The 144,179-nt window shown below is 41.8% G+C and overlaps 2 protein-coding genes across 3 annotated transcripts; one reads left to right on the top strand and one right to left on the bottom strand.

Annotated features, from left to right (window-relative positions):
* The first annotated feature begins 42,298 nt into the window (after positions 1-42,298).
* On the top strand, positions 42,299-47,958 carry CCN3 (cellular communication network factor 3). The gene is made up of 5 exons (XM_067292599.1): positions 42,299-42,361; positions 42,473-42,701; positions 42,991-43,242; positions 45,106-45,314; positions 46,781-47,958. The coding sequence occupies exons 1-5, from the start codon at positions 42,299-42,301 to the stop codon at positions 47,075-47,077; spliced, it is 1,050 nt and encodes a 349-aa protein (XP_067148700.1). The 3' UTR covers positions 47,078-47,958.
* A 38,053-nt stretch (positions 47,959-86,011) lies between these two features.
* ENPP2 (ectonucleotide pyrophosphatase/phosphodiesterase 2) lies at positions 86,012-143,787 on the bottom strand. Of its 2 annotated transcripts, none has more exons than XM_067292273.1 (25): positions 143,658-143,787; positions 143,253-143,355; positions 137,239-137,394; positions 134,937-135,062; positions 132,864-132,924; positions 131,623-131,720; positions 130,877-130,956; positions 129,545-129,664; positions 120,108-120,163; positions 117,778-117,843; positions 117,028-117,100; positions 108,857-108,968; positions 107,347-107,472; positions 105,196-105,227; positions 104,273-104,400; positions 101,803-101,890; positions 101,577-101,664; positions 100,481-100,653; positions 100,144-100,195; positions 97,247-97,383; positions 96,632-96,767; positions 95,119-95,196; positions 92,413-92,545; positions 91,562-91,718; positions 86,012-86,623 (listed from the first exon to the last, which is right to left on the bottom strand). In XM_067292273.1, exons 1-25 carry the CDS (start codon positions 143,688-143,690, stop codon positions 86,453-86,455), a joined length of 2,583 nt encoding a protein of 860 aa, XP_067148374.1. In that variant the 5' UTR covers positions 143,691-143,787; the 3' UTR covers positions 86,012-86,452. The 2 variants fall into 2 exon arrangements, with proteins under 2 accessions (XP_067148374.1, XP_013812279.2); XM_013956825.2 differs by having other exon boundaries at positions 100,144-100,192.
* Between the last annotated feature and the right edge of the window lie 392 nt (positions 143,788-144,179).

Below are 144,179 nucleotides of genomic sequence, written 5' to 3'. Positions count from 1 at the left end.
AGATAAGAAGTCAAATCCAGCACTTGTAGAGTCTCACTATTCTGGGCAATGTGACTCATGAGTTCTGATTATTTTAGGGCTGGCAATGCTGGACAAGGTGTATGAGGTGCAAAGTCATGTCCACCTCCTGAGATCAAGATCTGCTGTGATATCACCATTTAGTGAAGTTACAGGGGTCTTTCAGAGAACTGAGTGCTTTTGCCTGGGCACATACCCAAACACTCACTCACTTTTGTCACCTTCAGTTCTGAGACTTTCTGAGCCCATACAGGCACCATGAAAATGTCATGCATGTGGATAACCTCCTCAGAGTCTTTTACTAGGAAGAGAAGTGGAGGGGAGAAAAAAAAAATTGTACAGAGAAAGAATATAAGCATAGTTCTGGCCCCAAGAACATTTCTTTGAATCATATGGATGTCAAGTGTCTTTCAGTGTATTGTACTTAGAGGGAAAGGATATTGGGGAAGGGATTATTGGTGAATTATCCTCCTTCCTGAATCCTGTAAATTTTCATTTAAAAAGACCTCCAAAAAGAACAAGTTACCATTTTTGTACCCGGTGACTCAAAGGTGGAGAATGGGCCAGTTAGTACCGGTAGATGGAGCTACAACCACAGAAAGCACTTCACTACTGGCAAAGTGTAGCTTTAGGGACATCCTTGGCCAGTTATACTTCAAGGCTTTTACATACCATGATTTCTAAATAAGCAAAGCTCCCAGGAGTGCGGTTAGGAACACTTATTATAACCAATGTGATTTCTTTGAAAGGATGGGGTCCATGTCTTCATCTTTTTGCTATGAACAGACATAGCAACAACTTGGTCTCATACACTGTTTCATGCTTGTTTCAGGATGTTTATGTTAAACATTTCATATTTATCATATCCCAGTACACTGATAGTTCCTGACAGCAAAGTTCCTGTTCTAAGGAGCTAAGAGGGAGCTGGAGACAATATTTCTCTCTTCTCCCTACAGGACTCAATTGGCTTCATTCTCCTCTTAGACCTCTGTAAATCGTACACCGTTGAAATCCATGGAGCTACACTAAGTTAGACAAATGGGAACTAGGCTTCACATGCTAAGGGATTTTTGGAGGGCTTTATTTTCCCTGGGGAGTTATGAATGTTGACCAAGTCAACTCCATTGCAATGGCAGCCAAACCAGCTCATACCACAGAGACACAGACATTCCCGAGTTTACAGGTGACACTAAGCTCTTTCAGACAGTCAAATTCTGTGCAAGGGGCAAGGATTTCACAAGAATGAGTTGGCATAGAGGTGGCAGATGAGCTTTAGTGTAGATAAATATAGGTCAGTGCATCTAGGAAAAATGATCTATACCATTCCTGCTGCCATCAAACTTGGAACTGACAGTTACAGCTCAGGAAAGAGGTCATGGAGCCATTGCTGATGGGTCTCTGAAATCATCAGCTCAATGTGCAATGGCAAGCAAAAAGTGAATAAAATGTTGGACATCATGCAAAAGAATTATTAAGACCAAGGCAGAGGCTGTAATGCTGTTGCTACTTATAAAACTGGTGCATTCGCATCTTGTAATAGAGTTAAAGGGCAGCAAAAATGGTCAAAGGTTTGAAACTGCTGTCTTACACAGAGAGACTGAAAATACTGGGGGTCCACTTTGAAGAGAAGGCAGATGAGGAGGGATATAGTGAAGATTTTGAAATGAGGAATGTGCTAGTTAAACTGAACATATAACTTTTGTTCATCAGATCCCGGTATGGGATTTAGCAGGTACTTGATGCAACTAACGAAAGATCAGTTTAAAATAGATAAAAGAAAGTACTTCCTTACACAGCCAGCAGTGAATTTCTGGACCTTGACACCACAGGAGTTCATGGATGCAGACAGTATGAACCTGTTCAAAAAGGGGTTAAACAAATTAATGGGTCCTTATGCTAAAAGGATGAGGCAGGAATGTGTCTCCTCTTGCCAGATGTCAGCTGGATGACCCATTGGTGGGGTCACCGGGCATTTCTTATGTCCAGCAAAGCACCTTGTGACTTCTTCCAAGTGGGAAAGTTCCCAGAGCCATCCCCCACGGGATACATCCTGACCTGCAGTGCTGACCTACCATACAGCCTGACCTACGTGTTCCATCACTACTTCACCAAGATGCTGCACGCACTCCGCAGACTGAGGCCTGAGGCCAACCAATAGTTTAAGATCCAGCCAGCCAAATTAGTATTTTTAGGGAAAGGTACAACTTATGTGTCACAGCATAAACACAGCTTCTTGATTTGGTACATATGAATAACAGTGTTGGCTCCTGGTCCTTCACATGGCAATAGAAGAACAAAAGGTAAAATCAGGTCACGTTCTTATACACAATTTTGGGAACACTAAATGAATACAATACCAGCTGCCCGAGTCAGCCGAGAAAGTTCTATCTTATCCTTTAACTACTTCTCTTCAGACTTTCCCAAATCAAGATTTTCAGTAGTGACAAACTCTAAGCTAAGTACAAATACAAGGCTATTGAAAAAGAAAATTCACAGACAGGAAGTTTTTTACCATCTGTGAATTTTCTTGTCCTCGCCAAAATACGTCCTGTCCTGTCTTTTCTCCCCCCATTTATTACCTTTTCTTCTACAATTATTTGAGGGCTTGGCTGCCTGTATACACATGCTCATACATGCAAATACACACACGTCCATGTCTGTTCATAATTTTCACTAAGTCCTGGTCTCCCCCAGGATCCTGGTTCAAGCCATCCAACCATTCCCTCTGCTGCACCTTTATTTTTTGTACAGTCCAGGTTCCTCTGTGTAGAGTGTTCAGTCCCAATATGCCTCACTGATGTTTCATCCCTGCTTCTCCCTCCTATTCCTCATCTCATTTGTGTTCTTCCCTCTTGTCAGCCCTGACCAACTCATCGCTTTTGTTACATACAAGACAGAGAACTTGTGTTTTCTGCTATGCTAGCTGTCCCATTTGCATTGAATAATTAATATTGCTTGGGTAGTGTGTGTGGATGGTGGTGGGACTTCACAACCCAGAGGTGAGGGTAATTGCGCTCTGATTTTTCAAGATCTCACACCAATTAAGTCTGACCTGTCGCTCCCTCAATCCTTCTTCAGTGGTCCTTGCCCTTCTTGTGCTTGCACTTGGGCATCTATGCAGTAAGCCAGCTTGGAGAGCCAAGGATTTCGTCCTGGGATAAGACGTGCTCCAGACTTGCTGAGATAAGCACCAGACCTACTCTGGGACTCTGCTCAGAGCTACAGGAGTTTGGCACCTAGCTGGGCACTGAGGCCAGCACTTTGCGCATGTGCCCAGGTGCAGACACGTCGTCTCAGTGACTTGACCATCGGCTATTGAAGGGCTGAATTCAGGCAACAAAAGAGTCACCCTGCTTCTGTGAATGCCTGTAGTGCTAGTGTTGAATTAGGAACCTAGGAGGCAGATAGGTCCCTTCCTTTCCCCTACAAACCACAGAGCTGCTCAGTAATAGAGTTGTAGGATTATTTTTTCACCTTTGGCAAAGAATTGCAGTTTTTCATAATTGCTCTTTTAAAAATGACTGAACCACTTTTGATTAAACCTTTCCCAGATAGTTCAGTCAAAAATAAGCATCCAACATGAGAAATTTCAGCCTAAATGGTTTAAAATCTGGCAGATTATAGGCAATTGAAAAAGTCTTTCAAAGGAAAGTGTTACGTTACCTTAATTAAAGACATCATTGTTTCCTGCTGCAGCTATCACCTGTTCACCCCCTCAGCCTAAACAAGTCCCCTTGACACCAAAGGAATACTGTCTTTTGGGGGCAAAATTTCAGCTTCATGATCATCACTGAAAAATGCTTGCATTGTTAAGACCAAAATTTCTCAATTATAGCCTACATGGCATTTTCCTGAAGTAAATGAGAGTGTGGTTTGGTGTTCAGACTGTCCAAGTGACAGAGGTATTTGCCACTGTTTTAAAATCCGCCCCCTCCCTGGAGACTGTGTGCCACTTGCTTTGAGGTCCAAAGCTGAGGACGTCTCTCCTGCTGACACAAGGCAGCCCTTGACCTCAGTAGTGCTATGCCAATCTACATCAGATTGGATCTTTCAATAAAGGCCTTTTTAAAGTTTATGCTTTCTTTTTCTTTATGCAGCAGCCAGCATGCGGGCAACATCTCTGATGCCGTCTGTTGGCTGGCAGCACTGGTTCTCCACGCCAGACGTGAGTGCCAGACCAGTGAAGGCAGGGGGACAACCACCGCAGCGGCACAGGGAGCAGCTCGGAGGCTGCTGGGGGCTCAGAGCCCTGCTCTGCCCAAAATCGTGTCACAGAATCACAGGATCACAGAGTGGTTGAGGTTGGAAGGGACCTCTCAAGATCATTTTGTCCAACCCCCCTGCTCAAGCAGGGTCACCTAGAGCACGGTTGCCCAGGACCCTGTCCAGTTGTGCCTGGCGGAAGGGCACCTCCAGTGCCAGGGTTTCAGAGGGGTTCACAACAACACAACTCCTCTGAGGACATCTTTTATTCAGGTATTCATTAAAGGGTAGCGAGTTGCCTTCAGATACAGTATAATGACTCAGTAAAGAGGCTGCCCAGCTTCCTGGATTGTCTCTAATAGGAGACACGGCTGGCTGGAAAGCTTGCCATTTTCCAGCCCGCTGGCTTTAGCAGTAATGTCATGTAAATCCAAAGGGAGATGAGTGACCTTCTAGCTCAAGCTCTTGTGCTGGTAACACACATAAACAAAGGCTGTAGCTAGAGGGTGAGGAATTTAACCCAAAAAAAAGGGTCTATGGAGAAGTCCTTTCCTTTTTACCTTTTCATAAGTCTTGTGATAAAGCTCTCACCCAAATGAGTGACTTGTGGTTTAGTCCTCCTTTCACCTAAGGGGATTAAACTCACCTCTCCCACTGTCGAAAGAGATCCTCAAACACCTCCTTTTCACCAGGGCTGCAAAGACTCACACTTGCACACCCACACAAAGACACACACACACACTCCACGCCAGCTGCTCCCACGTGGCAAGGACGCTGCGGCATGCCCCGACCCAGGCTGACGGCCCTGCGGAGGACGCGCTTCCTCGAGCAAGCTGGCAGCTCTCTCAGCAGACGCGGGCAGGCTGTGCTCAGCAGCACGCCCAGCAAAAAGGGCAAAAAATGAATTTCAAATATATCCTATCTTTAGCATTTGAAAAATATTGACTGTTCCAGTGCAATAGTGTGGCCCTTGTGGCTCGCGCCGCAGTTCAGTCCAGCTGTCCTCTGTGATGTTCTGCCCACAGTGCAACAAACTTCACCAAAGAAAAGAAAAACAGCTTGTCTCCTTGAGAGCAACAAACAAATGAACTGGAAACATGAATTGAAACTGTACTGTGGGGTTTTTTTGCGGCAGATTCTTTTATATTAAGTGGTCTAAAGTGATAGTGTAAAATTCAATGAAATAGAATAATGGTCAACCTTGTTGGAATGTGCCTTGATCTGCCCAGGTAGAAAAGTTGTATTTACCAGCAGTGTTGGTAATTAATAAATCTTGGTAAGTGCAGAATAGGGAAAAAGACTTTCCCAAAGCTATGTATCTGTGGGGGGGTGGGGTGTGTGTGTGTGTGTCTAGACTCAAGGTTTCAGCTAATTCAGTATCAAAGAAAACAAACTGAAATATGAAAAATGCAATTTCTGGGAAACAAGCAGTTGTGGAAAGAGCAGAACTCAGGTCTGAAGATTGTAATTGGAAAATAATAATTTTTCTAAGGCTCACTGAGATGTACAGCCAAATCCCCAGGCTCACTGAGATGTATAGCCAAACACCCAGTGTCCTTAAAGTTAAAAGAGGAATGTTTTGTCTAATCTATCTTGAACACTTCTCCTGGGACATTTTTCTCTCTCACGGTGTTCATTTCTGTTTGTGTCATTCCTGGAAAGGGAATTCCTTTTTAGATGTTTTCTAATTTTGTGGTGGGGATTGTGGATTTTGGCAAGTGCCAAAGTTTAAAGAATTTCAACATCGATAGTTTGTAAGAAAGAAATTATGTCAGATAGAGGTTCTTGCCTTATATGACACTTGATCTGAGATTTACTGTCATTTTTTCTAGGGTGCTGTAGAAAAGCCATATTACTACTAATAGCCCAGACTGTAGTTCATCCTCCAATTAGTCCTTCACGATTTTATCCACAGAGGAACAGAAAAATTGAACATCTAAGAAACTCTAGTGCATCAGCAGTAGCAGTTACCATTTCAGTTACCATGTCAGTTAATTCAGGGACATATTTTTAAAAGCATTTATGTGATGTAAAATGAATTTACCCCATTGCCTTTTAAGTCATGAAGGGTGAGCTCCTCAAAGGATAGATAAAACATTATTAGGGACAGAAAGCAGGCATGCAAATCCATTCATTCATTAATATGCTTTGACTTCTCCAAAGCATCTTCCAACCTAGGTTAATCAGAAGCTGTGAGAGGGAAAGAGAGTTAGAAAAGTGCATTTCCATAAATGCATACAAGTCAGAACAAAACAGAGTCCCAGTTCCACCAGTCTTCTGTTCCTGCGTGGCAATTGCTGAAATCACCTTGCATTTCATGGTCCCTTCCTATTGAGCACAGTGGTTACAGCTGACAAGACCTAAGATTTATAAAGACCATAAGCTAACACTCCAGAAGAGGTTATTTGATCTAAGCCATTCCTGCAGAGAAGTGGCGACTTTCCCCGACACATCACTAAGGCACAGGTGGTTCCTCCCTTGCTACACTTTTGGGCCATGTGGATCTGAGACCAGGACTGAAAGAGATAAGGCTCTCCCGTCTCCTGTGAAATGTGGGTTGGGCTTTGCTATTCTGTCAGCAACACTACTCCAGAGGGGCTGGGAGAAAGGTTTCAGGTAACTTGCTTCCCACCTGAATGGTGCGGTAGAGGACTTCCAAGCCATGGGACAGCAGGACACACTAGCCAGTAATTACCGATGAAGCCCTTGGAATTTGCTAGTGTCTTTAGAGGATACTGTGAAGAAAATCATCTGGTGAAGTACATTTATGGCAAGAGGCTATTGCAAACAGTTATATTTTTGGTAAGGTTTCTTCCTCCATCCTATTCATTTTCCTAAGCAATTTCACCCATTTTTTCTCCATTTGGCCTGAGTGCTTAGCCGATAGTTTGAGCTGTGAAGGGTCATTTCCCTTAGAATGAGAAACTATTAATGCGAGTCAAGGATACTCTCAGAAAAAGAAATGTCTGCATTTATAAAAATTAATAGGCAATGTTTATTTGCATCAAACTCACAACTGAAATAAACAGCAGCAGCTGGCTACCTCCCACCAAAATCTACCTTCCGGCAAGCTCTGGGCTCACAAGGTTGTGCTCCTGCTCCTCTGCCTCCCTTTACTTTCAGTGTCCCAGTGACTGTATTTCTGTCTTCGACATACAGGCTACATTTCTACTGGACTGAAAGTGCAACATCTTCAACAGTCCCTCTGACACCCCCAGGGCCTGCTCTCAATCCCATACCCTGCTGGTTTATCATCACAGGGGCCCTGGGGTCCAGCTTGGGCTTGCTCTGCCCTGCCATTTGGACTGTTACTGAGGGCAGTCCTGGCATCGTGGACGTATTCCTTTGATGGGGATGCTGCTCCCTCCATCGACCCTGAGCATACTGGGGGAAGCTAAAGGCTACTGGTCCCCTTGCAAGAGCGTCTGAAGACTTCTGTCAAGATCGCAGGACCCTGTGAAGTGTTATTTGATCTCTAGAGACACAGTTAACAGATGCATGTCTGAATTGTCCTGCCTCCAGGCTCACAGTTTTTGAAAACAGTCACAGCTTGGTAGGATTTTTAACAGCTTCTTTAACAACATGGATGATGGGACTGACTGCTCCCTCAGCAAGTTTGCAGATGATACAAAAACTAAGAAGAGCGCTTGATACACCAGAGGGGTGTGCTGCCATTCAGAGGGACCTTGACAGGCTGGAGAGGTGGGCCCACAGGAACCACGCGAAGTTAAGCAAAGGGAAAGTCCTGCCCCTGGGGAGCAAATAACAGCATGCATCAGTACAGGCTGGGGGCTGACTGGCTGGAAAGCAGCTCTGCGGAAAAGGCCCTGGGGATCTGGCAGACAAGCTGACCATGAACCAGCAATGTCCCCTTGTGGCAAAGAAGACCAACGGCCTCCTGGGCTGCTTTAGGCAGAGCATTGCCAGCAGGTCGAGGGAGGTGATCCTTCCCCTCTGCTCTGCACCGGAGAGACACATCTGGAGTACTGTGTCCAGTGCTGGCTCCCCAGTACAACAGAGACATGGAGCTACTGGAGTGAGTCCAGCAAAGAGCTACAAATATGATTTAGGGACTGGAGCATCTCTCATATGAAGAAAGGCTGAGAGAGCTGGGACTGTTCAGCCTGGAGAAGAAAAGGTGCAGGAGGATCTATCTTATCAATGTGTATAAATATCTGAAGGGAGGCTGTAAAGAAGACAGGGCCAGACTCTTTTCAGTGGTGCCCAGTGACAGGACAAGAGGCAACGGGCACAAACTGAAACACAGGAAGTTCCATCTGAATCTGAGGAAAAACTTCTTCACTGTGAGGGTGACTGAGCACTGGAACAGGTTGCCCAGAGAGGTTGTGGAATCTCCATCCTTGAAGATATTCAAAACCCAACAGGACACCACCCTGAGCAATCTGCTGTAGTTGACCCTGCTCTGACCAGGGGGGATGGACCAGAGACCTGCAGAGGTGCCTTCCCGCCTCAGTGATTCTGAGACTTTGGCAACACAGGCAAAGCAAACCTCATGAGTGGAAAAGCTTGAATGAAACTTGACCGACACCTAGAAGGATTGCATTCCCACAGCTAAGCAGCAGGAGCATGATACAAAATTGGTCACAGAGCACAGAGTTTGTCAGTGCAGGTGGTCTTCAGTAGATCATCTTCTTAACAGCAGGACCACGTAGCACTGTCTCAAAGGAGACCCAGTTGGAGGTAGCAGCCCTCCGCACTACAGTCCAGCAGTTTCAGACCCACTGAATAAGCCTTAAACCTCTTCTCTCTGCATGCATGAAGCCAGGCTGACATACGTGATGTACTGAATATGTACTGCCGGGGCAGTGAGACTTGTCTCAATCATTGCAGCAAGATCCTTCTGTGCAAGGCCCAGGAGTTGTTTGAGACAACTTTAGGTCTTTTCCTACTGTTGCACTCAGACTACTTTTCATTTCAACTGATTTGTCCTTGAGTATTTCTTTGGGTTATTTCTTTTTTGTTTTTTCAGTCTCTACTGTAGAAGGTTTTTCCCTCCTTTTTTTGTCAAGTTGGGTTTGGACTGCTGATAATATTATTTGCCTCCCCTTGTCTTTGATCAGATGGCTTTTCTTCAGGTGTAAGCGTTTAATCTCTTGCAGTAACTGCAAAATACTCGGAAGCTTTGTGTCAGGTGTCCAATAAAGAGATGACATTTAAACAATGAAAAACACTGGGCTACATTTTATACATTCTTGATATCCAATGAGTTAGAGCAACAGCAATTTTTAACCTACTTCTTTATTCATGTGGAGCCTCATGCATTCCCCCCTCTGAGGAACAGCATAGTCTTTCCACTGACTTTCATATGTCTGGATCACATATACAGGGTAGGCAGTGTATCTCCAGCACATAAATATCTCATGGAATGTTCTCCTGACCTTTAAAGAGTATACGGCAAATTTTACATATATATACATATATATACACATATATATACATACATACACACACACACACACACACACACACATAAAAGGAGCATGATTTTACCACCATGGCTAGGAATAAAAGTAATCAGAGGAAGTCTTACCTTGTACTTTGTGTCTACTCCAATACTGAAGTGTACATCAAAATCCAAAATCCGGAGGAATGAAGGGAGGTCATTATTACTTTTTCTAAGAAAATGTCATTTTTATTAAAAGCAGAAGGTGAGCTAAAGGCACCAATCCTCTTTAAAATAACTTGGGTTTAGCATCAATAATGGAAATTTATATACTGTGGCTGGGTTATGTCTAGCACCTCTCCCATCTTTTCTGACTGTCCATAAATAAGAAGTTTAAGGCCAATGAATATAATCAATGAATGATCTTAATGTTCTGCTCTCAGATTGTTTCCGTTTCACAGGAAGTTCAGGTTTCCTTCAATAAATGGTTTATACTTTCCCATGCATTCTCACATTCTGGTAAAATATATTTTATATGGATTAAGCCTTAGCATATTTATTGGGGAAGAATAGAAACTCCACAGAATAATCACAAATGTGATATTTTTAAGGTTAAGTTTCTTAAAAATAGCTAGCAACTCCTTTTCTTTCCCTGCCATTTTGAATAGGACTGCTTTCAGTTTCTTGAGTAGATTGGTGCTGGTCTCATAAACATCCCTGAGCAGTTTTAGACTGCCTGAAATGCTAGTCTGAGATCCAGATCAGAGCTGACAACAAACCTTGCAACCGCAGAGGGCCCCACTGCTTTGCAGGGAGCTCTGGATGGGTCTGGGAGTCTCTTTGCAAGGATCAGACCCGGGGACTGGGTCCTCGGCTGCTCCAGGCTATGAGTTTGGCTCCAGGCACAAAGAATGATCAGCCACTATCTCAAACACCGTAAGTCTGGCATGTTTTTTCCACTCTTTAATGGCATCAAGGCCTGGATTCTCCAGAACTGAAAAACATGGTGGGAAAGAGGACATGTCAGCAGCTCCTAGTGAATCCTATTTACTACGTGTAAAGAAAAACATCATCCATTTTTTTTAAAACCCAGATAGTTATTTTGCTGAGAACAAATTTTCTCAACAAATTAAACACTTTCTACTTTACAAGGAACACAAACCACTGTTGACTGTAAATGCTATATAACCTGCTGAAATACTGAGGGAGATAAAAACCTAAGCATTCCTGCAGGAGTGAACTCTAAAAATTAAAGAGCTGGAATTTTCCAAGTTCATTTTCTTAAAACTCCTCCAGTATCTATAATGAGCCCTTTATCACTAATTTCTTCAAACACCTGATGGCTTTTTGGTACTGGCTGTAGGAAAATCCTCCACTCATTCTTGCCATTTTCTTTCCAGTGGTCCAGAGGAAGGTTTCTTAACAGTCTTTCCTCACCTACCCTTTATTCATTCTCCGTGTATCACAAATATTTCATACTTTGTCCTGGTTTCTGCTTAAGTGCTCAGTACACAAATTCCAAGCAACAAGCCAGGTGCTTGACAGGGCTGGAAGAGGAACCAAACTGCTCTTGCGCATGGGTGCAGGGACGTTTCTCCCTCAGCAGGGATTTCAATCTGAGGTAGGACTGATTTTGTTCCGTGGTGGAGCCATTACCAAGCATCCCTGGGCTTCTGCCCTGGGACGACAGCTGTGATGGATGAGCAGAGCTGGCAAGGACCACTGGGAGAGGCAGCTATAGAAAAGCACTTAAATTCATTTCTCACACAGGTTCTCTGGCCATGGGCTTGCTGTGGAGGAGATGGAACTAGTTACAGGAAAGTCTTTAAAAAATGTAGCGGGTGGAAAGCTTATATATATGTATTAAAAAAACACTGCAGAAGCTTACTGCCAACATCTTAAACAAGGGAATTCCCAATAACAAGCCACCTGGTTTTACCCTGGGTGTCTGTTCAGCCTTCCACGTCATCCAAACATTGTCTCACTACTGCCCGCAAGCAGGGAGGTGGCCTTACCTGCTGAGTGCTTGCCTACACACCGCACATCACTGCATGTTTTGTTCCTGAAAAAGAAACCAAGGATATGACTGAAAAAAAACAATGCTTGGTTTGTTCACTCTGAACCTGGGGAAAACAGGCTTTGGGGCAAAAAGTGGAGTATTCTTGGCATCCATTTCTGGGAATTTTCTTTAAAATTCCTCCCATTTTTTGCAACCTCATGTAGGCCAAGAATAAGAAAGAAAAAAAATGTGCTGTTTGGGAGTATTACAGTAATACCTACAGATAAGTTGTCTCTGGAAGAGATTATTTTAGCAGGATCCAGAGAGGATTTAAAACCCAAATAGAGGCAGGAAATCAGCCCCACACTCTATTTCAACTGGTGGCAGAGGTAAGTCAAGCGTCTCAGCAGCATCCAAGAACTCTCTCCAAAGAGACATCGCTCTAATCTCAAATACCTCTAAGATGGCATTTTCACCAGGAATTATATTGTGGCTCCTCCTTTTGAGAGCCTGCATAGGCATAAAGGGGCATAAACCACATAGATACTTTCTTGTACTGCGCCTCCAAACCTCAGGAGCATGCAATGAAGGAGGAGAGAGCCAGGGAGGCATAACCAGCACTTTCCTTCCTCTCAGCTCCTTGTTTGCTGATCAAAAAATCTGTGGCATTAGATGCAGTCTCAGCTCTGCTTCTAGGGCTTTTTCTATAGAGATAAGTCAGCATCACAGCAGAAAAAGCTCACTACCTACTGATAAGAGCTTGAGAAAATGCCTCCTACTGTGGGACGCTCTGGGAATGTGAAGTTACAGACCATCTCCTAGCCTGATCTATGCCCAAAGACAGAATCTGACTTTGCAGAGTTTTATGTCTTCATCTTTTCAGCACCAGTCTCCTATTTTCATGTCAGGCCTGAGAGCACACTAGGTAATGCATTTTGTAATGCCATCACCTGTGCTGTGAAAAAAAGATTTAGGTGTGGTTGTACTGGTGCATTTCTGCAGGTACAATTTAATGAATTAATTAATTCATGCTGTCACTTCCGACATCTTGCTGCCAGCACTGGCAGAACCTCTCCCAGCTGTAGCTCATGTAACTGGAGACATGAAAAGCCGAGTGTCTAATTAAAAAGGCACTGAAAATGCAGGTCTGTAGATCATGTGCTTGTCATGCATATGCCAGACTCCTTTTACCAGCAGAATCATGTTGCTAATCTATTTCCAGGACTTGATTTATGAAGATTAATAAGACAGCCAAATTATGTCAACTTATGGCAAAACCCATGTATTTTTCTTTCAGTTCAGATTCCAAAAGGTTATTTTCTTTTTCATAAGGCTATTTTTAATGGCAGAACATATGTATACCCTACCCAGTCCTGCCTGGAATGCCAGGACAGCTCAAAGCACCATGATTATGTGATCCTCTAAAAGTTCAAACAAGAAATGGTACTCACCAATAGTTGGTATTTATTAGCCATTTCTATTCCTGGACACAGGAGGGTATCATGACGATTTCCTTCCAGTCTTAGTGCTCTGTGCAGAAATCCCTGGTTTCTATTCCATTTGTGTCTTCACATCCTTCTCAATGTCAGCTGGAAGATCCTGATGTCATCTGCTAGGAAGCCCAATTCTGTTAAACCTCTACAAATAAATATGTAAATAAATGGAAATCTGTGTATTAAACATCATGATTCTTGACAGTCTACATTCTCATTGTTTCTTCTATCATTTCCTTAAGCACAAACCACCTAAGGATGTGCGTAGCCACATTCCTATAAGCAATGTTGTTGTCTGCACCCCTATTGTTGTGCAGGAGCAGTCATAAGGCTGGGCTTTAGCCCACACTCAACACTCATCCATAGTATATGCCCTCAGGAGTATTTTGGAGTTATTTCCGAGATAATTCATTGGAAGCTTCTAAGTGGGACAGTCCCAGGCTGTTTGCTGTGCTTTCAAGTATGTTCAAGGTAACGGGCATCAGCCTTTGGTGCACCCTTCATTGATGCCTTTCCCCCTGTGGTGATATCACATGACCAGCAGCAGACAGAAGAGTCACCCCCTGAACAGTATAAGTGGAGTATAAGTCTTTCTTGGGAAATCCCCCTGGCACTGAACACTAAGATACGTACATTGCTGCAGCCTGTATATAGGTTTCCTATGTCCCATAAATCCAGATTAAATTAAAGACAATTAAAGACACATGTATCAGTTTTTCAGTCTTGGAAGCACACTGGCCTTTAGGCTTGTCTCAAGACTGGCCAGCTTAGGTGTAATGTTGATGTAGGGATGAGAGGAACTCTTCTAAAATATCCTTCATCTGACATTTTGGACCAAAAGAAATGTTACAGAAAATCCATTCATAAGAGGAGAGGGGAAGAGGAGGGATTCTAACCTCCTTCACATGTGTTACCCCAAAATCCCAAACAGCTCTCTAGAAGAGAGAAAAGAAACTAGACCTGCAATGGCATCTGTGTGTTTATTATTTTATCTGCATATGTACATTCCTTCTGCTCGTCAAACTAGTCATTTTTCTTCCCAAATCCAGGAGTTAATTAGTAACTAAACAGACCCTTTGATTTTCAGAGTTTAAGAATCACAGATTCTCCCAAACCGATGACGTCATTGTCTTAAGATGTCTTCTTATTTGAAAAGATGGACTTTATAGACCAAGATTTGAAATTTTTGGCTGCTCATATTAATCTTACTATCATGTAAACTTGTCTCTGAAAAGATTGAATAAATTCTTATAATAGTTCTCCATATTATAGTAGTTTTCCATATTCCTGCTTCCCCTCCTGCCAGCAGCATTGGCTTATAAACTATGTATACAGCAGTCTTCAGAAAAATACAGCAGCCAACTATAAACCCTCAAGAGTTGAACAATTTTAACATTCCAATTGTATTATTCCAATTTCAAAGAGATTCTCATTCCAATTTCTTCCTCACTTGGGACTTTCAATATCTGATACCACTGAAATGACTCAAAGACATCATATTGACATTTTTGACACATTGGCATGATAGAAGAAAGAGGAATGAAAACCTATTGTTTTATGGAGGAAGAAGTAAAAGCAGCGATTTAAATCAATCTTTTCTTTGTAGTAAATAGCTAAAGGGAGATAGACAATTCATCAGCACTTTATTTAAATTGCTGTATCTTCTTTTTTTATGTGAACCATTACATGCTTATTCCTGTAGGTGTGCAGACTATATATTTATCACCAAAAGCTTCAGAAATATGTGGGCGTAGTCAACATCTGGGTCTGCTTTGGCTGAATATTCTGGACTGTTGCAATCTTCTGATAATAGGGGCAAAGGGAAACATCTTTCACTATATATGTAAGGAAAGAAATGCTCAGTAATAATAAATGAACCTGGTGCTTGTCTCATCTTTTCCATTTTCAAAAACCTAAATAAACATTAATTATTTAGTTCTATCAATGCTTCTTTGAAGAAAGAAAGCAGATAACTTTATGTCCATTGCACAGATGGGAAGACTGAGGCAGAAATAAAACACATCACTCAACATACGTTTAATTCAGAAGTCAGAAATCTGTATCACTTAATCCTGAATATTCAGCAGTGTGATCAAAATGGACCAGTGTATGTTGGGAATGTCATAATGACTCTTCATAGAGATATAGCAGCATTTTTCATGCACAGTAAATACAGTGCAATAGAAGTATATTAGGGCTCATTACCACATACTGAATATTATGTACTACTTCTGAAGTTCATATCAACTCTGGCCTTGGCACGATTCAAGCATTTTGAAACCTGATGCTCCGATTAAATTTTCCTGCAATCCATTTTTATTTATGACTTGAAATTGAAATATTCTTTGCTCAGGACTCCATTTGTTAGCTAACTGTGGAGTACTATCTTCAGCTAATTTGATCTAGATGACACCTTATCCAAAAAGAACAAAACACCTGCAAATGGTGGATCCCAGTAAGATGTCATACTATGACACGGAGGGAGCATTTCTGACAGGGAAAGCCTTGACAACGCAAGTTAGGGTCAGCCTGGGGCTACTCCACATCATCTCACTTTTAGAACATTATTGACATTTATTCAGAATCAAGAGATTCGTTATTTCTCCCTTCTACACCTCCGCACAGATGTTGCTCAATATTCTTTGAGACTTGGACTTCTAAGGAAACAGGAGCTGGCTGCCCAAGCCAGAGGAGTCCGTTGAGTGCCTATCCATTGTGTGGCCAAGCTCTTCTGCAGTTCGTACATCTCTGCTGGTGCCCCTAATCAAGGCACTACTCTGAACTGGATACGCTGAATAATTTGCCAGTGAGGAGAGTGTTGTCTGTTCCAATTGCTGTACAATTAATTACAAGCAGATGGTACAAACAGGTGCTTAGCTACTAGCAACAAAGTTCTTCTAAGTACACAGAGGGATTTGTGGACTCATAAATTCATAAAGGCCAGAAGTGAGGGTTACCACCTACGTCTAGCCCAGCCTCATACATATTACAAGGACAGAGTTTCTCCAAACATTATTTACATCAAGCCATAACTGTCAGTAGAGCAAGAGAAGGTGAAGCTAACCCTTTTGCCCCCTGATATTCACTTGGCTGAGCCCCACCATGCTCAGAGAACTCAGGGAATAAACAACGGCAAGGGAAGTCCCCTGTTCCCGATGAATCCCTCTGCTCCACGCAGGAAAGGGCTCGAGCTGGGAGTCGCTCAGACACCAGAGCAGGCTGAACGCACCAGCCTCCACAGCCTGCCTCTCTCCATGGCCATGTTCGGACAACCACAGCCCCGCTGCCACACTGATGGCACAACAGAGCCCCTGAGTGACCGGTGGCCAAAATGTCACAGGCTGGCAGTCCCTCACTAACAGCACATCTTTAGTGGAGATAGATAGTGCACTCTCTTTGCCCTTCCCAAGCCTCCTCCACCTTGCCCTAATGCTCATCCTTTTCCTTAGCTGCTTCAGTCCAAAGGGAAAAACACTGAACTGTGTCAAGCAACTGGAGTCAGTGATCATTTGTTTCTTTTTATATATTTTTCCTTAGAAATGAAACTAATGTGCAGTGTGGGAGGTTCATCTCCTACCTGAACTCCTGGGTGAAGCTGGCTAAGTTTGAGTCAGATATGCTGAGACCCATCACATTTCCCCCGAAAGGAGAAAAAAACATCCAAAAGTTTGAAGTCTGATGCTACCAATATGACCAGAGTAAGATTTTGAAACTCTGTCAGCTTAATTTCAAGCAAGTAAGATCCAGTGTTATTGTGGTTTGAAGGTAAATTTCATAATGAACATCCTTAAATTAATTTGGATATGAATTTAGACATACAGTTACACACACCTATTTTTAAGGACAGGGATATTGATCTTGGCAAGGCAATAAATTCCAGTAATATCTCTCCACAGAATAAAGCCAAGACAATTCAAACCCGTTTATTTTTTGTCTTCACAACATTTTGCCAAAACCATCATTTTGTTGGCCACATAATTCTGATTTATATTCAACAAGAGTAGTAAAAAGCTTTTATAGAGGAGACAGCCAGAGTGACATTTTCTTATAAATCACCGTGATTTTTACTGCCACAGGATCCTGCGGCTCCACTTCAAATACAACTGTGCTGTGAAGTGCGTGGATGAAGCCACATTCTTTCTGAATGAGAACCATGTTTTCCTCTCTCCATGAGTGGCTCCACATTCCTATCAGTCTCTAGTGGATAATAACAATATCCAAACAGAAGACTTTTTCGGAGCTGGTAGAGCAGCCATGGGAAATCATGTTCAAAGTGGGTGCCACTCTACATCGTATTGTTCTTTACCTAAGTAGGTCAGGAGGCAAGGTGCACACTGGGCAGGAAGCTCTTTCTCTTGTGCTTCCACTGGTCACAGTTTTGGGGGATAGGTTGTCCTGCTGAAAGAGTATGCAAGAACGTAACTATAACCAGAATATTTAACTACTGCTCTGGAATCTAGTACTCCTGAGCTTTCTATATCATCCTCTTGGTTCTTTCAACAGGTAAAGGGAATTGGGAAATGCCTATATTCACTTCTTAACACTAAAAGGGAAAATCCATCAATGACTGTTGAAATTAAAATAATACTAACCTCTTATAGACTGTTAGGCACTTATTTCCCAAGAAGGGCTGACATTTCTGTTCCCTAGTCCTTTCATTTTACTGTTTGGGTACCTTCACCACTGAAGCCAGGTGTATGGAGCAGGGTCAAGGAGGCAGTGTTTTGACCCAACTCTAGACTAGATTTAGGCAAAGATCCAGCCACTAGGCTCAGGATATGCTCCTGCAGTGCCAAAGTCTCATAAAGGGCTGTGATGAGACTGCAGCCATATATGAAACAGATTCCGAAAATCATTTTGTTGCAGTCTGTTCTCTATTTCTTAATTCTACAGATGTGACCTGAACTCAGGTAAAATGGGTTTGTACTCCTAGACTGTCTGCCTCACTCGACTCAGGATTCACTCGCTGAGGCCATGCGTTCAGCCTGGCCACGACTTCACTCTGTGTCAGGACAAACCTGGGCATGCACAGCCATTCCCTCATACCTTGCTTCCAGGCTGGAAAACCAGAGTGCACAAGCTGGAAGAGAGCCAGCAGATCCATCCCCCTCCCCCTGGAAGTTCAGGGCCGCCGCACAAGTGGCAGCCTCACTCCCAGGGTGGTTTTTCATGAATGGACCATGATAATATTTAACTCTAGAGGACGGCAATCCTGAATCGTCTCCTCAATACACCACACACTTCATTCTAGCCTCTCTCTGGCATATGATATCAAATCAAAATGGAAATCTTAGTTGCTGTATGGGAATCCAAGTTTGGATCCAAGCTCCAAAAAACTCTGTAAATGTAAGAAAGTTCAGATTTAAATCCCTAGTTATAGCCAGTTTCCAGGGGATTTTTTTACACTTGTACCACTGTGCTAATAAAAGTGTAATGACTGAAAGCTGCTGGCATATTTAGAAAGCTGTTCTTCCAGAGCTTTTTAAGAATAAGAGCCACTTTTCCCACTCATGCAAAGATTATCATTGCTATACATAGAGATAGGAGGTGAAATCCTGGCCCCATCCAAGTCATTAGGATTTTGCAACTTACTTCATCAGGGCCAGAGTTTAGTTTGGGGTGAAGGGTTTAGCTGCAAGGCCCGGTGGAATACGAAGTATTTCAGACTTTCTTTAATGTGAATCTCAGTATGAAATAATATTCTCCTTCCTGTTTCAAAGAATTTCTGTTCCACTTCTATGACTATAAATACATCAAAGTCATGTCAGTTCTGCAGGTTAAACCACATACAGAGCAAAATGACTCTTATGGGGGCCAAGAAAAGAAATCTCTCTATTGTAGAGCTGCTGGCAGCACGACTAAGTGAAAAAAGTGCTGTTCACTCAGTCACCAGCCTCTTGAGCATACAGGGAGCTTTCCATGGGGTACTTCTATGTCTAGCTTGTATTCAAAAAATAGCAAGTAACAAAACATTAATTCTGGTAGCCATGGGGGAATATGAATAGGTTCAGGTTCCGCTTGTGTAGAACTGCAAAAGTGGTTGCTTATCACACTAGTGTTGCCTTCACACTAGTGTAGCACTATTTTCAGTCAGTTTTCTACCTCTGAAATAAACGTGTTTTGGAAGCACAGCACCTAAAATGTAGACAAATGTGGACAATACTTTTGTTTTGAGACGGTCATGAAAATGTTCCTTCTACTGTTGGGTTTTTTTCTTAAGAGCCTCAAGTACTTCTGACTGAATAACTCCTCAAACTAATTTTCTTTCCTCCTACCCTCCACTACCTGCAATGACAGTGAAAGCTGTCAAATCAGGCCAGCATTAGGATTCCGAACACTGAGTTCTCGCAACAGAATAAAGGTCCTATTCCCCCACATGTGTTCTGGAAGCAAAGCAATATTGCTTTGTTAATGCTGTATCTCTCTTTCTAAATGTTAGCTGTTGCAGAGCAAGACCAAAATTTGGATCAGAGACGTGGCTGAATGAAAAGTGAGGCCTGCAGTACTACTGGTAGACAGAAATCTGAACTGATTTTGATTTATCATATAGGTCTAAAAGGATCAGTGTGAGTGTAAGGACTGGAAAAGAAAAATCTGCATGGGGATAAGAGAAAATCATTACTCTAGACCAAGAGTTTACTACATTCAAAGTCTGTGGTACTCAGTCTTCAACCTTCAACCAATCTGAACTGTGTTATGAAAGTTCAGAAGGTGACTTCACGAGCTGCTCTTCTGCAGTCAGAAAGATGAAGATGGAAATCATTTTCTGAGACTGAAGTATATTATTGAAATATATTATTGACATCCAGTTTTGGAGTACAAGAACACATTGATAAACTGGAGCAGACAGAACACGTTTGCAGTACAAGAACACATTGATAAACTGAAGCAAGTTCAGCTGAGGACCACCAAGATGGTCTGGGCTGGAGCACTTGCCCTGTGAGGAGGGAATGGGGGAACTGGGCTGGCTCAGCCTGGAGAAGAAGCAGCTTCAGTGGGGACCTAAGAGCAGCCCCTGGTACATATGAGGAGGCTGCCATGATGGAGCCAGTGGTGGTGCCTGGTTGGAGGACAAGAAACAATGGACATAAGTTAAAGAGGAGAGGTTCAGACAGGATATAAGGAAAAACTTTTTTCCCCATGAAGACAGTCAGGCAATGGAACAGGTTGCCCAGGGAGGTTGCGCAGTCTCCATGCTGGGAGTGTTTCAAGCCCCACTGGATAAATCCCTGAGCAACCTGCTCTGATCTCCTGTTGACCCTGCTTTGAGCAGGAGACTGGGCTAGAGAGCTCCAGAGGCCCCTTCCAACCTAAATTTTCCTATGATCCTGTGATTTATTACATTTTCCCCTGAACTGTGTGTTTGAAAGAAGAGATAATACTTTTGCCTAGTCTTTTTAAACTCTATTTCCAAAACCAAATTTCACCTACTGTGTCCAGCAAATTCTTTCTTCTGACTGCTGAAAATTACTGATAAGTGTGTCATTTATTATGGTGATTTTTATGATTTGGCAGCACTTTCACAAAAATTGTTCAGGAGCCATTTCATATCAAAGTGGGTAATCATACACACAGTCATTCCAAATGGAAACCACAGGTCATGATGAGCTGGACTATTTTGTGATTTTTTGTGAATGAGAAACCAAAATTTAACCATTCACCACTATGCAGGCTCCACATCCAGTTAAACTGCCCTTTTGCTTTATTGACTATAATTTTCTTGACTATATTAAAGATTTTCTAAACTAACTTTTTAAAAAATGAGTGGACAATTCATCGCTACAAATATGGGCAAGCATACTGATGCCAAGAAATGCTCCCAGAATATTAAGCTGTTCTGAATAATATTTTAACACAGTTGAAGCTGCTGTTTTCATGCCCCTGAAACAACAAAACCAGAAATATTTGTGAGCTGTTCTTGAATATCCCATTAAGCAACAATAAAAGAGGTTGTCATAGCTGCTGTGTCATAATGGAATGAGTTTGTCTCTCTTCAAACTGGTGGTGTCATTTTGCTAGTCAGAACATCAGGAAGAAATGTTAAAACCAGAATCAGAAAAAAAAAGACTTACAAGACAGTATAATCATCTTTTGTTTTATCTTAGTTCAAGATTTATTCCCTTTTTCTTTCAATCTTTTAATCAATATCTTTGAAATAAAAACAGGGGAATGAAACCTAAGACAATACAGATTAGTCACAGAACTACAAAACAAGATTGTAGCTATTATATTTCTTTGTCTTGTACAGTTTGTCTAGAGAAAGTCAGTAGAGAAAAGTTTGCTTTCAACACTTTGCAACTGAATTTGCAACCTGTACATTACCTCCTTGTGGTTTTGGACCTCACCAAAAGCACCTCATGTGCATTGGCCACTATTACCTTACATTGCAAGCAACTTGTACCCCCCCCTTCTATTTATGGATTATGCATATCTAAAGACTAACTATTCAAACTAAAATACAAACTTATAGCGGGGACTAATTTTGATTCAATTCTTGAAGCAATGCTGTTTTACACTGGATTTCTCACGTACTAGAATTTGTTAAACAATAGATTATAATAAATAAAAAATTTATCCCAGAAAAAGGTCATGTCTAATATCATTAAATAGTTTAGCGGTATAGAATTAGATAAAATATGCATCCTTAGAATCTTTAATTACACGTGTCTTCATCATGAAGATTGCTATTTCACTATCATAAATTTTGGTATCAAAATTTTATAATCATTGTGGAATGCAATTGTTTTGGGGAAGTATCTGTACATTCAAAGTAATATTCTTCCACAAACAGGTGTCTCAGGAAAACAATATTTTCTACTAATAATATTCAAGCAATAATGTTAGAATCATATTATCAGCAACACATCTTTAAGCATAGTTTTTGCTAGAAAGATGTCTTTCCGACAGGATAGAAGAAGGCACAACTGATCTTTTGGGTATGTTAGGTTTTAGAACATTGCATGTAAAACAAATGAGAAAATTCTAGATTAGAAATCAAGTTGGAGGTACTAGGCTTTAAAAGTTATTGGTTATGCATGATATATAATGTATGCAAGCTCAGAGTTGTACAAACAGAAGAAATTGTCCCTGTCTTGCTCCTTCCAGCTTATGGGATGGAATGTAAGAAGCAGTGAGCAAAAACATCCTTTGAATTCAATTAGCATGTTGATGTGATCAGAATTCTCATAAACATGCCTTTAAGCAAGCATTGGCTGTGTCATCTATCACAATACACAGAACAGACAAGTCTAGCATGAAATTCTTCAAAAGAATATACTCTCTTTGCTTCCATCCAACACTGAATAAAATTTATGGCATTCAGCATGAAGTTATTCAACAGATGGCATTTTGGCCAAAACTGGGGAGAGAAGCAGAGACTGCAAGAGCTGAGAGCAGGGATCAGTGCTCTGAGCTGAAGAGACAGACTTAGGGACTGGAGGTGGGATAACTGGAGATAGAGTACTTGGAGGTGGGGTCACATCCCCTTGAGAAGATTCCCACACTTAATCTAACCCACTCATTTAAGAATTTATTGCAATGAATGAGAAATTCTTTCTTTGGTTATGACTTCAAAAATATGATCAGCTTGTAAGGAAGGCAGTGTCTGAGCACAAGGACAAAAGGGCTGAGGGAATAAATACCTATTTTGATTTGTTCTTAAAGACCACCTAAGGATTCTCTGACTTGTTTTTAGTTTGTTCTAGATTGAGGCCTTACTCATTTTTAAAGGTATTGAGTTAGTTACCAGATTATCTCTTTAGCTATGATAGATTCAGAAAACTTATTAAACACTTCAGTCTTCTTGGTGTCATCTTCTGATAGCTCTCCTTCTATGGTTATATGATGGTTTCATTGAGGAACTGCTGTATCTCCTTAACTCCCTTTCCTTTGGATTGTGTCTTCATGAGATCTTCTCTACAAATGCTTAGTTTACTGAGTCCTACTTTCAGGAAGCCTCTCCTTTTCCTAATAGCAGTGAGGTCACCAGCTCCTTGCCATGCTCGCATGTTTACAACCAGCTTCTTCCTTTTCTGATTGGGATCAAACTTGAAGAGCCTCTTCTATGAATGAGTAAGTTGCCTTCTGTGATGAAAACCCACTTTTTTTTTAAACAGTTGTAAACTGTTTAAACTTTTTTTAAACAGTTGACACTGTAATACTAAAGTCTGGTTCTTTTCTATAGAATTGTTAATGAGAATGTGTAGTCTAGTTAACTATCTATTCTGTGTATATGTATTAAAATGTCAGACAACAGACATAATAGTAAAATGTGACATTCTCATATAGCTGTAATTTTATAGTTATTGTGTTAATACTGTAATGTTTAGGGTTGACTCCTCGTTGAATTTTTTAAAAAACAGCTTTAAAACAATAATGTCTGACTTATGACATGTCTTATCTGGCTATCGTGATTTATCTAATCAAAGCTTGACTTTCATCAAGCTTTGATATCTCCTTTGAAAGTCTTTTAAGGGATCAATTTTAACAAAGTAGAATCACCTTTCATTTCTTTTAATCTTTTGCCAAAGGTGCGCCTTCCACTGTTTTTACACCAAGTTAATTCATACAGACAAAAACTAGCACAAAGAAACAGATTTGATAGGAATATTTCTACCATTCATATAAAAAAGAACCTCTAAATAGGCCAGCATAAGTAAATTGCTTAAGCATATGCTGGACTTTTACAACAACATCCCAGAAGTGAAGTCTTCATCTTCACCCTTACCTAACTGCAATCATCCTCATCTTCAGTGACTTCCAGTCTCTTATTTCCATCAGATTCAATATCCTCTTCATCCCCCTTCATTATTATGTGTTTGTTGGCGATGGAGTCAGAAAGAGACTAGAGAGGCAGAAGAGGGTAGAATAAAAGTAAAGTCAACATTAACCTCATAGCCTACATCTCAGTTGCAGGTCAGGTGAGTTCTGCAGGTTAGACCTGGTCTCCTGACCATTTCAGCCATTGAATGGTCATTGAGGGGAGAAAGGTCTCATTCCAACATGTAGCCAAGGCATGGCTGAGATGTGCACACAAGCCAAAGGACATCCACTTTCTGGTCCCACAGCTTAGGTCTGGCAATAAGGGGAGCAATAAGGTCACTCTCTCCCTCTTCCTATCAGTATGCTGGCTTATTTATGCTCTTACCCTCCTTATCAAATAGGCCTCTGCAGAGGTGTTCCACCTAAAGCTGGCCCTAAATGGAGACCAGCATTATCCTACCTTAACTATCTTCTATCCACATAATACAGACAGACCAGAAGATCCTTGAATTAGATCGACAAAAGAACTGAGGAAGGGTCTTCTAAAACTTAGGCTTTTGCATTAACACAGAAGTAGATGAAACTAGTACAGTTTCAGCCATCAGAAAGTCTTTTCAACTGACAGAAGCAATGTAAAGGAAAATTAGATAAATGCTATAGGCAGGTGCCAAAATAGCTTTAAATACAACTTACAATGGACTTCCTGAAAGGAATTCTTTAGCAGAAAAAGAGGCAGGATTTCATCCCTGCCTTTTTTATGGTTCTATTCTAAAGGTTTCCATAAAAATACTATAATCTAGTTCTTCAGCCCTGAGAAAGGGCTTTATATCTGCACTGTCTGACTTTTAGAAGCCTTTTAAATATTTTTGGCAATTGGAGCCATCATTACAGAGTGGAAGTCTGTTGAAAAGATACCTTAGAGAGTTTTGGCTTTACTTTGCATTCTTACAGAAAGAAACTATTCTGAAGAAAAAAGAAAATAAAAAGAACTTTACTGTCCTGCTGAGAGTCACTTTACCTATTTTTCCCCTGACCAGACATGCTATTGGAAAAGCATTGCAATGGATACCTTGATTCCTCCAATGACATCTTTTGAGCAGCAAATGGATTTTGGCATTTTCTCCTGAAGGTCCTACTTGCTTTATTTCCTTTGCCACCTTCTGATAATGTCATTACAAAATAGTCCCTTACTCTGGACAGCTGGCCACCCAAAGGTCCGTGAGGGGCTTTCTTGTCATACTGAGTTCATTTGCCTGCTGAGGAAAACACTGCGATGGTACTAGGATGACATGGAAGGTCCCAGCAGATTGAAAATTGAATTAATCCAGGGATCGACTCCTTCCAGCTCCTGGAGGTAGCTCAGGGAGCTCTGCACAGCTCTGAAACCTAAAGTGTGATACACCTCTGTACCACCATCACCTCCATAGAGAAAACAGTACCTCCTTGATTTCTTAAACAATGTTGCTGCATACCTTGCCTCTAAACCACTAACAGCCCTTTTCTGTCTTCATGTTCTGCCTAATTTGCTGCCTGATAATATCCTGAGACATTTGTCACCATTACTCCTCATTCCCTTCCCCTCACAGATTTCAAGCTGCTTTCCCCTAAAGACTCTTAAAGTTTTGGAGGGACACTAAAGTTTTTGTTGCAGGACTTCAGCTAAGTGCTGTGTAATGATGCTAACCTGAAATGCAATACAGGACAACAATATATAAAAAGCTTTCTATGGTGCACATAAAAGTTGAGAAACTAAGAGTTTCCTATTCTAGTCCATACTCTGGGACTACCCTGGGGAGGAATAATATTGCCCACAAGTTATATAACTCTTCTTATTTGTATGACCCTAATTGCTCTATATTGGTGAGTACCATCATTAGTATGAGAGATGGAGAAGATCAAGGTGCCAAGAATTTAGGTGATTTTCAGAGCAAGTCTGGAAAAGGCAAGATTGTACCCTTGGTTTAATAGTTCTGCTCTTCACAAGTGCTTCCTACCTGCTGTTATTTACCCTAGAAAGCATGTCTGCCCACAAACTGCTGAATTTGATGAAATTTCTTTTTCTATTAGCATCAATAGCCAATGGAAAAAGTACAGTTGTGGGAGTGGAGGCAGGACAGTTACGAAGCAGAAAAAGCAGAAAGTCAAAGAGTTCAGAAAAGCAGTATTTTTGAATAAAATCTCATGAAATGACTGAGATCTCAGTTAGGAAAGAGATGTGAAAATGTGAAGAGAGATCATAAAGTTAATCAGAGAATTAGAAAATGGATGAATCCTGAGAAGGAAAGAAATGACAAAAAGATTAATAAACTTAATCAATAAATTAATTAACAAAGATGTGCTTGCAGAGCATGAACTGTGCTCTCTGCTGTTGGTGGGGAGAGAGGCTGATTTCCCCCAGATGAGCAAATAGCCCTGAGTAGCCATGTCTCAGATAAGAAGCAGCCTCTAAGACCAATCCAGTCATTATTTGTAAATGTTTGGGGATATTTTTGTTTTAATTCTATGACCTTCGTTTGGAAATTGGATTGAATTTTAAAAAATATGTAAACCTCTATTTTGCTGACTTTTATATGGAAAACTCAGACAGCTGCATCCCAATATTTGGCATCTCCATCTCTTTCCCTTATCTACGCTTCAGTGGTTTGGCTCACGCTGAAGCAAGTCAGCCAGCCCAGGGACATGCTGGAGCCCTGCGCTGGAGTTAGTTTTCCAGCTGACTCCAGGAAAGGACTTCCCAGCTGCGTCCAATATTTGCACATAAGCAAAACAATTAATGAACTAGGCTAATTCTCCTCACAGCCATTATTTTTGTCCTCCCCTATTTTTACCTCCCTTTTCCTTACTTTCCTCCTCCATCTTCCTCTAGGCTTAAGTATCTCAGCCTTTTGCTTTCACAAGAGTCTGTCTCTCCCTTTCCTGTGGATTTCTCCTTGTGGTGGGTGACCAAGGTGTTACAATCCACAGGCTGGGCTATCTCTGGATGTGCTGGCTGAAGCCCTCACACTGAAACTGGTAGCAGAACCAGTACTGACTTCATCGGAAGCAGCATTAAATCCACAGGACAGCTAAGAGGATTTTCATTTCTACAATTTTCCAGCAGCTTTCTAACTTAGAGTGAGATTTGGATAATCAAAACATTCACAGTAAGATGTAATAACACTTTAACCATTCTTCCTGCATGATGGTGCTTGAATGAAAGCACTCTGGGACAGATAATCTATTTGGATAAAGTTAAAATCTGAAAAGTAGAAATCAAAAAATAGGCTGTGAAAAATTATGGTTAATTTTCCCTATTTTGTGAGGGCCTTAAAACCAATGGTCTTTAAACCAGACAATTCTGGATTTTGGAAATCATATAGGAAAAAGTAGAAATTAATATCATTAAAGAGAAAAATATTTCCCTCAATAACTGCATACTACAGAAGCAGTCTCAAATATGGTGTGTTTGCATTTTTGCTGTTGGGACTATTGAAAACAGGCAGTTGTTACAAGCAGGCTACTTTAAAATAAAGATAGTTCAATTTTATGCCAATACAGTTTCATCAAGTTTATCCTACTTGAAAAGCAGGTTCTTTGATTTCACAGGAAGATTTTCTGTTGTGATGAAATCAAACAGTGCCATTTTAAAAAGCTGTCAAAACGCTCAAGTTATCACATTCTTTGTGGGGGAAACAGCATATTTTTACCAGGAACAAAAAAAAACAGTATTTGTTGGGCTCTGCTCAATGCAGAATTGGAAACTGGGCTTACAGAATGGAACTGAGACACTGGTTCTGTAATTACTCAATATTATCACACAAAAACTGAATGAAAAGTAATACGAATAAAACAAATCTTTGTGGGGAATCCTGTCTCATATTCCTGTAGTTCTTAGACAGCCCAGGCACTACCAAGTCTGGGACTCAGGAGAATCTCTTTTTTGATCATTGCCTGTGTTTAAACAAAGCCACATTGACGTGAATGTCCTAACCCACTCTGCTAGGCACAGGGAGATGGAGACAGGTTACCAGGGTTTCTGCCCTAACACCTAGCCCTTATTTACCACACCAGACCTTGTTCTTCACCATATTGTAACAAAAGCAAGCATAAAGAAATGCCTTTTCTTGTTGATGGCATTAAAAGCAGCAGAAAAATCACCTAAATTACAAAAGATATAAGAGCACGCTTGGAAGTAGATTTGTGATACCTACCACAATCTGAACAGAGCTTTCGTTCAACAAATAATACAAATTTTACAGACAAACCTTGCCTTGCTTTGGGATGTAAATGTTAGGACTAGAATACTATACAATCTAATATCTTCTCTTTGTCTCCAAGTTTAAGTTCATCTTGTATTGGTGATGAAACAAGATGCCTTTACTAAACAAAAGGCAACTTCCTAGTATTATAACCAGTTGAAATCTAGACTGGGGTCTTCAGGTTTTGCCTGCACTGTTTTCTTCCTTGTCTTATTCTTCTTCTCTAATTTATATTTAACGTACCCAAAGCTTGCTTTCTAGGTATTAAAGACAAAAGAAACCACTAAGGACTATATTCAGCAAAATCTAATAGTCTCTTGAATGAGATCTGGTGGTGTTATAGAAGGTCAATACTTCAGTTGGTGGGTTGTTCAGATTAAGCTATGCACCATACTTTCAATATCTTTGAGGCCTAATGAACATTATGAACTTTCCACTCATATCACAATTACAGAAACATCTGAGTGAAATAGTATTAAGCTTACTCACTATGAACACACACAGATGAACACCCAAATACCTCCTTTCTCATGTTTTTGGCTGAAAGTTGAGCTGAAGTGTAAAAACAATTAAGAAAGCCACTGGCTTGAACCACTCTGAGGAGTTATTTTTTACTCCTTCTGCAAGGCTAACTCCTTATTGGTTGGTGATAAGGTGCTTCTCCATCCATACTTAACTTGTTCTAAAGGGGAAAATACCTTTTATTAAAAAAAAACCACCAAGAATACAAAGGGGATGCATCAGAGAAGCTTCTCCCCTTTCTTTTTTATAAGTGAAAGTCACCATTTGAATGTTCCTGAATAAGCACCATATGGAAGAGAGCACAGGCTTTTTGATGTGACTCAGCCAATATACTTGAGGTCCTTCAGAGCTCTGCTGCCTTCTGCTCCTTTGACCCTCGGTCTCTGTCCTGATGCTTCTGGTCACAATAGTATTTATTATAATTGCTTCTGTGATGTGGTTACTTGTCTCATCGGTGCTGAACTGGAGCAACAAAAAATACAAAACTACAAAAATACTGCAAACTACAAGCTACAAAGGTACCCAGAACTACAGAATATTATATTGCTTCATAATAATTATAATCAGCTAAGCAGGACAAATCACTCATCAGACATGACCAAAAGTTTGTGTTCCGAATTGTATCCGGTAAACATAATTAAAATAGTCTATGCATATATTTTTCTGTTAAACATTAACCACATAAAAATTACACATTTTTCTTCTAAATTGCTGTTCCATTAAGCTTTTTTACAAGGAATTTGTTTTATTGCCAGTAGAATTCTGATTTACTAAAGATGACATTTTGGTTATTGTTTGGACTGATAATACAGAAGAAAATGTAAAAGTCAAATAAGCTAGGCTACTGATTTTTATGCATCCTGGCAATACCTTTTCATTTATTTGCTAGAACTAGAGCTATCTCGTCAGCAAATGTTTTAGAACTTTGTTTAACTATTTCTGACAAACATGGTTTTCAGAAAAAGTATAGTCTTCCTAAAACGCTGCCAGCTTCTTTTTGTTCACAGAAAATTTCAGAGTTTTCATTTAGACTTTACATTAAAAACTATCACTCTTACATGTATTTCAAATGCCCCAAATTGCATTAACGTGAGTCATAATCAAATTACTCAAATGAAAATATTTTGAGTCACAAAAATTGAATCAGAGTGAAACTGAACAAAAATTGAGTGGAATTGAACGAGAGAAATTATGTTACATGAGGAAGAGGGCACGTATTTTTTCAAAAATAGGAAAGCAAGTAGATTGTCTATATGACAAAGAGACCTCACACTTGTTCAACACACCGGCTGATATGGATGAGAGGCAATATTTTGACAAACTCTCATGGTGCAGTACACAAATTTTTTTTAATGTTATGAAAGCTGGGCTGACAAATACAATAGTTTACGAAGGTATTGCGGAAAATACTTAGCAAGCTCATAGACAATATATCTTCTGCTTTCAGCTTCCATTAATGTCCATGCCTCCTTATGAGGCAATAGGCTTGTTAATTCTACTTAGGTTCAAAGCTGTTAGGATCATGGATCTACATGGTCTTTTCTTCCGTATCTGTATAGTGCCTACCGCACAGGATTATGGGAAGCTACAATAATATCTATAAAAATGATTGTTATAAATGATTATTAAATAATAATTACCATAAATATCATATCAGTGAATTACTTCTTATTACTTACTTTTTTATTCAATATATGTTTCTTTTTCTGCCTGTATTTCTTTGTCTCCTCTTTTCCTTTCTCCTGGTTTGTCCCTGACATCCTTTTATTTCTGTTTCCAGTTTATACAAATTTTCCTCTCTTGGCAAAAGAGGCAGACTTGTGGCCTAGAGACTTTAAAACATACTTCTGTAGCCATGGATTTCGCATACCTAGCCTGCTGTCTGCGCTGTATTTAAGCTGAAAGGCTATACTGAAGCAAATGTTTCTGGAAATTTTTATGAACTAGAAGACCTTTACAGCTATTTATAATTGCCTGGCATTGGTACTGAAGGACAGGCAGGTGTCAGCGAGCATGACACACCGACTGCAGTTGCCAGTCTTGTTAACACCTACGTGAGCTGCTGCCGAGATTAAAGAGCAGAGCAACCAAACGAAAGGAAGCGGATCAGAGCCCAGACCTGTTTTCCTTTGCTGTTCCCCCTCCCTCCCTCCTCCTTTTCTTTTCTTCCACTGCCTTACAGGAAAATCAAGCTGTGTGCAGCTGGTAAGCAGTCTGAAGGAAGGTGGCTTTTCCTTTCCTTAAATAAAAAAGCAAATAGCTACATGTTTACTAAACATTTCAGTCTTCTTTACTAAGTAGAAGTTGCTTAGCTCCTATGTTTACAGCATGTCCATGCTATAATACAGTTACGGTGCACCTACGCTCCTCCATACACAGACTTCATATATCGAAGCCTGAGTATCAGCCCTGAGTGTATCATGCGCTCTGCTGCATCCACCTACGATTTCCTCCCCTCACCAGCTCCCACTTCTTACTGTTGCAGCTGTTGCAGTATTTTGGCTTTCATTTAGATTTCTGTTTGTTCAAGAACCATCATTCACCAACGCCAATAGATATTAGGGATAAACAGTACCATCCATCAGTGGAACTTAAGTTTCACACTTTTCTAAGAACAAAGATATCTACATTCAAATCACTGTAATGATGGCTACATCACGACCCATTTAGTTCTGAATTTCTGTTTCCTTGAAATTACTGCTGCAGTGGGAGGGCACAGCAAGCAGTCACTGACAATCCGGTTAGAAATACAGGAGATGATTTTCCATTCCTAGATCTTATGACGTCCTTTATACTTTACACACCCTAATCTCTTCCACCAAGACTGCCACAGGATGCCCAGTACGGCCCTTGTCACGTTTACTGCACTAGTTATGGGACCTTTAACCCAGTCTCACCTATTACAGATTACGTAACGTGGTCAAATTACTGTTTAGCTAACGTTTATTCAAACAAATCTTTTTTTTTTTTTTTTGCTTGTAAATTAGCCAAAGTCTGGTTACACTGTTACATTTCTTGTTATTTGTAATTATTCCAATAGACCAAATGACAGCATCTAGCTTTATTCATAAGCCGGGCGTTAAACAGCCAATCACTGAAATACACAATGGGACTCCTTTTCTGCAATTTTATATCTAAGTGATGTTTGCACATCACCATAAAAGTTCTAGCTGTTTTGTATATTGCATAACTAATCAAGAGACCTTTTCAATGTGGCAGAAAGATATGTTTATAGTACAAATGCTCATAAATACAAATATATATGAATACTAATGCAGGGTGCTCAAGGTTTCTATAAATTTCCTTGTCAATCATTCACATGAATGTTCAAAAATCATGAAAGAGAAGGCAATGTGAACATCATCAATGGAAATCAATCCACTTTATTTTCTACAATATCCACAATACAGATAACAGCTGGTGACACTTTTAGGACATTACTGAATTTTCCTCTGTATGCAGTAGTAATCTAGAAAACCTTACACTCATATTTGCATATTTGATCAGGTAACAAACTCATTAAATCAATGGGATCATGTTCTATTTCTAACAGGATTTTGGCTCCAGATTGGGCAAAGTGGCTTAGAAGAATTCATGTATGACGAGGCAGAGTTAAATCTCACTCCAGATGCCTCTGCAAAAATTTTGAAGTCATGGTGTTCCAAAACCAGATGTTTCTGTGCAGCTAGCATTTAGTCTGTTGGGATACCAATTTTCTTCAAGGCTAGATGAAGTCACTAAATTCTCTCAAGACTCAGAGTATGTGCCGGACCAAGTGCCTACCACCCATACAATCCTTTCCCCTTGGTAAATTCACTCCAGCACTCTCAGCAGCTTTGGCAGAAGCAGAAATCTGAAGTTAGAAACTGTGCCCTAGAGCTTCTTGTCACACTAGCTCTAGAGTTGGACTATACAATAACCAAGTGGGCTGGAATTTTTCCTAACTACACTATACTCTTTACAGCCACTGCCCAACGGCACAGGCCTTAATAGTGTATGCTATAACTCCGTGTGCTAGAAGCAGCTGTCAGGAAAAGCAATCAAGATAGACCCTGTCACAACTTTATTCATTTATTTCTTTATTATGAAAGGCTATATAAAATCTTTGGTTTTCCTGTATTACCAGCCAACTGATTTGTACAAGGAGTTACAAATATCAGCTGAAACAAATAACACTTACCCTATCACTGAAGGCAAAACTCTTGATGAACTGGAAACAAAATACAAATCATGCATCACAGGATCGCTTACAAACTGCAGGAAACTGATGACAAAATAACAATTATAATGTGTGTAGCGAGGAACCACGTCAGCCCACAAGCATCTTGGAGAGGCATTTAATTCTCAAAAGAATGGATGTTCTCTCAAGCTTTGCTGTCTCCCTACTATGTCCAAGAGAAGATGTTTAAGACAGTCTGTAGAAGCTTCCCAGGGAAGTTCTGAAGGACTTAGGCCATTGGGAAGGAGATGGGATCACAGGACTATGGCATACGGCTAAACCCTACTCAGGAAGGGAGCTCCCCTTTTCTCCGATAAGGCAGGACTATTTCTCTTCCAGGATCTCCTGCCTTCCTCCCAAATCTTTTCTTCAGACAGAAGACTAAAAATTAATCCCAAATATTATCCACAGATTTCTGGATCTTCTGTCCACTCCTGGAATTTGGGAATGTTAACAGAAGAAGCCAATGTTCATGTTAATCTTGTTGAAAATTTGCACTGAGTTTATTTTGAATTTAGAAGCATATGCATCAGCAAACACATGTGTCCCAAGGAAAAAGAACATGGAAAAGAAGTTATCTGAATTTATATCCAGCTCCCATTTCCACAAAAGGGAAAACAGAGGGAGTCTGTCCTGGAAGCTTTTAGAGGGACCAAAGAAGAGAAAACGTGTAAAGGGCATGAACTGTGTTACAGCATTCTCTTTAAACTAGCCCAAGTTTGATTTAGAAAAAAATGACATACTAGTCTGAATAGACGTTTCTGCCATATGAATTTTGGTAGAGAAACCTGGAAGGAATTTAGAGAAACACAGAAAAAACTAAAGGGATCATTTACAAGGAATATTGAAAGTATTAAATTATTTGAGTTTGGCTAAACAATGACACTTTCAGTCCACAAGTATTTTTAAACTTTATTTTTAAATGCTGTTTTTACAATGAAGCAGCTTATAAGCAAAGTGAATATGGGGACCACTCCTTTTAATACAATATCTCCCTGGCAACAATACCAGCAAAAACAGAAAAAGAGATTAGATGACCAATAGTTTTTTCCATCTCTCAAGGCTTTGATTTCTTTGTTGGATGGCTGATAAAGTGCTCGGACTCTGTGATTCCTTTGGGTGGGTGAAGCTCAACTCAGTGTTTCCTTTGGCAAAAATCAGTACATGCAGCTAGATGGTATGCTATGCTGATATCATATGGCTGTCTAAAGGAGAAAAAAATCTCTTGGGAGTGCCAGCAGAAAAGACTTGGCTATCACAACAAGCCCAAAATTTCAGTATTTCCTTATGAGTATTTTTAAGCCCTAGCTTATGGGAACAGCAAGGAGATTTTGGGAAGATCAGACAGCTGGTCCAGGAAAGATGGCTGGGAATGGTTCCCTGGAAGGGCACTCAGTTTGCCAGCCCAGGCGTGTTACTCATGGACAACACAGGCAACTCCGACAAACGATGGAGAAAATGCAGAAGTATTACAGACTGAGATAAAGGATAAATGCTCAAAATCATATGTGTGAACTGAAATGTAGAGTTATTCCAGCTAGGAGAGAGGAACACCTTGTGCCAGGTACGCCCCTGATAGAACCCTCTCTATCTACAATTCACTGTCGCTGCCTTTCTGCCTCAGAGATAGGCTTGCCGTAACTCACTCTTAAGACCACTAAAAAAGTGCAGTGCTACACAGTGGGTCCATCTGCTTGTTAAGAGGTATTCCTCTGTAGGGAACATGTTTTTCTTGTACTCGTCTGTCTTCACTGGCTAGTAATTTGCTCTATAAGCAAAAGTTAGTTTTAACCTTAAAGGCTGGTAACCTTAAAGGTTGGTAACCTTAAAGGATGGTAAGACTTACTTCTGCCTCTTTACCTGTGTCACCCAGCAGCAACAGAGATCATAGAAAGTGCTCATGTTAAGGGGGTCCACCTTAATTGTACTTCTTTTTTTTTTATTGCCTTGCATTCTCAGTAAAAGGTGTACAGTTCCTAATCCCAATCCCTCCCAGTTCAAAACCTCTGAAGCTGTCCATTCCCAGGACACACTGCAACGTTTGTGTGTTCTACCAAGTTTTTTCAGTTAAGGCCACAAGAGCATATGACAGAAGCATATTGGGAAATAAAATGAAAGCTGTAAAAATATAGTTTCACTGCTCACAGCCAGATTATTCAGCACTTGGCATAGACCAATAAGGATACAGGAAGCAGGCATAAAGGACAGCCCTAAATCATGCCCTTCGGCAACCACTCTTCTTGGAAGTGATGAGACCTATCAGTGTGCTGAATCCAGCATCTCACTTAGTCATATCCCGTTCTCGCAGACATGCCCCAGAGAATGGGAATTCATTAGACAGAAAAGAAAGATGGCAAAACCCTACTTGGCTGAACTAACTTTCTGATTTCAGAACACCAATTTTGCCACCATTAGGTTCTTCAAAATGTCAGCCTGTTCTGGCAGCCCTTACTCATGCATGTATTCTCACTCTCAAAAACAATCTGAGAGGCAACCCTGTAGTAGCTGTTTGCTTCAGAAAGAGCCAAAAAAAAAGCGTATGTTCAACATGACCCATTCATGTACCTCTTACTGGAGCTCTAGAAATGAAGTGATATGTTCTTCAAGGATCTTGTTGGCCCTCTGCAGAGGAATGAATTTCACTCAGTGAATAAAAAAAGGTAATTTTTCCAAAATAATTTTATTCATTATCATCTCATACAGTAAAATAGTCCCAGTCTAGATGCTCTGGTAGATTGGTCTGTTTATTTCAGCTACAAAGCATAATTACACTTCTAGGATTGATAAACTTTAAAGTCAACTTAAATAAACAAATGTAGATTATCTCATTTATTTTGGGAGCAATTTTTAACGACCCTTTTCTGGCACAAGTCTTATCCCTTTTGTTCCTGACGGAGTAGAAATCAGCACTACAGAGTGCAGGTATGCTCCACTGATTAGACACACATATTGCCATCTTGGAGAAGGAGCAAGCAGGAAGATTGTGTCTATTTTACTGAATACAGAAGGGTAAGGAAGAGCATTAAAGCCCCACAGCGCTGATCATCCGCCCACTGAACGAGTTCACTCCCTGCCTGTGTCAGACAACTCACCCTGCTCTCTCCAAGACTAAGCCCGAGCGCAGGGCAGGGGACAGTCCGCTCCAGGGACCCCTCTCAGCAGGGAGGACAGGTAGGACTGCCGGAGGTTTGGCTCCTGCCCACCTCCACCTCCTCCAACACAATGCCAACAGCCTTGACACATGCCAACACCTCCGCAGGCCTGCACCCCATGGCATGCAAAACCTACCCTCCGGTGCCTTCCACAAAAACATCGTTTTGGTGGACTGCAGCGCAGCCTTCATGTTATTTCAGGCGCTTTGCTCAGTAACACCCCCCTCACACACACACTTAAAATAATAGTCATGTTTTTTGGCTGTAAGGGTGTACAGAATCCAAGGGGATGAAGGATTAAATGCCAGTTAGTGTGGACAAAGACTGTCTGCACTAAAGAAAGATAGCCCTAAGCAGTGCGAACATGAGCCATTCCTACCCTTCTAATATTTAAAAGTAAAGATACAGTGTCTGTGCTTCTTGGTTATCTTCTTCTCCAGAAATGTCAGCCCACACAAAACCACAGAAAACTCTCTACCTGCACTCTTCTCACTACAAACGGCAAATTTTCTTGCTGTTCACCACAGCTTTTCTGACACTAGAACCTGTGATAAACGAGAAAATAGTAATACAAGCTTTCTTAAAAAAAACAAATTCCCCTTATGTTCCCAAAATAACAAAACCCTATGTAGCAACTTTGCCTGGTGACTTGTGCTATAAGTTTTCCCACTAGGTTCTATAGCTGAAATAGGTCTGAAGGAAAAAAACTGGTAGAACTCTTTCCCATGGAACATACAGATTGGAGTAAACTGAAACATCTTGTGAATTTGTTTTGAAAACACAGAATCGTCTGAGTCAAAAACAGTAAAGCAACTCCCCATCCCCAGATAATTCATTTTGACATTTTCTAAATGAAAGTTTCAATTTCAAATTATGTCATGCCAAAGTGTTCCTCAATTGTATGTAAAAATATGAAAACTTAAAAATAAATCTCTAAAGTAAAGATTTGTTTCCAACACACTTTTTTCCAAATTTCTAGTTTGCCAAAGCTATCCTTTTTGGATGATACAGGATACCCCAAAAAAATAAAAACCAAATCACTGTCACTTGCACAATTCTTCAGTGCTGCAAAACTGACAGGATGGTATGGAACACGAAAGCACCACACACGAAACTCTGTACAAAACAGAAAATAGAAGAATCTTTTACACCCAAAAGTATAATTCATTTTTAATTTCAACCTAAAACCACAACCATGCTTAATTCTTAGGGGCTGATTCTGATATTATTGTCATTAGAAAAATAACCACATATTAACTCTACCTAAAAGAATGATAAAGCAAACAGTGTTAATCATTGAACCAACGAACTGCTTTTCTGGAGTCTCCATTTTTCAGCTGAAACAGAATGCCTTTTTAAGAAATATGATTGGGTTCAGTGCCTGAATTAGTGGGGAAAATTCATTGGCCTGTTTTACTTGGTAAGAGCACACATAATCATATTGGTCTCTGATGGCCTGCAGTATCTTCATCATCCTTATTTTCATACACCCAACAGGATTATCAGTAGCTGTTCCTGCCTCAGCCTGAACAGTTCTTTTCAGAAACACATCATCTTGCTCAGGAAGAACTACTGTTGCTCCTCAGATAAGTACAAGCTGGCTAATCTTTAAGTACTTGTTTGGTTCAGCATCATTTTCCTTCTGAAAAAAAATCTTTCCAACAAAGTACTCAGCATATCTTCTGGATATTGGATGCTACCCACTAGATCCTGCTGACAAGGATACATACATTAAAATAGCAGATCTCTTCTGTGAACACAGTTCTGTTGCCTGATGAGAGCAGGCATCCTTCTGTGAGGAGGAAACACTGAGCCTTGGTCCAAAGCTGCAGGGAGTGTTTATGGCTTTGAGTAGATCTTTGTAGGAAACAATCTTCTCATCCTTTCATCATAGCTCTATGAGAAATAAAATAGTTCATTAGCACTGACATCAGGAGTAATGTCACCAGCATCTGAGCCTTATATTTGTAGTTCAGGTTAACGTTTTCAAGATCAATCACACCATTCATCAATGTTAAAGCTCCAGATGTTGAGGGTGAACTCAAAAGCCCAGATAAATGTTCAGTTCTGGATTAGCTCTTCTTGTAGCACGTATAGAAGTCAAAAAAGTATCAGGAAAAAAAAAAAGAGGTCAAACAACAAATCCGAAACTCCACACGACTTATAGACTAGCCATATAAGCAGAGACAGACCTGAAGAAGAAGAGTCAGCTCGATTCTCAGACGGATTTCTTCTCAAGCACAATGGCTGTGGTACATCCTTCAAAGCACGTTGTAGTCAGAGGCGGTTGATTTGAATGGCTTCTGCTAGGTGAGAATGACCACCAGGCTGACCCTAAATATTAGTTTAGGTACCCACTCCTTCAGGTGACCACCACCACTCACACCTCACAGACCTCCTTCCAGCACCTCTCCCAGCGCACTACTAAAGCAGAGGCTGCGTTAGTCACAGCCACTTCATTTGTGGCAGAAGAACCTCGTCTGCTGCTAACAGATGCAGGGGGAAGAATCAATGCAGTTTGTTACCAAGCCTGCTGCCTTGCTATTAATACACTGCATGTAATGTATATGGAAAGCTGATAATATGACTGATATTATAAAATTACTGGAGTGTTTATATAATTTTTGTTTCTTCCCTATTTAGGGCATGTGCAATATCAACAGCCCCAAAGGTGTTAGGAATTTGCAGCTGTCATCTAGACTAAGAAGGGCTAGCCATAAATCTATGATTACAGTATCTTCCAGAAAAATATTGTGTGCGTGTGAGGTAGAAGAGTAAAGGAAGGGACATAAATTTACAGCAGAATGCAGGGCAAGGGATGAATCATCCACGTTACACTTGCATTCATAAGAAATGGTAGGTCAGAAGAGAAAAGACAGAGAAAGATATTTATGACAATTTATTCACTAAAAATTACCTCATTTGCCATACATGGAAAATCGGAGAGAATTCTGTGGGGCTGCTTGTTGTGAAGCAGTGGGCTTGGATGTCTCCTTAGACAGGTGTCTGGCTTTAAACAGTGGGATGTTGCTGTGAATCCTTTAATGTTTCTAATGCTGGATATATATCTAGACACCTCTAGATGGGAAGAGGATCAGCAGCTAGAAACTATCTAAGAATTAGGCCAGTTTTATTTGCAACCTCTGATCCCAGCCTTTTAGACAGAGCTTCCTTAGAAGGTTCAATGGTGAAACATGCATAATCCATCTGATCTTGTGGAAAGGATGGGTAAGAGTAACACTTTTAGGGCTATTAACTCAATGGAGGTTATGATCTGAATGAAACAACACGTTCAGGCCCCCCTGCCACAGATTTAGCCCAAGGAAGGTTTATAGAAATGCAGAGTGAGACGTCTTTGCCTGGGAAGGTTGCTACAGGCCATTGCAGGGGCTCGTGGCAGCTGTTGTTGAGTATGTTGAGGTATGTCCTCTGCCATAAGCCCAAAACTGCATCTCTCCCAGACAGAAAAGACAGCTGAAAGCACTTTGTGCCTTGCCAATGCTTAAGGGAAACGTGAGACACAACATTACCTGGCTTCCTTAAAGCTTTCACAGCAATTAGAAGCTTAATTTTAAAACTAAGATTACAGAACGCTTCAGCATTTGTTCTTCTCATGATCCTCAGTTAGCCTTTTACATACCTGTGCAGGTTATGTCCCAAACATTTAGATATTATAGATTACTGACTTGGTTCTTCTTACTGGGTACCACGCAAGACTTTCCTTGCACTTGAATTTAAGTACACCAGTACATATTCTTCTCATTTTTTTGATTCTGTCTGCAGTTTTATATGCCTTTAAAGCCTTTTTAATAGACAGGAAAATATTTAAGAGTGGTGTGAAGTAATCTCATTTGAAAGGGAGGTAACTTTCAGTGGCTGCAAATGACCGTTGGCATTGAAAACCTCATCAGATTCACTCACAGAGGGACAGACAAAAATGGATTTTTGTCTTCTGGCTTAGAGCCCTGCTTCTGGAAAAACTACAGGAAGAGCCTTGTTTCTTTTCAGCAAATCTTAGTGCTTGGCCAACAGTATTGGTCATTCTGCTCACAAGCAAGGATCGCTACTGTAAAAAGTGGGTTTGCAGTATCTAAATCAGCGGTATGAGGAAAAGAAGCAAGGAAAAAAGAGAAATAAGGAAGGTGAAATGCAGTGGATGACTGAAATAACCTCAAACCTACACCCAAGCTGTTAATAAGGCTTGAACAATCCGATATTCCCTTGGCTGCTCCTGTTGCTTATGAATGAGAAAATTAAGGGTTAATGTATGACTGAAGGTTACTTGTTTCTCTGCTGGTGTAGGCTGCTTTGCCCCGAATGACAGGTCTCTCCAGAAGCCCAGCTGCTGCCACGTAACTTCAAGAAAGGAATAGTGACTTTTGTCCAAAAAAAACCCTGTATATGACGATTACTGTTTTTGTGCTGAGCGCTGCTTTGGCTTACAGCTACAGCAGCCTTGTAAATTCATGAGTACCACTTGTGTCATGTCTTAAGCTTAAAAGGCATCCTGTTTTCACTAGTCTGTCTTCAACTTTTGTTTATTTTTCAAATATTTTTTATTTAACAAGCCACAACAGAATCCAGTGCACACTATCTGCTTCAGTCAACTGGGGATATGGAATATCTGTATCCTAGAAAGACCCAACAAGGCCTTGGGCAGAAAACAATTCCTGACAAGTAAAACACGTTAATAGATTTAGTCTCCTTTATGCTTGGCCTGGATTAGTCCTGTGCGCTCTAAAATAACTTCATGGCACAGAGCACTGGAGTTACGTCTCCAAAACATTCCTAAGGCTTGACATGTTGGGCTCTGCATATTTCACGGTCACACACACAAACTAAGCACCGATGCGTCTGGTATCTCTTCAGCTCATCCCAGGAGGTTCGTGTTGCAGAGTGCGAAGGGCTCCCCATGCAATTCCTGTTTCCAACACGCCGATACGCCTGGACCTCTCTGCTGATGAACAGCACCTACAACCTGGCAAGTGAAGAGTTTATGAAGCGAGTGTGTCGCCCCTACAGCGCCTTATGTTAATGAGGTCCTTTCATGCCCTCTGTAACACTGAGAGACAGTTCAAAAAGTTCAAGAAGGGTCGAAACACAAAGTTTGAAAGCTGCTCAGGCTCTTGAGAGGTGCTTACACTCAGGGGTGGCCAGTCGCCACAGACTGGACTAGGATGTAGTCTAGTCCCTCGCCAGGTAGCTACAACAGAGAGGCGGCGTTTGCTTCAGCAGGATTTATAAATCGTGGTATAAGGTCCAGCGCCTGCGTGGGAGCCGGCTTGTAGGCAAACCCTGAATCGCTTACCGCAGCCCAAGTGAGCAGCGACCAGCCATGCGTGGCAACAGCGGGGGGCCGCAGGCTGCCCCAGGTGGGGACTGCAGCCTGACCCAGGGGGGACTGCGGACTGCCCCGAGGGGGACCGCAGGTTGCCCTGGGGGGGGGCCGCAGGCTGGCCCAGGGGGGGACCGTGGGCTGCCCCGAGGGGGACCATGGGCTGCCCCGGGTGGGGACCACAGGCTGTCCCGGGTGGGGACTGCAGACTGACCCAGGGGGGACTGCGGACTGCCCCGAGGGGGACCGCAGGTTGCCCTGGGGGGGGGCCGCAGGCTGGCCCAGGGGGGGACCGCGGGCTGCCCCAGGTGGGGACCGCGGGCTGCCCTGAGGGGGACCATGGGCTGCCCCGGGTGGGGACCGCAGGCTGTCCCGGGTGGGGACTGCAGACTGACCCAGGGGGGACTGCGGACTGCCCCGAGGGGGACCGCAGGTTGCCCTGGGGGGGGGCCGCAGGCTGGCCCGGGGGGGGACCGCAAGCTGGCCCAGGGGGGGACCGCGGGCTGTCCCGGGTGGGGACCACAGGCTGCCCCGGGGGGGACGGCGAGCTGCTCCGGGGGGGACGGCGAGCTGCTCCGGGGGGGGACCGCAGGATGCCCCGGGTGGGACTGTGGGCTGACCTGTGTGGGGGACTGCAGGTTGACCCGGGTGAGGACCTCGGGCTGCCCCGGGGGGGGCCCCGGGCGGCGCCGCCGGCGCTGGCGCTGGCGCTGGCTCTGGCGCTGGCGCGGCCGCGGCGGGCCGGGCTCGGCGCTCGGCGCTCGGCGCTCGGCGCTGCGCTGCGCGGGGCAGGTGGCGGGGGCGGCGGGGCGGCGGGGCGGCGGGGCGCGGGCCCGGCTCCAGCTCCCCGCCCCCGGCCGCGCTGCCCTCCCCGTCGGGCTCTATATAAGCGGCCGCAATGGCCCTGGCGGCAGAGGCGAGCGGCGCCGCGGGGAGCCGGGCCGGGCCGGGACCATGCTGCCGGGCGGCGGGCAGCGCCTGCCCCTGCTGCCGCTGCCGCTGCTGCTGCTGTGCCAGGCAAGTGCGGGGCGCCCCGGGGGAGCGGGCGGCTGCCGGGCCGCGGGCCGGGGGCAGCCGGGGGCCGGGCCGGCCCCCTGACCGGGCCCTGGGGGCCGCTTTGTCCCGCAGGTGAGCGGCCGGGAGCCGGCCTGCCCGCGGCCGTGCGGCGCGCCGTGCCCGGCGGAGCCGCCGCGCTGCGCCCCGGGGGTGCCCGCCGTCCTGGACGGCTGCTCCTGCTGCCTGGTGTGCGCCCGGCAGCGCGGCGAGAGCTGCTCCCCGCTGCTGCCCTGCGACGAGAGCAGCGGCCTCTACTGCGACCGCGGCCCCGAGGACGGCGGCGCCACCGGCATCTGCATGGGTAGGTGGCGGCGGCGGCCCGGCCCCACGCGCGGCCTCCCGGCCCCGGAGCGGGGGGTGAAACTGTCCCACCTTTCCCCCGCGCCCGGCCGCTGCCGGCCCCGCAGGAGGCGAGTCCGCCCCCGCAGTGCCCTGCCCGCCCGCTGCCCCGGCGGCGCCTCGGCTCGGGCCCCTGCGGGCGGGCAGCGGCGGGCAGCGTGAGCGCCAGCCCCTGCTCCGGGGGCAAAACACGCCGGGACGGAGAGGGTCCCGACTGTCCTCCGAGTGACCCCCGCCGCCTTCCCCGGCAGTGCTGGAGGGGGACACGTGCGTGTTCGACGGGGCGATCTACCGGAACGGGGAGACCTTCCAGCCCAGCTGCAAGTACCAGTGCACCTGCCGCGACGGGCAGATCGGCTGCCTGCCCCGCTGCAACCTGGACCTGCTGCTCCCCGGCCCCGACTGCCCCTTCCCAAGGAAAGTCGAGGTGCCCGGAGAGTGCTGCGAGAAGTGGGTCTGCGACCCCAAAGACCAAGTGATTTTGGGAGGCTTTGCTATGGCCGGTGAGGAACTTCAATTGACACGGTCGTTGTGAGGGGAGGGTGACATCGTACTGGGAACGTCCATGGGGTTATCACATCCTGCTTTGTGCTGTGGGTTTTTTCTGATTTTTTTTTTCTTTTTCTCATCTAGAGCGACTAGTGAGTATACCAGTGGTTATGAGTAAAAGCAGAATTTTATAAGCCAAAGAAAAGATATTCATAGGATGAATGTGCGTAGCAGTTTTAAAAAGTAATTAACTTAAGCTAGGGCCCAGTTCTGGAAATGCTATTTATCTGATTCCAGTATGAGTGGAATAAAAAATGGACAAGCTCATAATCCTCTAAACATTATCTTCTTCCAAAAGGCAAAGCTGCAGCCTTGCTAGTTGCTCTGCAAGAATACGTTACATCATAAATACCATTCAAACAGCCTGGTTTACAAGAGACTTTCTTTTTCCTGAAATTCCCCAGCTATTACTAGTGGTCAGCATGCTAGCTAAAATGCCAACAAATTCCTGTCTGTCTGTGCTAGAGCTCTCATCATTATTGCTGGCATTAAAAGCATTACAAAGTACTTGGAGAAACAGTGCTTGTAGGCACAGTTAGTGGATCTGAAAAAAATCATCCCATTCCAAAACACAGAACTCGTAAAGTACTATTTATTTTCTCCAATCTCTTACTGATTTATGTCTCCCTTCCCTTTAAATTAAACTGTCAGGTTAACATGACTTTTCAAAAGCTGCTTTTGCTGGGAGTTAAGGCCACTGCATTCTCTCCCGGTCACTGCTCTGTGTCGTCTTAAGCAGTTAGTTATGCTGCAATGCAGCAAATCCATTTGAAAGAAACAGGCAAGAAGGATCCAGGATGATAAACTCTAATAACTTTGCAGAATGCTATGAAATGTCAGATGTGAGGCATGTAAGACATAAATGAACATGTTGTCACTTTATAGTGTCTCCTGTGTTTTTTGACAGTGACAGGCTAATCCATAACATGCCTATAGGTGGATTACCTGCATTCTTTTTGGCCGTGTTCATCCCTCCTGGATGTCCTCCTTTTTGGAGCTTTACCTTGCAAGAAGGCAAAAGTGCAGCTGTGAAGAAGCTTATCAGCAAGAGCTGTAGGGGTGACCCAGCTCGCTGCACTTGACTGGCTCCGTCATGTTGGCTCACTCTGTTTACTCCTATGATAACTGCTGTACCAAACTATAAAGTTGGCGATATTTGCATAATACAACTTAAACACTACCGGGAGGGCAGAACAATGATCAGCGTTGGTGATTGCTTTGAGTAGCTGTGATAACTCCTGAAATTACTTTACTTCCCTCTTGCCTCATACCACCCTGACTGTAATCTGTCAATAATTGATCAGGTTGGGTGACTATGACTGTGGGAACAGAGCACTGTATCTATTAGTTTATATAAATCATACAGTCACTCTCAAATCATATTTAATGTCAATATTTTTGTGACTTAGAACAGATTTGTGATGTATTTTTGTTAAAAACAATAAGGAATAAAGAGCTTTTAAAGAGGATTTCTAAACTCCGTTAACAAATTGACAGTAGTACTTCCCATTTTGGACTTGACTGGACAGAAACTCACTTCTCTCTCTAATTCAGGTTATGGCAGAAAGGCAGAAATTTATTCTGCTGATTACACTGACATGCACCTATCTGCAGTCTTTAGATGTAGAAAGTTGCTGCCCAGGGCTCCTAAAAAGGCAACTTTTAAAATGACTAAGACCTGTCAAAATCATCGATTTGGGATTTTTTTTTTCTCTCATCTCACTTGTTTCCTCCCAAATGTAGAAGAGCTCAGATATACTGGATTCTCACATTAAGTCGTTCTTGTAATAGAGTTTCCTGTGGGGTTTTGTCTCCAGCATACAGACAGGAGGCCACACTGGGGATCGATGTGTCCGATTCAAGTGCCAATTGCATTGAGCAGACAACAGAATGGAGTGCTTGTTCCAAAAGCTGTGGCATGGGCTTTTCCAGTCGGGTTACCAACAGAAATCAACAGTGCGAGATGGTGAAGCAGACACGGCTTTGCATGATGAGACCTTGTGAAAATGAAGAGCCATCTGATAAGGTATGATGCCAGCAGGAACAGGGGAGCAGGGCCTTTTCCAGCAGAGTTCCAGGGTTGCATATTTCTGTCTAGAGTGCCCCAGATACAAGCGGATGTAAATACACCCTCTAGCACATGTGCAGCAAGCCCAGTGTTTCTGGAAAGCATTAGACTTGCCTGTGTGTTCAGGAGCATTGCACTGCATATGCATATCATTTGCGCCATCCCAGCTAGATCAGATGTATTGCATGTGCCGACTGTCTTGGCAGCTCATGCAGTCTAACATCTCCCACAAGCGCTGTTGTACTCCTTGTGTGTGTACTTCAGAGCTTCTCCGGTCATGGGGAAAGGATGCGTCATATTTCTAGTCTATTGGGCATCCTGGAACTGCAGACAAATGTGCAACACCTTGCAAAAAGTGTTCAGGTAAATTGAGCTTTATCTTAATCCTCATGGAGCTTTTTCCAAAAGCAAATCCAGCACTGACACTTCAGGTGCTATAAGTGTGTATCTAAGTGAGCTGCCTTTTTTGCTGTTTCTACACGTTACACATTCTCACTGTCAGTGAGGATAACATGTAGCTACATAAGCGGGCCATCAGTGTATGCAGTGTCCTGGGTGATGGAAAGCATGCTGAGGCCTTTGCAGAATACTCTGTGCAGTTTTAAACACTGTGTTGAAAAGGATGTGAAACATTTGGAAAGAGTTGAGGAGAATAACAAGAATGATCAGAGGTCTAGAAAACATGTTCTGCTGGGAAAAAATTGATTGATTGATTGAACTGATACTAAAAGCAAGAGAATGGAGATGAGTTCTCATAACCATGTTCAGATATTGCAGCCTGTTCTGAGTTCATGGTGGATGTGACAGGAAGTGAGGAGCTTAGACTGCATAAAAACAACGACATGAGCAAAAACTTTCTGAGCAGTAAGAGCAGGGAACCATTAGGGTTGTCTGGAGCAGTTGTGGAGTCTGTCACTGGCGACTTCCAAGAACAAGTTAGACAAACATATACTAATAATGACGTGGGTAAGGCTGATCCTGCCTTGAGTCACAAGAATGGGCAATGACTTTTGGCCCTCTTTTATTCCTGAACCTAGTCCTGTGTCTTACTTATTTGGCTTCCTAATTCTCTGGTGGAACCACACTAGCCTGAGAAGTTTTCTGGTGGAGTATAGTTTGATGATGAATGTTGGCTTGTCTTAGCATGTAGTCAGATGACAGCAATGAGTTTTAACAGTGTAATCTATTATTTATCATTTATTACTGGCATATGTAATATGTAAACTAAGATGTCAAAGGCACACCTCATAGGAGTGAGAACTGATAAGTAGCTTTTGAAGTAGCTGCAAAGTCTTATTGGTGTAAAGCTAGCAAAGACAATGAATACAAGTTTTCAGAGTGGATCTACATCCTTGCATGTCATTTTTTAACTGCATTCTGTCTTATGCTGTGATATATTTAATGTCTCTTCATATTTCTCTTAGAAAGGGAAAAAATGTATCCGAACAAAGAAGTCCCTGAAAGCTGTTCGCTTTGAGTACAAGAACTGCACAAGTGTGCAGGCATACAAACCTCGTTACTGTGGCCTCTGCAATGACGGGCGATGCTGCACCCCACATAACACCAAAACAATCCAGGTCGAGTTCCGCTGTCCTTATGGCAAGGTCTTAAAAAAGCCAATGATGTTGATCAACACCTGTGTTTGTCATAGTAACTGTCCTCAGAGCAACAATGCTTTCTTCCAGCCATTAGATCTAACATCTAGTGAAGCAAAAATATGAAATGCTTTAATTAGGTGGCTCAAAAGGTATAAATATTTTATGTAAAACTTGACCCACAATCAGGTGAATGTAAGTGCATATTTAAAATATCTAGGACTCTTTCTAAACAGTCTAGACACTTTTTTTTCCTATAGTTTATTAAATACCTCATTTTACATTTCCCCCCTCCAAATATCTTTTATTCACTTGAAGGAAATTTTGTACCTTGGACAGAGCCTTCTTTTTTTGTTGACAGTGGTGTAAAGCTAGTTAAATGAGCAGCTAGTCTCTCCGTGAATTACAGGAATTATGCCACTAACTTCAGTGGCCATATGACTGGGCTCTTTAGTAGCAAATGGATTCCTTGGGGAATGCATCATACTGTATCGCATAAGCTTCCAGATTCTTAACTTTAATTTGCATAATATATATAAATACTTATGCAGCATTCGTTTTCCATTCTAATGAAATTCTATTTCTGATGATAGTAAAAATCTTACTGATGAGAGTGTTGAATTCTTGTGGCTTATAAAATATTTTCTGTCTGTACATCTGACTTTCTCCGAGGATTCAGTTCGCACAGAGCCCCTGATGTGACAAAACTAAGATCTCTTATCCTGAAGTATAGGAGGCTGATAGCTGATAGCAGTTAAATTTCGCTTTGGCAGCTTCTCCAGCAGCCTATCCCAAACCCACTGAAGTCAATGACTTAGGGGGACTTGGTTCTAACCAATGTGTGTCTGTAGATACAAGTGTTAGGATGCAAAAATAAGAATTATGTAAATTCCTCTAAAACACTAACTGTATCATATGGTGCTTCATATAACAGAAAGGTGTATATGTAAATAGAAACTGTATATATTGTAATGTAACTTTTCTGTACTAAATAAATAAACTTTATATGATCCAAAATATTTTTCCTGAAATTGTTCTTTAAACTACCAACTTTTAACAGCTAAAAGCAGCGGTAAGAGAAAATGGTCTGCAGATTCCAGAAGCAGCAGTTAAAATCAAAAGGCTCAATTTTGTGATATGCTTAGTGCACCTCATCCTAATCTCTGACCTGTCTAACAGAGATGCAATGTTTTAGTGCCAGGAGAAGAGGAATAATTTGTGAGGAGTAGGCTAGAAGAGAGAATTTTTAGGGTAAGTTTGCCTGGGAGACTGGCTGGTGTAAAAAAAGTTAGGTTTGGATGAAGTGTGCCCTGAAAGGTAATGGTGGAGGAGGAGTGTGATCTAGAGTTTTGGCTTGGGAGCATAGAGAGGGTTGTTTGGTTTTTTTAACTGTTTTTTCTCCCTTACCTGTTTCCCACAGTGGTTTTTGCAGAGCTCTAATGAAGGTGGTATAGTTGTCTTCCTACAGTGATAGCTGAGAAAAAATTCATGTGCTAAAGTGTTTTGTGTAGTAACAACCAATAAGTACTTACCTGTTGCGCTCTGAAGTGATAAGGAAGTATTTAGTTGCATCTTGCAGCATTTCTGCCTCACAAGCGCGGCCGATGACCCTGCGTGTGCTAGCTGCTGTACAGCAGTATCCCCCAGGAGGACAGAGGCTGAGCACGGCTGTTTTGTATATCTTAGCTCGTGTATGTTTGAATTGTGGATTGTGCAGTCAGGTCATAAGCACGCTTGTGCAGACATGCAGCTGCCTAGACTGTGGAACCAAGCCCAACATGGTCCCTGTCTCTCTGTTGGAGATGCCAGAGTAGTGTCTATGCCACAGCCATGGTCTTGATCACTTATGTGTGGTAAAAAGCAGCTTCTATCTCTTGCAAAAAAAGGCAGAAAAGACCAAATGGGTGTGTAGTTCTTTGAAGGAGTTGATAACATCCATTTGGAAATTCCTCGGATATGCAAAGGTGCAATTCAGCTCCGTGTTAAGACTCCTATATCCAGTGTCTGTGTGTAGGTTTCTAAATGCCCATTTTAGCCAATGGAGCCCAAAGTAAACTGTGAGCAAGGATCAGCAGCAGAAGTTTCTTAGTAACTTTTAAGACATCCTGAGGCCTTGGCACTAAAACCCATACTGGTTCAGTTAAATTTAGATGGATCTTTGGTCCTCACCTGGACGCTTGCATGAGAAGCCTCAGGAATTGTACCAGCGACAAACTCCTTTGTAATCCTTGCTGTTGTTATCCAAACAGTCCTGACTGCTTTATGCTGTTCAAAGGGCTGGAGCAAGACTTGTCTTGCCCTCATCAGGAGCATGCTCTTGCACACTCACTGGCCTTCCCCTGGTTAATTTCTAATGTAGAAAATTTGTAAAGTCCTTCCTCCTTTTCCTCCCCAGCAGCCTCATGCGCTAGGAAATCCAGAGTATGGGATAGGACAATCCCAGGACTCCTCTAAATGGCTAAGGAAGAGCTAAGGAACAGGTAAGAGTCTGGGAGAGAAGAAAAAAGGATAACTCAGGCTACTTTCATCTCCATCTCCATCAGGCCCTCTGAGGTTCAGGCTGGATTGTACAATGCTTTTCTAACTTCAGGCAAGCTATCAAATATTCCTCTGAATCATCTTGCAAATCAAGTGTGTCTTAAGTTGAAAGAGACACATCAACTACCAAGCAACACAGCATTTGGTTATCTGGCCAAATCTGAACCATCTTTGGATTAATTAAACCTAGCTGACCCCAAGCCAGTAGTAATTAGAGAGGAAGGTGGTCAGCTACCGACTTTCTAAGAAGCAAAAGTTGCATTCAATCACTTTATTTTGACAGCTCCTCTATTCCTTTCACACTCAAATAAAATATTTTTCATTTATACTTGTGCACCAGCTTATCCTAGTTGTGTTGCTTCTCCTTTATCCCTCTGCTTTACCTTCATGTTATCTTGATTTCCACATAATTCCTTATTCTTTCCTTGGACTGGAGCTTACAAGTGGAGCACAGACACCAGAGAGAAGCCGTTCAGTAGGTAGCTTCCTCCTTTCAGGCAAATTGAAGGTCTCATCTGCAGTATGAACCCATGACCCTTTATACATCAACCAAGACCATCCACTATTCTAGGTTTGTGTTTTCTTCCCCACCAAGGAAAGGCATTTAAAGTCCTATATCTTAGATGAGACATAAGCCCAACTGCCTGTTGAGGTCCTTCTTGCAGATCGTCCATCACTTCCTCTGAAGGGACTACGAGCACTGTGGTATATGAGCTAAATTTTAACTTGAGTAATCCCATTTGCCTGTTTAACTATGGTCTTCACTTCAGTGCATTCAGTGCCAAAATGCCTCCTATATCTCACCCTAGTGCTGCTCTATGTAATCTCTATACGTCTTTGATCCACTTTATGAGAAGACAGCTGCACTGTTACGAGCCTTCACAATCTCCACAACCTTCACAAAAGAAATTTTCAAATACTTATTGCTTATCTTTATTCACACCAGAATTATTATGATCTCAGTGTCTTCTTACAACTATGCAGCACATCAGCAGGTAAAATGTCTTTTAGAAAGGAATACAAATGTTTTCTCTGGAAAAAAGGAACCAATGATCTGCCCTAGTTCTTCAGTCTTTCAGACTATTTACAATACACCAATTTAGTGGCTATTTTTAACCTCACCTTAGCTGATACAGCTTTTCATTTGGTAACAGTTTTGTTTTACATTCATTTAAACTTGTTTTACTTTAATATGGACAGTTACTAGCTTAGGCTTCGAGCCAATTTCAGTGTGTTCCTGCAAGAGGCCATGGCACTAATTTAATTAAAACACAAGACAATGAATTAAGCCTGTGACATTTTTATATACAAACTCTAATGGTGAAATCCTCAACTTTTCTGTTTTAGAGCTATGATTTTCCCAAACAAGCAAAATTAAGTTACCTAGATTGAGCAAAATTAAATTAAGCAAATTATTCAAATGTCAGTTATTCATTTTAGTGTCTCCCAGGATTCCCATCAGAGCATCGCTGGGAACATCGCTGAACGTTCAGTTCCCTGCTTGATAATGAAGCCATACGGCTTCATTAAAGCAACAAGCTTCTCAAATTTAAGCTACTTTAAATTTGTTTAATGCAGCAGTCAGATTTCCAAAGATACTCTGAATAGAGACACCATTAAACTTGCTTTCACCTAGTATAAGAGTGACTGAAGACTGTGACTAAGCCATCACAACTGCTCTTTCTTCAGTAGTGGGAGTTTATCCACCTCTCTGCTCAGTCCTATTCTCAGCAGGCATTTCAAGCAAAAATCAAGCAAAATGAGCTTGAGGTGGGAGTATATATTCTGTCTGATTTGCAAAGGACACTTCAAAGCATTTATTTCCTGGCTGGTCTTGGGAAGGTAATTAACTGTTTCATTTTAGCACCATAGTAGGAGTTTTTGCTAATTGCAAATCTAAAGAAGAGCAAATATACTTTTTTATTATTATTTTTAACTGCTTTTTGAGTTCTGTCAATGAAACAGAGGCACTTTTTCATTCTCTTCTAAATCACTTACTTCTGTTTTGGGTATATTTAGCTACACCTATGAAAGCCACTATTCAGAGTTCAGGTCATTCTTTCTCTGTGCTTGTACAAACCTGAAAGAATTGGGGAAAAAAAACAAATATAAATATTGCAAATTTGAATCTTTTTTTCTTCACTGATTGTATGAGGGGGCCATCTGTCAGCCTCCTCAGCTAGATGCCTGACATTAGAGAGAAAAATCTCACAGGGAGTAAAATTTTACCACCAATTTCAGTAAGATCATGGTTTCACCCTTTGTGTTTTCCAGTATAGTTTCAGGAGTAATACAGTAAAAAATGCAGGAAAAATAGAGTATCCCTATTTTTTTTCTTTCTAGTCCAAGCTATAATTTACCTTCACTCTGTTTTTATTTATTTATTTATATGTGTGTTGGGGGGGGAGATGAAAGGGAAGGGAATTTAGTTACTGTTTCTAGACCTAATCTTTAGATCTCATAACAAATCTGAACTTCATGAAATATGATCATATATCTCTCATCTGACAAGTTACTGCATGGGAATTTGTATTCTCAATTTTTTGAAGTCATTGTGTGTGTGTGTGTATGTATATATGTATATATGTATATACACATACCTATATACACTTTTTTTTACCAAAGCCTTCTGCATTATTTTTTGTTTCATAAAGCCACTCTAGTTATGTCTACCATAGTATATTTTCTAATATGAGATCTCCAGTACAGGCACAAACTTTAGTGTGACCTGCAGGAAAATTCTGCTCTGATTTTCCCATTGCCAATCCCAGTTAATGTATTATAGAGGTATGAAGAACTGTTCTCTGACCATAAGATATTCAACTGGCATCAGTTGAAGAGACCTACCATGCAGGTGTGAGAGGAACCGTATATTTGCAAATATTTAGTAATTGAGCTTTACGTTGGCTTAAATGGCTGCAGTTATGACCATTAGTCCTATAAATATGCATTTTGAGCTAAAAGCCTGTATATTCATGATAAAGCACATTTTTAAAATCTAGTGTTCTCTCTATGGGCTGTGGAGGGAGTGCAGATGCTTGCCTGCCTGCCAGTCAGCTCGCTAAGGTGGCATGAAACAGCCTCATGCAAAGCCTCCCCCCTCAGCCGCAAAGTAGGGACTAGTCATCGCCATCAATTGATTTATAGATTAGCAAACAGAAAAAGAATACTTATTTACATCCCTGCAAGCAGATTTACCCATCCTGGACAGGTAAGAAGTCATATTAAAATAGTGAAGAAAATGCCCCACTGACCTAAAATGCTTCAGTGTTCATATGGTTGCTATTATTCTCAGCAGAAGAATGAAATATTGCACAAAAAATATTGCATTTCAGTTCGTACAGATAGACCTGTATCTCTCCTCCTCTCTCAGCCTCTCAGCCTTTCCATGCTGTGCCGAGTTTGCTTCTCTCCTTGTTTTGTATCCGTGTCCATGCTTTCCTCCACAAAGTGCTCTTTTTCTCCCAGCTCTCAAAGCCTCGTCCTCAGTATTCATTTCTCCTGCAGTGCCCTCAAGTGGAAAATTCAACGTCCCTCTCCCACTGCCAGAGGCCTTCCCCGGGCATCCTGCCCATCCCATGAGTCTTGGGGCCCTCCGGGTCTGTGGGATGTCCATCAGGGCCGTGAAAACCTTGCTGCTCGGAGCTAATCAATCAGAGCTTTCCTCAAAATAATCAAAATGTAATCTCGCCAAAAGGGAACCATTTTCAAGGGAGTTCTAATGAGGGGAAAATGTGTGGAGGGTTGAGGTCAAACCTCTCCAACACCACCTTGTTGGGCACATTAGAGACCTGGACTCAGCACCCTGTCTTGCCTGGTTCAGTGTAATCCATGCATCAGGCTGGACAGAGCCCTGATCCTACAAATATCCTAGGACTGTACTCTAACAGTCAGCACAGAAAAGTATGCACATGTTAAACCCTGTGGGAGGACTGCTAGTTTGTTTTGAGGTTTTTTCCCCCCGCCGCTCTGTTTTTAATTAAAGAATTGCACTTCAATACAATGATGGTTTTCTGTGCAGAAAGAAACAAATCCCAGAAATCCTTGCATGGGTTGAGGCAGAATTAAGTCCTCTGAATTGCTTTAGTAAACAAACAACTACAGTCACTGAAACGCTCAGAAATTTGTACCCTGGCCAATTTGTAAAAATCGTGTCTTCAGATTGCTACCTTTGGGGCTGATTCTGGAACAAAATGCAGCTCTGGGGAAAAGAATCAGAATCTCAACTTTTTTATACGCCTTTGACATCCTACAACTAATGCAGCTTGTGACTCTGATTTTGTGGGGCACGCATGTGTGACTGCATTAAAAGGCCACAGCTCTGGCACAGGGCGCACGTCTAGGGCCACGCAGCTCCGGCAGCAGGGCGGCGATTGCTGCCGCGGCCCCGCTGCACCGCTCGACGGAGCAGGGCAGAGGGGCCCCCGGCAGAGCTGCCGGCCACGCTGGTCTCCCTACGATATGGATCTCAGCCAAACGGCCCGGTTCTGCTGCAAACCCTGGAGAAGGGGGACACCTGCTGGTTACAGGTCACGTTGTATCGCGAATGACGATATACTTTATTTGGTTCTGCTCCTAAAAGAAGCAATAGGAGCATCTAGAAGGATTAGGCCAACTGGTATTACTTATGACAATTTAGTTACCATCGATTACGTGGACATTAATACTGAGGTAGGGCAGAAGTTACCTTAATTGCTGTCCCACTTTTAAATGTATTCAAATTATATTTATTAGCATTATGGTAGGCCATAGCCACCCTGGAGACCTCATTTGGGTTGGTGTAGAGCTACAACACAAAGAGACATTTCCGATCCCAGAAACTTTACAGTTAAGTGAGAAAGACACAAAGGATGAGGGAAAGGAGAGGCCCTTTCCCCTGGTTAGCACACAAGGCAGTAAAAGCTCAGAATATATGAGCAACTCCCCTCAGCACACACAATTTGTGGTAAAACCAGGAAATGAGCCCTTTTCTCTCAAGTCACAAACTACTGCCTTAACCACAAAGGCTATCCTCCTCCTCCTCCTCCTCTTTAGCCGTTCAAGTTGATCCTTCACTTCAGAGGACCATGCTGCAGTGGAAATGTAAATAGATGTATGCATAAATGTATGCATGTATATAGGTGTGTATATGTATTATATATGCATATATACACACACACACACACACACACACACACACACACACACTTTTGGTGAACCGGAGAGGTCTTGCGCACTACATAATGCTTTTGCAGACTAGTAAGACAGCAAGGTGTTTATTCATGGAAATCTAGGATCTCAAGGAATGTGACTACTTGCTGCTTTGGGTGTACAATACACGCTTACCTATGACAGTATTGAAAGCCATCATATTTTTGGGTAACAAGTTGCCTGCTGGAATTTTGCTTTGCATTTCTCTCCCAGCTCTAGGAGCCAGGCGCCAGCATGCGCTCCCAGGGCACCTGGCACACAAAAAGGGAAGGAGGAGAAAGTCCCTGCTCCAGCCTTCGGACCTGGAGCAGAGGGAAGGGGCAAGAGCTGAGCCTGAGAGATTTGGCAGGGCCTCAGTGTGGTCGCAGCTGCAGGCTGAGTTCTTTAAGATATCTTTGCTCTTTTATTTCAGCTTATTTGGGTTTTTGGTGCCTGAACAGAGACAATATTTTTCTCGTCTTACTTCACATTTGTTCAACATTTTGAAGACCCCCAAAGAAGACATGCAGTTGAAATTCAAACACTTAGCTTCACCCAAAGTTTTTCAGTGTTTCCAGGAAAAGATGTTTTCTGGATTTACCACGAGGGGGAGGCAGCTGAAAAATTATCAGATGCCCATTTTTGGAACTCTGGTTTTTTTTGTGTGAAAACAGCAGGATATCCACAAAAGGAGTATAAGCAATCTGACCCCAGGCTTAGAGAAAATATTAACCTTTTCGCAGCTGTTATTGACTCATATCCTTTAACGTAAGGAATTTTTTTAAGTCTCATAATTGCAGTTAGAATAAACTTAGCATTTTTCCAAGGGAAGGAAATCTGCTAATTGAAAAAAAAAAAAAGCTCTTGCTTCTGTGCATGTGCTGAAATAACAGAAAGAGTCTCTCCAGAATTTAAATCAACCAGCAAATGCATCTTGCATGTTTAGTATGAAGCAGATCAAAGAAAAGAGTCTTCCTAAATTTCATATGCTGCATATTGAATCCAAAAATATGCATTTGTACAGAAAAGTAGCTGCTTGTTATAATTAGATTATTCTCATCACTCCAAATCTCTTCCCTAACCCAACTAATCTTGCTGTGTGTCTACAACAGACTTTTTTAGGATGTAACTATCAAAACCTAAGGACATGAAAGGAGACAGAGCAATATCTAAGGCCACCGGAAACCTTTCACAGCCCCAAAACCCAGCTGATGAGGCAGACTAAAGGAAGACAAGGCAGAGGGAGGGCAGCTGCCTTGCCCACGGTCACCACCAGATCGGTGGCAGAGGCCAAAATAAGAGGCACTAGCAACGTATCTCTTGGCTGGTGGTTTTTTTTCTTCTTAAGTAAGTGATGAAAGTGAAAGGAGGGGTCTCTCTTAGGCTCTCCCCAGGGATTGTACCTCACCAGGCAGGCGAGCATTCGAAGGCCAAGGTCGAAGTGAACATGTAGCCATGAAAAGCAGCTAGGGGACCCTTTGGGAACACTAACTGTGAGCACATGAGAAACGGTCCTCTCCCCTCTCTAAGTAAAAGCCTCTATCAAAGATTGGCATTCAATAGCAAGCCTGCAGAATAGGCCACCTTTGAAAGCTATAATGAATAACCTCGAAAGAAACCCTTATAAAATCTTAAACATGTGCAAGATACTAGCCAAGGGCTTAATAAAATACACAAGCCCCACACGCAAAAAAACAGGCAAAACAAACAGAAACCTATGGCAACTCCAAACATAACAAGATGGATCTCATAAGGGGGAATTAACAGTAAATCTCTCAGTAACGTGCCCTTCGTGGCCAGAGGTCTGCTATCTCCCCAGGGTACGGAGCACAGAGAAACCAAATTAAACTGTGGTTATCTGCTGTCTCTGGTGAGATTCACTTAGCTGCACGTCAGAGCCCAGTGGGCAGTTAAAGCCCGGGCCCGGGAGTCGGAAAGTCTGCGCTGGGTTCCCAGCTCCGCCACAGCCTTGCTGCGCAGCGCTGGGCCGGTCACTCCGGCTTTGTTTGCCTCAGTTTGCCTTAAAAGGTGGGCATGGCGACAGTGCTGTAACGCCGAACGACACTGCAAAACTCTTTGTACGTCTGCCCGTACCACTACCAAATGGGCTGGTTTCGCGATACTCGCCATCACGTATTTTTGAGTTATTTGAAGAGCAGCCTGCCTTGCCACTAGGAAACAGGACCGTATCGTATGGCAACTATGAAGGGGAACAGCTATGCAAGCTTTGCAATATATCACTGCTGCAAAGGTACCTTCACCCCTGCAGTTACGTGACACCCTGTTCAATAGAGCCAAGACCAGACAATGCACGTTTTATGCCCTCCCCGTGAGCTGGGCAATTTACAGCTGGTTTCTCACAGCCTGGGGTAAGCTCAATTTCATAGAATAGAAATCCTGGAAGAAATTCTCAGCCCTTAGTGCAAATCTAGTAATGTCACTTGGCAAGTTCTCTGCCCATTAGGCACACTATTTTCCCATGTTTCCACAAAGTGAAAAATCCCTGAGCCAGCCCAATTTCGGATGCAGGCATATGTAACCACACACAAAGAAATTTGCAGGAAAGTTGGTTGTGAAGGAGGGCTACAGCCAATGGCAAAGGACATGAAGATGGGGTACAGGAACATGGGACAACAGTATGCTTAGAGAGCTAGGTCCTGGCAAGACAAGGGCGCTCATCCTGATTGATATTTACTTCAAAGCAGATGGAGGAAAGTCAATAGAGCCATCCCAACACACAGAAGAACAAGGAATCAGCCTACAAAAATGCTTGCCACAAAAGGAAGTATTTACATTAAACACTGCATCCATTTTAAAAGAGAACAATGAATATTGCAAATTCCAGCCCTCAAGATTTAGAAATGCCACAGATAAAGCTCCCTGTGTGAGGTGTGATCTAAACAGGCTCCAGCATCAGTCTCACCCCTTATCTGCTTTAAGAGTTGAATCTGGGTGTTGCAGACCCCATTGCAGGCAGAGGGTCTCCAGGAGCCCAAGTCGTCCCTGCGTCCTGTGTCTATTGTGAACCCCAAGAAGCCCTCTTTGAGGATAGCAGGTATCTTGGATAGGATCCAAAATAGCAGCTGGAGCTATTAAACTGCTATTAGCAATAGCAGTTTGTCTCCATGATGCCAAACCAAGATGATAGGGACCAAGGTAGTAGAAGCTGGTTTTCCCTTGCAGACAGACAGGGAAGTAAATTGAATGGGCCAAACAATCTATGTTATCTCTGTAAAAAAGGCCAAATCAGCCAGGATGAAGTTGAAATGACTGTAATGGAGATGTTCTTCTTGAGTACAAACCAAATATGGGTTCTCCCTTTTTTCCTCAACACTGGACCCGTACATGGACCTTACCTGACTTCTCAAGGCCTGTTAGTTCAAAGTGCCTCTAGTTTATACAGTTTGAGACATATGTTCCCTTATGGGAGTATAAGTAAATCTTGAATTTGTCACTTAGGAAAAATATTTTTAAATAATTTAAATTAATGAATTAAATAAAACAACTTCAGACAGCTTTATTGCATCTAAAAAGCCAAAATTACATGCCATGTGTGACAGACATTAAGATACACAGAGTGAGATCCAACAGCTTGTGTCATACGATGTTCTTCTCTTCGCTTCTAACTTCAGTCAAATCTTTGCTCCTATGTTGCCTCACAGGCTCTTTTTCTTGTCTTGCCTTTTTTAAGATGAGCTCCTTAAAGGGCCTGCCTAGGGGCACTGTAGTTTTTACACTGTCATTTTTAGATGTTGCTATATTTCAAATAAAGATGTCATTTACATTTCACTTCTAGGAATGGAAAAGAAGTAAAAGAAAAGAGGACAAAGTAGATCAAGAATAGGAGGCCAGGAAGCAAGAAGCAATGGAAATACATTAATAAGACATCTGGGTCATCACCCAATAGAAAGGATCCAAAGAACCAGAGAAATCTTCACAAACTGTCATGCACACATAGAGGAGCGTTGCATAGGGAACACTTTCTGTAAATGACTTCAGCAGCTGGGATATGAAAGGTGAGGACCAGTCCTCCAGCCTTCAGAGGCCTCTCTGTTGTGTGCCATTTGCAGGTCTGTTTTCCACTGTTTGATTTCATGTTTGAAGTTGTCTGATATTCGCATCCAGAAAATCACCACAAGAGAATTGAATCAGGATGTGTTCTAAGACGCTTTATTTTCCCAGGCACTCCTTCTACCCACCTCCCAAGTCTCAGAATCATACTGCATACGTAAATAAGAAACAGGGTTGTGAAATCACCCCCAGCATGATGGAGCCTGAGGCCCAGCCTCTGCAGACTGTGTTGTTCAGCCTGACCTACGTGAAAAAGTAAAAAGTGATGCAGGATCTGATTCCTGATGTGCACACAGTGCTGTTGGTAGTGAGCCAGCCTGTGCAGAACTCCTTGTCACTGTGTGTTATGGTCTTTCTCCAGAGCACTACTGTTTTGATCTGGTTTCAGTAGTTCTCTATAGTTCCGAGTAAAAGCCAATTGTACAGAAATTAATTTTTTCTTTAGGGAACAAGTCAGTATTTTTATGGCAGTAAAGACAACAGCATGAAAAAGATGAATATTCTCTGTTCTTGTGGCCCACATCTGTAAGACAGCCAAAATAAAGATCCACAGCATCTCACAGATTGCAGTGAAATTACCACAGAAATAAAATTGCCACATGCCCCAAACTTGACCATGCTCTAGACACTTCTAAACTTTGAACCAGTTTGACTCTAGAGTCTGTTCTAAGCTTTACTGTATTATTGGCCTTCTCTGTCAAGAAACAGTATCAGACAACACACACAAAGCAGGTGCTTACCTGAAACAAGATTTTAAGAGTCTTGGAAAGCACTTTCTGAATAAGAAACACATGAAAATCCCAGGATAAATTCTTCCAGCTGATATTTATATCACCACTTGGATACAAACCTAACTATCTCTACCTAGCATGATGGTGCTTGTGTTTATAGCTCTGGTAGGCTAGATTGCTATATTCTAGCAATACAGGTCATCATAAATTATGATAATAATAGATTAAATGTGGAATTTGTGGAAAATGTGGAATCCACACAAACACCTGGAACTCCTGTAATTTGGACAGCACTTGTGCCTAACCAACAGTAACTAAAATTGTCAGACCTCTGGGAGTCTGGACATTGTAAAACCAACCTAGATTCAATGAGAAAAACACTGCATTTTGGTCAACACGCCATCTTCTAAGCTAACCAAAGAGCATTCTGGTTTGGGCCGAACTAAAGCAGGCCATTGCTCTGCACAAAGCATTTCTCCGCGGATCCATATAAAGTGATTTCACTGCTGCCTTGCTCTGCAGTCCCAAACTACTAGAATTGTTAGGACATGTCACTCTTCTTGTCTCAGCAAGGTTTGACATCTGAACTGGTTAGTGCATCTGGTCCTGGCTCACACCAGCCCTGGGAACGTTCTTGTGGACCTGGCTGATGGCTCACAGTTCAGAGCCACAATCAACTAAAGGAAGAACAAAGCATTACAATGGGAGACATGGATGAACCTGAGAACTGGAGGGACAGAAACAGGATGAAACTTTATGGTATATGATGCAAAGTTGTGCATTTTGGGAACTATCAAAACTATTTAATATAAAACACAGGATCATGATTTGAGAACACCAGAGAGGATTGTTTGTTATATGTTTTCTTCTCAAACACCCATCGTCAGTAAAGGTGAACTTAAGCTAGAGTAGATGCAAAGAAAATGGGAACAGGAGGCCTACCTCACAAGAGACTACTAGAAGAATCTGGTTTAGCCTGGAGTAAACAGCAATGGAGAGGAACTGTGACTATAGCTACATGAAAGCAGATGAAAAAGAGCAAAAGAGCTAATAAAGCTAACTAGCAAACCTGGTCCAAGAACAAATGAGTGCAGAGTGGCAATGAAGAAATTTAGGCTGGAAATTAAAAAAAGGACTCCTGAGAAGTTCAACAGCATGTTCCAATAAGAAGAAGAAAAAGCACAAAAACAAATCACTTCTAGGACCGTGCTTATTAAATTTATTCCCACCATATGTTTTCCAGCAATAGGAAACAGCTCAAGTTTGAGGTTAGATTACTTTACAGACCAAGAGCTGGGACACTGAGCAGTCCTGGCTAGCATAATCTTACCAGTGAAAGCCGCTGAGAACCTCACTGACACCTGAACTTGACCGGGATGTAGAAATTAGTCTTTTACTCTTCCTAAATGTGTTCAGAGGCTCAATCTGAAGTGTTAGGTTTACTCTGGGAGTCAGTATCAGACACCTATACACATACAATTGCAGCTCTGCTTTCCCTGAGGTGGCAATGGCAGGGGTGCTGCCTCTCCTCTATGTAGTATCCAAGCATTTGTCCAGAGAGTGGGATACGTGGACTCAGTGGGAACTCGCACTGGTTCAGATTCAGCCAGTGAAAAAGGACACAAAACTCAGTGCGGCAGAGAAAGCAGGAGGGAATCATAAGTCTGTGGGCAGAAGGGAACCTTAGGTCCCGTCCCCGCTCCCAGGAGTCTTTCTTTAATTTTACCAGACATTGGATAAGATATGAAAACAGCTCTGGGAGCAGAGACCAGAAGTCAGGCCACTTCCCAGATAAATGCCCTGTTCCCTGAACTAAAAAGTCATGTTTGTGCTCTTCCTCTCCTCCGATGCATCCTGAATTATTTTCTGCAGTTTCCCCAAGAGCAATGCAGCATGCCCAGTCCAGAATAATCTAGAGCTGGTGATTAAGACACTGCTGTTTGATGGGAGTTCTTAAAAGACAGGGCAACTCTTCTAACCACAGAAAGCAAGCATGGATTTATTCCCCACCCTCCACCCCCCTCTCTTTATCAGCAAGAGAAATATGCTGGGGGACACATTAGGCAGGCTGGCCATGTGCTACAGCACCCCTGCAGTCACTCTGTGACCATCCCCGCCTGTGTGGAGTTGAACTCCACTCAGGTCTCAGAAAAAGTCTTCAGGAGACGTTCTGGGCTGTGGATCACAAATGAGATGGAAAATCTTCCCAAGAAAGACAGCTAGACCTCAGGGAGGAATGGGATTTCTGACATGCCCCTGTCCTCAGCACATCCTATGGATGTAGCTATGGATGATGCATCCTCATTTTATGTGACGTTGCTCTGTGATGCTGAAAGTTGGAGCATCCACCATCCCCCAGAGTACACAGGGAACCCAACATAAACTTCTGTTGCAACAGCATTCACAAGTCAAATGTGGTAGCACCAAGCACTGAGGCAGCCAGTCCTACCTAAATCCAGATTTTCTGGCTAAACATGGCCACAGGTGTCTTCTGTGTGACCCTCCAGTGGAGCTTCTACCATGCTTCCAGGTACAGACCGGGGGGACTGGGCTTTTCCAGGGGAACATCCTCGGGCTGCTCCTCCTTGCTAGTTGGCAAATTTGTACACAGCTTTCTTTAAATGTTGTAAGCCTCTATCCAGCTCTTATAAAGATCAAACAACTTTTATGAACAAACTCTTTCCCTTTTCTTACCTAAAGTATCCAACCTAAACTGAGGTACTTTCCCTGTTAGAGAATTTCCCATTTTTTACCTTAAGGAGGCAGTAAAAGGACCAGCAGAACTTCCCAAGCAAAATAGGGTTCATCATCTTTATTTTCTCATCCCAGCTTAATCTTCCCCAACATGGGCTGCAATGACTGCCTCTCTGAACTCTCTCTACTACTTAGTTCTGTCCCCACACCTGCCTGACTGCCACTTCAGCAAACGAAACATGAAAAATGCCCCTCCTTGTTCCCTCATGGTGCACTGCAAGCTTTCAGGCAACTACTCCTGCTACCTGACTACAGCAATACAAATGAAATGACAAGCTAAGTAAATCATAAACTGGAAAGACCAGATCAGTTTGTGCTATTTGTCATTACTTCATGATATTTTTACTTCTAAAATGCACGAGCAGAGCTGGCAATGCAGCTCCTAACACATGAAAGGAGATGGCATGCTGTAACATTTAGCTTTAAGCAACATAATGTAAATACACTGTAGGTCTGCATGATTGTCCAAGTCAGTGGTTCCCGAAATTTTAGGATAAAGGGACCACCATTAATGCTCAGACCCTCTTGTGGACCACCATGTATCCTCTATCATCAAGCTTTTAATTGAAAACACGACTGAAAGCTGTTCAGTTTGGCTCTGCAGACCATCTGTGGACCACTTACCATAACCTCATGGACCACCAGTGGTCTGTGGACCACAGTTTGGTAACTATTGGTCCAAGTGACTCAAGGCTAGAAATGTGCCAGAAAAAGCAATGGTGGGGTACAAATGTCATTACAAAGATATTACACATAACTAACCATATGGATACAGAGCTTTTTATACCACCCGCAGCTTTCAATGTGGGAACGCAATTCCAGCTCCTGATTGTCTTTTTGCTAATGCCTTCCATACAGTGTATATTTTGCAGCACATCCTGGGACTTGTTTATATGCATGAGCTTTGTGCCACAGCCAGTAGCTACAATTAAGGCATAATTATATGTGGTAGGGCAGGGAGGAAAACTTGGCTACCAGTAAATTTCACAACCCGTGGTTCTCCTGCATCTAATAAAATAGTTTAATTGGGCTCCTTCTTGTTTGCCTCATTCTTTAACTAGTTATGGGCCTGAGCTGCTTTTTCAAGGTCCTGGAGTCTTGTAGGTCTATATTTTAAGGCCCAGTTCTCCTCCTCACATAGAGGAGGTGGAGCAGTGAAAACCAGAGATCTTTAGCCACAAATAACTACTTCGAGTTTTGCCCAAAAACAGTTTTCTTATATGTTTTGGGCATTCTTGAATTCTTGGTTTATGTTTTTAGGTTCATCCAAATTCTAAATACACATTGATCTTTGAACAGCAGATACTTGTTTAATCTGCTGTAATGCGCATATACACACACAGAGGGTTTATCTGCAGGACACAGTGAGGTGCTGTGCAGAAATACCTTAAGTATCTCTAAATGATGTTGCTGAGTACTGTACAGCACTACACAAAGCCATGCTCAGAAACCCAGAGGACCTTAAAGGCAGGCCTTTTCGGTATTGGTGTCAATATGCATGCCACAAGGTAGAGAAGCCCAAGTTGTCTCTAAACAAGCTTCCTGACGTACTAGAAATAGTGAAGCCATGACCCTGTGGAGCAGTGTAGAGATATTGTAAGCAGCATATTCTTTACTACAGAGCGTACGGGCTACTGTGGCACTTTTGGAAAGAAAAAAAAATGCGTTCAGTCCTCACTCTGTCATGTAGAGGTAAATAAGCACAGTGGTGCTGCAAAGTCCCCAGGTACCAACAGGCTTGTTACAGTACGAGAAGTCCAAGGAAGCCTGAAGGGAGAACTTCAGGCTGCTAAAAGTGGATCTCTGCTTCTTGATCGTTCATAAACTGAACCCATGCAATGCATGTAAAGGCTGAGATGACATTGTACACAAAATTCATCTTAGGCACTTCCTGACTTGGACCTGGTAAAGTTCTTCTGATTGATAGTATTTATGGCTGTTTGGGAAGCAAATGCCACATTATTGTTTGAATACAGAAAGGTTGGGTCAATTGCTCTAAATCGCAGAGCAGCTCAGTGGCAGGGCCAGAAACTGAGCTGAGGAGTTGTGATTACATGCTCTCTTCTCTCCGCCCTAGGCCTGCAGCCCAGTACTGCAAAAGGCGTCTTGCACTTAGGCAGACAAAGAAGAGAGAGGAAGCAAGAAAAAAGCAAGATAAAAAATCTGGAAAAAACATTGCAGAGAGGAAGACATTGCATACCACCCCTAAAAAGCTGTTTGTCACATAGCAGCAGTTCTCCCAAGCCAAGCCTGTGGAGACAAATTTATCTCTTGTGCAACATAACCGAAGGAAAGAGACAAAGTTACTTCAGGATTGGACTTGACCCAGTAAAGCCTAGTCATTTTGTTTGGTTGTAATAAAAACTTGCTGTATTCTTGAAAAAGATCTGAAAGTAGAGCTGGGCAAATGAGAAAAAAAATGTCAGCAGCATATGGCTTTGTGAGATGGAGGAGCCATGGAGATTTGTTTTTTCGTACAAACAAGTTCCCCGCAGATGATGTAGATGGTACTCGATTTACACAAATGCCCTGAAAGGCAGAAGCTCTATCTGGGCTGACGCCAGTGCTTGCTGTTGCCCATGTCACCCCACTGCTACATTCCCTTCTGATGTGGCTCATTCTCCATGACTGAGAAACAAATGTGACACCTAAAGAAACAGCACAGCACAGGCTTGCATTTTTATATGGAAAGGTAATGGATTAAACTATCCATCTCCTGCAAAATCACGATAGTCAGCTCATGCTAAGTATTCTTATGGCTCCCTTTTTAAGTAGGAGATGCGGAAGAGAGACAGACTTTAAGCACAAGCTATTCACTGTTCCCACTGGTGCCATTGGGACCTGTGGGTATGTGGCACCTCGTAGGAGAGCTGCACCCTAAGAGTGTCCCATTAGGACAAAGTAGTGTTTTGGAGCATGTGTGACTTCCTTCTTGTAGGAGCTGGGGACCTGGATTTTACAGACCAGGTCTCCCAGGGCTTTGAGTGTCTAACTGAGCACCTAGGACTAGTGGAAGGCACCAATCCTATGTCCCACTGGAAAAAAATATTATTATCTATTATTTTGATTCCAGTGCAAGTGCATGCGAACCTATGGCGTTCCGAGGCATGCACAAGCCTTGCTTCCTGTGCTCCAAGCCAGCCTGCTGTAAGCTAGTCATGCAGAGGGGAGGCTTCATGAGCCCATGGAGCACCGTGCAGGAGCCAGTATGCCCCACAGTGAGCTCTGGCACAGCACTGGGTGAACGCGCCTCTGTGGGGGAGGAGTGGGAGTCAAGGCAGCTCAAAATTCGGGGGTGCAATTGCTACGCGTCTTTTTGCAGCTCTGCAGCTCTCCAGGAGGAGATAGCCACCTCTTTGCTTCCTGACAGGGGTACGCGTGTGAACTAACATTTATACATATATTTATTTTATGTTTTTCACAGACTCTCTTGGAATTTCTGGGAGCTTATGGGTCTGAAGTAATGGGAGGTCTGTTTTTCTCATGATACCTCAGATCCTGCATGGAGGAAGTACAGCAAGAAGACGAGACCTAATCTCATATTATTCCATCCTGGAGGCTCCTTGAGGAATTCAGAAAGATGGTGAAAAAAACACAAAAGAAAAACAGAGGGAAAAAAAGAGAAGAAACCCACAGACAAAGAAATCCAGCTTTATTTGGGTTTCCCCTAAACACGTTACTCAACTGCATAGCACTGCTCACTGAGACTATATTTCCTCAGATGTCTTGTGACTCATAGAGCTACATAAACTATGTTTGCCATTTGTTATGGCACTAAGTGGTGCATATTTAGTTCATCTCTCTCCCTTTGTATTCTTCTTATTTACTTTTCCCAGCAGCCTGACCAGTAACTCCTTCCATCACTGACTATGCCCATGGTGACCTTTCAGGATAAGCAGACTTACAAACTATTTTTCTGCTCCATGAATTTATCTCCTTGTTTCAGCGCAGTTTTTGGACACAACCATTTGCTATACTGTCCAGAAGAAAGTCAGTCTAATTTTCCATTGTTTAATATTTCAAATGACCAAAGTCAAGTAGAAGGTACTAACATTGATCTTGACAAGGGAAAGCAAATTATTCCACTGCTGTTTTTGTTCTTCTACTAAGCCTGTTATCACAACACACTCTCTAAGTAAAACTTTTTACATTCCAGTCCATTTAATGGGCTTATCTGAAACGTCAGTATTAATGCATTAGCATGTCATGTGTTGATAAAATAACAGTGGCATTGCCCAGTCGCAGCACACTTGGAGGTTCAAGTGCTGAAAAACAGATTTATAGGGGGAATCACACTAAGAAGTAGTCTGCAAATGCAGATATTTTCACAGGAAAATTAAAGAAGTTCTTCGCTCCCACCCGTGAGCAGTTTTATCTACCAGCTCTCATCATTCGAGATGCTGAAGTACATAGACAGCACAGTGTACAGCGGGGTTTCCCCCATGCTTGCGCTTCCACAGTATCTCCGAGGCCTGTCCCAAAACCAGCATAGTTTCCTCTTGAATAAGTTTTAACCCATAATAAATTCATTTTATTTCAGTCTCAGAACAAGAAAGGGGTTGAACGGGCTGGATGTAGCTGGTTTTCACTCCACTGGGGAGCTAACAAAGAACTGTTCTTTTAAAGCCCTTCTGCGGGACTTATCTGTAGATAAGGGGACTTCAGATACACCTCCTGCCCCTAGCGCTAGACCAATAGGAGAAGCAAGGAGATGCTCTCGTAGGGGAGAGCGTAGCATCCTGCGTCCCTGTCTCACCCTGTTCCCTGCGGCACAGCACACCTACGAGGAAGAGAAATGCCTCCCTCCACTCCACAGGGCAACTGAAAAGCAAAGGCTGTATATGAGAGCCAAAGTAATAGTTCGAGAAACTTCTGGTCCTTAGGTCCAAAATCACAATTTGAGCAACTGCCCAGGTCAGCAGCTTCCCCCTTTAGCAAGGAAGCTCCCAAGGCCCTGCCACTTGGCATCTGCCAAACCCGGGACTGTGCTTGCTCAAAACCTAGTCACCCGGCTCCTGCTTAAACCCCACTGGGATCCAAAAGTCAGCTTGGTGGGGCAGATCTTTCCAAGGCCCCTTCAGCAGGCACATTCTGGGCTCTGAAGCACACAAGCAGGATCAAGCCTTTCACAAAATGTAGCTGCAGCCTCTTTTATTGAAACAGCAGCTGGAGCATGGGGTGCAATTACAACCCACCCTCTCTGCCTAGAGGACAGGGCACATACCCAGGAAGCGAGAGGCTGAGGCTGGAGACCCTCCTCTACCTGAAGTGGATCAAACCCAGAGCTCACCCTCAGGAGCATTCACCCTGGCCACCAGCCTAAAAGCTAGGCGAGCTTCCTGAGGTGGCCTCTGTACACCATCGGTGTGCTAGATTTAAATGGACAGAAAGACTAACCCTGCAAGTTTAGGAGTGGGCTTCATCCAGCATCAGACCCAGCAGAGGGCTTTGGATTTCAGGGGCTGGTTCTAGGTCGACCCCCATACCACATATTTTTTGGACTGAGCACCTGAGATGACTTACTCTCTCCCTCCCCTGACAAGGGGGCTTGAACGCCCAGCCGGGTTTTCCCTGTCAGTCTCGGGCAAGTTGCTAAGCCTTGCCATGGCTGTTCGCAGCCTCAGCCGACTTGCTGAGGGTTGCGCAAGAAGTCTGTGGCAGAGCTGGATGCTGAGGCTGATGATGGAGCACCATGCGGTCATCTTGATCACTGAACTGCCCTGGTTCTCCCGAGGCACACCATAACGCCCTCGCACAAACAGTCCTGTGGAGTGCTATGGCACACAGAGACACACAAATGTCTGCTCAGAGGCAAGATCAGGACATATTATCACATTATGATATCTGGGCCAACTATGATATGATATTTAGGCCAGGCACCTGGCTCAAATATGTGAGGCATCATGGATCTTCATTTAATTTACTGGGAGCTGAGGGCATTCTGATCTTCGCAGGATCTGAACTACTGACCTAAAAGTGAAAGGCCCTTTTTCCCATGCTAAAACTACTATTTTTCCCATACATGAGTTTTCATATTGGCTTCTATTCAACTGCTGCTTCAAAAAACAACATTTTGTGTGAATATTTTGAGGTTTAGAGAGGAGGGTTTGGGCTAAATGTAATAAAAATTAAAAAACTAAAACAATTAGTGGCTGAGAAATAGCAATAAGCTTCAGCAGAGTTTTTATAATAAAAAAGGAAAAAATCCTGAAGGAGGTGGAATCAAAATAACACTGCCATCTTGCTATTTCCCTTATAAAAAGAGTTTGTAGCAAATATGAAAAAAACAACCTGATGTTACAACAACTAAAGAGAGTTGATACAATCTATAATGTACTGTCATATAAAGACAGAAGTATTCCAAGGAAAATTTTGACATCTGGGAATTTTGTTTTCCATACTACAAAAAAATTCAATATTTACATGAAAGAAAAATTTTAAAATGTCATTCTGGGTCCATGAAATATTTCTTTTCAACAAAATCACCTTGATTAATAATGACACACTGTATTTTAAAAATAGGGTATAAATGTTAAAGCAGTCTTTTTTATAAAAAAAGTGAAACATGCCCTTCCAAAGAGGTCAAGCAGCACGTTCCAAGCTTTATCAAAATGGCTTAATCTGTATTTCCCCAAAGCAAAACATTGTCAAAGTAAACACATTATTGGGGAACAGTTTGATTCTGACAAAACAACAGTTTCCGGTGGAAAAAATCTTCTACTGGCAAATTTGCAGCCCATTCTCCTGATTTGCATGAGGCGAACTGAGGCACAACAACCCAGCAAAACCACCAGGTGAACCTACTAGCGCAACTCACACCATATATACGTGGCCTTGCCCACACTTACCTCCTCCTGCGTATTAAATTGCACAAACGCACTTCAACCCCATGTCCAGGGGACATTTGGCCACCAGACCACTGCCACCTTGCTCCGTACGGGGAACAGACAGCCAAGGGCTGGGCAGGTGCATGCGTCCGAAGGAGAAGCCAGGACACGTGGGGCTGGCAGGTCCCTCCTGCCCCACGGCACTGGCGGGAGAGGGGGAAAAGCCGGGCGCCGTGTTCGGCGCCTGCTCACAGCCGGGGAGCTCCCTGGGCACCCCATGGACGGCACGGGCAGGGTCCATGTGCCTTGACCTACCCCTCCAGCAGCGGCTCCTGCACAGCCAGGCGGGTCAGCAGGGCTTGGCCCCGAGCTTCAGCCCCTGCAGCTGCTGTGGTTAAACCATCTTCTTAATTACGCAGGAAAATGTGCTGCAGACCACAATTTACATTGGTTCAGCTCACCCCTGCCTGCAACCAGAGTAAACTGCGCAAGAGGAAATCACAGCTAAGAGCAGCTTTTGCCTGTCCTCACCAAGTGTTATCAGGATGCAGGGACATCAGCATCTGGGAAATAAAGGCTTTGTCCGAAATGGAGGCACAGTCACAGCTGCGATGTTTCTTAAACCACACAGACTTTTTTTCAGAGTTACCTTTATCTTGGTTCATATTGGCTGTTGTTTATTTAAGCCACTCTCTTCAAAGCTACTGCCACTATATGTGTTTCCATTTGCTCTAATGACTATTTTTACTTGTCGTGAGTAGGTATACCCAGAAAGTCGGAATGAAGAACAGAACCAGCTTGCATCTAATTACAACAATTGCTCTTGCTGTGTAATGCTGTTTAAACTATACAAATTCGTCTTTGCAAATGTAGGCTAAATGGCTTCAGCAGCGTGCTTTTAGAGACGTTGCGGACGTCTTACTCCAAGCAAACTGAAAATTACTTTCATCATATGGTTTGGAAAAAATAGCCAAACCTCAGGGCTTACTAATGACGGGTAAATAAACCAAAGTTAGAATCCTGGGGAAGGAATAAACAGTAGCCGTGCTTGAGATTCGGTGCGGCGACCCAAGCAACGATACTGATCAATGCCTTCCCGGAGGAGGACAAATTAGAGAGCGTGGAATTAGAGACACCATTCAGTTTAACATGAATGGAGCCTTAAGGAAAACAGAAGGGAACAGCCTTGTGATGTTGTAAAAGGGCCTTTTTGTTCAGCCCGTACCATACCTCCTTTCATTGTGCAATGCTGTTATCATCTTTCATTAGCGGCCCTTTCAGCACAGAATTTTTCTCCCATGAAACAGGCAGATTTTTATGGAAGAAATTAGGACCATTAAATTAAAATCTTGGATGCTTGGCAACAAAATACAGTTGAGGAGAGAAGTTTAAAGGCACACAAGAAGCAATCAAATCACTTGGCAAACGGAATAAGCAAATAAATACTTTGTGGCTGGACAAATGTCGTGTTGTATTAGCTTTCAGGAACATCCTGGGAAATAAGCCCATGGCGGGTATAGGAGACCAAGTTTAAAATCTCTGCTAACTTTGAGGCAACAGTATGGATCTCTTGGTTAGGGTCTCCTCTTTTCTGTAACACTGGGTCAATTTATTTTACCTAAATATTCCTAGTGGCTGGAGCCCAGGCAGCCACAGCTGCTGAGCTGGGGAGCGCCCACGGCTTCCTCTGGCTGCAGGAGTTGTTCGGGATAACCTGCAAAGTGAGCCGGCATCAACGGGTGAGCAGAGGACGTGCCCCAGCGGCCTGCCCACCCCACGGGGCTGGCATAGCTGGAGAGGAAAGCAAATACAAGCCTCCACCAGCAGAAGCGTGAACTGAACGTGGGTGCCCTCATCCTTTGTGGATGTCCTCATCCCCAGTGGACGGGGATTGCCTGCGATAGTGACACTGCTCCTGCCTCTTGCACGGTGTGCAACTCCAGACCTTACTTTCCATAGTGTCTCTTTGGTTATAAATGCTCAAAAGTGTGTGTGTGGGGGGGGGGGGGCGGCAGAGAGTGAGAGAAGATTCACACACCCCTCCCTGATCACACAGAGTTAGTGGATTAAAAATATAAAAATTCACCCTGGTCGTTCTCAGAGCAGGCCCTGCTTTTCCTGCAGTGAAAGGCAGCGTGCAACTGGAGCTGTCATGCAAAAAGCAGAGTCAGACGTTCACAGTTCCTCTTCTGCCTTGTCCCCAGCAAGGCAAGGGGAAAACATTAATCTGGCCTTTATCTCAGGTCACCTACTTTCTGCTCAGCACTCCCTCCTGGCAAGGGGAAAAGGCAGGAGGAAGGGTGCTTCCTACTCACTTGATCGTTGCAGAGTGTATCAAGAAATGCCTTCAGCCTGAGAAGGAGAGAAGGGGGATCTGCAAGGGCTAGGAGGAAAATGTGGTGCGAAAGACCAGGGAACACACAGTTCTTGTAAGAATTGCCATGTATTAACACCTCCAAAACTCTTACACAAGAACTGCGGCGTCCAACTCAAGGTAATACTAGTGTTTGATTCATCTTGACAGCTCCGAAGGAACAGATCAGAGAGAGTGGTTTACATTAGTTGCATGCAAACAGAACAAAATCCAAGCCAGTAATTCTATACACTTAGTGTTTTCACGAAGTCCAATTATACAAAGCTGAAAACAATTATGAGCCAAATTATTTCAGAGAAAGAATTTAAACAGGAAAAATGTGAGTGATAATTGGGGACTATTTAAACACAATTTACTAAATGCCCCAAAAGGCACATTCTCACATTGCATAAAAGAGGTCAAGTGGAGTTAAAAACAAAAGCAAAACAAAACAAAAACACAAGCTGGCTTAGAGAGGAAATTATATCAGCTTCTATAAAAACCTCCACAAACAATCTCCCTCCACTATTCTCCCAGCAACAGAACATTAAACAAACCAAAAACACATATATCATAATGAATAAGGAAGGAACTGCTGATAAGAAATGCATATCAGAAGACAGCAAGGGTAGATCACTGAAATGAGAAGCAAAGAGACACCAAGAGAAGTATTTGGCCATCATAAGGACAATGAGAAGGGATCTTTCTCCCAAGTATAAATGTGGGGAAAGGCCCCCTAAGAGTAGTATTTATTTACTGTTAGATGGTAAAAGTGGTGGAACTGTGATTCATAACAGAAGATTTTAGGAATTTTTTCTTTTTTATATTTGGTGGAAAACAAAAAGGCTTAGTCCTATAGCATGTTGGCTGTGGTGCTGATGAAACACAGTAAGGAAAAAGGGTATGAAAAGTGGACCTAAATAAAATGACAAATGCGCATCATTTTCAATCAAGTGTCCCACCCAGGAGTTCTCTAAGTTTTTAAATACTGATTTTCAGTTGCTTACCATATTAAGAAGCTTACAGAGGAGTGTGAGAACATTCATGTGTTCAAAGGGAGTGAACAGCACGATCCATGGGGCAGAGCACGGCAGGGAAGGGGTGACCACGATGGACCTTCCCAGCTGCGTGTCCAGCCCTGGCCCGTCGCAGTGACAAAGTCAGGCTGACTCTGCCCCTGGGCCAGGAGGAGGCACAACAGGAGGAAAAGGCTGCACCACAGAGCTGTGCAAGTTGCTGGGATGTCCTGTAGGAGATCGCTCTCCCACAGACGAGCAGCTCCAGCTTTCGTGCAGAACTGGGATTTCACCCTGCAGATCTGTCCACCTTTATGCACCACACATGCAGCAGTGCAGACTGCACACTTGGTTATAAGCTGGTCTCTGAGCACTGCAGAAGCTCAAAAAGCAATTTAAGCAATTTAATGACCTACCCAAGGCTGGGCATGTTAAACCTGACGCTGGGCCCAGGTTTCTCAAATCTCCTGCCAATGCACTGCCCCTGGAGCAAGTCCCAGCAGCTTTGGCAGAGGCAGGCAGCATGCGGTGGGGCCAGCATGAAGAGTCCACAGCTCCCAGCTTTGGCGCCCATGGGTCCCCAGCTCAGCGGAACATGGGCCCCTACGCAGGGGTACGATCTCTTGGGTTTTGCCGGCTTTCTGCCAGTTCGTTTAGCCTCTACTAGCGTCTGACAGCCCACTCTTGAACGACCACTGATGTCAGTGCTGGTGCTCCCTGGAAGTGTGCTCGTCTGCCCTGGAAGGGACGGCCTTAAAGCGGCTGCAAATTCTGGTCTCCGGTGCTAACTTGATCCATGGCATTTATGACGTCTTCCAAGAAGTCAGGCCATGAGAACAGTGGTTTTAAATTGCTGCGACAGATGGTATCTGTTTTGCTCACAGCTGGTTGTGTGTTAATACACGACGTTCTTTTGAAAGGATTTGGCTGAGCAACAGAGAGAAATGCTACCAGCTTGCCTTGCCTTGGCTGCTGCGCTCCAGGTCAGGTGGTGCCGTGTGGAGGGAAGCAAGAGCCGAGCTTTCCTGAAAATACCAGGGATGGGAGAAAGCTTCCCCAGGGAGAGAGGGAAGGGCAAGGGGGAGTCGTCAGCAGGAGAAAGCGGGAGACGAGCAGGGAGCAGACACCCAACGAGGCCTAATGACAGCGAGAAGCACTTCAAATACCCAGGGGACTGGGAGGGCTCGCAGCAATTTGAGGAACCAGTAGGATGTTGCTGGACTAAGATAAAGCTCAAAGCGAAGGCCCTGTCTGTAAGGACACAATGAGCAGGAGCAAGATTTGTCTGTAGACCTTCTTATTTTCCTTCTGAGTTTCCTTGAAGCTCTCGTTTCCCTTCCAGGAAAGCCTGGCCATAGCGTTGACAAGCTCCCGTGGTGCCGGCTGTGCTGGACCTCCAGAAAGGACACCGCTCCTCTGGCGAGCTCCCCGTATCGCAGCTCTTCCTACAGTCCACATCACCCCAAGCCAGGGCACGAACCCAGGCAAGAAACCCAGGGCTTTTAGCCCATTGCCGCAGTTTCACTCTCACCAGATAAGCTTTTGCATTGAATATTGCTCAAAAGAGAAACAAAACCAAGAACCACAACAGCAAAAGCAAGTACGGCCTTGTTCCATGAGGCTTAACAGAAGCCTTGAAACAATATTTTCATTCTCCTCAGGAAAAAGGGGGAAAAGAAAGGATTAACAAGTAAATGAGTATTAAGATAGTTACTGGCTTAAAAAGGAAGAAATGCAACCACAGAAAACTTTCTGCAAAACAGGGTCTTGCTGCCTGTTTCTGCCACATTTAAGGGGCAGCCCAGAGAGGAAAGCAATACTGGGAAATGATACCACCGCACGCCAGGGCTGAGGCCAGCTGAAGGCCCTGCCTTGGCTGTGGGCTAGGGAAATGCCCCCAGGCAATCCCACCCGTGAGTGGTGGCTTTCACACAGGTCATACATCAGCTCCTGTTGTCTTCTCCATAGCAGACAGGATTCCCAAACCATGGGACAAATCCCACAAGAAATAAACCCCGACCACGCATGCAAACGGGGTTCAATGCACCTCCTGCCTTTGCCAGGGTTGTGCCTGCTGCTGCCACCACCGGTGGTGGCACCTGGGCCATCCCCGGTGGGACTGTGGCAGGAAGTTGGGCATCTGCTCGGAGGAGCCCTGTGGCTGCAGGGGCTGCACTGTGCACCCACTGGCAGCGTCCCAGCAAGCCCTGGGAACACCATGAAAAACAAGGCTGTTTTTGCTTATATCTATATATTCGCCGTTGATTGATTGCTTAGGAGTGAGTGGGACTGTCCTCAGCGTAAGCTGCTGCAGGACACGGCCGGGTGAAGCCTTCTGTGAGCTGGGCTCCCTCGTCTCTAACCCCCCGAGCTGGCGGCAGGAACATCTCCTGAGTACGGCAAAGAGACAAGGGAGCAAAGTGGTTGGGCATCACTCTGGAAACTCCTCAAACGCTACTATCCTCAAGTCATATTTAGGTATTACAGTTGTTGCTCAGTAGAGCAGGTATTTCATTGAGCATTGCTGAATGGAAATCTAATGTCTTAAATTATGCTTTATGTTGCTTAAGAAAACTTTCGATGGAGAGTTTGTTCTATTAAAAATCTGGAAAAGCTAAAGATTTTGGTGTTTTGGATTGTTTTTCAACATGGGAAAATTCTGGACTTGATTTGAGCCTTGTTGATAAGAAAAAAAAAAAGAGTTACTGCTTGACTTTTCATTTTTTGAGTTCATCTTGTCCTCTTCATACATTAGCTTTACTGATATGTTTGAACAGATTTAATACAACATGCCAAAAGTAGTCAGAGCAGTATATGTAATAAATGATATATAAATAATAAATTGTATACAAAGAGGTGATAGCTTGACATTTGTGTCTTTGATCTGGATGCTACTTAGCATTTTGCAAGTTTAATCTTTCTCTGTTCATCTGCCTGTTATGTATATGTGTTTTATCTTTCACATCGTTGTAAGTACAGATTTTGATTCAACATTTAAAGATCATTTAGGAACTATTTTTAATGTTACATAAGCGCTTACACATCTTACGTGCCTCAGCTTTTAAAATTTCATCCATACTCAGAAGAAAACCATTCGGATGGAATGTACCAGTTAAAAATACAGAGAAAAATCATAGATTTTGCAAGACATCTATAAATTAAGTATGTGTTTTTAGAAGAGTTAAATAGATCCTTTATTGTACTTTCAACTTGTGAGCTAGACAGGCACCAGCACAAACCCTAGACAGCAGGCAACAGTTCATAGCAGGATAGTAGTCAAAATGCCAAAAACTAATTTGGCTCTTCCCCCCCACCCCAAACTTTTCAGAAACATTTTTCTTAACTTTCTGGACAACCTCAGACCAAGGCAATTTATCTAATCAAAATAAAAGGGTATTTTTACATTGTTCTATAATTTAAAATACCAAACATCTCAACAGACAACAATTATTTTGTTTATTTGGTTTTCCTGGAAGCTCACTACTTGATAGGCCTTGAAATACTAAAGCTCATTGCAGACTAATCAGCCTTTTAATCACTGCTATTCTGCAAGCCCACTTAGAGATCCATAATTATTGTCTCATTTTCTTTTATACACTTCCTTTGCTTTATCAGTGAATACAAGAATTCACCACCACAGCTGAGAATACTTAAACAATAAAATAAACAAACAAAAAGCCCCCCGGAACCATGCATTTTGGAATGAAGTCAATCTAGCGGAGCGATCAATTACTTTTCCAGCATGCAGAAGTTATGCAGAAATGCAATGGACAAGTAAATATATACATATAATTTGTAGCTGACAGAAATAAGACTTATTTATAAAGATCAAGGTTGTTTTCAACCATATATTACCATTTCTGGAAAATCAATCTACATTATTTTTAGTACAGGTTAGGAACTGGGAGCAATGATTGAGTTATTTGCCAAGAACATGGTTAGACAGGCTTGGAAAACTGGAAACTGTGATTTCTTTCCAAAGGGAACATGTAACATAGTCACAGCTGGTATCACTACATAGAAGAGTTTGAGTTAATAATTCGTGGCGTAAGTGACAAAATACATTTTAATACAAAGCCTCATATTACCAAGCAACAGGAATTACCCTTGAGCAGAGTTTAGTCAAGTCCCTATGAAGCTGCACAGGGGCTGCAATAGTACTTGGCATTTTACATTTAGAAAGTGCAGTTTAACATTGTCTAATCCTCCCACCTCACTAGCAAAAGGACATGAGATTATCACTCTGTTTAGCAGAGGGGGAGGTAGACCCAGCAGACAAGTCAAAAGTCATGAAGGTATCTGGGGTTCATAAATACTTTTTTCCAACACCTCTATGTACTTCTCCCCAAAGTAAAACTCAACGTACAAAAAGATTTTGCATCTTTAAGCTCAAGCGCTCTCAAAATGAAAAGGATTTAAGTTACAAATGTGATTTAAGCACACGCATAAGTGTCCTGCTGAATTACAGACTGACACAGATTTGATACAATTGATCAAATCCACAGTCCAACAACAGGCGTATGTTTGCCACTTGCATGGTACAAAATCTCTGTCGCACCTGGGCACCGTACCCCAGCATTGCACCCAGGAACTGCTCTGTGAAGGGGCAGGTGCTTCTCCAGATGAGACAGAAAAGACCAGAGAAACTGAGAAGAGGAACCAGAAGGAGCCCAGCAAAATAAGTAGTAGCTTTCTCCTTCGCTGGCATGCAGCTTTACCTAGAGAAACAAGACTCTCTAACTGCACATTAATTGGAGCTACCCTGAAGCCATGTTTCCTGGTGCCTCTTCTCTTTTGGTTACAGAGGTAACTATAATTTAGCATGATTCAGTCTGTTTTGTTGTAGCAGTTAGTGTTCATCCATCCTAGCAATAAATGATGTTGTGCAGGATGAAATATTCGTTTTTCCTAGAAAGGAAAATTCCTTTCTAGGACAGCACAGCGAAATTCCTTTTGGTCAGAGAGGAACTTCTTGGAACAACTTTACATTTATAAAAATTGACTAATTTGTACAGATTGGGTAACCAGGAGAATCCCAAGTTTTACCACATATAGGACCCAATGTAAAATTAATCTCCTTGTTCCCTCAATAAATGTTGTTAGCAAATGGTTTGGCAATGTTTCACCTGGGCAGAGAGGGCAAAAAATAATTCACAGTGGAGACTCATGAGCTAAAGATAATTCAGTACAAGAGGGTGAAAGACAGGGAAAGATTAAGCTCCTTTCAGAGAGAAATACTGTTTTTTATGTTGCAGACAGAGGGTGTCAAAGACTGCACAGAGGAGTGAGATTATAATGGGAGCTGTTTCATTCGGCTGGTAAGCACATTTTGAAGGGCAATCCCGCATACACTAACACCTGCAGGGAACTGCTGAGCAAACTGTTAGCCCTGTTCTTCCAGCCCTGCAAAAGACCTCCTGAAAACTGAAAAAGTAAAAAATCAAACATAAAAAAACGCTTGCCTAAGAGGGGCTTGGGATGGTGGAGCGAGAGGCTCCACAGTCGGAAGCGAGGGGCGAAACAGCAAGGGAAACGTTGGGTGCACGGGAGGACAGCGTCCCCTCAAGGAGCCCTGCTGGGAGGCAGAGCAGCCGCCCGCTGGAAGGGGCCAAAACCCCAGCCCTTGGGTCTTTTAAAGCAAAGCAAGCACACACTGCAGGGAACATCTGCACAGGCAAGAGTAAGATGATCTAAAAAGGGATTTTTTCCATGAATAGTGTCTGGGGTGATGGAACAAGCTGAAACTGTATCAGCAGATCACCCCATCAGTAACTGCTGTCCTCTTTGATCTGCTAACCAGGCATACCCTGTGCTGCTTCCTATCCCATTTCAACCTAAATGAGCCACATAGTAGATCTCGAACATTTAAACTGTTCAGGGAAATCATCTGTTACTCCAGCTGATGTGGGTTAGTGGGGAGCAATTGTGCAGGCAACTGAGGAAGCAATAATCTTTGCAAGGAGGGGAGGCAATAATTTCTTCACCCCGCTCAGTGCAGCTGAAAGAGGCCATCTCCAGAGCCTAGCAACATCACACGATTTGCATCTGCAACTCCAGGAAATTCAACCTTCTGCTAGAGGTGGGGACTTCTTAAACCATTCCAGAAAGTCCCACAACAATATGCCCTTACGCAAAAACTGACCCTAAATTTTGTGGGTATGGACTAAGTGGCTGCTGAAGAATGATCATTTTTGTGCCAGCTTTATTTGTTGGTGCATATTTATTTATGAGAATGGAAAATACAATCCTCACTATGACATCCATATTGTAAAACCAGAATTAAGCAAAGGTACCCAGGGCATAAAATGTAGTGCTGTTTGCATGTGTTGTCATAAATCTAAACTCATAAAATAAATACAAAAATTAAATAGGCCTCTTTTCCAGGAATCCATTGCAACAGTTTCTTTTCTTATTCAGAAGGGTTGTGCTTGCAGCTCAAAAAAAAATACATTTTGGGAAAGAGTGGGTGGATTATTTAAATACCAGAGAGGAAGGAGAGCTTGTTAAGATAAGGATGATGTTGGCACAAGCAGGATAAAAAGATAGAATCTGACCATGAACACATTTAGGCTTGTCATTTTTTATCATCTTTATTCTGGATCTAGCTTCCAGTTAAAGCACTGAGGCCAACAACTTAACTCCACTTAAGCTAGAGCTTGTTGCAATTCTTATTTAGCAGTTTCCTAAACCAGTTGCCTTCAGTGTCCAGAGCTGGGATGCAGTGGCCTGAAAAATGCTACTTCTGAAGGTATTTGTGCATTCTTTTGGGTGACATTCAGAAGAGCAAACTCAAAAACTGTCTGTTTTTAGCTCCTTCTTTCTCTGTTAGGTAATGCATATGGTACAAGCAAAGCTCCAAAATCTGCTCTAACCGAGGCTAACCTTGCAAGACCTTGTCAATTCATGCTTGATGCTGAAATTTTGAGTGGGATTTTTTCATGCTCCTCTATACCTTCAAGTGTTGTAACAGTAGTACAGTCTAGAAATATTTACCTTGAAATTTTTACCATTGTGAATACCTATCTTCCTTTAAATATTCCAGGGGAGAGAGAGTACGAAGTAGGGCTGACATCTCTGCCAGTCACAGTGTTGTGAATCCAGCATTTCTGATGGACCATCCTGGGATTTGGGATGCAGACCACTAAACAGTCATGATGTCATGGATGTTAGATAGCACAACTGTGTGGCTGTTCTGCCTTTATAGCTGTATGGCAGGGAAGAAGATACAGCACCTGCACTGTTGAAGGCAAAAGCAAAAAGGGGCTATCATCCTTCTTTCCCTTTCCCATCTTTGCCTTGCCCTCTTCTACTCTCTCCTAAATCTGCTCCAGATGACTGCCAGCTTTGCTTCTCTTATGCAATGAAAAATTGCTAAAAAGCAAGCAACTGCCTTTGTAGGAGACAAGATTTTCCAGGGGACCTGGACAAACACCACAGAATGAACTCCCCAAGAAACCACAAAATCTTTTCTCCAACTTCAGAGCAACATGAAAATTAAGAACACCAACACTCTCTGAATCACATACTTCTCCAACTTGAAAGACAGTGAGACAACAAACATGAAATATGTGTCAATTACATTATTTAATGGACAACTGGAAGGTCCTCAGATAGATTGGTGATGAGAACCTGGCTAGATCAGAGGAGAACAGGGGAAGCCTTTGCAGGACAGAGCATAGGGAGGAGGAGTATGGAGGGAGGAAAGATGAAAAAGATTGTCAGGTAATCCCCCAACCTCAGAAAAGAGATGTGGACAGAGTCAGATAAAGGGCAAGTGGAGTGAGATGGAATGAGGTCACCCCCAAATACCCAGGAAACCATCCAAGCTTCTGTATTTCTCAACTGATTGAAACTTTTCTCAATGAATAATATAAGGATAATATTTTAAACTAGATTAAGGATTACATCCGATTTGGGGTAACGACAAGAAGAATAGCTCATGATTTTGACCACAGGAGGGCTCCCAGGTTTCATGAATGCATATGGAAACCTTTTGAGAAAGCCTAGAAATAGATCACAAAACATGGAAGATGAAAGCCATGGAGTTGGACTGGAATCTTTGTTAGGCCAGCTGGGCATGCTACGTGTAATGGCTTTCTTCTTCAACAAAACAGAGAGAAACAAAAGGAACTATTTTTCTGCCCTCCGCTTTTTCTCTCTTCCTATGAGAGAATCCTTATTATAATGTCAGATGTTAGGTCTCTGAGACAGCAACATTTCTTCTGGTATTACCAGTAAGGAGGACCCACCACCTCCCAAGCCAAAGGAGTTTTGGCTAGTGAATAATGTTTGGAGATTGCATTTTTTCTCGTGGGAAAGGACTATCAACATCTGACCAGTCTGCAGCCCACATGGATTAAGCACTGCCTGCCAGAAGATAACACACTGTCCGTGACCTGCTTTCTACTGTCTTTTTCTCAAGGACTCTCGGAGGTGGGCTGGGAGTAGACTTCAGACCATGAGCCAGGGGCTCTTGAACATGGGGGGACATTTGCAGTCATATGACAGTGGAGCATCTGACTAAGTTAGAGAGCTGGGGACAACTGTGCATGTGGTCATACAATGGAGGAGGAAGAGGAGGGTGAGTTGCTGTTGACTCTGAAGAGTCCCTCAGAACACCATGCTCCACACATCACAAAGCACGTCCCAATAGACAGCTAGAAACACAGAAAAGACTAAAAGTAAAAATGATAATATGCATCAAGAAGACAGCTGGTAAAATTACAATCATCATCAACATACTAAAGAATCTGTTAAACAAAAAGGGTCAGTTAAGCCTAGGAAAAGGTCTGCACAATTCCCACTGAATCAAAACTGAGACAGTTCTTGCCCTCTGATATAGCTGGATTGGCCCAAGCTTCACAGTCCCGGAGGAGGTGATGCTGACATTAGTAATGGAAATTGATATCTACTTAATTGTCAGTAATGGTCTAGTTGGTCAAGTTCTTTTCAGAAACTTTCTGGTTAATACCTCAGATCTTTGATGACCTAGACTCAATGACTTTAAAAGCCTCCATGTAAGGCCACATGTAGATAAAGGTCACCATGTTAAACACTCTAAAGAGAGTTTTCACTTACAAAAGCTGGTTCTGGGGGTTTAATTGTACTAGAGGAAAAACTGGGGATATATCAGGATTTTCCACATCCTTTCTTCTGTAGGAGGAGTGCGTAAGGCCTTGCAGAGCTAAGAGCTATCTAAGGAGGAAGAAAAAAGAGGAGAGCTGGCAACAGTGCCCACTGCAGAGATATACATGTGCACAGAAATAGCACTGGCCAGGCTACCACTGCAGCAATTTGGAGATGGCAAACAGCTAAGAATTGGAAGAAAACAGGGAGACCAGAAAAAAATATTAGTGACAAAGGGGGAAGGTAGGAAGGTTCCCACTTCAGGAGACAGAGAAGAGGCTGAACAGCTTGAAGGTCTGGGGGATGCTGGTAGAAAGGACCAGGGACTGGAGAAGATTTACTAAGAAGGTTTATGAAGCCCCTGTTCCCCGCACATCCAGCTTCTCATAGATCAGAGCCCTTCACTTATAGTAGTTTAAATGACTCCCTACTTTCTGCACACAACCAGGAAACAGAAACCTTCCCAGGAAAATATCCCCTGAAGATGATTTCCTCCTTTTCTGTTGAGGGTTTATGATCACAAATAGTCCAACATCTTTTCTAGTTAGTTCCAGTTGTAAAGTCAATCAGTTACAGCTGTGCTAATCCACTATTACCAACTTCTTTACCTGCTGATCTCTCCATGGTGAAACCTGCAGGTGAAACCAAGGTGACCTCCATCTGCCTTTCCCTATCATATTTAGAAAACATTGGGATGAGGTAAGACTTCAGAACAACTGTGCACATACTGTGGATGCTACAGCATGGGAAAGATTTTTCTTTGGAAAGGCATATGTTTGAATAGGTTGCATCCCAAACTTTTTGTCTTGTAAAGTCAAAGAAAATTGTGGTTTTGTTTACCACAGTTAACTGCAGCAATGCTGCTTTTTATGTCAACATACATTTTAGTAAATGTTAGCTTGTACTCTGTAGTGATGGGCTGTTTGCAGTAACCTTGGAAGTACTGCTCTTATCTTATATTTACACAACAAGTGCAAAGAAACAAGATTAGGTATTTTTCCACAATGTTTTAAAAGCCTTTTTCCTCCTGTCTTGAACAAAGGCTGAACTTTAAACATTTCAAACACTTGGAATATGTACAGTTAATTCAGAAATAATCATTTGCTGACAGGTCTATCCTGACCAGAGGATATTCTTATTAGCATAGATATGCTGGGTATCTCAGGTCAGGTGCGGTGATTGTACGGGGCTCCAGCAAGGGAGATGGAAATCAGATTCACAAAACTGATTTGGACTGGGACTACAGACCCAGAAATTTAGGATGGATGGACATAGAGCATGGCATTCCTCTGGAAACAGGGGAGGACTTTGATAAGAAAGCAGGCCCTATCACAAGCATTTTGTTGGATTGGACTGATAGAAAATTAGCATAATCTACTGTCCCCACAGGAATAGATTTTTGTTTCTATAGTCCTACATAAAATTTTATTTCAGCCTCATAATTCTCAGACTTTTGTGCTTTACAGAATTTTCCCTGTGCTCTTCCAGCAGTGGTAGCACTACCCAAAGTGATTTAAAAATGCCACATATCAATCCCAGTACAGGAGAGCTTGACCAGCTTGACTACTGGGCTTACTGCACACGTGTCCTTAAACGTATTCTACCTCTCCGTGCCTCAGTTGCATCCTTGTGAAACGGTGATAACAGCTGCTTCCCAGGGAGGCTATGGGATTTCATTTGTCTCTATATGTTAAAAGAGCAGGATAAAACCCCTGACCATAAGCGCAATATACATTTCAAGAGCCCTGTACCCAATCAGCGCTGGGCAAACACAGCAGGTCGGCAGCACCGACACTCTCCCCTGCCCTGGGAAAGCCTGACTTGCGTTCACCTCCCACACCAGGCTGAACAAGTGCATCAGCTTTGCTGGGGGTAGGCGGCATGCAGTTTTCAGAAAAAGAAAAGGATTTTTCTCATGCTGCTTAGCACCACGAACAATATCTCCCCCGTCTCTTGCAGAGAGCAGCCCAGCTGAGCTGCACAGCTCTGCAATATGAATTTACAGTTAATTAAAGATGTTTGGAGTGGAAGTGGGATTGAAGGGAACAATCATGCAAATGTAGCTCTACCTGCTATAAATCTGTGCCTTTCAGGTCAGGACCTGAACTCTCTCCTCACTGGAGAGACCGTGAGGCTTTTAGAGTTCATGCACTTTTGCTGCAACCAGTGACAACTTCAGAGGGGAACTGTCCTTCAAAAACTGCATGCTTTCATTTGCTGAAATCTTCATTACCTCTGGATGAGTTGACCAGCTGTTTGCACAAAAAGCACTGAGAGGTTGGAGAGTACAGCACGATTGTTTCGTAGCAGCCTCCAGGGTCACAGCAAGATTGGTCTATTAAATATGTGTATTCAGTTTTACTCATACAACATCCCTGCGAATACTAGAAAACCTTCACAAGACAACACAGTCTAAACAATTATATTTCTTTAGTCTTTCTCATTCATCTGGAGTTTGCTTAAAAATGTCTGTTGTTTCTGCAGAAGGCCTGGAGTTGCTCAGAGGCATTTACAAGGCTCTAGCTTCGCACTGGAGCTTTTCTGTGGATATGACAGCTTTCAACAGGAAAAAAGAACACCCAATTCACAGAAGCCACCACAAACTTTCCCCACACAGCAACTTCTGCTAGCACACTAAAATAAAACAACAATACCATACAACAGCTTGGGGCCAAGGAGTTAAGAGAAGTAAACAGAACAGAAGAAAATTACAGTAACCACTGACTTAAAAATCACATTTCGCTACACACTAATTTCTAGATGACGATTTTTTACTGAAACTGAGATAAAGTTAAACCATCTCTCCCAACAATCTTCAAAAACTGTGTTTCAAAAGCAGGAACTTGGCAAATGTCTCTGAATACATGAAGAGGAGTCTATCTTTCAGAGCTTAAGTGTTCCTTTGCTATATATATGTCACTTTCTTTGGGAAGAAAATAAAGGAATTACATCATTTGCTAGACTGCATTAGAGACAAACAGAAAAAAGCAACAGATGAATGTCAAAACAATTCATCAGTGGTGGTCTTTTCTTTAGTTTATGAACATCCACATTATATCATTGCTGAAGTCAGTGTCAGGGAAATTGGGTCTTAACTGAAGACTGTTTTAAATCCAGAGGAAATACCCTTTGTAGCACATGTAAGAATGTAAAGTTTATCATGGCAGGAAGCCCTGCTGAAAGCTTACAGAAAAATGAAATATTTCTGTGCTACCAGACACCACAAGAGACAAATTTTAAGTTGCAAGAATAGAATGTTTCCCAAAGCTTTGTGTAGCTAATAGAATTTCCATCCACACTTTTTTTTAGGATTTTAAAGTGCTCATGTTTTGTGCACTTTAATTTAAGCAGAATTTAGCATGTAGAATAATAAGACTTTGTCTATTGGTCAGAAGAACTGAATTATTCATTATCATCAGTGTTAACATGATTAATTTCAGTTTAGCAGTTTCTCTTAGATGTATTCTAAAGGGATGCGAGTTGCTAAAATTGTGCCAAGTTTAATTTTACTTAGGAGACCTGACAACTTGTATGTGTACATGGCTGAGATGATTGCCACCCCTTCTTGCTTCCCCCCTGCATGTGCAGCCCTCAAAGAGAAAATGGACACAAACCACTTTGGCAGACAGAAGGAAATCTGTAACCCCAAACAACTTTCTCATAGTGCCACCATTGGATTCAGACTTCAATATTTCTCCAAATTCCTCAACAAGTATTTAAGCAATAAGCTACCGTTTACCTGGTCTAACTACCAACTATGCTCACTGATGCTTAATGCGGGTCTTTACAATTCCAGCTGCATGCTCCACACCGTATGGCTTATATAAAAGCCATTGCCTAGACACCTGTATACAACACTGTCATATCCATCAGTCTAGGACTGTGCCATAGGTGTCCCCTGTGGGGCTTGTCAGGATTACAAAGTCACAGTCTGAGATGGTGACTCCACAGAAGTAGCCAACGGAGACTTGACCGGCTTGACTTGGTGACAGTCATAAATCACACATGCTATATGGGAATTACAGTACCAGAAGTTATATACGTGCTCTCAAGCCAGGGGGCTTCCTTTGAGAATGAGGGCAGGCATTAGGACAACAAATCAATCCCAAATCTAGGGGGAAACTCTGCAGATTCTGGTCAGGAGAATGAGAAGCAGAAAATCAGGCTAGGAGGGCCCTCTCCTTCTTCTCCCGGTGGTAACTGCTGCCCCACAGTGCCAACCAACCTCCTCTCCCAGCTCTGCCCCTATAGCAAAATCTAACCACTAATGACCACCACGAGTGTCCGTGTCATGGTCTCATTACAAAGCATTAGGGCAAGTCATCTGGGCTCTTGTCAGTAGTCTCATCCAGCAAATCCAGACTCATTAGAAGGGGAAGGTGGCTCTGCCCTGTGAGCAAGAAAGAGCCTGCAGCACTCAGCTGCCAGCAAGTCCCTCTCAGAGTCCCTGTGAAAGGAAATCAAAAGACATTAAAAAAACTGAATGTGTGGTTTATTATATTTAAGATTCTATTTGTCTATAGGGTTTAAATATGTCTGTCATATAGTTAACAGTAAATTAATGTATTCTTACATGTTCAGTATTTTGATACACAGTACAGGACTACAAATGTGGTAAAGGAGCATGGGAAATTACTATTTCCTTGATGCATGTATCAAATCCTGCAGCACCACTTAAAAGCTTGGACTAAGGACTCAAGCTGCAGTATTACAAGCGCTACTAAATAAACCAAAAAACATACCTACATTAAACATTAGAGAAACAAAACAAATGACAAAAGGTTTTAATATTTAAGATTTGATACAGGATTAAAATACTAATATTTTTAATGTCCTGGTTTCAAATTAATAAATATAAAAACAATATAAAAATATACACCAGTTGATAAAAGGATGCACTGAGTAAGGTTAGAAAGCTAAATTTCACTTTCAAACGTATGCAGGTATGTCTTTAGGGAGAGGATTTCTGTGTAGCTGCGACTGGTCTTTCGGAAGAAGTCCAAGCTTGTGAGCTGTTCGATGTCACGCACCCGCGCAGTGTGCATCTTAAGCAGATCTTCAACCCACTTTGATTCATCTTCCAAGCTCTGAAATGGGAAAAAAAACCATTATAACATGCCATGCCAAAAAGCAACTCTAAAAGCAAATGTAGCCTTTCTAAAAGTTAGGTCCATTTGAACAATCTCTGAGCACTACTCAGGAACAACTAAGGTAAGGTTCCCTAAGATGAAGGAAGCCTAAGGTAAAGGGGTTCACAGAAAACAGGTTTGAAGCTTCAGATGCAAGATCATCCCTACAGTTTTATTTTTGGACCCATTTTAGGATATAGGCTGAGACAGGGGCCAAAGTCATCTGTGGAAAGCTGACTCAACATTGCAGGTGTTTCAAAAAAGCACGCATACTGCTCTTAGAAGATCCATAGGTCATTATATAATTTTTATCTCGCAGAAAGAGCTCCATATTTATCAGTCATTCCGTATTATCAAAACCCACACTGAACTCTCCCCCATGCATTATTCTCGTCTGATCAGCACCTCCTCTAAACTTTACTCTTTGCCATTAGTAGATCATTATGATTAATTTCAATAATGAGGCTAAGGTTTCTGGTGGTACCTGTAAAACACTGTTATTATAACATACAAGTTATTCACTGATAGAACAAATACTTTGACTAAAAGTTTTCCCGTATGAAAGAATCAAGAAGGCAATTTTCCCAGGGTCATTTGCAGTCCAACTCGGGCTGCGTGGATGCAATATCTCTTAGAGGACTGGTCCAAGGGACACAGAGAACCAACACAACAGCTCCAAAAGGGGCAGGTCCTGCTCTGCTTCCTATCACTCCCCTCCTCCTGGCTGCTTGTGCCCGTTGCTTGCCTTGTGCCAGCTCTGTGCCTGTTAGAGACATCCACAAACTAATTTAACTCATTTTTTCATGAGAAAACCAGCCCTGCAAAACAGCGGAGTTTTTGGCTGTTTGAGTGAGTTAAATCAGCTCAGTGACGTGTCCCAGGAGCAGGACAACCAGCACCTGCGACTACAAGGCTGGGAGCAGACGTGGGAAAAGCACAGAGCAAACAGGACTTTCCCCCTTTCGGCCTCACAGGCTAGCACGTTAGCACCCCTGCCAGGAAGCCTCGCGTTAGGGAAAGGAGATTTGTGCTGAGGGCGTCCAAACACGGCATATGTGACCCAGAAATCTTACTGATAAAATTCTTTCATTTCTGTGCTTACTCCTGAATTAATCCCCTTTCAACTGCCTCAGCAAGGTCTTCCTGTGAAGGGGTCCTCTCACAGACAAAAACTAAGCTTCAGTAACCACAGAGACTACCCAAAGCAGTGGAAGTGCCACAGACCAGGCTGTGTGTCTCTCTGTAAAAGCCAGGAAGGTGAGTGTGATCATTTGCACAGAGAGGACAACTGGGGCACAGCCAGCTGCTCTAAAGCATATGTCCATGACCATTCAGCACCCATCTGTTTTGAAACAGGAAGCTTTTTAGCTCCAAAACTATTTTGCCTTTTCCTCTCCATGTCGATAGCAACCTGAGGCCCAAAACCACATCTGAAATATGAAATGAGAGATGCAAATTAAGATGGAAAAAAAGGGAACATGCTCTGCTCCTTCCGCTCAGCCTGCCCATGCTCCAGGAACACGGCTTGGCAGCACACACCTGCAGGAAATCCCTTGCTCAGCATTCAGTCTGGTGATCGAGTTGCTAGTCTGCAGATGGGCCTAAATGAGGTTACTACTGTAAATGTAATTACTGTGAGATTTTCTCGTCTTCAAGCCTTCCTTTTAAACAGGAAATCTGCATTTTACAGAGCTCAGATGGAAGTCCCCTTGCTACAAAGTTCAGCTTTTGAACTACAAGGATGACTCAAAAAAGTTTGCAAAAGAACTACTATATCAATAGATCACAGGACTGTGAGCTGCGTTTTAAACCAAATACAGCAAGAGAACTTTTGCATAACCCTAGAAAATCAGTCAGTTGATCTGTGTTTTAGTTTCTCCATTCCACAACTAACCTGTGAAATCTTAGATCCAGCAACAAGGTTTTTAAACACATTGATCAACTAACATGGTATTATATTACTGCAAAACAACTGATTAAGTGTATACATTTAAAATGATACTATTTTCTCCATCTGTGCCAATTAGTCTGACCTCAACAGCACTCAATAATAAGACTTTTAGTGAGTCTTGGAAGGAAAAAACAACTGAAGACATGGAGCTCAATAGAAACAGGCAATAAAATAGGAGAGTAATGTAAGATTTCTTTGAAAAGATACCAGATATTCTAGACCAAAGAATTGCAGTGATATCCATCTCTGTGATATCAACAAAGTATATGTGAGAAATTATTAGTTGGAAAGCTGAAGATGTGCAGAGTGTAAACAGGTGGATCAGGAAATGGCTTATTAAAAGAGGTATTTAAAGATTCTGCTGAAAGGGAAAACAGTGGCCTGGAGGAGTTTCTAGCAGAGTTCCTCCAGCTTTAGTCTTGGAACTGATTTTATTTAATATTTCCACAAGTGCTTTTTGTGCCAAGGTCATTAAGCGTGCTAGCAAAAAGCAGTTGGGAGCTCCTGTCAATGCAGAGGAAGACTGGAATGTCATACTGGAAGATCCGGACGCCTTGAGGGTTGGAACCATCAATATAGTATGAAATTGGGTTTTCATCTTTGATGCTGAGAACTTCTGGTAAGCTGTGTGGGAGCTCCTCAGGTGAGACAGCAGACAGAGGAGAAGAACCTGGGTGTGCTTATTTATCACAGGATAAATAAGTGAGCCACCATTATAATATGGCTGTGGAAAAAGCAAATACTAGAAAGTATCAGAAGAGGCAGGTCCAGTGAAAAGAATACTATTTTCATTTTGAGATCTCAGCTAGAATATTTTATCTCATTCATGTCCCAAAAGAAATTCAGGCTGGAACAAATGCATAGAAAGGCTACTAAAATGCTCATCCTCTCTTACAAGAGGAGTAAAAAAGAGCCTGAGTCTCCTGTGAATAGAGAGAGGTATATACCTAGAGTATAATCATAAATCATCAGGAGGGGTAAAACCCAAAGAAGCCCAGTGAAGTCATAGAAAGCCATAGAAAAATGTTGACACAAGAAGAAATGAGTATAACCTCACCATGAATAAACACAGTTTGGAAACGAGACAAATTCTAATGAGAAGAGTAGCGGTGTTCTCCAACGGCCATATAAAGAGAGAGAAAGTGTGTGCAACAAGAGCAGAGAGGGAAAGCTAATATTCCTGCAGATCTTAAAAGAAAGCTATGGAGAGGTTAAAGGAAAATTCTCATATTATCCCAAGCGTTTCATCCATGAAGCATTTGAGGTTTTACACAGTCACTTCTTTGAACAAGCCAGATGCAATACCATGTGCAAGAGTAAGACTGACAGCACACATGAGTGTCAAAATTTTGCCTAACTATATTTTGATTTAAAAGCTACATTTAAACATTTTTGTAGTGGCTCTTTGCTATGTCAATCACAGGGTAATATCTATTAATGACTGCGCAGTAGCGCTAACATTGCACACAGAACTGTAAATACATATACCATATGTAGCACAACTTACACAGAAAAGAAACCCAGGCTGGAATGTAAAAGATCAAAGAGGAAAAAGGCCATTATTCTGAGCATTTCATGAAAAAGATTTCAGCTGTTTAAGAGGACAATGACACCTACCAGTTAGAGCACAATGTAGGGGGAAAAAAAAAAAAAAGATTTTGTCACAAAATGTCACAAAATCACATATGAGAAGAGATATGAAGGCACAGGCACTAACAAATGCCAGATTAGTAACTTCCAGATCACCAACTGGACCTTGATTCAAAGGTCCAGCAGGAAAGCCATCCAGAGAAAAAACACAATGAAATATACGTAGGATCTTCTGAACGTTCAGATAGAAGACATCTTTCCCAAAGCAGTTAAGAGTCTAAATAGGAGGAAGCCAGACCTCTTCAAGAGAGAGGGGGACTGCTCCAAAAGTTTGTTTTTTAAAAAGAGAGACCTGAAAGCAATGTTTGATGAATGAGAAAGAGACACTGTTCCAGGTGAATTGTGTACAGAGACAGAATGACTATTTCTGCTTGTAGCTGGAAAAGGAGTTTTAACTTTTTGTGCCAATACAAAATTCGTAACATTAATGTGTTCAGTCAGGAAATAGACTCCTGGCAGCCTATAGTGACAAGTCTGTGTGCAGGAACCCGCACAGCCGTGCAATGGGAGAACAAGTTCAGGCGGAAGGACAAGGCGAAATACAGCTGCCCGTGATGACTGCTGCCCTAGCAGAGCGCAGTAACCCGTGGGGACTGTACCAGCTCTCCTGCTGCATGATCAGCTATAGAATATTCGTGTTACTTTCTAAAGCTCTGACCAAACCCAATCCTTTGTACTTCACCAAGATTCTTACGCTATAGGATTTTTCATCCTAAAGGAATACGAAAATGGAACCAGGAGGGTATCTGTTCATCTCTGTGATTGCTGGTAAAGAGAACCCAAAATTCCCTCTTGAATCAAGACATGTCCTGGAAACAGCAAGAGTTTGCACTCTACCCTCAGAAGACAGCAGAGGGACACTGTAACAACTATATTCTACCTGCATATGGAAATAGACTTCGATAAAAACCATTGGGCTTGCTGCCACCACGATACATCCTAGGCACAGAGCCTTTCCCCCCAGCCTGCTCTGAGGTTACACTGACAGAGTCTGGCAAAACATGCAAGCCAACAAGTTGCTTACTGTGCTGCCAACTTACTGCATGTCAGCTCTTCCAGGTAATTTTATTGTGCAGTAATAGTTCTACGTTTTCTCTGATAGCCGCATTTATCATGAAAGAGCACTTTTGTCTAATGAGTGGAACACGACACTTTACAACAGAGTCGCTGCCCTGTGGTTTCATTCGAGACTTCGGTGAGGCCTAGCACCTTTCAACTGTAACTGGGTTTCACATATCCCATGGTCATATTTATCATGGGGCTGCAATAAGGCAGCAGAACCTCGCTGAACTTACATTGCAGCTCTCGTCGTTGTCAGGCCGATGGGGGAGTATGTAGGAGAGAACCGAGAGTGGCCCATCGCACTTGTCAGCAGGCTGCGTGAAGTCTAAGCAGCTGGTTATGATGCTGTAGTAATGAGTTGGGACAGGGATGGCACTGCCTTCCACAAACCTGCGGTGGAAAGGGAGATCATCACAGATAAAGCAAACATTTACCCACAGAGTATTAACCTATCTGGAAGAAGGGGTTACACAAACAATATGATCTTCCCTCCCCTACATGAGGGTATGCATGTATTTTGTCGAGATGTGTCTGAATATTAAACTCAGTCTTAAAATGAGCATTCAGTTAGCTCATGTTTTGATACTGTGCCATGGAAATACCACATGCTGATTTCTAAAAGGCTTCTTCAGTTCAGGGGTATAGGCAGAAAGCCCTATTGAATTAACAAAAGGTTTGAGTATCTAACTCAATAGCACTATGATATGCTCTGATATCCAGCTGCTCACTCTTAAGCTCTAGAGAACATCAGAGAAAAGAGATTTTTTGAAACATAAATTAGCTTCATCTTAAGGGTGAATGAACACTTGATTTCAAAATCAAAGCGAAGAGTTATCTAGTGAATTGCCATTCCTGTATTTTTTCACTGTCCTACTTATAAGGGTCATGAAGAAAAATCTTTTTTGAAAGAGTCAGAAAATCCACATAGCTTATCTAGTGGTTTTATTGCTTTCAAAAATCACCAGCAATCATGGTTCAAGTTAGTATTCTATATCTCCTCCCCAAAATTAATGTGAAAATATTGAATTGTTTAAGATAAAGGCATCATTAAGTGAAGCAATAGCAAATCAGTTTAAACTCTTACTGTTTTATTTTGTCAGGTGTATCATGTAAACCGTCATAGTCATAGTCAAAGATTGGTCCACTTATAACATTGATTCCATTTCGTTCAGTGGCATATCTCTTCACCAAAACTCTTTGGAAATAATTCCATACCTCTGCAGGGAAAACAAAAAAAACAAACAAATAAATAATAATAATAAAAAAGCAAACACCATGATTTGGATGAGTCAAAACCTGCCTAATTTATAAATAATCTTTTTCTGCATGAAGATAAAAATTCAGTGGACATCATTCACCCTACAGTTGAAGAAATCAAAGAGTAAGCATTACAGATTTATTACAGTTTCATTCAGTTTTGGCCAATAAAGCCTATTCAGACTTCTTCTCTATTGATTTTTTTTTTCCAACCAGTGATAAAGGAAATGCACAGTACCATTCTAAGGCTGGCATTGTGATAGATACTACACAGAGAGCTTGCTGTTCCATCACTAGCAGTTGCAACAGCTATTCACACACATACACTTTTGATATCCTTATAAACACTTCCTTTGTCTTTCTTATCTAGTTTCAGGGACTGATGCTATTTTTTTTTCCTTCTAAACAGGAAATAATACCATGATTAAAAGCAAAAACCAACCATTTTAAAAGAAAGGCCAGTATGAAGGTCACATTCTTTCAGTTAAATTCTTCTTGGATACAAAATGTCTAACTTTTAAATTAGGTGCAGCCTGGTATGACCAAATTATGGTATGGCATTTCAGTAGATGTCTCGCCTAGAGAGGAATTTTAACCACAACTTTTAGAAAGAGCAAGACACAATCCCACCACACTCTCCTCAACCTTAACAAGTTCAGGGTACAGAAACGGGATCCCCAGTTACATAATTTTTTGCCTCCCCTTTTTTTTATATATATATATTAACAGAAGCTTGTCTAAACAAAGCATCTCAAACTTGTAAAAGTTTAACCTTCGGTTCGCCAGCTCAGATGTAATTCCATGGTACCCCAGCACTGATGGCAATGCCAGTTTAAGCAATTCCCCTCCCTTCCCCAGTGCACTTTTTCTTTTTTTCTTAAGACTATTCAGTGCCATATGAACTCATTGCTCAAGTTTGTGAAGAGGACCCCACAAGCAGTGGTCTAACAAGAACCGCAGCTGCGGTAACCAGCTGGCAGTTCCACTCCTCTGGCTGCTCACTCCACCAATGCATCAGCCTTAACAATAAAAATAACCCAACAAGAAAAGCATTTTTTCTGATTTTCCAACTGAAATGCAGTTTCCCATCTGCATTCCCAGCACAGGTGTATAGACAGCAATGTCGGTGCAACTGGGAGCCAGCACAGGGGCAAGATCTTGCAGTTCCTGGAAAGTATAAGTGCTTAAGCCAGACTCACTACTGAAAGGATGCATACAGAATTATTGCCTGAAGGGGGACAGCAAAATAAAATAAAATTAAATTAAAAAAGCAGGAGAGAGGGCTTGTGCAGCCAGCACTGCCACCAAAGCCAGTGTAGCATAAAACTGCCACCTTATATTCCCTCAGCTGTGAAAACTTCCATATAATGAATGGTCTCAGCTCTCTGCATTGCAACCTGCACACCTGTAGTAGTTCATAATTCCTCAGGAATTATATTAGTTCCAACATTTACTTTTAGGGAATCCTTCGCTCCCTGCTGATAAAGCGGAACACCACAGGACAAAATGAGCTGCTTATGGTTGGTTGCTCTCCAGTGATTAGCATCTCAGCTAGTTTGCTTAGATTAGTATTAGCATAAAAAGCATTTTTATAAATAGTGGTTTCAGAGTGGGAATTCCCCAATAATTTTGCACTCTGTAATCAGTTACATGCTTTTGCTCAAATTTCCAGCAAACATCACCACTTGTTCCTACTTAGAGGATTTTGGTTAAAAACACTTTTTTTGGTTAAAAAGAAAAAGCCTCCCATATGCTTTGATGTTTATCCAAACCTCCCTGGTCTAAAATCTGAACTGTAATTCTCACAAGAAGAGGCTATTGAGATTCTTCCAAGGTTTCCCAGGTCCTGCCAAGCCAAAAATGCCACCAGAATAGTCTGATGGGTTTCCTACCTCTTGGCAAAGCTAGAGAAAAAAAGGGATGTGCAGACAAAAGTAATGTTAATACACTATTCATAGAGCCCTGAAAGCTTCAGCTGGTTTTAGATCACTCTTCATTTTTCCATAAATTGGTTTCCTCTTCCTTTTTCTTTATAGGTAATAAACATGTTTGGTCCACCTCTAAGGATACAGTAGAAAATTAAAAATAATCGAGTCGCCACTTGACTCTGAACTACAACAACACAGGCTATGTGCACACTCCCAGGCTGCTCCAGTTGAAAAGTAAAACATGTTGCTTGAGCATATGCTGCACTAACTTGGGGGACAAACAAGAAAATTTGAATTGTCTTGTACAAACTGAATTACTATGGCACGAAGCACAGCTGCTGAGCTACAGTTACTCACCATGTCTGTGCTCCTATCTTAGTCCAGATCTGAGGAAAATATCGTTAGCTTAAACTCTCCTTGTGGCAGTTTGCCTGCCCATATCCAAATTTATACAGATTCCCACACACATTATCTGCTGGCTGCACCTAACTGAAATTTATGTTCTAAACTCCCATCAATTCATACCATAGTTTAACAGCCATAACATTAAAAAAAATTACAATAAGTTTGGGAAAGAGAAGAAACACCATGGAAATGTCACTTACTTTTGAAGGCAGGATACATTGGAATGACATTTGTTATTAGAAAGGCATCATATTTTGCTTCTGCAGAGGAACTTAATTCTGAAAACAATAAAACAGAAAAATATTACAAATTGAAGTATCAAAAATTCAAGGAACACAAAAATGTTTTCAAAAAACAACTTTCAGCAGCAATCAAAAGGAATAGTGTCTTCTAAACAGAGATCTGAAATCTTTATTCAGAAGTACACATTATATGCATAAAATTTATTCTTACTTTAATGTGACAGCTGGATGTGGAATGTAGGGATTTTACCTTTGCTTCAACTGTCAACCATTTCAAAATATTTTTATAGCTCATCTATTTTTATAGTCTCCAAAGTCAGAGAGTTGCTTTGCATGCTTTTGCAAAATAGGCACGCAGTTTCCAGGGCAAAGACTGCCAGATTATCCTCTCGTTCCAAGCAAGCCTCCTGCACCAGTAATTCCATATCTCAGATCTGTTCTTTGAAGTATTTCAGTCACTGAGCGAGGAAGGCAGAGCAAAGCAGCTCACAACTGCGAGACGCTCCAGTTGTGTCCTTTGAACACTTACTAATCCCAGAAGACCACAGCTACAGTTTGCCCCAAGACTGAACAAAGGTAACCGCACTAGGAGAATTTGGGACGCTCATTTACATAGGTTTGCTACTAGCATTGTTTTGATATGATGACAGAACTTTTTTACAGTATGCAACAGTCCAATATGGATTTATAAATTAGATGTACATTTATCTCTCTGCTGTTAGAACCCAAAATTAAAAACTTTGGCTAGATTCTCAGCTGGTATAAACTGGTATCCATGCACCAACTTCAAAGAAGAAATATCAAATACTAGTAGCCAAGGATTTCTCCCTTCATCCCTACTACTGCATACACACTCCTGATTACAGAGACCCCAGCTTTGTGTCCTTACTTGCAGATTTAGAGTCCAGAGGGGAGCACTGTGATAGCGATACAGTTTTGTGCATTACCACGGCCAGGGAATACCATGCTCCGTCACCTTGGTCTGTGCTACAGCACACGGACTTGATTTAAAGACTGACCATTGGAAGGTCGCTGGCTGGGTTACTGCCATTAGTGACAGCTATGGAAACGTTATAGTCTTCATCACTCTGTCTACCTTCAACTTTCAGCCTTCATCTATGGGATCAAAGGGCCAGGTTTTGATGACTCTCTTCTTGTTTAAATGTTCCTACTCCATGAAAATCCTCTTTTTATTGTTTTTTAGCTCAAAGGGGACACTGCAACCATTTCTGTGCAGGAAGCTAGACACTGGTTTGAAATCTCTCTCCAGTCCTGCGGAGGGGAGAGGCCACAGTTGTGCCACCTTCCTTTGCTCTCATCCCCTCCACCCACCCAGATGCAATGCCAGCTCATGGTATTAAGCCTTTGGTCCTGTGCAAGTGCAGTAAGAACCGTATATCCACCCCATCCCTATGTTTGACACTGCTGCAGAAATAACTTTAAATTCTGCAGACTTTCCACATAAACTTACGAGGAGGGAACAGGAACCCATAGGATAATTGTTTGTCGCCTCTGTAGGCTGCACAGCTCTGACTGTTTCCTGGAGAAATGCGCAGGTCAGGCCTCACGCAGCTGCTTAGGTGCTCAGGGACACCAGATACCTCAGCCTGCATTGAAAGACATGCATTGAAATCACAAGAAAGGCAGTTCCTGCATTTATATCTAAAAGGGAGTTATTTAAGCAAAACAATTTCATATAACCAACAGATTAGATGGAAGGCCTTGTACAGAATGAAGTAACCCACCACAGCTGTACAGCCGAGCCCTTACTTTAGGTAGCAGAAATCACCATTAGACACTATCCAAATGTAGAAGCTAATTCTCCTGGGAAAACAAATTCCCACTGAGAAAAACTTAGAAAGGAAATGAAAATAGGAAATGAAATGAAAACAGGTCCTCTGTCTTAAAAACTGTTATCTTCTGAAGGAAATAAAGAATTTGTTGTTATTTTCAATAGTATTCAGCATCATTTCTGGCAGAGAAGTCTATTTGGGGAAGAGGAATTTTTAAACCTCAGGAATAGAGCTATGAAACAGACTTTACCAGCATTTTTCAAGCAATTTCCAAGAGCAGAGAGAGCACTGACCTGTTTGGAAATAGTGTAGGATGTCCAGAGAGGCATCAGGAATGTTTCGCTGTAGCCACTTTCAAAGTCATGGTGATGCAAGATATTGTATTTTGTGCGATACAGTACTGCAGGGCGCCCATATAGAAGATGCCTCTCTACAAATCAGAAGAAATTACATTTAAACTTACCAATGAACACCTTAAACATGGAAAAAAAAAAAAAAAACCCACAGTTGGCCTTCAAACACATGCTGATTTTACAGCAATCCTCAATGGGATCCTGGCCCTTAACAACTGCTAAGGAAACCTTATAATAGAGAAAGCAGTAATTTTTACATATTTTTGGTGGGGAACCCCTTTCCAGGCTTACAACCCACTTTGAGATTACATGTCGCCTTCTGCATTTGAAAGCTTGTCGGGGTCATAAATGTTTACTTAGAAATGACTGAGAGCATGGAAATGGCTCAGAGCATGGAAAGAGGCAATTTCTCCAAACACAGGAGACTCCAGAACGGTCTTTGTATCCACATTTCAGCTGCACATAAAGTGAAAAATACTTTTTTTGTAGCTTTAAGCCAGACCCTATCTTATCACTCCCTGCTACTCCTCTCTAGACTTTCTCTCCTTCCTCTGTTTTCTGTACAGGAGAAGGTCCCCCACAAAAGGAAGGCAAAATTGCTCACTCACTGAAACAATTTTTTTTCCACTTGGCTGATGAAGATGATATTCTAAAGACTGATGTGTTATTTTCTGTCAGTAACATGAAAGAAAAACAACAAACAAACAAAAAAACCCTTTTCCTAGCTTTGGCTCCAAAAGGACATCTTCAACTCTGCAAAACTTGCTTTTCTTTTGTAGTGGAGGCATGATATGTTTAAATATCTCCAGCTATCTCAAATAAGTTTGTTTATAGAAGGACAAAAATATCATTAAAACCAAAAAGAAGAAAAATAAATTTCCTGGCAAATCTTCCCTTGTGCTGCATGATTCATCAGTTTTGATAATCATCTGGAAAACAGTCTTGGCTTGCTTTTGGAAATCAAACATAGAAACAAGGTAAGTAGCCTAACACTGTTTACTGATAGGAATTTAACCTGGAAGAAAAGGGCATGTTTATTAGTGTTTGACTCCAACTAGAGTATATTTTTATAGGACACAGGAAAGAAAAGTAGAGCACTCCTTGTCTAAGAAAAAAGGTCATATACTTCTTTTATTTAAGAGAAACTGAAGGAATATTCTTCTGCTTGTGAATAACAACATCAGCTAAAGATGCATGGTTCATGACAAAAAGAAGGGAATTACCAACTAAACACAGGAAGAAATGTTAATGTGCAAAAGTCTGTCATAAAATACAACGGACTAACTTGAACATATTAGAATTGTTTATTGTTTAAAAAAGAGGCACTTAATTCCAGTTCATGAACAACTTACAGATAAACAACTGAAATTGATTTAAATGTCATTTTTTAAACTCCAACAAAAATATTAATTTTATACTACTGAAGTGAAAAAGCATCAGAACCTAGGGCAAAATAAAAATGTTGAGACATTTAGGAGTACGTTGATTTTTTTCCCATTGCCAGAAATCGTCACAGCAGAGAATAACTCTTCACTAATTGAAAAAAATCTGTTTAACAAGATGAAAGCCTATGAAAGACCTCACTTTACACAATGCGTTGGATCATTTATAAAAAGTGGTGTTTGGGTTTTTTTTCTCTCTCATTTCAGTATGGACACAAGCTTAGTAAAAGTTATTGCAGCACAATACATGTAATAAAAATGTCAACAAATTTTACCTGGCTCATCTGGCACTTTATGTTTTGAGAGAAGCTGCAAAAAGGCAATTAACTTGCAGACAAAAAGGAATAGTTTCACCCATAGAAACTAAAGGATTGGCTGTATTGCTGGTTCACTGTAGTAAAATTGAAGTAGCAGCAGCTTCATGAGAATTTTTTTATTTTTAAATCTCCTTATCTATCTGATTTGAAGTATGTTAAGTCCATGTATAAACTCAAAGCTTGAGATTTTGCTAAATTGCAGGGGGGGAATGCTATAAATTATTATGCTGAACTGGATCACAACTGCAAGAAGAAAAGCTGTGCTTTGATGTACCTTTAAGACAGCATTGCTGCTCCCAAAAGCAGTTCCCATCCCCTCTTCTCTGGCCTCTCATCCTATTTCTAAGTTTTAACCTGGCCCGATACCCTGGGTGACAGTACAGCCACCCAAACTCTGATGCTGTCATGGAGCAGGGAGGGCACGGGAACTCGCCTCCAGGAGAGCAGGGGATGCTTTTTTCTGGAAGAAACATTGACCTGAACGCTGATGAGGGACCGAATCAGCCTTAGCATCTCTGAACCAGCAAAGTAATTGTGCATTTGTTTACTGAACAGGTTCAGCGAATAACCTGCATCCTAAAAACTAAGCGTTACAAAGCAAGTCAGAGTCAGATGGCCAAAAGAACTGCACGGTCCTTTTTACCAGTGACCAAGTGAAACCCAAGACTGAACATTACTGGTAAAACAGTGTGCAAACATGGTACATGTTCCTTTTTACCCCATTTATTGCTTGTGATTGAATGGCACGCTGTGCCGCGCTCCCTCTCCTCTCCTTTCTTCTTCTCCCTTTCCACAACAGAGATGAGACCTCTGAATGGTGATGGAAAGCAAAAGCTAAAACTTGTACCACACTGAGTGATACTTTGGCCATGGTTATCATAAAAGACAGCATGCATTTCCTTACTTGAGCAGCACTTAGTCTTATGCCTGTGTGCTATTTTGACAGTTATTTGAAAGGATAGTGTACTACACAACATTAATTAAGCTAAAATAGGTGTTTGTCTGGTATTAGCGATGCGGTCTAAGTTGCAAAAGAAAACAAAAATCGTTTTTATTAACTGAGTCGCCAGGTTCTTACCTTCTGTTCCTTTGACATGAAAGCGCTTATTGAGTTCATCCAACTTGTTCTTCTCAAGAATAGAAAAAAGGAACAAGATTAGGATCACTGGAGCATTCTGACATCTTATTTTACTAGGCATCTAGCAAAACAAAACTAGTGCTATAAAACACTGACAATTTCTTTGTTTCTTGTTTTACAAGAAGCATTAATTGTTTCATAAGGGCACAGAACACTTCATAGAAAGGATTTGGGGAATTCTTATAGCTCAAGCCTTCTAAAATATGATAACATGGCTATAACTTTCGTAGGCAATTACTGCTAGTAGTGGAAGTATCAGCAGATCCTAAACATCTACCTTGTCATCGCATGTACATCCTATATCATAATCTGATGCAGAAGGAAGAGCTACAGGATAGAGTGGTTTAGCAACTTCATCTGGCACGGTTGGTTTATAAACATTGGCTCTCAGCAGGTGATTTAAACTTCCATGAGTTCCATTATTGGGAGCAGGCTTTAATCCAAGCAGATCTGTGAAAACATCAAATGAATGATGATTAGATTGCAAACATATGTATTCAGTAACATCTCTACTGAGCTAAGCAATTTATTTGTAACAGTCTTTACATCTATTACATGCTAATAAATGCTTTTAATGTAACCAAAACGCTAACCTTTTGTCCACATCATAAAACTTCAAGTCCTGCCTGAATAGTGTGGTAGTCTTAATGACAAGAAGGTTAATTTGCATGAAGATTTTGGAAAACAGCTTTATTATAACTACATCTGTGGGTTCCAGTGTAAACCTGCAGGCAATCTGGTGATCTTCACACCAGCCATCTGGAACACAGAGTTACTAGTCACCAACTTTACAGACAAGGGATAGTTACCCTTTTGCTATTTCATGATTTTAAACAATTTAAATGAGTGAATTACACCTTCACATTGAAAGTTTTATCCTCTGGAAAATCGGTATTAAAGAAAAGATCATAACCAATATCTGCATACATCATCAGACTCTACTTCACTGCTACAGTAAGAGTACAACAAAACCATATTAGGAGATACTGTAGAAAACTAAGTGATGCCCCTGAGCTGTTGCATGAGACATGCAGGCGCAGAAGCAATCTTTGGATTCAAGTCACCTTCCTAGACTAACGAAGCATGGACACCACATACTGTAGCGGTGCATATTTGATCTCGGCCAAGCTGCAAGCAGCAAAATTATTTTAATGCCCTTTACTAGCCAGTTGCTAGAGTAGAACAAACCCCAGCCCCTGAGAAGCACGTTCTGCCCTCCCAGCCAAAGGATGAGTGCCCAGGAAGGAGGGAATAGGGACGGGATACAAGGAGGGAGTCAGGACATCAGCTCTCATCTGCCTACATGGATCCCTGAAAGCCCCATTAGCTAAAGCATCACGCTTCCTTCACAATTCATCCAACAGGTAGCTTACCACACATGACATTGTAAAGTTCAATATTTTCAAAAGGAGGTACTTTGGTCTTGTATTTAAATGTAGGGCCGTAACCTATAAAGACAGTCTTTAGAAAAAAAGAGAGAAAAATACAAAAGAAGAGAGTTAAACGGTAGATTTTTTCAGTGAATATATACATTTTAGAGACCTCTAATTTCTTCTGCCACCAATGACCCACCCATAAAGATTATTGCACTGCTCATACCTGCATGCTGTTTATCTTATTGTCATAGCCATGGTCTCCATGGAAGAAACATTTTCCCGTAGGTTTCTTGTAAACGTCCACAGCTTTCCTAAATTGAAAAAGCATTAGCGAGTTTCTCAGGGTTGTAGTTAGGGTTGCTGACCAAGCATTGTACTTTTGGGATAGGAGGGACAGGACTTCAAAGGCAGTAAGCTGCTCATCTTTCCTTCACAAGTAGAGGGGAGTGCAGGCTCATCTGACAACCCCCGTGTTAAACACGGGCACCGCAAAGCCACATCTCAGTTTTGCGGCAGCTTCGTTCTGAAGGATGCGGCCAGACTTCACAGCTCCAGCTCTCCCCCGGAGCAAGCGGAGTGTGACGCTCACCACCAACGAGGACAAGAAGCAAATGCATCACCCCAGCGAAACTCCGAGGGAGGTACTGCAGCTGGCTATGCAAGCGGATCGTCATTTTAGCCGTGGTCTCCCAGGAGGATATTCAGTTTCATTTTACTCTTCCCCAAAGACATGGTTTCTCCCCGTGCTCCCAGTACATGGGGGTGCAAACCTAAAAGTTAGCTCTTATCCACTGATAACAACTTTAATGTGTGTACTTATTTTAGCAGACTTTCTCATATCATATCATCTCCTGCAGCCTGGAGATATTTAGGATCATACTCTCCCAATCAGTATAAGGCCAATAGAGGCTTCTAAGAAAGCACTTTAGTGACATTACAATGCTGTAAATGTTGTACAAATGGCAACGCTTTAAAGTCCTTTCACCTGTTCGTCTTCCACACAATAATAATAAAAAAAGAGAACAGCAACAAAGCTGGAGGGAAAAGAAAAACTGGAGAGGGAAAAGAAGAGAAAGATTGTAATGAAGAAAAATATCTGGAAAAATAAGAACTGTGTCATAGGAATGATAATTAACAGCTTGTTCCAGAGTACTTTTTTATATACAGTTTTGAGAAGGACATGAAACGTATAGGCAATCCACACAGTGCACTGGATTATCCTACAGGTTACTTTGTAACCATCCTTATTAAATTGATGCTCAGCCAAAGTTTGATTTTGACCTTGTAAATTACTGGAGTTACAACAACAAACTCTAGAGCTACCCTCTTCCTGGCTACCAATACGCAGTGACTTACAGTTATATTAACAAATGGCTTATGGTGAGCCAGATTTCAGAAAATATTGTCAGTAAATAAGCCAAAGAAAGCTTGAGATGAATAATAAAGAAAATAGCTAATGTAAATCAGCTTGGGTACTCCACTTCCATCCAGTCAGTGCCAGTAAAATTCTTAAAACTAAAAATTTTATAGGCCTAAAACTCAGAGTCTAATTCTCTGAAATGTACGTGAACCCTAACCACAGAAACTGTACAAGGAAAATAGCCAAAATCTAGTGGAGTTATGCAAGAAAGCAATTGGGGTTTCTCGTTCTCTGCTTCAGCAGCGTGATCCTTGCATAATTCACAGGAAGATAAGCACAGATGTCAAAAGGTACTTACAACACACCGTGTGTTTGCCTGGCAGCAATGCAGGCAAAGAAAACTGCCGTAATTTAAAGCCCATAACAGAATATTATGAGCCAAATCTGTGCCATCCTCCAAGAACCACTGAGTCAACTTTATGCGTAAAGACCCAGCCATTCTTACACTGTAATATACAACGTGTCAAATGATCAAAGGGACAAAAAGACATATTAAACTAGAAAAGCATGTGCAATTCATAAACAAAGGCTATTCTGCTTCTGTTTTCTTGGTACCTATATGTGCCAACTTGCTTTTCCTCAATCAGTTACTAACTAACTAAGATTACAAAAAATTGCTCATATTTTACAACTGAAAATTCAGAGACATATGGGGAAGAACAAACCAAAACAGGGTTTTCACTAAACAGCTGAACTGAAGCACCCTGGCTCCCTATGGATTAGTTTCACAGCACAACGCTCTCTGGCATGCACTACGATGGCCATCCTGTAATACCCTCAAGATCTTCCTCATATTCTCAGGCTTTTAGTCACTCTGCCACCCTCTCAGTATCACCATTTTCTTTCCATTTACCTGTTCCACCACTCAGCCCCATTTCCCAAACCTTCCCTGGCCACCTATGCCTTCCACTTCTTCCTGTGTTCCCCAGTTCCCAGTTGGAATAAATGCGCACCTTAATAAACGAGCTGATAAGCTAAAATATATGTGGGGTATATGTGAGCTAATGAGTCAAAAAGCACACAGTCATTTGGGGGAACTAATCTGTGTTTCTCCCCTCTGTCCCGCTGCTAATTTTCCTAAACTTTACAACAATTCCCTGTTCTGAGACACCCTTCCCTACACCGGACATGACTGAACCTCACCAGGACTTCAAAACTCTCCTTGTTCCCAGGCAGCAGGCAGGGGATGCTGACAGGCAGGGCAGCCCCAGAGGCCTTATCTCCTCAGAAAAACAGGGTGAAAATCAGGATAAAAGCATAAGCAACAGCTTACCTTGCCACATGCCATTTGCGATCCACCAGCAAATGGACATCCTCAATTCTTCGGTTGTAAGCGTAGTGCAAGCGTTTAGGAAGGTGCTGTTTCAAGTAAGGCTTAAAGTGCTGGTCTGGCTTTCTACACTGAAAACAAAGCGGTTACAAACACTATCAGTGAGATACGAGGCACATGTAACCTTCAACTACATAAATCAAGCTGCTGAATACATTACTGATGATGCCTTGAAAACAACATGTACATGCACACCGCCCCACACAGCCCTGTCTGTGCAATATTTGTGCAAGACCAGTGCATAGGAGGTCATTCAAAGATGTATTTGGAAAACTTCATTCTCATGATAGTCTTTTCAAAAGCATCATGCAAAATGTCACACTTAGCTCACAGATGAAGAACTTTGTTCTAATTTGACCAAGACTTAAATTTCAAAGGAAAGCTGAATGTTGAAAATACATCTTGTCTACAGGTATATTTAAACCAGTCCAGTTACTAAATTTGATAAAAATCAGCATGTATTTTAAATATTTTTTTTTTCCATTAAAGACAGGGTTATGGTTGAGGGCTATCAAATGAACTTTTTCAGCATCTTCAAAGTGCTAGTAAAATATTTACTCTAAAAGATTACTTTCCATTTCTGAAGGAACGAATAAATAGACTCAATTCAGGGAGTCAGGATGGTCAGGGAGATTCTGGCTTTGCACTACTCGAAAAGGTTATAAAAGCTACTACAGTAGCGAACAGTGGAATTCATGACAAACATTAATTTCTACTCATGAAGGGCCCCATTTAACACTCTTTATTCACATTAATGATTGGTTTTCCTGCCTAAAGAGTGAGCAGGGAATGCCAAATTATGTCCCAAATTAAGGTGTGAAGCGAGCAGTGCACTATAGACATCCATCTCAGTAATAAATACTTACTGTAAGGTTGGCAACAATCACTTTAGGGTCATCTGTTAAGCAAATAAAAAAAGATAAAGATATCAAAAGGTAAACCATCTGTTGAAGAAATTGCAAGGTAAGAATGTAACATTATAAAAAGGGTTCCTCTTAAAAGTTGTCTGATCATTACTAAAAATACACTGTATATCAGATAGGATATTCTGAATATGGACTAAAAATTTAACTCTCTTCCCTTCACTTAATATTGTTTTGCTCAAGTAATGTTTCATGTTGCTCATTTTTTTATGATTTGGGCCTAAGCTTAAGTTTTATTCTAGTTTCTAAGGATATTCCTTTTCAAGTACTATGTCTGCTTGCCTTTAAAATATAAAACCATCCCCAAAATATTCTGAAAGAACATTTGAACACAACAATGCGCTTTCTTAGAAACAGTAAGGTAAATATGTTACATTTTTTGTCTCTTTTAGCATTACACATATTTCTGTAAGCTACTACAGAGTAAGTGAAAAGCAATAGTGAAATATTCTGGATGAATTTTAGGATTATTAAAGGGCTATGCAAGACGTAGCAAAGCTCAGCCCAACAATAGCCAGCGCTAACTCTGACTTCTTTCAGGGTGAAGAAAGAGCATTTTTCAGTCTAGAGAGAAAGAACAGGCTAAAAGAAAACAGAGTACCATCTTTCTTAACCCTTTTTTGGTTTCTTAAGGCATGATCTTGCTTAGCTTGAGCTCTATTGAATTCCAAATCTATTGAATCTATTACAAAGGTGTGCCTACGGGCCTTGGGGCAATATTAGGAAATAGGAAAACGGCAGAAGAATAAAACAGCTGGTAGTTTGCCATTTAATGAGCCAAACTCCAGTTTTAAGACCAAGAAATATGCTTCTTCATTCTGTGTTCAAACTGTTCATTTATAAGCAATTGCAAGCATTCAAACTAGGAAGCTGGGAACAGAAGCCAAAAGAGGAGAATGGTGTTGCGGGAAAACCAGAAGTATGACTCAGAGGTCAGTCAGACTAGCTGATTTTTTGGAAGACAGAGCCATTCATCCTCCAAAGAAAACTAATTTTGCTCAGCAATTTGGGAATTCAAGGATTGAAAGTTCTTTTAAAAAAAATCTTCTCAGAAGAACTGAAATATGAATTTTTAGTAGACTCTGAAGAGCAGGAATTCAGTCTTTCTGTTGGTCCAGTGAGTTTTATCAACATACATTTTGTTTTCAACAGATCTTTACACACACATCCTGTATTCCTAGAGTATAAATATCCAGATAAATTACATTATAGTAAATAAAAATCATGTTTTTATGGTTTCTTTAATCATTCCAGAAATCTCTAATCTTCAAAAAATAATTGTTTGCAAAAATCTGTCTTCAACCAAAGTATGTCCAATGTATTGTGAGGGGTCAGTCGGCTGTCCATGCTATCTGGTAGTCCCCTCCACCAAAAGCTCTCATCCTTGCAGTATACTTTGCAGAAATGTGGGTGCTTATGATTTATCTTTTGAGTTTCCCACTTTGCATGGTAGCTTAAACTGCTGGCAATGCCAGATTTGCACTGCTACCCTGAATCAGAGCAGCCGCAGTGCTGGCAGAAGCCCCATCCTGGTGCCGCTGCCCTGGAGGTGGTAATCCTCAGCAGAGTGGTTGGGGCAGCTGGGGGCAGCAATGCCATAAATCACAGTTAGCCTCACCAGAGGACACCTGCCAGAGCCCTCAGTGCTCTCTTATAAGGTCAGCTCATCTCAAACACCAAGTCGGGAGGAGGTTTTAATAGCGTAACACAATAAAGCAGTAAGTTTAACTGTCCCCCTTGGCTCAAAGGCACACTTTACAGTGTTTACTTATATCCTTCAGCATCCCCAGGCCATCTTGGCTATTTAGCAACCCACTCTGCTCTTCATCCATGCCAAAAGCATGAAGAAGTTACTGAATTCAGAATTAACAATTCACTTAATCCATTAGGTCAGAAAAGGTAAAAGACTCTCTTTTTATATCCCTCAAGTCCTGTCTTCATTGACAGAAGGGTGAAGAACAGCCAGTCCTAAGCTGTCTTTCCTCTGAACATCCTGTCAGCAACCTGCAAACTTACACCCTTCAGGCTACATTGGCCAAGGAGGGGATGGGGTCTAGTTTTCAGGACATAAATGGTATGATTAAACTAACTTACATTTCAGATTATTGCTAGACCTAGGGCGAATTCGCCCTAAAGATCCAGGCAACAAAATGATATCTTCCACGTTAGTCAGATAGTTGCTTAAAAATTCAGTTCTTTCACAAGTAGTGTCTTCCATCCCTGCAGAAGGAAAATGCAAAATTAATCCAGCTTGAAAATGAACATATTTCCAAAACAGCATGCAAGAGACCCCAAACAGACTATTTTACGTATTCTTTTTGTTTTGGTAACTAATCCTATTCCTCTTCTTTCCAGTCATCTAATTCCAACATTAGACACTGGTAGGAGCCAAATTAGATGCTTTTAACACTTGCCTACATGAGAGAAATACCAGTCTCAATGCTGTAGAAACAATCACCACATATACCGTGTGTGCACTGTCACATCTCCAAATTAAAATCATGGAAAAATCAAAGTCTGTTTCTAGTTTAGTATACTACTTTGGGGAATTTTTTTTAAACAAAGGATTTTAAGAGAAGTCCCACACAAAAGGTATTGTCTGTTGGTGGTCTGTTCTAAGCCAGCCACAGATAAACAATTCTCTCCCAGTTTGTGGCTTGGAGGAATGTATTGACGGGCACAGTCCAGTTCTCAGCACAAAACTACCTCCTCTGTAGATTTGTGCTGTCCCATATCCTTCTCTCCCCACAACCAGACAGGAGGCATATTCCATTTTATTGTTAATATAGCACATCTTGTGAGATTTTCAAAAACAAAGATCTGAACAGAACAGTACTCCTTACAAATGATTAATGTCTGAGTAATTTGTGAACTTTGGATATGCCACCAAAATGTTATGCCAAAACAGGTTTATCTCAAACATGGACACACTTCTTTTAATAGAACCTTCTTTTTCCTGTTTTTGCTGTTTCTTTGCTAGTATTTACTATTTCTTCTCATGAAAATGTTTCTTCCAATTTCCAAGAGTAAGACCTACCAAATCATATAGCTGCTTTTACTGGTAGCCCTCCATCTGTCCCCTAGATATCTTTTGTCCCTTTTCCTCCCTCCTCCATTATTTTGATGACTTTCTCCATCCAAGCAGACACAGTCCCTCACATACATTCCACTCTTTCTCCTGTTAAGATAGTGTGTCCCATTAATTGCCATGGAAATGTTTTGCTCCAAAGCTCTACTCCTCCCCTCATGAAAAAGGGAATAAGGCTACTAAATTGTTTTCTCCCGTGAAGACTGCCCCCCCCCCCAAATATCTGCTGGGGGGGTTGCACTTGGATGCGACATCAAAAATGGCAAGCTTTGAAAAACTCTATATGAGGATTTAAATATCAAGATCACTGAAATTAAAGAGAAGCTTATCCCAGCAAAAATTAACAGGATAGTTGAATTGTGAGTCTACACTGACTGGTTGTGTTTTAGGACTTAACCTTCTAGAAAAATCAGCACAAAAATATCTTAAATGTGACTTTCATTTAGGCTATCCATTATATATACAGCCATATTGCTCAAGCATTTCTATAGCAATAAAGAATATTTTTTATCTTACCATGATCACCAACAAATATGACATTGACACATCGATGTAGTTTCAACTGTTTCAGTCCATCCATGAGTTGTCCTACTGTCTTGTCAATCTCCCTCAGGGGATTTACCATCATCTGTACAAATACACACAAAGGACAAAAGTTACTACTGTCATTGCAATGTTCCCCCTTTTAGTACAAACGGAGGTCCTTTGGCAAAACTCTGATAGGATAACCATCCAGGTCAAGAGGCAAAGCCTTGGCTGAGTTGTTACACCTACAATTTATGATTTTCTTTTCCATATCCACACCATGATTTCCTCCTGAGAAAGCCCTGCTGGGAAGCTGTCACCAGACAGCAAAAGATCATCTTTATAGCTGCTCTAGGCCTCCCAAGGACCCTTGTACATTTGGTAAAACCAAGTACCAAGAAATGAGAAAAATGCACGTGACTTTGGGATTCAGTTTGTTTCTTCTAGATAAAGAACTCTGCTTTTAAATGGCTGTCTTATGTGAATAGTATAGTCCAAACATGTACATGAAATGAAGCTTTTGACTCAGAATTCATATCCCAAGACACTTACTAAAATTCACTTCAAGAGATATCTGATACTAGGATGACTATATGCAGGTCACTTGACTGCAGTAGAACATGGGGCTCAGAGGGAGGCATTCATCTGCTTCAAAGCCAAGTTTCCAACATCTCAGATTTCAGTTTTGGCAAAATTGCCAGCAGGCCCCAGAAGACATGGATACAGTACTGTGATTTCTTCATTTAAGTTTATTTTTCATTAAGAAACTAAACAGAAAACACTAAAACATGCTCACAGGATACTGTTTTCAGCCATAAGAGAATGAAACATTTTTACCAGATGGCACAGAGAAGGGAACCATTTCAAAGCAAGATTTTAGGCAGAGGACCTGGATTTTGTTTTGGTTTTGAGAAGAAAACATTTGTTGTCACAGTATGCTGATTTCCTCCTCACTTCTGTTTGATTTGGCTGGTCTGAGTATCTGGAACAAAACATTCTCCCAGTAAAAAAAACAGAATGCTAACAAATTTTGGATGAGAAAAACTAGATTTTGGCAGAATTTTCTGAGAAGAAAAAACAAACACCACTTGAATATAACCCAGAAAGAGAAGGTTCAGAAATTCCCCCTCTGTCTGAATCATTAAGGGATGATATATGAGCCTGATAATTTATAAGATGACACAGGAAATGTCATCTCCCATGTGGCACTGTAACAACATGAAGAAACTGCTCACAGGAGATGCAATCATGGTGGGGAACAAGAAGAACAATTTCTGCAACCCATGGTAGTGGTTTGGGCATAGGGTGAGATTTTGAAATATTTTGATTCAGGAAAGCCTAAGCAGTTAGTGTTGTTAAGGCCATGAAACATTCTGAGTTTAGAAAAAAGAAAGAAAATATGGCTACAAGAAAATTGCCTGTTTCAGCATTCTCCCACAGTCAAATAATGAGATTTTATTCAATGAATGGGAATTCAGTTTTTTGAAACTCTATCTGTATAACATCAATCATATAAAGAAATACAACTTTTTCTCAGAATCTAAATCTTATTCAGGAAAAATGGAAATCCAGATAGATTTCCCATTAATGTTTACTTTTGTCAGTGGGCTTGAGGCTGCCTTTGTAAGAAAACAGCAACAATGTTTACAGAGATTTCAGGGATTCATGAGTGATGTTAATTTGTTTAGCTGCTCTCTTCACCAATTTCATCTGTAGGTCTGCAAAGACACTTTTGAAACTCAGAGAAAGTCAACATAAATGAAAAATCCTGTTCTTAAAAGAAACTAAAAGGTCACACAAGCAAGCCACAAAAAACTCCAACTCTGCCATTTCTACTACCTGACTGTTCAAAGAAGCTCAGAGAAAGGCCCTCACCCATGTTCCCTCATCTCGTTGCATTCCTTCTCTCTCAAGTTTTTAAATCCTAGCTATCTTTTATTTTTCTATCCTGAACTCAAGTTTTTCCCCAAAATGGTCACTGAAGGGTAAGGCCGGCTGTAGGTGGCATATTCAGGCAAGGATTTTTTCTGTTCACACACCATTGTCACAGGTCATGTGCTTTCCCAGGTGCAACTTCCAAAGAATTATTAGCGAACAAATAAAGCTCTGGCAGGTACCTTTCCTCAGCTACATGTTGGTCTCAGGACTTTGGGAAGCTGTACAGAAGCATTTTATCTTTGAAGATGTATGGATATCTGAGATGGTACTAGAAGAAAGAGCTGGTATTACTATGAAAGCACAGGGTATGGGTTCCAAGACGTGCAGACCATAATTAGATTCTCTCCTGAGTTTTTGTTTGGAAGAAGTTTGATTAGGAGGAAGAAAGAATTTTACTATATCCTGTTTTCTTTCCTTGGTAGGATCCTGGTCTATACTACATTCCATTGCTCTTGAACAGCACCGAAAGATTAACTTGCATACGTGATGGGAAATATCTTTTGTAACAGTGGGATTTTCTTTTCTGAAATTCTAGTGATAAATTCAAAGTTGACTTTTCATGAAGAGTTCTGAAAGGGATAAGAAGTTTGGATAAACCTTTCATTCAGAGAAAGAAAGAAAGAATCACATATGCTCACTTCAGGAGGAATGTTACAGGCTACTTAAAATACTTAATGACAGAGAGGTATAACTTGCCAGGTAAATTAATGAATAATAGCAATATTGTCCACAGCAGTTATCAGTTCTTCTCTCAGATAAATCAGTGTTAAAAGTACTCTGAAAATTTTCAGTTTTCTTATACCTGACAACTTTCTTGAAGCCTTTTGTGTCCCCGTCTGCCCCTTCCCACTTCCAAAATGGGCCTCAGAATAACTATTTCAAGCTGAATCTTTGCAACACATGCAACAAGTTAAAACACACCACACACACACCTATTGAGAAGACTGTCTATGGCCTCTTGTAAAATACAGCGGATTGTCAAGGCTTTTGTTTGAAGCCTAAAGGAGAAACATTTAGGTTGCTTATTTTACAAATTTTTGAACTGTTTAGTTAAAATTCCTAAATGAAAAGAGCACGGAAGTTGTCTATTACCCCTCCCAATGCGTTAATTAGTGCCAGGTGGAGAAAGGCAGTACACTAAGGAATACCCTTTTCCTCCACATTCATCTTTTCCCAATGAAACAATTTCCAGTTGACATTTTTCTTGTGAAAACAGACTTATACACCACTGTACATTTCTATTGCAATCTGGCATTCAGAAATTATGTAATCAAGAATCTCTTGCCCTCCAAAATTACAAACTGGTTTTAAAATAGATATTTTTAAAATAGCTTTTCAAAGTTTTCCTTTTCCTTTTAGTTTTTGAGAGTCACATTTTCAGGGTTTCTCCATAAACAGGATGGCTAGAGACAGAGTCTCAAATAATCATGAGACTTCCAAGAGCTGGGGAGTTAAGGAGGCTACCAAGTATTGCAGAGTTTGCAATAGGTCAGAAGGGTTGGCAACACTCACAGTGTCTTTCCAGGAATTTATCTGACATTGCCTCCAGCTGATGGCTGGGTTTTTAAAGAGATTTTAAAGACAACTTTCCCTAAAGCAAACAGAGTCTGAAACAAGAAAAACGGTTCCCAGAAAACTTGGTCTTTTTGGCTGCTTTCCTTTGGGTCCTTCAGTACACTTATAGAAGTTCTGTCTGCAAAGTCCCAACCTGAAGCATGGAGGGAACTCCCAAGTTGAAAAAATAAAGCTAGAGAAGTGCCTAAAAAGTGGCACTTCTGTCATAAAGTTTTGGAACACATGGAACTTACTTTCTTCCGGCGAGCTTGCGCAGCATATTGATCCACTCTACGTACTTTTCTTCTTCTTTTCTTTGGAGCTGCAACTGGTCTTTCCTGTCTCCTCTTAGGAGCAAGCTTTCTCTTAGGTCTCTTAGGCGAAGTAAGAGGGAAGCGATAACTACTCTCCTGTACTGGCGGGGAGAGATGTCTGGACTCAGAAAAAAAGCCCATCTTCACTCACATCAGATAGCAAAGCTACCTGCGTCAGCTAATCCTCAAGCACAAATATAGTGGCGTCTTCAAAATTTTAGGCATTTGGACAATTTAGGATCTGTCTGTCTTTAAAGAGGAATCCACCAAATTGTACTGAAAGCAGAATAGCAGTTATAAGAGCAGACAGCATAAAAGCAAATGAAATTGGTATTTCAGGAGAGAGTATCTGGGGCTTATGTTTTTTGAAAAGATATAGTTTTGCTTATTTTTTATCCATCGAGTATTAATCCACTAATATTATCAAAAGATCACCAATATAAGTAGAATTAATTGCAGACAATTTAATGAGTGCTTGGGGGAGAGGGTAGGTGGAAATGCAACACCTCACTTGGTTGATGGTTCAAGTATGAGTACTAACACACCTGCCCAGTAGGAATGGCTTTCTGCAAGGTTTCCCACACACTTTTTGGCTGAATCGGTTACTCTAGGTACCCTTATCAGTAGTGTTAGTCAGTGTCACCATTCTGTGCAGGCCATGTACCCCACTGATATCACCGGAGCCCCTCTAGCCACTGTCTGGGGACTGCAGGTCATGGAGCTTACATCCTTCAAATCAATTGGGCAGGGCATATTTACTAGTGGCAGTGCATCAGAAAGCTGCACTGCTACCTGCCATGTACCAGTTTTATGTGTAATTTGAGAACTACATTTCCTAGCACTTTCAGTACAACATCCCATATAAACAATACTATTTTTTGTTTTTTTTTTTCCATAACTGCACAGATAACTGAGATAGACTTAAGAAGTGAAAAAGCCTTTTCAAGACTTGATTGGAAAAAAATACCATTATTTAATTCACTGACACTTTTAAACTGTACAGTTCCCATTGACTTCAACGCAAGCGGGAGGCTCTCAGCACTGCTTGGGGAAGCAGCGATAGATGATGCCTACTGGGAGACAGCAGAGTAACTATAGTGTGCCAAGTATAACGGAGCACGCTGAATGGGCTTGAGAAGAGTCAGTGATTTATGATGATATTTACTTCTATGTATTTAGTCAGCTTCTCACAATTGTTCAGTTACAGAGTTATGTAAATAGGGAAGGGGAAGGAAGGGGATGTTACCATCTGCCATGCTGTTTCATTGCTTCGAAGGCAAGCAGCTGGAAAGGAGATTCTAGTCCAGTCTCATTCGTCTCTCTCCAGAAAGGCATTTTAATAAAGCAGCACCAGAGTTCTCTTTTTTTAAAACGCTTCAAGCTTTGTGCAGTCCTGATGAGAGGAGCGGCAGGGAAAGGAAGGATTCTCGTTTTACTCTCTCTGAATAAACTCAGACAGAGCTTCACAATGCCAGAAACACACGAGCGCAGGAAACCCAAGAGTTCTGAACACCGAAAATGGCTGTCTCGAGACAGCATGTTAGAGGAGCAGCAGGGACGGCTTAGCAATGCCAGTTTTCGACGTGTTTTAGAGTTCTTACAGTAATATATTTCTAGAATATTTTATATCCCCCAAAAAGTTAGCTTGGAGAAAAAAAAATAAAAGCCAAGTTCTTATTAACCAGCCAAATCTTAGTCTTGCTTGAAAAGAGTCAGAGTAGAGTTATGGAGGAGGGAAACAAATCCCTCCCCGCTTACAGAAGGGAACTGTAACATCACAAGGGTAACTAGCCAGCCAAAGCTCTGCTTCTTGACCCAGACAGACCAACCTACCAGAGTTCAACTGCAGAAGCACAGAGGGAAAGAAAAAAATTTGCAGAAGTAAATCAAGAGCAAGCAAATATTTGATAACTCCCATCAACTGTTCCTGAAAATAGAATGGAACCTCCTAAAAATACATCCTAAGAAGTTTATTCAGGTACCACCAAAATAATACCTGGACAACCAGTTCCATTTACATTGAAACCCATGATATTAGAGGACATGAAAATTTACTGTAGTGGTCATTGCCCATAACCTGTATTCCATTTGTATCAACAACACTGGTAATTCACCCATAAGGTTTAAGTGCTTCTAATTCACTTTATTCCTAGCTTTTAAGGCACTCTGCATGTAGGTTGTTGCTCATGTCCTGTGAAGTTCCTAGTGCCAACAGCTGAAGTCACTGGAAGCTGAAGATAATCAGCAGTGAACACCTTTAGACCTTTAAGATTATACATTTAAGATACATTTAGAGCATTATTTGGAATAAGAATCTCTAGTAAACACCCACTTTACCCTAATGGATATTTGGAGGATTTCAAGATGTAAAATTATTCCTCAAGCTACTAAATGCATCAGGAAAAGCTCAGGATAAGATGTTCACTGTGCAAAAGAAGAAATCAGAAGCCCATCTTAAATATAACAGATAATTGTTCAGAGCTTGTTTTCAAACATTATTGTTTTGCTGATCTGCCTTTGCATGAAGAAAAATAAAGTGGTCAGCACTAATCCAACTGTGTAACTGCTGCCAGCTGTATACAAGAAAAGAATGATTTCATAGGGAGGTCATGCTGTCAGTATCAAGGAAGCAGCTGAAAGGGATCCCTTTGAGGACTTCCTTCCCAGCTGATTTATGCAAGTTTTATAGCTCCTAAAAATTATATTGAAAATAAAGTGTAAAGAGAAACAGTATAAAATACTTCCTAGCTTCTCTGTCCTGAAACCAGGCCCCCCAACAAATCTCAACATCTGTATACTTATACAACTGTATTCATTTATTTAAACTTCCATTCACAAAATTATGGCCACTGTTTGAACTGTAAGCCCATACATGCTCATCTACTAAATTGTCTGTTCTCAATTTGCTAAAAGTCAGTTTCATGCTCTTCTTGTGTTTTACATAAATGTCATAAATCAATTTATTTGTAAAACTTTCACAAGCTGTTAATTCACACTTATTAAGAGCCTAAGCTTTTCCTTGCAATTAGAGGCCAATCTTTAGATAACCATCCAGAAGAATCCCCAAACAACAAGAGCCTTAGGGGGCTTTCTACTTTTGTAATGATTTTTGTTATGATGATACAATTACCTTTAACTTTTTAGACACTTATAATTAACCTGAAACTGGATTACTCAGCATCAGACTCTTAACTAGCTTGTTAAAGGCTCAAATTTAAAGAACAAAATCAATGTCATCTTCATAGCCTCTTTAAGTCCATGGAAAGAGCCCCACAACTCTGTTCAGAAGGAAGTGGTTGTCTACAGATAAATAAAATTACAGTTGTCAGTCATAAGGCACAAATAATATTTGTAACAACTTCAGTAAGGGGAACTATAAAGCACCATTGAGCTGCATCAGGTGCCTGGATGCTCTGGGAGACTGCTGTAGCACTTTTCAAAGGGTAGGTATCTGATACCTTCCTCAGTTTTCAAAGGTTTACAGACACTTTTTTACCATTTAAAAGGCATGTATGAAACCTTCTAAAGTCTTATGACTGTGATCTACGGGCAGACATTTGCACTGAAGCCAGAAGTTTTGCCAGATGTTCAGCTCCCAGTCACTCTAAGCAGTGAGATATCTGGGCACAAAATTCGTTTTCCCTCCTGACAAATCCCAGACAACTGCATAGTCTAAGTGCCTGTAACCTGCTCAGCTTTGGCAGGGAAGCAGTATGCATTACTTTGAGTCAACTACTGAAACCTCAAACAAGGGGTTAAACTACTGTAGTGTTTTGAACATAATTTTTCATTAAAATACCTTACAGTGCTTCAAAACATTTTCCAAACTCAACAGTCCTAAGGGAACAGTATTGGCAGAACTTCTTGAACCCCTGTAGGGCCTATATGAAACTAGAAATAGCAGTTTTTTAACAGTTCATGACAGACTGGAATTATCAGTCTGGCTACTGCAGGATATCAGCTTTAAAGAAACCTTTTGCCTTCTCTGCCTTTTCCCTCAACATTTTCTGTATGATATTTTTATTACTTTTGAGAAGGAGAAATTGTTTGAGGAACGTTAAATTGTGCTGTTGAACCCAATTAATTTCATGTCTTTGCCAAGGAAATCTTTCCATTTGCATTATTATATCACACCGAGAAATAGTCTCCTGAAAGGCATTGGCAGTTCCTTCTTAAAAGTGAATCTCAGATGATAAATCCTTAAGACAATAACTTTGCTTTCTCTGGCAGTGGGGAAGCATACTGCAGAAACAGGAGAAAAAAAGTTGCTAAAAATGTTACTCCTGAGCAGTGGCAGTTATTCCAAAAATTTTTTCAAGACATGTGCTTTGCATACAGAAGAAAAGCTATACCAACCTCTGAGTTGAAAGGACCATATCTGTGGCCAGCAGCATCTGGTTGTTCAGAGTAGAAAGCATAAACATAAGGCCTGAAAGAAAGAAAAGCCTTGTTCACATAGCTTTCCTTCAATAACAACAAAAAACCCAAACCTGCCAGGCCAAGTCAAATCAAGTCAACTTTCCAACTAGAGCTGGCTTTATGGAAAGAAACTGTTGTTCAGTCATATGTTTCCATGGTATGATTAAGCAATTAGTTGTTCTACAAATTGATTAAATCCAAGCACACATGCAGGGAGGCTCATGGGGTACCATCTGAGGACACACACTCTTTTCTTCATTTTGCAAGAGAGATCATAACAGCAGCTCGCATGAGCTTTGCAGCCAGCAGTACGTGGGAACTTGTGTACTAAAAAGGTAGTGATAATTAAAATCTTGAAATTTTCCCAGTCTTCGGGGTACAGTTCTGTATCTGCCATCGTCTGTAAGGTTGTTAAGTCATTATTTGACTCAGTGGGATAAGAACAATCTAGCTTAATCCACGTAACTAAATGTTTCTTCATAGAAAAGAAATTCATACCATAAATTTATTGAGAAGAAACAAAATGCTGATGAATAAAAGCCGGGATCCAAAAAAATATCCTCAACTTAGTGATACTACAACAGACAAAAAATATTGTAAAAATAAAATTTCCCCTTGCTCTTCCAGCTATTTTCAGGGAGATGAAAGGGGCCATTATGCAACAACAGATGACAATAAGTGAATTACCTTTCATTATCCGGAAGGGTTAGCCACTGCAGTATTGTTAATATTCTGCGTTCATGAGGGATGACGCTGGACCAAAAAATGCAAAAAGTATGCCTTGTTATCACAGAATACAAAAAGCATCAAAAAAGCCATACTATGAACTGATTCTGACATGATTAAGACCAAACATCATAATGTCATTTTCTTTTAGTATGTTTTATCTTCTCTCTTCTCATTTGGTACTGATTCTTATTTTGTAAACAGAATCACTTCAGATCTGTTGGATGTCCACATACTCCAAGAGAAAGATGATTAAATGCTTGCCCCTGGAGTGAGAACTCAAGGCAGTAAGTTTAACTGTTCTAAATCACAGTGAAGAAGGATCCATTCCTGTAGCTAACCCAGGTAAACCAGTTTTATTCACAACAGCACTACCATTGAAGTCATATGGACAGCTGGCATGAATAAAAACCATGAAATTGCTCACGTCAGTACGAGTTTACACAATCATCCTTCTCTGGTAGTCTTGAAGATACTGGAAGAGTTCCCACTTATTTACTAGAAACCGAACGAAGGGCTAAGCCAGTGCAAATCAAAATAGATCCATTTGGAGCACCAGGCCAGCAACACAGTAACTTGCACAACTTTGACAACTTCTCACTCTGCAAAACATGTTCATCCTATTTCACTGTTTGTATCCTGAGACTTCTTGCTTGGCTGCTGAGGCCAAAATTCACGCTACGAGAATGACTAACCTTATAAACAAGCTGTTAAACTTCAAAAGTTCTCATCTTAGGAAAGCTCTACAGGCCACTGACCATGCTATTAATATAATATAGTAGCATTTGTCAATCCAGATTCCATCAGATCAACAGCAGACTCCTGAGCCAGGAATCAAACTCAATCATCCTGGATTCACCATGCTGAATCAAATTCAACATTATTTGGAAGCATATCCAACAGCTAAATAATGATGTCCACAGCCATTTTGAAACAAGTCAGTTCTTAATGCCTTGCAGAGCAACACTGGTCCTGAGTCTCCTGCTATGTAAACAACTTTCTGTTATAAAACAACTGTAAGAATGAGAATTCATGCTAAAAATTTGCAAACTGGGCAATACTCAAGATTGTTATTCCACTTTATGGTATTGCATATAACTGGGCAATACCATAAAGTGGAATAATAATCTCAGGTATTGCCCAGTTTGCAAATTTTTATTAGAGGTGCAATTTGAAAAATCTACATTATTCCAACTCAGTCATTTGAGACTGAAATCATTTTAACACTTATGTTTGCCTGAAAGACAGTTAATCTAAAAATTTTCTGCCTCAAATTAAATAATAAAGTTTTAAGGAGGGTATATATTGTTCATACATAAAGTGGCTGAATCCCTCCCTTAATATTGACTTTTGTATGAACTATAATTGGTTACCTTCCATAACATTTTATATTCCAAGCATGCAAATGACCACCAGCCTACGTGTTTATGATGACCATCTAGTTGTAATCTTTAGAATCATATAAATTTCTTTGTTTTGTAGAGCACTAGATCGAAGCTCTGTCAAATAGCTGGTTTGCAAGCCTAAACGTATAATCATCTTTGTACATGGTACATTTTTATTATTCTCTCCAAATATGATATTTACAGTAGCAAAGAACATTATTCTTAATGGAATCACAAAAAACAGGGAAACTCCTTGGTACTTCAATCTTCACAGTTTGCCCATTCTCTTCACTCCTGGGATCATGCTGCCAAAATGAGAGGTTGATCCACAGGAATTCCTCAGAAATGATCAAAATTTCTTCATTTTCATGTAGGAAGATTTTTCTCAGCTGGGACAAGGGAAAAATAATTTGGAACAGCAGAGATCCTCAAGACTGTCGTTAAGAAAGGGGATTTGGATATCTTATTCAGAGGTTAAACAGACTGGAATGTAAAATGAGTGTCTATTCTAATTGCTTTTGAGGCAATTAGGCTGCTGATGTCAAACGACATAAGAGGACAATAAAGGAGTCTTCCACAAATATTCAAAGATCTAGAAAATATTGCTATCAAAACTAAGGGACAAAACAACACACAGTCAAATGAAGGAAAATAATTTTTGACAGTCACACATCTTTTGTTCAGACAATTGCTAAAAATCAGTGTATGAACTTAACTAAAACAAATGCTACAATTTGCTGTTTTATCAGAAATATCACACAAAGGGAACACAAGAGGGTTACAGACACAGCCTCCAACTAGGCAGACACTGAATGCTTAGAGCAAGGAAAACATCTTAATAAACACTTGTATCAAATTAATTCTGAATTATTCATTACAAGCCTCAAGAAAACAGAGGGGACTTACACAGACCAGAAGAACGTGCCAGCTTTCACTCCTTGCTTGGCTGCAGTAATCCAAATCTAATGAGGAAAATATAAGAGGATTAGAATGTGTTCAGGTCTTTAATGTCCCTCTAAAATCAAAAGAAAATGTTTTCAAGACACATTCTTCTACACTGAATCTAAAAATAAAAATTGCAGTCTTCAGCCTGCATCCCTAATTCAAACACTCGGAGTAACAAACCCATGCAGATTCTGTAGCAGTGAATCGGTGCTTTACCAGCTATGCCATAAACGATTTCAATCCTGAATATCTGTGTTGCTTTTAATGCAAAGCACTGAGATGTGTGGCCAGGCACTTCTCCAGGATAACACTTAATTTTCAACAGCAGCCATATTTCACCTGAGCACTTTAGTGTTCATTTTTTGGAGAATATTCAGTTAGGAAACTACTACACATTTAAGATCACAGCATAAAACTACTCAGGGTCAGAATAAAGGTTGCTCTATCCCAGTATTCTACCACCAGGAGCAGTCGATAGAAAATGTTTTGGGAAAACGTATACAAAAAAGGGTGTAGACACGGTGAGCAGAGGAACAAAGAAAGCAGAGGGGGACTCTTTCCTCAGTTGGAGTTTAAGAGCTTTCCGAGCTCACCCAAAATGGTAATTGATGGGAATGATGGAAACAATCTCCATGAATTTATCAAATCTTTTATTTGAACCCATCTATTTTTCTGGTTTCCACAAAAGCTTGTAGCAGCAAGTTCCACAGTGTAATTGCACACTGCATGGATGTATTTTTCTTTTGTTTGCTTTAAGCCTGCCAGTTTCACTGAGGTTAGGGTGAAGTTTTCATACTGTGAAAACAAGTTATTAATCCATTCTCTTCCCATTTCTGTATACCTTTCATGATTTTTATAAGCCTCTTCTGTATTCCCCTCTACTTATTCCCTTTCAAGTTGGAGCAGCCTTGGTTTGTTTGACCTTTCTTTAATGAAAGCCATTCCATACCTCTGGTTATCCTCATTATCATTCTCTCTCTTCTTTATTATATAAATATATATACACAAGGCAGGGGAGTGAGAATGATCAAAAATCAGGAAGCCCCAAAACTAAGGTAAGCACGCAATACAAATTTATACCCTGACAGAACTAAATTTCTTTTGCAAAGAACTACCCAAATTATTTCAAAAGCCATTTAAGCAATAATGGCTTAAAGACCAGTATTGTATATATAACTAGGTTACTTCTTCCCCATGTACATTATTTATACATACTGCATTTCATCTATTTCATGACAATTTAAGCCCAAACATAGTTCTGTTACTTGGTAATTGCAAACCTACTGGTTTACTTTAAATCAGCTGCTTGAAAGTACATTCAAGACCACTATACCTTGCTGAGGTAGACACTTAAAACTGTCATCTGGGCCTGCATTATTCGTATGTCATGCCTGAATTTTTCACACGTTAGTTTTAACTGAAGCAAATTTGGCACAGTCTGATGAAAGATCATTTCCACACTGAGGTTATACTAAATGGCAGATGTATCTGGACAATGTTATATTCATGAAAGAAATTGGGCATCTCTGCCCTTCAGTGCACATGTCTCCTGGACATACCTCTTCTCTGCATCATCCTCAGTTCTTCCAAATCTTACTGGACCTAATTCAGTTATACTAAAATCAAAGCTATAAAAGAACATTTGTCTTCACTTCATTCAAAATTTTCAGTAAGGTATCCTCTTTTCCAGGGGAGAATACATCCTCAGTAACTTTACAAAAATGATGGTTTACTAAATAAATGCAGCAAGAACAGGCACGAGAATGGCCATGGACTTGCAGCCCACTGTTCTCAGTTCTCAGGTGCTTCCAGGCAAGTCTGGTTTCAGGGGTGGCTTGTATTGATCTGTGCTCACACTGCCACTAGATGGGAAGTTCCCCCAGCATCATCCCCCAGCCTACATAGCTCCAGCCTTGCATGGTGGCATGGACCACAAATGGATCTGGTTGAAAACTAACTCTTCAAAAAGAAAAAAAATAAGAAGTTGAAATAGTATTGGAATTTTGTTTTGAATTGTTGAATAACGGGGACATTGTTTTTAAACATTCATATAGTACTAACCCTGACAGGACGGGACAGAAAAACGCAGGTAAACATGAGAAGAGATGAGGAAGGGCTTGCCCTTTCGCAGATTGTGTTACTGAGCCCATGGCTGCAGTCAGAGACACGACTAGCGCAAGGACACATCCACAAGCTCGCTTGTGGCACACACTTCAGCATGGGGTATACAACCCCAGCCTGGATCCTGTGTCTAACTAAAGCTGGTGCTAGTCCATATCCATTAGTGGTTCTTGGGCTACCCAGGTGAAAAGCACCCTTAAAGCAATAACATTTTCCATTGCGTTGTAGATACACTCCTAGAGCAGAACCCCCTCGTGGCAGAGAAGAGAGGTCAAACTCAAATTCAGCATGAGGAGTGTCAGCTCCACTGCTGTTATGCTCTTTGGTCTTGCTGTATTTGGAAAACCATTGTCCCTATAGAGCTGCAGCAGATTTATTTTTCTTTGAAAGTGTTTGTGTTCCTGCAAAGTTTAAATAATTTTGCAGATATCTTTGGGCAGTTACCAACAAACTAAGTTCAGGGAATTTGGTATCTGGATTTTACCATCTGTTAACTCTCATTTAGCTTTCTAGTACTTTGGACTGCACAGATCCAAGCGGTCTGATCTGTCTATGGTTGGCCAGATCAGATCAGCCTTGTTCCACATGCAGCAGCTCAAGTTGTCCTGTGCAGCTCCTGACTCTTAGCCCTGGTGAAATTACCCACGACACCATCCATTTTGGGCAGTGATTTTAAACTTGTGCCAAAAGACAGCTTCTCTCTGGCCAAGAAGTTGGTAACTATTTTTTATTCCAGTCCAGCATACAGCATGCTTTATGAATGCCAAATGAAAACTGCATGACTGCCGTCCTGAACAGGAGGCAATGCAAGCAACCATCCACTTCCCACCTGTGTGCAAAGGTCAAAGACACATGCAGCTTTAACCAGCGCCCCTCACAAGACACTGATTCTAGGAAACTTCTGCAAAGCTCTTGCAATACCGAGTTCAGGATAGGACAAGAGACAAACCTGCAGGGTGAAAATTTCTATATTTTAAACCAGTCCTTGAAGAGCTGTTCCTATACCGGGCTGCAGAGTCTGACAATGTCCCCAGGACAAGAAAAGTAGGGAACATCCCTAACTGCGCACTCCTAGCACCTCCCTTTGCCCAGTTGAGGTAGGCAGCAGTGAGGAGAGGGCCGGACTTCCCCTTCCAAAGGCAGCCAGATGGGGAAAAAAGGCAGCTTCCCTGCTTCCAAGCATTCCACCTCAGGAAAACAGCAATTTAAATTGGTGTTAAATGCTGGGATGAGGTCACATGTCTGCTGGACTTGAAATAAGCTCAACAGCTAAGACAATGATCTGTTCAAGTCAAAGACCAACAAATCACATGGTCCACATCTGACCCCCATGTCTGAGAAGCGAGTCTGCATTGACTCCTCCTTTAACTCAGGGCTACAATAAAATGCTATTGGAGCCTAAAAATAAATAAATAAATAAATAAAGAGAGAGAGCGAGAGAAAGAGAGAGAGAGAGGAGCTTGGTTTATTTAAAACCAAAATGAGAAAATTCAGCACAATTCAACATCATACCTAAAGACACTACCCATAACTAAACATTTGCAGAGACATCTTAACGCATGCAGAGAAGCAACAGCAGTCCTCCAGGTCAGACATTTCTATCCACATTAAATACACTTTAAACCAAATGCCCAGTGTGTTTTAGAGCTGTGACAGTTATCTCTCGTGAATCCAGCAGCAGCAGTCTCAGATGTTCTGCTTCATTATCCAGACCTTTTACCACTTCAGCGAAATTAGACAAAAGACTGTCAGCTGGAGTAGGTGATGTGAGCACCTAAGTTTCCCTACTGTCCTCAGCTATAGGATAATAACTCCAGAAGAAAAGCATGGCAGCTAAGCCACGAGTGAACATCTCTCACAGTCTTTAAATTAAATTCATTGTCTTGCAAGACACGACACAAGTCATGTCTCTCCTGGGCTAACATACTGTCAATCAGGGTAGGAGAGAAAAGGAAGATGTAGCTGATGCCCTCTCAGTCTTATCCATCCAGAACAACAGAAATTAAGAAGGGAGTAAGAGTTATTGTTCCATTCCCTCTCTGCTGGTTAAAGTCACAATCTTCAAGTTAATTAATCCTAGATGTTCCAGCACTGCGCATGTAAATGTAATGTGTTATACTAGCCTCCGTGGCTGGTCACATCTGTTCAGGTCACTTACCATAAAGTTTGCTGTGTTTGGCATTGCAAGGTCAGTACCATTTGTGAGCTTATGTAATTTATTTGCCATATGTAAATAAATTGGATTTAACTGTTAATATGTTGGAATTTTATAGTTAGCTTTTTAACTATGTCAGCTGTGCATCTCTGTTTTGCATATGGGACAAGACTTTATCATCTTGCAAACTATATAAAGGCTATATTTCTGAATGAATTTGCTTAAGCAGAGAAGAGAGTAAGAGAAATAAAAAATTCAAAGAAACTAAACTGTATTCACATCACATCATAGGGATTAGAGAATACCTAACTTTTCCAATGTAGAAAAATCTGTTAAATTATGGAACCACAGATTCAACTCTAGTACACTGGCAAATGTCCCAAGAAATAAGATATGTGATTTGCTATGTGCATACCAAACATATCCTCTAATTTGAATTGTTATAACTTTTATATCCTCCATGCATGACTATAGCTCTTCTCCTTTGTTAATGGATAGAAACACACAGGCTAAGCAACACTGTGTGGCCATGCCATAGGGAACGTGGACGTCCCAAGTTCTCCCTCTCTAGTTCCGACTCCTAAACAAGACGCGTTTGCACACAGCTTTTACAGAGAAAAATCAACCAAGATAGCTGTCAAATGGTGACAATATGCACAAAAAGTGCTGTGTCTCTCTACTTTTAATCTTCCGTGAAGAAAGCAGCCCCAGGAGTTTTGCAAAGGCTGCCCGGTGCTTGTCGCGCTAGGAGAGACCGGGCAGCGGCGCGTCTCAGGTCAGGGCTGCCGGGAGGGCCGGCCCCGGGGGAGAGCTGTGCAAACGCTCTCCCTGCTCGCCGGCCAGCGGAGGAAATTGCTGTCAGGAGCAGAGGTTAGGCACACACCAGCCGCGGCCAAGGAGAGGGAATGCTCGAGCAGGAAATCCCCGTCGCGCCCAGAGAAAGGTGGGGAGGGGGAAATGGCAGCGTTTCTCCGGTAAACAGAGGTGTACAGGACCGGGCAGGGGTGTACAAGCGGGCAGGGTTAACGCTGGGGTGCACCGAATGCAACGCTCCTGCGCCGCTTGCATTTGTCCGGCCAACAAGGTAAAGCGCACAGCGGCCGCTTCCACCCTCCTTACCCCTTTAACAAGACGTAAAGGGACTGACAGCTTTGAGCACCTCAGCGTTGCTCTCTTGCCCAAACAGAAGATTTTGGTGCAAGAAGCTTCTTAATTAATTAACTAGACAGAATCAAAGGGCCTTGTTTCTTTTACATGGTTCAAGCCAGGGAAAAAAAACACTTCTCAAGATCCAAAACTTATAGACAGACCTCTCTTCTTCCCCCAACCACCTTCCCCCTTCTTCTGGCGACAAAGTAATGGCAAAACATGATGGCTCAGGACAAGAGCTCAGGATGAAAAGGCGGATGGCAGCTCTCCAGAGAGCCCTTCCTCCTCCTCAGCTGTAACTACCACCTCAACACTGAGGTTGGCCAGGCAAGAACAACGAAAATCAAGTCCCTTCTGTAACTCTTAGACAGTCCAAACCAACAAAATTCAAATTAATTGAAGAGCAAAATGATTGTTTTTATGCCAACAATAGCTTTGATATGGAATTTGAAATTTAGATAAGCATCAGAAATATACAGTTAAGATGTGTAGCAATGATGCCCAGTGTCTACAGACTATAAAAACAGCTTTATGACATGCCGTGACATAAGTCACTTGCTTAGGAACGTGATGTCCCTTTTTTAAGGCTCAGCTCCACATCTCAAGCTGAGCCCTTTTGAAGGGTTATTTTCACTTAAAATGGCTAGTAATGTAAAGCTTCATAAAAGATGCCCTAAACAACCCTCAGTACTGTAAGATATTTCTGAAAGAGAAGAGTCTTCGGAGGCAAATTCAGACCCCAGCGGCGCTGCCTTCTGAGGGGGCCTCTCTGTCTCCACTGACTACTGAATAGCAGTTTTATACCTGCCACCTTCTGACCTCAGGAGGGTCAACGGATTATTTCTAAGGATCATGAAAGGTCATTAAGAAAAGCAACATATCACCAGTAAGCTTAAGCTCACTACACCAAATTACTCATTGGAAAATATTTAAGATGCCACAAATGGAAAGAGATGGAAAACTACTGCTAAGGCAGCTGGGGGCCTAATTTAGGCAGTTCACTTAAGTGCTTAAATTTACATGGAGTAAACAGAGTCTCAGTGTCATGAAAAATAGAGCGGTGAGAGGCTGCAGAAAAATAATGATGATGAGTGGTTATGCAGGTGTTTACTGTCAAACACTTTTGTTTTAAAAAACAAGGTATTTTATGTACTAAGCCAGAAAACTAGGTCTCAGGAGGTCACGCTGAGACGCTGAGGAGTTAGAATGCCTTGAAACACTTCCAAACTACCTTCTCCCCCCTCCTCCTTTTCTTAATGCTCTTAAAATTAATTTCTCATAACTCCTGATGTGGAAACACTCAGCTACTCATCTGCCAAATCCTACTGATGTCACATGGTATTCTGGATGTTTCCCAGAAAGATGCTGACTATGAGAACAAGTAATTAAAAAAAAAAAGTTAACAAAGAGTTATACAACAGACCAGTTTCCATGAGCAGGCAAGTATTTCAGAAATGATCACCATTAAACGACATTCTCCTCCAGCCAGTTTCAGCCATTATACGAGGCTGGGGATCCTAGACATTTTTATTGCTTTCCTGGGGAAAGTAGGCAGTTTTAGGTTACAATTCCTAACCAAGTACCACTCCAAAGTTGTCCAAGTACTCCAGTTTGAGACCCACGACATAAAAGAAGCCATCTAAATAAATTTTCCTGTAAAATACTAGACAAGATTTCCCTTCCCCCCCCCAATTTTACTCTCTCATCTTTGACTACTCAGCTATCTTTGTTAATCTACATCAATGTGATATTTAGAGAAAATTATTAAAAGGACTTGGATTGGGAATGTGCCTCAACCATACAGACAGAGAGGTTTTCTTCCTCATCAAAACCTGTCCTCTGAGTTTTAATAGCCCATCTTCACTTTTTCTTCACTTTGCTAGTGAAATTGTGCCAAATGTGCAGATCTTCCATAGGCAGAAGGAGGATCATTTACGTCAATATTTCTGCAACAGAGCTACCTTCTTCCTACCCAGCCACTACATCAACTCTATCAGATTTGCCAAACCCAGAGGTTTCCCTGCAAGTTTGTAAGCATCTGGGCCTGAATTATTGTCCTTCCTCTATGCATTTGTTTCCAATTCTCCAAAGATGTTTCTAGCTTATTATATTTTCTTTTTAACACTTCTCCAGATCAGCTGTTTTATTTTTTCATCCATACTTGTGTACGCAACACTTTCCACTATCCTCTGAGAATCTCATTCGGCCTGTGCTGATCCACTGGTGCACAGCTTCCCTCAGCTCTTCTCCACTGACATTTTTCATGACCCCTGTTTACAATCCATCGCAACTTCTATGCTCTGGAACAATACAGGTGTTTCTAATGGGTGGGTGCAGGAATTATCCAATATTCCCTACTCAACAGAGTAGGTGATGCAATATTTTTAGAGAGATATGTGGTACTTCAAAAATATTGTGGTTTAAAATTTCCCCCAACTGAGGAACTAACTCCTACCTAATTTTGATTAAGGTAAGATGCACAATGAAATTAGCAATGCTTAATTAAATTACAGCTGCTTAAGAAGTTGTCACACAGCAGCTGAGTCACAATATTGCCTACGAGCTCGATGTTTGACTGCAGCAAAACGGGTTGGCTTGTAAGGACCTGTGGCTGCTGTGGCTGAACCTGAGACAGATGAAAAGGTTACCTGCTGCTGCTCTTCCATTGCATGTGTCCTCCATCCTGCCTCTCCTTTGCTCACATCTACCAGGACAGCAAGGCACAATTCTTCACCCTGTCCTGTCCAGAAAAGCCATGCTAAAAGCTAACCAAGGTCACAGTTGGGCAAGGGAGTGACTACACTCACTATTATGCTGACAAACTTTACAAGAGAACAAATATCTCATCTTGGCTCAGCTACAGCCAGATACACGTGCCGGTCACGCATCTGTCTGAAGCTCTAAATTGTCTTGATTTGCATTTGTTGCAGACTAAAATCACTCACAAATAATACACACTAATTTGATAAGCCCCCAAACCATCCAGGTAACTCCCTTTAGTCTCTTGGGATAATCCTATCTTAGAGTTTGGGGGCTGACACATGACCATCCTAGAGAACAGCTCTGACAATTTATGGCATTCCCAATCCCTTCCTGATCCCCCCCACATCCATCACCCGTCTTGTAGGGTTATTTGGTTGGGGCGTTTTTGAACAACTCTCCAGTACAGATTGTAGTTACCCAAACAATCAGTTCACTGACACAGTCATGCAACTTGGCATGTAAAATCTGTTAGTTTAATTTAAACCCACTTTCACTGGCAGTTTAAATGAAGCCACCACAGCATGCACCAACAGGAGAAAGTGCAGCAGAAGCAAGGGGACTGACTTAGGGGGACCTTAGGGGACCTCAGCAGTGCAGGACACATTGAAGGAGACCATTTGCTTGCCCAGAGTAAGGATTCAAGGACAGAGAAACAACTAATTCAATACCAGTCTATGAGACAGTGCCTAGTTCAACCATTGCTGCCGTGTTCAAAGCAGAAATTAATTCACAAACTTCTACAGCCTCTGCAGCAAGTCAGGTAACAGCAATCACTTGTAGACTTAACAAATAATAATTATGAAGTTGTGCCACGCTACTCTGACAGAACATTAATACTCCAACTGCCACAAAAACATTACTAGGACGAAAACCTGAGAAATCCTTAATGAAAAGGAAACATTATGCCATGGTGACGAAAATATAGTAATTTGTGTTAAACTGCTGCCTAAAGTGAGGGTTTTTTCCTAGCCACATCTAATTTATACTTATCAACACAAGCACCGTTCCATAATCAATGGTTTTATTATTCTGAAAAGCAAAAGCCAACTCAAAATGTTACATTAAAATGATAGACACCGGGCCCACCGTGGGGAGATTAGGTACAAATTGTTCACAGATGTATTTTTTTAATTATTATTATTGGCTGTGTTCCACAGCCCAGGGGGAGGGGAGGAAGGAGGGAGGGAGGAGGAGGGAATCTGAAACTTACTGGTTGACCTCCCCACCATCTGTGATTGAATTTCTCTCGCCCTCGAAGATTGAAGCTGGCATCAAACACTGGGTCATACATCGAATTGCCAACGATTCCGTGTGATTCAGGATAGAGTCCCTTTGTGCAGAAGTAGATTAATTAGTAAAACCCTAACACACACAAATCCAGTTCTCCATAGCTATCCACAAATACACTAAATTATTTTAAAATGGGTATCCTTGTAACTGCAAGCCAGAAAAGATTTTCATTTTAAGATAAGCACATTTAAAACTGACTGTAGTAATTAAAGCAGTAGGAGATGATTGAATTGTGTTAAAAAGCACAAAAACTCCTGTTACTGGATACTTTAAAGTATTTTCACACTGGATAAAAGTTAGTTCGGGGCCATCTAAAGTAAGCAAAAATTTATAAAAAGAAGATTGATTTGAACTTTCAGTTCCTATTCATGAATACCCTTTCTGGAAACAGTAATTCATTCTTTGGTGGCAAGAGTAACACTTAGCTTTTCCATTTTATAATGTTTTATCTTCACCTGTGCCTCTGTGAGATAAGTATTATTCTCAAGAAGAAACTGAGGCAAATCACCCAGAGCCATGGCTTCACATCACAATTTCCCCAGCAGTAAAGGTGATTTAAGAGGTTTCTTCTCTCCTCCCTGTCTCTCAGCCCACTCCATCCCCAGCTATTTATTTTTCCATTCCTCCTTTCTCTTCCCAGTTAACACTTGTGCAAAGGCTGCAGCCTACAGAAAAAAGAAGGGAAAAAAAGGCGGCTGCAGGTCGGGAAGGGTGGGAGCCCCCTGGCCCAGCTTCAGGAGCACCGTCGCTGCCATGCAGGAGTGTCTCGCAGCCCCAGTGGGGACAGACTGGCCGCCAGCATTGCCACCAGGGTACGGAGGTGACACTTCATTTTATAGCAGAGCCAGCGCGGCATCCAGACACACTCAGCAGCTGTAAATTGTGAAGTCAGCTGTTAAGTCAGTTCCTCCAGTGAATGAACAACTGCTGGTTGTATTCTGGTGGTAGCATTTCTTCCACCCCCCCCCCCCCCCGGCAAAAACTGTGACCTATAATTACACAGCAGTACAAATAACAGCAAAAGCAGGCATAAGAAAGCACAGGAAAGCTGTAACACAGTGCATAATGGTGAGATACGCTTTATCTGAGAACTTCAGAACGTTCAGGAGAATACTTAACCTAACTGAAAGCAGAAAAGGATGGACAGCCAAGCAGCTTTAATAAAAAAATCTTGCCTCCCACAACCCACATTTCTAGTGAAGTGCAACATTTTATCATCAAAAAAAAAAAAAAATCCTTCACAGAGACTTACAGTGGCAAGGGTGTACAAGTTGGGGAAGGTTTTTGTAGGGTATACAGGTCTCATATAAGGAGAATGTGTTCCACAAGATCCTGAAAAAGTCAATAGCAAATGCAAACATTAGGAAGTGAAGCCAGCATACACAGAAAACAAAAATAAAAGATGTCATTTGCTTCCTGCAGAAGCAAACTGCAGAAACGGGTTAAATTTTAACTGATTCAAATGAACGTTCTGCACTATAACAGTGGTCAACCTTCCCGCAGGACAGTGCACTCGCACACTCTTTGCACTTCACAAAACCCAACTAAAATAATAATGCAGCCACAGGACTATGAAACCAGCTAGATTTCCATAGACAGTTATCTCTTTTGTGTCAGCCTCCTTCCAGATCCACAGTCATTAGAAGTATCTTGTTATTAAGTAAAACAGCAGGAGAAAATACAGACTAATTTTAAGTGACAAGATAAGAAGCAGCTCTCTGCCCACTCCTTGATTGCCCTGCACTGCTTTAGCCAGGGAGCTTCAAGCCACCAGCAGATACCATCTAAACCAAAGAAAACCATCTAAACCATCTATTCCACTTTCATGGAAAAAAAGATTTAACCGTTGTCGGACCTTTGAGTCAGAAGGGCCCTGCATTTGGCCCAGCCCTTCTACCAGCCAGCACCATGCTGACTTCCGTTCCTCAGTAAACAAAGAAAACAACTGGACCGCAAGAGATTGTCTTTTGTTCATTGTAACAAAGCAGATGTACTTACTCAGTTTTTCAATATTGGGCATGACCTTGTTCCCTTTCTTCATATATGATGCACGGAAACCATCAACAGAGAAGATGATCAAAGGAGGACGAACAAAGCTAAAAGCAAAACCAGGAGGACTGTAAGGCAGCATTTCAAAATGACTTTTTATTTCCACATGCCTATTGAGACCCCTGAAAATTTAAAGTACAGATACTGCAAGTGTTATATGTCTATAATTTTTTGCTTACATAACCAACCAACATAAACTACTGCGGTCAGTCAAGAGGCTGAGCTCCAAAAAAAAGACATCGTCCTTGAGCAGCTAAAAGCATACAGCCAATAAAGGCAAGTACTTACAGAGGAGATGGAGGAAAAAAGAATAGTAAGCGTGAGTACTCAACCTAGCACACAGTTTGTTTTTAAAAACCTTATGTCTCATGACACCTGGTCTTCACTCCTTACAAGTCCATGTGGTATTTCACATCTGCTTTATGGGGGCAAAGCCCGTTCTCACATATTAAAGATGACAGTACTCCATATTATTTTATTACACTTTCATTACTACTTCTACGAAGAGTTGAGCCCAGTCAGGCATAGATGTGTCCAGAACACACTTGGACATTTGCTATTAGTTGCCCACTGATGGGTAAGCCGTTGTTGGAGTCACTGGCGAGGCTGGTGCTCCTGCCTCCTCCGACCTGGCCTCCTCACCGCACAGTCTGAGCTGCGGCACAGGACAGCACCTTAGTGGGTGCTTAACGTCAAGCATAACAGCAAGCAAACTGGTTTCAAAAATACTTGCATTCTTCAAGTTATTCACATGCTTGAGTACCTCACCCCCCCTCACTCAGGAAAATAGTACTAAAAAAGGGGGGGGGAGGGACCTGAAGCGTGTTCACACGTGGCTCAACCTGAATTTTATTGAAATGAGAAAACATTTCCACTGACTTAAGGGAGTTTGGTTATCTTCGCCACACAGAGAAGTGAGGCAGGCAAACTGATCAGCAGGTGATCAAACGATGAGAGTTCCAGCCCACCTATCATACACCACTACTCATCCAGAAGTTCAAAGGGAAATGAGTTACAATATTATAAACCCAATTTTAGAGACAGTGAAACACAGGACAGCAACGAACCCACAGCCGTTCAGCGAAGGAACTGCAAGGCCAGCAAAGAAATCCAGCGTTCAAAGGCCCAGGGCAGAGCATGGACCATTGGCCTTGTTAAATTTTCTTTGAGGTTGCATGCAAAACACTTACCCTGCTGGACATTCAGGAGTCTTTATTTCTTCACAGTCATCATCTACCCAGTGGGTTTCCCCTATCAGGAAAATCACATCAGAGTTTTAAGAAAATCTGTGGACATGGCTACAGGTTTTACAGAAGATTTCAAAAAAAAATAAAGTCTAGCTCCAGTTAATGGACCAACTTGTCAAACTTCCTATGAATAACGATGAGGTCTCTTGTACGAAGCTGAACAACTGACCTGATTATATTCTATTCAACAAGAACATCCAGACTAGCACTGCTAGAAGTAGGTCTTAAAAATGGAGTTAAAGGTATCCTTTTGATTGCAGAAGACAGTGGTAAAGCTTTAGACACAATGGTCATCTTATTTTTATTTTATTTTTATTTTTGATCTGTCAAAAAGGGCAGTGCTACTTCTGGCTGTGAATTCCTACCCTCCTTCCCACCAGCTCTGATGTCTCCATGAGCTCATTCAGCTGGCTAAAATCACAAGACAAAACTCAGTCTGGGGAAGAAAAACAACCCTAAATAGTTTCCAGCTGGTTTAGAGAGCTGATCAGCTCATGGAAGGATCAGGTGAGACTCAGACACAGCTACAAAAGCATTAATACTCTTTCAGAGCTAAATTATGTTATGTAATCAACTATTTGAGTAATCTTTTTGCTACTGAATGCTGACTATAGAGCGGATAATGACCCGCACTTTCACAGGTCAACTGAAAAGCAAATTATTAGCTAATGAGGCTCACTTCCTGAACCTGGCACTATTAAAGGAATTGCAGTTCAATTAAAAAGGCAAAACAGAAAGCACCATAGAAAAGAGCTTCAGGAAATGTGTCCTGTAGCAATTCTAATTGACCATGACAGGAGGTGGAGGGAAGACTTCCAAGCAAAAAAACACCATCCTTAGATAGGCAAAGGCATGAATAAAGAGGAAATACTGTTCTCACATAAGGTTTATTCCTGACAGACTGCCAGGGTCATTGAGATCATTTGTTATTAACCAATCAAATAAAGGTTATGTACATTAAAGCAGGAGACATGTAAATTCCTCTGTCTTGACCCTTGTAAGAGGGAGCATACAAAAAAGGCAGGAACTGAGAACTATACCAGTATTTAAGCAGTCTCAGCCTTGGGTTTCTTTGGAGAGGGGAAGAATTCAGTCTGTTGGGACTTGCTGCAAGATGCATATTTCATTTTGATTCCCAACAGCAAAACTCAAGTAAAGAAGAAAAGCCCGATTCCAGTACATGGATCTGGACTATTACCACTTTCTGAACTTATGCAGCTGGCCAACAGAGGTGTGGAAGACAAAATTTCAAACCTTATTCCCTCCACCATTAAAGTGAATAAATGAAAAAACTAAGAACTAGCTGAAATCCAAAAGTGAGAGTATATAAGGCTTATTACTAAGAACTGGAAGACGCATTATGCAAGGCAGGACATGTTTCAAAAAAATCAGGGTAGAGGATGAAAATTAAGCTTTCACAGCCCATCCACCACACTGTGCAGGCAGGCCATATTGTGGCCGTGGTATGTCTGGAAGGTGGCACAGCCACCCCTACCATGACACCTGGAGCCTATGCCACACTCGATGCCACCCATCTGGGAGTTACAGCCCTTGTATTCACACAACTCCTGCCCCACAAGAAACAAAGCATTCAGGTTTTGGGCCAAGTCATTTGGGAAGAAGCTTTTGTGGCAGGGGTGGGGAGAGGCCTTTGAGACAGAGATAACATATCTAGTAACACTCAAGACCCCAGATATCTCTTCTCTCTCTGTGATGCAGACAAGTGTATCTAAACATCTTTGTGTTCTTTCTCCTTTAAACTCCTCTTTGTCCACCCACCTCTCTTCTCTTCCCACCAGTATTTCTGCAGGCAAATACAATGTCCTTCTACTGTTGGCGAATTAGAAGTATCCAGCTCTTCTAGTGTTGAAAAAACTTATAAATACAGTTCTCCACATATTCTTCTTCCCTCCTCCCAAAAATCAGAACAAAATAAGGAAAGGGTTTCTCCTTTAGAAGAATACTTTTTACCCATAGGGCTGCCTTCTATCATGGTTGGAAAGACCAAAGACCTACCTTTGCAAATGACTTGGTAATTAGTACAACAATCTCCTCTACTTAAGCAGTCTTCAGAGCAGTGACAAGCATTGTCATCATTCCTGGTTTCTCCACAGCGATCTTTGGTACATTCCCAGCCCCGAGCTAAAATATTCACAGGGTAAGCAAGAATGAGAGATTATAATCAAAACAAAAAAGTACTCACTCAAGCTGTAATGACAACACTCTAGTCGTTAAAGTTGGATCTAAAGTTTATGGCCCTGTTTTAGTGAATTCAAGACCTCTGAAGGAGGTATGTTGACCATAAACAAAAAGGAGCCTTGTGTCCTGCAGATGCAAGAAGGGTCCTCCATCCACACACAAGTGCTTTCAACCCCCAGGTGTTGGTATTCCAAACTTTTTACAAACTGAATGCCAGCAAAGATGTAACTGGTGGAAGAAATAAGATAAGAAAGACTCCTGAAAGATAAGTGGAGGGGCCTGGAGCATAAACTAAGAATACTGGTGTTTCTTGGGTACTTTATTCTTTTTCTCCTAATTATTAGAGAGTTCAATGAATGGAAAATGGAGAAAGTTGAGAAGGGGCTATATGGCATGCAAATTGGTGCTTTACTCCTATCAGTTCCATGTGCACAAAGGCAGAAGGCACTTTCTAATACCTCATTGGGTGAGTTTCAGTACCAACCGCAAAAAATTATGAGAACAAGAACTGCTTTCCAAGGAAAATCATGGCACAACAGCTGTAAAATACTCCAGCCTTTCTCATCTTGCAAATGAAGTCAGGATCTAAGGGTCTGTCTAAATTAAGGCATTCTCTCATGGGTACCACATTGCTAGACTTAAGAATCAGTCCTGAGGGTGTAAGTGTATGGTTTTCCATAAGTCCTGGCCCAAGCAACAGGAAACTTTAAAGATCGCTTTAGACAACATGCACCCAGCAAAAAGCACACTAGAGCAGTTCTTTGTACCTCCCCCTGCAACCTTCTCCTTACTGTGGAGCTTTTTTCTATAAATATATAATATTACAAACTGTAAAAGTGATAGCTATCTTAATAAGTGCCTATGGGAGTATACAATAATTTACACAATAGTTCTAAGAGCTACACAGGTATCCATACAGCTATGTGGATATGGTACACTGTGGACAGGAGGCTGAGGAACCAAAAAACTCTCCTTTTGTAGCAAACATTTTCTATTGTGCTGAAAGGCTTCAGAGCCTCACACCTTGTAGCCATTTATACCCAGGGCAAAACAGCATCAGCCTAAAATTCAGAACCTCTTGACCTAGAACCAAACCAGTTTTTCATACCGGATTAGCTCATAACTTTTCGGTACCAAGCTATTGAAATGATATGATTATATATAGAACTGAGGAAGTCAGGACTCTCAAACACGGCACATCCACAGGGCAATTACATTTTTAATCATCAGACTTCTTTTCTGGCTGTTTAGTAAGTGTAATTCTTTGATAAAGCAAGAAAAAGTTTAACAGCAAAAGTAGAGGGCACCTGTGTCAACTCTGACCACTGTACAAACATTCAAGGAGATGGGTACAACTAATAACTTAAATGCAGTATGTTAAGAAATAAAACATAACTCATGGCTCTCTTTGAAGTTGTCCTTGCCTATGAGTCATAAAAAAAAAAAAAAGGAAAATGAACTCAGTACTGTACTTCCATTCCCCAGGGTCCAGTGAGTTGAGGCTGAACGTTTTTACCAGTGTGTTATATGTATCCTGACATCTGGAAGTAAGAGTCCGGAGTGATGGTAACAAGCTCAGTCTATCACCTGCAGCTCCCTTCGAGAGGACCCACACAGCTGAAACGCTCACCACTTCAGAGGCGCTTATGTGAACAACCACAACACACAATCCACAAATGAGCATTAATTGCCCAAATATCAAGTTTTTCGCTTGGGAGAGAAAACAATGGCTGACACTGGCAGACCAGCGTCCAGGGTTTACGATGGCCATTTTCATTCTAACCTGGAGGGGAAGCGGGTGCCTGAACGCTGATGGCTGTTTCTAAGGAGCATCAGAAGATCTGCTTTTCGGGTGGGAGCTGCTACGAGGAGTAGGCTGCCTTCTTCTGCCCGCAAACCCTTGGTGGAGCTGGCCAAAGCCTGGCCGCGAGGGGCGGTGGGTGCACGTCCCTCCCGCTCCTGGCAAGGAAAGGCGGGCTGCGCGCTGGGCTGGGCGAGCCTGCCGGGAGAGGCGAGGCAGGGACGCGGGTTACGGCAGGGTGCGCTGGCTTATAGCGGCAGGTCCAGGCCGCTCGCATAAGCCAGGCGTCGGCGGCGCCCGGCAGGAGCCCCATCGTACCTGTCTTTAAGCACAGATCATCAAAGTCGAAGCAGCAGCTGTTGTAGCTCTTGCACAGGTTGTCACAGCGGCAGCCAGGAGGCTCTGCCTCTTGAAGTTCAAAGCATCTGTTTTTGCAGGAGCCAGAGGTACTGATCCAGGGGGAATCTGACAGGACTGTGTGGAACAAGAAACAGGGCAACATCCGTCAGGCCGGCAGCGACGCGACTGCTCGACTGGGAGCCACCCTGATGAGCGAGACCTCAGCCGCCTTGTTAGGTGAAGGGAGGGCAGAAGGAAGAGGAGAAGGTTTGTTTGCAAAAGCAAAAAAAAAAAAATCTAATAAATTCCAAAAAGGCTGCTCTTTTTGGAAAAAGGGGGAAAGCAGCATGCTGGATAATGTACTGCAAGGAGACAGACCTGGCTTTACCTCTGCAATAATCAAGAGATCATTAGCAGAAATGTATTGAAGTCTCCCAGGCCCAGCTGCAGGAGCTGCAGCTACTGCTCAGAAGCAGGCCTTTGCAGAAACTGAGGGACGTTTTCATGGCTGGCTGGGCAGTTCGCTTAGGAAAGGGCTGCAATTAATCTACGTGCAGTCAGCACCACTTGGTTTGCTATACTGGAAGGCGCCAAATCAACATCAAGCGTGAAAGAAAACTGTAAGATGCTCTATAAATTAATGGAGACATAGGGCAAGGCTTTTGGGTGGGCTTCTACAGAGCATTAAATTATAAAATTTAAACAATGACACAGAGATTTATGAGAAATCAATGTATTTGATGCCTATAACTAAACGGAGGACTGCCAGTCTAAAACCATGAAAACCATCAGACTTCAATAATCTATTAGTAAAGTTCCTTGTTGTCAGAGCTGATGTGTGCTTCCCTGCTCCTTTCTCAAAACTTTGATATTTTATACATCTATCCTATCAGAGCTACAGGGCAGCTTATATAAAGCAGAAAAAATGTTTGCTGCTCTCTAAGGATAATGATGTTTTATGAAATAGACTGAACCAAATGCATGTTACTCTTTAGAAATAGAGGTATTCCAAGGAAAATTTCACAATGTCTTTTGTTCCTTGAGAGACCTATTAAAATTAAGACTTTGAAATTTTCTTGGGGTTTGTTTTCATTTAAACCACATTTTGGTTTTGGTTTTGGTTTTGGCAAACCTCACCACAATTAGCAATACAGTTTTAAGAGAACTGATGCAATGGTACTTTTGGGAAACACTTATTCTGGTCCTTTTCCATATATACATATTTTCCTGCTCTTTTGCATAGCTGAAAGTTTAGTCTCTGCATAAACTGAGGAATAGTCTCTTCCTAAATAAGATGACATTATCCCAACACTGTGAGAGGATATGGAAAGGAAGATGGAGGGGGAGTTGGGAGGTGACATTGCAGTTAAAGCTGATTTAGCTGATCTCCCAGCTCTGAACTCCAGTCCTCCTGTTCACCCACTTGCCATGCAGTGGCACTGGCACTGGTCAGACAGCAGCGTAAGCCAGTTCAGGGAGTTAACCTGGCAAAAAATTAACCCTACAGGAAGATAATGGAAAGAAAACATGCCATCGTTACAGTCATGGATCATGACAGTGGCAAGGCATATGCATATGACTGCTGGAAAAGGTAACAGTAGGCACCTGTGTTGAGCAAGGGAGGCCTTGCTTTTGTGTGATTTTAAGTCAAGTCAGTAATGCTTGTAGCAAGTAGCAGTGGCATGTTCGCAATTAAGTTTTACTCTGTAGTTACATACCCTGCAAGCACGCCTTTAATGAATCATCAATATTTCGGCCATCTGGAATTCCAAGGAGCTAACGGCAGTGTATCTATTCAGGCAACTCATGGACCATTACTTTCTTTGCTCACATAAATAGACCATGAAGCTATGTTAGAAAGTAATCACATTAGAATTGTTTCAATGTACGCTAATACTCAGATTTTCTTATCTAGAAGCCTCACTCCTTATTCTTAATGACAGCTGCTTCGCACCAAATGCTCCTGAAAATCTGTTGCTGAAGAATATTTCTACATTATTTAACTCTTCTACTACCATCCCTTTGGAAACTACATAGTTTATCTTGTCATCAGAATCACAGATGCAATAAGTTACAAATCTGGACCCAAAAGGTATTATATACTAGTGTACACTATCTATCCCTTAACATTGTCATTGCCCCTTCATTTCAAAGGGATGCTACCTTTAATAATCTTTAAATGAGAGGGAGACCATTTCACTAGGTCAAAAAACACATGCCAACACACATTTAGAAGAACAAATGCTAAAATCTGGCTTCACTAGAACAAATTGCCCATGGAAGTTGTAGGATTTCCAACACTGGAGATTTTGAAGAACAGGTTAGGCAAAGACCTGTCAGGAGAACTTTAGAAGTAATTGTCCATATCTTGGGATATAGAGAAGGTCTAGATAGCTGTTCAAGGTCCCTCCAGCTCCATCTTCTATGACTGCAAGAAGGGTTACGATTTTATGTAAGAAGGGCTTGTCTGGCTACCTAGTCAGTTATTTTTTTCCCATCTCTGACAACCATGAGCTACAGTTTATTACTGATGTGACAAATTATCCAAAATGCCTTAGCGCTTTCAAGTCATACCTCTTGACTCAATGTAGGACACTTTACATATAGCAACACAAAGAGGACTTGGTTTAACTCCTCTGATCTCTGAATACATTAAGACCATTCCATTGTTTATTACACTTGACCTTGCCTTTGCAGCCAGACCATGATTTTCAGGTCGTGCACAATGCCATGGCATGGGTACTGGTGCATGCAGAATAGCTTGAAAGTATATCATCAGGAGCTCCATCCATGGTGAACAATTTCAAATTAACAGAAGCCCCTGCATGGAACAAACTCACAAAATTTCAAAATCCCTTTCAGAATTGCTGGATTCCTCCACAGCTCCTGCCATCAGACCTGCCTCCACCCAGCCAGGCAGATGGACCTCAACATAAAGATCTTTCTCTCCTTATTTAACACTTGGAGTTTTTCACATCTTTTCCCACACTTTCTTTTCAGCCAACTAAGCTGAAAACAACCATCTAAGGACGATGTTTTTTATCTCATATGTCATAGATTAAAGAAGTTACATGGGGCAATAGTGCCTTTCTGATTTAGTTCATGGGGGTTATCGTGCTTCCACTGCGAATGCGTTATATTCACCTTGGAAAGCACCCTATCAAATTACTTGGTCTGATTCCAATATAAAAAAAAGGATCAAGTCTGTTTACTTCCAGTAATATTTCAGTCATAGGACTACACTATATAGACATGTTTACATAGTCTTTCCAAGAAGGAGACTGCCTGGTATGAATTTAGCATTTTCAGCCTATATGGAATAACCAAGTACCTAAATGTCTAGAAAACTCTAGAACACCAGTTTTGCTACGTAATAATATTCATATTGTGAACTTGCATTTTCTTTCTGCAGAATGCCATTGCAATAAAAAAATTTCAAGGAAAAGTCATATAAAGTGAAAATACACCCTAACTATACCAATACAAGAGAGACTGGATTCCATTTTTAGCGACATTCTTAAAAGTGCAGTGAGGAGGAAAAGGAAAACTTCAATGTTACTCCTTTTGAGATTTAAGCTATCATCCTGTCCTGACCAAGGAATATGCTTCAAGAGAGTATTAAGGCCATTTTTTCTGAAAGTGCTTAACAGAAGTCTGGAAGACTCATACAGCAAATAACTTAGAAGGCAAAGTTATGAAAAAGTAGCAGCCTTGGCTCTCTAATTTCCTTGCTCTAGAATGTTTAAGTCAAACTTAGTTCAATGAAATCTTTTGTTGGGTACAAACAGCAAACAACTCAAATGTATAAAAGCATATATATATATAGATAAGAACACTGTAAAAAGAGAACAAGAGATTTTTTTTCTTTCTTAGCCATTATAGTAGTACTTTGACATGGATGTGTAAGGGACTCAGAACAAAAATCATGTTGGTTTTGATTCATAAAGGAGTTTTACACTAGATTAAAACTGAAATTTGCATATTATCATGGCATAACCCTGGAGAAATAAGACATTGGACACGTACAGCAATGGTTCTTAAAGAGACAATTTTTTGTCAGGACAAAACAATTAATTTTAAACACCAAGAAACTTGGAAATATATAAGCCAAGGCAGAGTGGAGCTGAAAGAGAATATACAGCAATCTTTTATTCTGGATATTTCATGGGACTGGGCTTCTGATGAAGTACTACTGGGAGTCATGCAACTACAAAAGCCTAAGCAGGTTCTTTGATCACAGTGTTTTTGTCTTGTTAAAGCAAGGCACATGCTCCAGCACAACAGTTTCCTTCCTCTTTCAGACAGGTGTGGCTATAATATTTTATTCTTAGCTATCACATCCAACTTTTTAACTGAAATAAAAGTACCTAGGCTAGCCTAAAAAAGGGACAAAACCCTCCCTTACTTCTCTGTCTCTCATTGTTGCACTCTAGATCACTCTAGATCTAGACTACCTCAATGCCAGGGTCTGGTCCAATCCCAACAAAGCAAATTTTCCCTAAACTGCCCAAAATACCACATCTCCTGTCTTCTTGCAAGAGACCCTTTATTTCTTACTGTTCTCCCGGGATGCTGAGCTAAACCTCCGGCTATTGGAAACATTACGCAGCTACTGTTCCCAGCCCTGCGGCACTGAGCAACGTGCTGGTTGCTTCAACAGAGCTGGCACTGATGAGCTGCAACTGGTCCTCAGTATCAGACCTTTGGGACATCTGTAAAAATTAACTGAGCAGCCCTGTCCCAAACCACTGACAGTCTCCAGCAAAAGCAAAGCAATTGACAGTCTGGTGTTGAAGACATGAAACACAAATCTTTCACGTCACTATTACACACGTTACCTAACTGCTCTACAGTTAATGTGCTAGGAGATAGAAATAGAAATAAATTTTTTTTTCCAGCAAATTTGTTTTACTGCTATATACAGGCCAAAAGCAATAGCCACTACCTTTTCAGTTACCTAAAATGCCTCTGCTCAGTCGTCAACAGCCTTGATTGCGGCTGCGATTAGACAGCAATTCTTGCAGAAGACAGGGGAAAGATGGGATGGATTCATTACCAGGAACACAACAAACTCAGGTCACAGTAAAGGACTTTTAATGAAAATTCACAAGCTATCATTACAGCTAGGTATCCTAAATGAAACCCTTTCATTTCAGTTATCACCTTAACCAATTCTAAGTCAATGACCACAGGTTTCCTTTCTCCTGCCAAAGGAAGGAACAGAGGCACAAGTCAAGCCTACTTAATAATAATAAAAGACTACTTTTCCATTTTATACATTTTTCCACTTGGACTATGCCTGAGCTCACAAAACCTTACGCTGCCCAGAAAGCCAACGGCAGTCACTTCAGTGCCACGCTCCTGCTGTGCTCCGAAGAGGAAAGCAGGAGACGAAAGCAAGGCACGCGCCTCCCGGCCAGCACCTCTGCTTCCCGCAGCTCCCGCCGGGAAGCCGGCACCTGCCACTCGCGCTCTTTCCCTCGCCACCGCTGGCCACCTGCCCCTGCCCTCCGCAAACCCGCACGACCTCGCGAGCCACAGCGGTCCCCAAAGCTTCTCGCCCAGGCGCGCCTTGAGAGTGGCCATGTTAATCGAGATCGCAGAAACCGCGTCCATAGCCACCAAAATAAAACCCCTGCCCCGAAAGCGACCTGTGTCTTTGGGGTCTAGAAGGAAACTACGCAGGGGGCAAAATGTCGCGAATGCTGTGTAACAGCTGCTGAGCCCGGTTTCTGCAAGGCTGACGGGGCTCAGTCCTAAAATAAGCGAGATTCTCCATAGTCACATGCACACAGAGCAAAAGTTTAAGTAAATAGGAGACCTATAGGTGAGTCCCAAAGGTCAACAGACTCAGGCTCGGCGAGTTATTTATTCTTCGCTATATCCTAGAGGTAAAAGGAACAAGCAAACTACTGTTTTGGAGTAGGAGCGGTTTCTAACCGCATATATAACATAAGGGTAATGCGATGTACAATTTATGTCGGTTACCATACCTGAGACTGGGCCCTCATCCCATTCTTCAGATCTCCTAAACCGATTTGTTGTAAATCCCATGCAGACATTTACTCCAAAGGCAAATGCAAATAAAGATATAACCTGCAAAAGCAAAACAGCAAAGTGATCAGACTGCGCAAAAGACAGGACGTTTCAAGTTCAGAGCGTTACTGTTCAGACAGTGGAGATGGTCCTCTGCGTGGTGGAGCGAGATCCCAGCGCCGCAGCTCCCAGCACTGGCACGGGGACTGACAGAGTCGCTGGTTCAGAGCAACGCAAACCAGAAGGGGTTTATGAATAAAACATCTCTTTTTGCAGCTGAAACGCTTCTTTTTGCAGGAACTTATTCAAGAGAGACGGGCTACTCCTCCTCTAAAAGCAAACATGCTCCTTTCCTGCCCTACCTGATGTAACTGGAAGCAGCTTCTCTTAGCCATCCTGGAGGATTCTTGAAAAGCCTTTGCAGCGTGTGCTCTTTTTCTTTATACGGCGCACAGTGCTCTGTTTGCTCTGCAGTTCGGGCTATTAGGCTACAACTAATCCCACCTGGTGAGGTTGACAGGCTCGTGTGATTTGTCCAGGGGGTGATTTCATCATGTTTCACTCGCAAATCGCAGCTCTGAGTGCAAGAAGCTCCAGGCATCATCCCTCGCTGCGCCCTCCCCCCAAACACACACACACACACACGCACGCTTTTATGTGGTTTCCTCTGGCAAAGCAGGATTTTCTTATGCTGCTGCGGCCAATAGCTGTGCATGGTTGCTTCAGTCTCCTCGAAGAGGTAACATGGTTAAAAGAGAAACCAAATGCGTTTCCATCTGGCTGAAGCAAGCGGGGGGGAAGCTCGCTGGGGCTGTGAAATGAAAATACCCTGACACCATCCTCGGATGTCACACCGCGTTGCCAGCGAGCGTTTCCGTGCGGGG

Source organism: Apteryx mantelli, chromosome 2 (genome assembly GCF_036417845.1).
Source record: "Apteryx mantelli isolate bAptMan1 chromosome 2, bAptMan1.hap1, whole genome shotgun sequence".
Lineage (NCBI taxonomy): Eukaryota > Metazoa > Chordata > Aves > Apterygiformes > Apterygidae > Apteryx > Apteryx mantelli.
The sequence above is the reverse complement of the archived record's forward strand: the minus strand, read 5'-3'. Positions and strand labels throughout refer to the sequence as shown.

What these genes read in the sequence shown, in the direction of transcription:
- CCN3 (XM_067292599.1), top strand. Translation starts at nt 42,299, where the DNA reads ATGCTGCCGGGCGGCGGGCAGCGCCTGCCCCTGCTGCCGCTGCCGCTG. An exon ending in GGGAGGCTTTGCTATGGCCG is followed by an intron (nt 43,243 to 45,105) that starts GTGAGGAACTTC and finishes TTTTGTCTCCAG; the next exon opens with CATACAGACAGGAGGCCACA. An exon ending in ATGAAGAGCCATCTGATAAG is followed by an intron (nt 45,315 to 46,780) that starts GTATGATGCCAG and finishes TATTTCTCTTAG; the next exon opens with AAAGGGAAAAAATGTATCCG.
- ENPP2 (XM_067292273.1), bottom strand. Translation starts at nt 143,690, where the DNA reads ATGGCTAAGAGAAGCTGCTTCCAGTTACATCAG. An exon ending in CGCAAATGGCATGTGGCAAG is followed by an intron (nt 101,891 to 104,272) that starts GTAAGCTGTTGC and finishes TTTTCAATTTAG; the next exon opens with GAAAGCTGTGGACGTTTACA. An exon ending in ACACCTGACAAAATAAAACA is followed by an intron (nt 91,719 to 92,412) that starts GTAAGAGTTTAA and finishes TTTCCACCGCAG; the next exon opens with GTTTGTGGAAGGCAGTGCCA.